This window comes from Bactrocera tryoni, chromosome 1, assembly GCF_016617805.1.
Source record: "Bactrocera tryoni isolate S06 chromosome 1, CSIRO_BtryS06_freeze2, whole genome shotgun sequence".
In the NCBI taxonomy this organism is placed as follows: Eukaryota; Metazoa; Arthropoda; class Insecta; order Diptera; family Tephritidae; genus Bactrocera; species Bactrocera tryoni.
This window is the reverse complement of record NC_052499.1, coordinates 74,239,456-74,383,634: the sequence shown is the minus strand read 5'-3', so window position 1 is coordinate 74,383,634 and position 144,179 is coordinate 74,239,456. Positions and strand designations below refer to the sequence as shown.

The 144,179-nt window shown below is 38.1% G+C and overlaps 2 protein-coding genes across 3 annotated transcripts in view; one reads left to right on the top strand and one right to left on the bottom strand.

Annotated features, from left to right (window-relative positions):
• The window catches only part of LOC120776053 (hemicentin-1), a 203,808-nt gene extending 202,841 nt beyond the window's left edge, over nucleotides 1-967 (top strand). For both annotated transcript variants that reach the window (XM_040106524.1, XM_040106514.1), the window contains exon 16: nucleotides 1-967. This exon is cut by the window's left edge. The gene's annotated coding sequence lies outside the window, so the exon portion shown is untranslated.
• Nucleotides 968-26,900: 25,933 nt separating this feature from the next.
• On the bottom strand, nucleotides 26,901-117,167 carry LOC120766869 (ankycorbin). The gene is made up of 7 exons (XM_040092600.1): nucleotides 116,481-117,167; nucleotides 56,125-56,395; nucleotides 55,641-55,956; nucleotides 52,641-55,574; nucleotides 38,348-38,627; nucleotides 38,029-38,149; nucleotides 26,901-27,676 (listed from the first exon to the last, which is right to left on the bottom strand). Exons 1-7 carry the CDS (start codon nucleotides 117,165-117,167, stop codon nucleotides 27,270-27,272), a joined length of 5,016 nt encoding a protein of 1,671 aa, XP_039948534.1. The 3' UTR covers nucleotides 26,901-27,269.
• Nucleotides 117,168-144,179: the final 27,012 nt, after the last annotated feature.

The following is a 144,179-nucleotide window of genomic DNA, read 5'->3' as shown; positions in this document are numbered from 1 at the left end:
CATTTTCAAAACAATGCAGAAAGATAATGTTGTTTGTTCAATGACTGTAAGGTTACAGAATATGTTTGACGGATGCCACGCCGACCAAAGAGAAAAGAATAAGGTTCGTTCCCAACAAATATTTCATATCAACATCTATGTATCTTAACGCTCAGTTCATACCGGTATACCTGGCAGTTTCGGCAATATTCTCTTTTATGGCTACCATTTTAAAGAAAGAGATGTTTTGAGGTAAGATGAATATCGAATTCGAAGTTCGACAGTTTAAATCTTCATATTATTTAAACAAAGCGAGAGAGCTGAGAAACAAAAAGATTCTTAATTATAATTAATTATAAAAAAATTTCTGAGCGCTTTGAAGAGTATTTTAGGAATTGCATTGCTTTTCCTGAATAATATTCATTTATAAAGGCCATTTCTCTTAAATTTACCTAAACATATATTGGATGAATAATCTTAATATTTTTGGAAATACCCTAATGTAGCGAACGCTGCATATTTTCTAGGTATGAGAGAAAAATATAATTATTTTAATTCAAACAAAAATTCAATATGGTTTTACTAACAAGTAATGGTTAAGCTTAATTAACTACTTATTATTATATATACATATAATTAGTTAGTTTTTTCGATATAAGACCCCTGCCATACATTTTAGTTTTACTTATGTTATGATAGTTCATGAAAAAAGCACTTCAAGCCAGAGCTTAAGATAACATCAAGCGAATTCGAATCCGGCCGCACCCTGTTTGTAATAAATATCGCCAACTGTAAATGATTTTTGGTGAATAACTGCAGTTCCCACTAGACAACCAAGTACTTACACGTGTCTGCCAAAAATGCATTATATAAACTAATTGTAAATTTACAACTCTTACACTTGATTTGCTATAGGAATAAGCCTCTTAAGCGATAGTGCGCCCACAATACAACTACAACTACAAATAACGTTAGTTTCCAAAGCTAACTAAGAAAAAAATGTACAGAAAGCGCGTTCACAAACGAAAAAGTCACACACACAGACATATGTATATATTCTACTTCATCGTAACCAAAAAAATGTTAAAAAGTAAAGTTAGCTCTGTACAAACAACAACAAAACATAAAAACGAAAATCAAATGAATAAATTCACAGATCAAATAGACAAAGAGAGTAATCAAAATCATTTGTAAATTACTTCATTTTATAGCGATTAGACAAATATATCTAGAGCATATACACATATAAGTACATAAAACATACATACATACATACATATACATATGTATAAGTTAAGTTTGGTTAAGTTTGACTAGTGTAGCTGATGGAAATCAAAAGGAATTTAATTTAAGTTTAACAAGGTAAATGAAAATGTCTAATGAAGAGCAAAATAAACAGAGAATACGAAGAGAAAACATTAAAAAGAAATAAACCAAATACAAATAAGATAAAACATTAAAAAATATATAAAAAAAAATAATAAGACTTAAAAATATATTTAAAATTGTCTGTAAAATAGTAAAGTTCGAAAATAAATGCAATTGCAACAACAACAAGAACAGTGTTAGTGGCATTTAGTGTTTACTTCAATGTATGCTAACTAATAGACATAGCCATACATATATACATACATAACTTCATATACTCACACATACACACACATGCAAGCAAAGCTGCAGTTTAAACAATAAAAACAAATCGTTGAAAATTCACACATTTTTGCTAACTGTAATTTCTTCTCTTCAAACGTAAACAGCATTCAATTAAAAATAATAATAAACATTGAAGCATATGCAAATAACAGCAACAAAAACAAACGACACTCTTGTATAAAGTTTAAAGAAAATTAGAAAATACTAAAACAACAAAAACAAACGACACTCTTGTATAAAATTTAAAGAAAATTAGAAAATTCTATAACAACAATAAAAAAAGTTGCACTGAAACGCAGCTGTTGCCAAAAGCTGCTAAAAAACTTTGAGATTTTGTGAAAAATATTAAAGAAAAAAATGCTTGATTTAAAATACAAAAAATTGAAATTAAAAATTTAAATATATTTAAAATATAAAAATAATAAAATTAAAATATAAAAAGTTAAAAATAAAAATTAAAAATAAGCAAAATAAAAATATTAAAGTATAAAAATTAAAATAGAATAAATAAAAAAAAAATTTAAAAATAAAAAAATATTATAAAAAAATAAAACATTAATAACTAAAACAAAAAATTATATATATGTTTATACTGCAGCTGTTGAGGAACTAGTAAATAAAATAAAAAAGTTTAAAAAACTTAAATTAAGTTAAAAGTAATTGAGAGTACACTAAAAAATAATTTATGTAAATGTATAAATGTTATTAATAAATGATACGATTGAATTTACAGCCAAGGCAATGCAATAGCTACATATAAAGCCATAAACAAATACACCAATGCATAAATATACATACATACACGCATACACACAGAGTAATAGAAGATGCGAAAACAAGCGTACTGAATAAATATAACACAAAAAACAAAAATTAATTAAAAAAATTAAAAAAAAACATTTTAAACAAACTTAAAAAATCGCAAAAAACGCGCATAACGGTAAACCAAAACTCAACAACAGCAAAGTGACCAACAGATGCATCAAAAACCCAAACAAAAAACATTTAAGCACACCAAAAAAACTGAACAAGAACTCTGCATGCCGGCATTCCTTATAATTTCTTCATTCCGATTTCGAACAATGCAAAATCCTATTCATACAAATAACGGTTATCGCTGAATTTTGCATTCTGCGCATTTTTCCAACCTCAATAACACACATATTTATAGTATGTAGCGCATACCATGCAAAAATAACGCAATAACGCAATGGCATTTTTTAGTGCTGCCAGATTGATGCGTTTATTATTCCAATTTCAATTTGTGCCTGCACACAAAGCTAACTGTAACACATAACTCGCATATTTGCGCTGACTACAAGTGGTTTCATTTATTGTTTTTAATTTTTATTGTAATGCACTCAATTTGCACACGAACACGCACACATACAGGCGAACAGTAATTTTTTTACCGCATTCAGTTGGTCATTAGCTGTGTAATTAAAAGTGCATCATTACTAATGAGTGTGTTATAAATAATTACCGAAATCGCAATTAAAAACTCACAACAAAACTGCAAACACACACACATACAAATACAAATACACACCGCCATGCATACACACATATATGTACATGTATAGGCATATCTGAGCGTTTGCAGCGGAAAAAAGTAAATAGTAATGGAGGCCAGCAAATATTAGTCGTACGTAATGGCGAAACTTATAATTAATAAAACATCATGGAAAATTATGCACATTTCATGAGCAGCGTGTGTTGCATGCGCTTGTTGCACTGGCAGGCGCACGCTTCCACACACACAGGAACATACATGTTTGCGAGCATATAAAAATATAGACTTTCGATACTGCATAGTACATTTGCCAATATTCACACACTCGCCAACACACACATACACACACATAACGGCAGTGACTCATATGTATGTATTTGTAAGCGCATATACTAATTGAGCATTCATTCACACAACCAAATAATAATAGTAATAAAAGTGTAATGAAATTAAATTAACAAAGACTAAGAGTATTTGCGAGAACAAGAAAAAAACATAACGCAAAACAAAACAAAAGCAAAAACAAATAAATACAAAAATAATTATAATTATGAAACGAATTAAATTTGCATTTTTTATTTACCTGCAAAGTCGTACATAACTTCCGAAGGCATGCCATTAGCAGGCAATTTGGTAAAGTCGGAAAAAGCGGTAAGTATGTAATACATTTTTATACGAAGTCATACAAAAATTATAACAGAAAGCATATTTTATTTAAACAAATTTGGTGAGGTGCGAAAAAATTGGTCTCTTGCCTTTTTAGGAAATGTAAATATTAGTATGAAGCTACCTAATTTAATTGAAAACTATAAATTATAATTTTGATATTGAGAACCCAAATTTGTATTCAACTATAATTTGCTCAAATATACGGAATCATCAAACCTTTTTGGTGAAAGTAAAGCTATCATTGAGTTAAAAAACAGCAGGATATTTGAGAAATGTGATTTAGCGATTATATCAAAATGAAAGTTAAAACAAACACGCGTTTTTCTGATCACTAATCAAAGTGCAATGGAGCCTGTAAGTTTGGAGATTTTACTAAACAGTGAAAGGGTGATACATTTCGAGGTTTCATAATCTTTTAATAAAAAAAAAACAAACTCACAAATTTGTTGTTGAATGTTTTCTTTGGCATCTATATTTTGAAAATTGTTTCTTTAAATGTTGTATGCGCTTACGTCTCAAATGTTTCATTCGTTGAGTTCAATTTTCGATGACTCGTTCGAGCATTTCGACTGTTAACTGCAAATAATGTTTTTCTCCAAGACCTGAATCGAAGTGGGATTGACCACATAAACTTTAGACTTTACATATACCCACTGAAAAAAGCCTAACGGTGTGATATGAGACGATCTTGGTGGCCAATCAACCGGTGCAAAACATGAAATTATCTATAGCGAAGTGTTCTCGCAATAAACCCATTGATTGATGAAATACGTGGGAAGTGGCGCCGTCCTATTGAAACTAAATGTCGTCGAGATTGCGAGCTTTAATTTCAGGCGTCAAGTAGTCCGTTATCATGGCGCGATAACGGTCGCCATTGATGGTTAAGTTCTTACCCGAATTATTTTAGAAGAAATTCCACCGGCCCACAAACCATACCAAACCTTTGATTTTTCTGGATGAAATGGAAGCTCTTGAATATCTCCAAGTTACTCTTCGTCACAAATGCTGTAATTTAGCTTGTTTACGTGCACATTGAGTCAGAAATGGGCCCCATCGCTGAATAAAATTTGGTCCGAAAACGTCGAATCTTTTTGGAACTTTTCAAGAGCCCATAGAATGAAGCGATATCGCTTGGCAAGGTCTAGCGTATTCAACTCTTGCACAAGCTGTATTTTTTCCGCTTTCAATTTAAGATCTCGACGTAAAATGCGCCACGTCGGTCCGTACGTCAGTTTGAGTTGCTGCGAACGGCACCATATCGAATTTTACTGGAAGCGGTCTGCTTGACCATAACTTGAGCGAAGCGCGCTAAATACATTATTTACATAACGTAAATATTCGTAATAAAGTTGAGCGATTTGTAAACGTTGTTCAAGCGTAAGTCTTTCCATGCTGAAATGCGAAACAATACTGAACAAAAATAGCATATTTGTAAAAAAAGGCTGTTGAAAACGTACCTCTACTTGGATTACCCCTTAAAAGGACCTCGGTCACTTCCAAGCAGATTAGGCATGGCATGGCAATTGCCGGGACACCACCCTACCATCTTCCAACCACGTGCTTTTTAGTTTTTTTCTGCTTCCCCACTCAGAGCTGCTACCTACTTACTTACCGAAAAGGCAATGACCTTTCATGGTTCCATGGTTGTATGAGTAATGAGGACAAGGCAAGAGTTAACAAAGGATCTTAAGAGGCAACATCCGGTGTGTTTAACGTGGGTACCAAAACGTCAAAAGCACAGCGGATCAAAATAATGCGTTGATCAGCGCCCTGAGGATGCTAAGCGTTTTCAGTACCAATTGGCAGTGTGGCATGAACACACTAACCCCCTTGGTAGGGTTCGAGGCCCATCTAAAACCTCTGTCGTGCCTTGGGTCCGGCACCCGGTTGCAATGCAACTCCACATTCAACCGACAAGGTCAGTTCTTCCCGCATTTGGGTTTTAACCACAACCACCACGAATCTCCACAAAAGGCCAAGCCCAATGAGCAGATTGGAGTTACCTCCAAGGGCTGCTGCTCCCCGTGGTACCAGAATTAAGTCTCCGGTCAGACCTAGTAGCCAAAGCTACTACCAGTTGAGCTTCCATACGGCTCTGGACTGGTAGCCAGGATATTAGTCGCCACTTATGACAGGCATGCCTTATCACGGGTACATTCGGTTTCCACCCCGAACCCAAGGGGGTCCCCCCTACCCGCAGGGGGAGCTCTTATGAGGCAGTGCGCTTAAAGTCGACCAGCGAAAAGAGGGCGGCATCTCAACTAGCACATACCACACCAACCTAATGACAAAAGGTGGGAAACGTACTCTGAGGTCTGCCAGTGTTTTAACGGGACGAAGGCAGTCTTGACATTAACCTACCAACCGTTTCTGCAGAGTGTCACCCCCACTACCAAGTCCCAATACGTCCTCTTATTCATAATCCGTATTGGTCACGAATCAATGATCCGAAGGAGTTCTACAAATCCGTGAAGTCGGCAGGCCATTTGATGTTACTCAGAATGCAACGCGCTGAAGCTAACCTGCCATTCATTCCAATACTTGCTGGCTTCAAATTATAATTTGGCATCAACTTTGCGGAGTCGAATCTAAAGCTGAAGATTTCATCCTTGTCTTACCTACCTTTTTTTGTTGTTCGACACTCATGAGCGTTGTAACAAAATTAGAAAAATGTTACGTATACGCCCTGTTCACACATAAATTAGCATATCAACAATTTTAAAAGTAAACATAAGTTCCGTTAAAACAAACTCTGATGAATATAATGTGACTACTACAGCCTTAAGTTAGTTATTTAAGCCTTGAACGCTAATATTCAGCAATATTTATAATTAATTTAATTGTAAGTCTTTCAAAATAAGTTTAAACGCCAGCGAGGCTTCATCATACACACCGCTCCACGAAAAAAAAAGAAAATAGCATTAAATCAGCAACACTAGAACTTTGCATTGCAACAACTCAATGCTTTACCAAAAGGCACTTTTAATACAATCGGCAACATGACGTATACGTAACATTTTTTAACTTACTTTACAGTGCACTTCAATAACTACATGGAAGACCAACAACAAATCTGCTATGAAGGTGATAATAATGTATGAACGCAATGAATATAATTAATTAATTTTCCTTTCGCTTCGATACATTAAGTTCCAAGTTATTTTCAAGGCTGAGTGCCAAGTAAAGCCAAAAGCATTAAAAACAGAGCAGTGGCACGCTGAGGAGGAAATGCAATGTACTCGTATATTTTTTTTTTTCAGAAATTAAAAAGATCGATTAAGGAAGCTGAAGAAGGTTGCAGCTTGAGGACATGAAAAAGTTGAGCAACATACTGTCGATAAGGCAAATCAAACATTCAGTTGCATAATGAGAATTATAGGAGAAAAAAATGAAGAGTAGAATATTTATATGTAGCGCGAAATTTTTTTGTTCACAATTTTGGTGATATCTATAATATTTAATTTGAACTATATTAATGCAATTGATATATAAGAAAACTCTCTGTTAAATTACCTCTCACAGTTACACTTAAAGTATGGTGAATGATATCAGCATTTCCGCTTCTGATTGTAGAAATTTACAACCGGACGATTCATTGCCAAATTTAAGCCAAAGCGAAAAAAAAATAAACCGCATAGAACCACTTGAGAAAACCTTCAAGATGTTTATGTATACTTCTTGTACTCGAAATAATGAGTTTACTAATGAAAATGTTGGTCAACAGAAACAAAACAGGTCAAGTCAAATCCTGCATATTCAACATACAGCCTCCTTACTTCACTTTTGAAATTATTTCTAAATGGCCAGTCGAAAGATTATTTTGGGAAGTCGAAAAAGTATATAATGTATATAAGGTGAGATTTTAAGCTTAATTTAACTAAAAATAAACTAAATTCGGGGAAGTTAAAAAAAAGTTTCAGCTGTTCAAGAATTAGTGAAAATAATGAAGAAAAACGCTATAATCATTTGAAAATTTTTTAAAATTACTTGTCGCAGTTTTTCGCCGAGAAACCAGAAAAGTTTTACACTGGTGGAATATCCGTAAGGTCTCTAGCGGAAAAATGGCAAAAAGTGGTCGACCAAACTTGAGGTTTGATTAATAATACGAAAAGACTTTTTTGACTACCCAATTTACATGCAAGTATATATGTATATATATTACATTTTTCGTAGAGTCGATATAGTTCACCATAACAGCACAAAATTACACAGTAGACTGCTTTACCTAACTATATAATAGACTTTCAATAATTTTACCCTAAGTACAAAAGTTTTTTTTTCTATACTACAAATTTCGATTTTTTCACATAGAAAAATTTTAAAATATTACGTATGGTAAACATAAACCAATAAAAGCTGTTATAACTAAAAATTCAACGAAAACTTTTTTTTATAGTTCATTCCAGCCAAGACACATAACAGATGTATGGGAAATTGGACTAAGCGTTGGCATGTCTGTATTGGCTCTGAGGCCTATTTCGAAGGTTATAATAGAGCTTCGTATTCAATTACTTCAAAATTTAGTTTTTTGTCAATTTATGGAATGCCGACCTTCATTATTTAGTTTCGAGTTTCATTGAGTTGAGGAAAGTGGAAGATCCGAAACGAAAACTACAATAACGACCAGAACCCTCAAAATGGTCTGACTGAATCACTCAAAGGAAACGAGACCTTAACGGTCATAACATTAGTCGCACTCATCATTTTGGTGACCATGAAACATCTTTGCGGCGTATTTTGAAAAATTACTTGGAGTTGTTTCCATAGAAAATGCAAAGAGTTAAAGCATACTGCTGACATATTTTACACATTGGTGGATCAACTAAAGGTAAGACTTACTGAACTCCCGGATAAACAGCTTCGACTCTACATGGCCTCTTTTGTGTTGGTTATTAAAATTCTATGCCAGCTATACTCTAAGTACTAACGAGCTCAAGGCAAACTTTCGTGTGGAAATCAGCGCCATACCAATAGACTTTTTATAAAAATGGCTAATTACATACCCACCTCAAAGTTGGAGTAACCTGCACAATATTTGCCCTAAAAACTACCTTAATTCCGCATTGAAATCTTTATTCTATATTCCACAAGCGTAGCATCATTAAATAAAATTGCTGAGAGTTGTAAAGTTGCTTTTACGCGAGAAATATTGCCACCAGCGTAACGAATAAGCAGTCGAACTACTTGTATGTGTGCGCAACACAAAATGAAATTATATCAATTTTATTTATTTATTGAATTTTTACAGTCTTCGCCGAGCATATTCCACTCCAGCATTCATATCCGTCACAATGGCGCTCAATTATCTAACCATCAAGTTGCATTGAAGTGCTTCCATTCAGTCACGTAGCAATGCAAACAAACTTCCCACACACACACACACGGAAGGCACACTAACAAACACATTTGTAGCACTGCAGCAGTTGAAGCGTGTTCATGAGAGCGCCTCCGGCCTGAGATGAATAAACGATGAAAGAAGATGTAAAAATTTATCATTTTCGTACTCAATATGCTGGCGAGGAAGACGCCCGCAATGCTGTCGTGCTTGCAATTGTGGTTTTCGCATTGGCTGCCCCGGTGCATCCTTCGAATCCTTTCGTTATGTTGTGTCGTTCGTGCGTGTGTTCGTTTGTTCGGCTCGATTAGGGCTTTCAATCGATTGTTCGTGGCGGGAAAGCTGTATTTTGCTGGCGCTCAGGCAAAGCAATAAACAATGGCGCTGGCGAAGAAAGTGCTAAATTGGTATTTACGTTTGTTGCATACACTCAGGCGTTCGGTTACACAACACGCACACACACCCACGCTCACATGGACACACGTGCGCACGGCGGCTTTCCATCAAAACGCCTGTCGAAGCAACGAACAGACAGACAGACAGGTAATAACAAAAACTACACAGTAAAGCAACAAAAATGAAATACAATAACAACAACAACAATGGCAGTGACGAAGCGTTGAGAAAATGTTGAAAATGGTGGCGACGGGGGTGAACGAAACAGACACAAGATTGATTACAATGAATGCGTTGAATTTACAATGCTCACTGAGACGCACATACACACACACACACCGCACACCAACACATATGCATTAGTGTACAATCTGTCGGCATGCACGCAACATCTCAGCTGTCTATTTAAGCATTGGATCCTATACATTCTCATTCAGCTTGTGTCTGCTTTACCGGTGCTCTTTAATATGTATGTGTGTGTATGAGTTTGTGTGTGTGAGCTAACTGATTCTTAGAACGCCGCTTTACCGCTCTATCCTCTTGCGGGACAGCATCCATAAGCGTATAGGTTTACTAATCCGCCACCGAGGCTATCTCCTTACAAACACACATGCATAAACACAAGCTTCGGCAAATACTCACAAACATACATGCATATGTACATATATACGCACGTATATGCGCCTTACATCTTACTCTACATGGCAGCGAAAAGCTACTTTCCTGCTGGAACGTGAGGCAAAAGCGAGAACTCTGAAAGCGATCGATTACCTCGTTCGTTAACAGGTTCCACACCGCAACAGCAGCGCTGAGATCTGGCACTTGGTTAGCGGTGTTGCTATCGGAAAAGCTCACGCTTTAACTTATGCATATATGCGCGTGTATATGTGTGTACATGTATGTATGGTCTTGTAATTTTTGTTTCTGCACAAATGCGTCAATAAATTGTTTCCTTTGCTCTCACTTTAAAACGCAAACCTTTAAGTGAAATGCTGGAAGAATTATTATTTTTTCGAAGATTTCTCTAATCTTATGCGTTACTAAATATTATACAATTGGCTTCTAAAAGATCACTACATGAAGTTATTTCAGTTAAGTAACTTCATCGATTTTAATTTCAATATTTACATTCGCATCGCTTAAGCACATCGAGGCTCTTCATTAAAGACTGCATGTGAACCTGTGTTGGTGAGTTTTTATATACCATTGTAGAGCTGTAACTCTAAGGTATAGTTATGCTGGAAGATGTTATCAAGTTCTCTCTGTTTTTTTTGAAAGTGAGTTTGACAGTAGCTAAAACACGCGATTTTAAAAGCAAAAGGCTTCTTCATCAGTTGCTTTCAAATTTTAATGCCATATATACATATATAGAATACATTGAAGGAATACACGGTCTGTTTTTTGATGAAAAACTCAAATAATATTCAAAATGCGCACGATCTCCAACTGCACAAATACAAGATTATCCACTAAATTAGTGATTTCGGTTTCCTCCATGAGTGAAGTCTAAAAATGAAACAGTTAAGCTAGAAGATTTTGTGCTGATAATGACCCACACTCAAACAAAAAAAATCAAAAATAGACAAAATGGCGGCGTTTTTTTTTAAAATTGTTCAATTTGACACTGACAATTTCACCCCAAAGAAAAACGCCTTTAAAGATAAACTTATGGAACTGAGCGGTAATACTTTAGAAGCCTATAACTCCAAATATTTGGGTTTAAAATATTAGTATTTAATTTTTTAATACATAAAGACTGCCGAATTCTGCAAAAATTACAAAATTATATATTCCAGAATTTTACACAGGGCTTTTCCTTAAATGTCTCAATCTATTAGACTTCTTTGTTTTCATTTGACCACAGTGAAATTTCAATTAAAGTTGTCCCGAGTTCTCATAATGTTATCTTTCAGTTTAAACAACTTCTAAGTGCCCTGATAATAAGCCGAGACTAAAATTTTGAGAATGTGGCCGTATTTCAATTTTCGAGCGGAGCCAAGGGCTGTGCGCTCTTAAATATGGAAAAATCGGTTTGCTTTTTCATCAGAAAGAAAACCAATTTTAAAATCTTGCAACATGCTGCTAGAGAGTATAGCTTTTTTATTCACCCAAAGGTTATTTGCATCTCTCAAAAATATTCGAGCTAGATTTAGCGTTATATATAAAGTTGAATTCCGAGTGACTGTCTGTGTGTCCGTCTAACCATCCGAATGTTATTCTAATGAAACTTGGAACACGTGTTCGTTGATGGATGGCAAGAAGTTCGTAGATGGCCGTAGTCGGACCACTGCCCTGCCCAAAACACGCTATTAAACGAAAATCTATAAAGTGTCAAACCTTAGCAGTAAATTAAGAAATAAGACTGCAATTTGGTACAAGAGGTTCCAGAAATAAGGGCCACCTGTAGACTGAACTAAAAAAAGTGAACTAGGCTTCGCCCACTTCGAGTTTTAATGTAAATATATTCTAAACTACTTAAGCTACAATATCCGAATTCATTCAGGACAAATCACTTGAGAACCACAACCGAAATGAATAAAATTAAACGATATCGAAAGACCGACCCAACCCAATCACTCCCCATATAACGGTACTTTTAAAAGCGCTATAAATCAATACACAAATACTCTAGAGGCATTAAATTTTACACCTGGCATGATACAAGAGGTGTTTATTGGAGCCGGGGTGTAAAATGGTCAATGGGCATAATATCGCCCACATTTCGGTGAAAATTCATCAGGACCTACTCAACTCACACAAACCAAGTTTGGAAAGAATTCCAGTGCAAACACAGTGAAATCCAACTAAGACCAAGCCATTTCCCATATAAGCCAGTCTCAAAATACATCTTTCTCTTTCGAAAATGCAATTCAAGCTCCAATGTATCGAGTATGTATCGAGATAAAATTTTGTCCGAGTAGTGAGCTTAAAGTATGCAAAGTTATATCCAAAATTTGGACAAATCGGACCTAACTTGTCAAATAATACCGAAAATGTGGATCACAGTTCCAATTGTGAACTTTATATCGAAAATATCGGCCAATCTTCTTCTTTAATGACGCAGACACCTCTTACGCGGTTATAGCCGAGATATCGGCAAGTCTGTGGGTTAGTTCTAGAAATTTGAACATAATACATTTTTCTAAAAATGATATGTCTATTAGTCAAAAATACATTGAATCAGCTCAATATTTTTTTTACCCCCTTATACCTAATATAAAGTTTTTCGAGCTTCCTGTTGGCTTGAGTTATGATAATAAAATTGAGGGAGCGTATTTTTCGGACAAACCCTTGTACTAGACCCTATATAATTTACAACTTTTATTCACCTGAAGGAATTACCCTGGCTTCAATCTTTCGTGTAGCGAAGGTATGAAATATTCGGTTATACTCGAAATTAGCCCTTCCATACTTGTTTTCTTTGTGATTAATACTATGGTACCGTCTGTTATTTTTTAATTCCTGTAATGAACTGCCCTAAATGCAAAATTTTCTTCCAATAATGTATTGTTATATATTCAATTTATAACACCGTTCAATAAAATATATAAATTTACAATTTTTCTTAACACCAACTTACTATTATTATATATCATAAACTAAAACTAATACTCCTCCTCGATAATCCGGTGACCCATCAACATAAACACAGCTGCATCCTCCGTTTCGTTGGGCTGGAATAACATATTTGAACCCTGAGGTCCAAACAACGGTGTCGATGACCGTTGAACTTCCTCAAATCCCATTTTCCAGTCGCAGTAATCTGTTGTCTCAACGACAGAAGTAACTGTAACGTCCAATGATTCATCGTAACTTTCCTCTGACTCAATAATTCTGTTACCCATCAGCATAAACAATGCGGCACTCTCCTTTTCGAAAGGCACAACTAATATCTCCGGTGCTTGCGACCCCAGCAAGGGTGTTGACGAACGCTGAACTTCGTGAATTTTCGTTTTCCACTCGTTGTAATCAATTGCTTCAATCGAGTTATACATATTGGTAGAAATGTCTGCTCCTATCAGTTCCTCAAAGTCTTGTGCTGCGCAGAAACGCTTGTAGAATCCTCGTTGGTTGAGCTCTGTAACCTTCTCAAATCTGCCACTGGTGATCATTGCGATGTATTCGGCTACTTGTGTCAATGTAATTCCGTAAGAGGCCATATTTTTGGAAATATTTGATTTTTTTCTTTTAATTTTGCGGAAGCGTTTTGAACTCTTATCAGCGTGTGCTCGTGAGCTAATGACTTTAAATCACCTGTGGTGTCCTTTTTATAGCTGACGAGTTTAAGCAAGCTTAGTGGAAGCAGGTAAAGAAAAGCGCGGGTAGAGAAGTAATGTAGTGATCAGGTAGCTAAATTAGGCCACCTTTCTTTTATGTAACCTTAACCGGGTACCTATAATAAAACTTTTGTTCAAAATATACCTGACAGTTGATGTTGTGGTTGAGATATTATAAAAGTCATTGGGACATTCGGTACTAAGGAATTCTATTATAACAAAATTAAAGCTACCCTATCTATTGTTGGTTATATATAACATGCAATTATTGTGCGTTGGAAAATGAAGTGGACACCTATTGACTTATTATTAAATACGATGCGAGTTCAACAAGGTATCTATATCTTTATAAATGAATGACGGTGTGTTACTGAGCTTTTAAAATAATTGCATTACTTACATTTATCAAACACATCGAATAGAAGTATTGAATATATGGCAAGACTCACAAGATATTATTTTCAGCTTTAACCTACTAATTCAATGTTTTGTGGAACTATTTCTTTATTTTATGAGAATGTTTAGTCGAAGTTTCTAAATATAAAAAAAGCTCATTGAATCTTTCATTCGAACTGTGCAACATGAATCGGGAGAGCTTCGGTAGTTAGTCGGCTTAGATGAAACAGTGCACCAGACATTAATTCCAGGTCAAAGTGGAGTCAGCAGCAATTGACTCTAAAGCAGAGGAGTAGAAACTATATATATCTATATATAAGGTAAGTATGTATATGTGTGTGTCAATGTACCGCTTGGCCGTGCAGGTAGATGCCACATTACAAAATCGTTGTACGCACTCCTTTCATAATGGAGACACAAAAATATACGAATATGTATATTCTTGTATTCAACATACATATTTTCCTACATCCACTCGGCTGAGTACATATGTCTGTGTATGCGTTTAGTGCGTACAATTACGAATATGAATGCGTGTGCTGCGCTGTGTTTTGATTTGTGACTAGCAGCGTTTGTCAGGTAATGAAAGTGTTACTGTCCACAATGGTACCACGCTCCTCCCGCCTTACTCTCCTACTGGGCTCTAGGCTTGCGGCTTCAATTTCAGGCTCACATCATCGTTCTCGTCATCGTCATCTTGAAATGGTCAATAGTGAAAATCAACAATAACAGCAGCAGTCGCATGAGGCACGTCGAAATCAACTGCACAGCACACACACGCACAGACACTATATGTTTACCTTTATAAGTACTTACCAGTGTGTTTTGTGTGACGCACTTAGTGATGTTTGCATTGCCATTGACGCAACAGTTAAAATGAGTGAGATAGCGCTGAGAGCTATTGTATATACATACGTACAAAGCCACTCTTCATACACACAAACACATACATACACAAATGTATATATGTATATGAGTTGCATTCGTAGGCACCAAAGTCCTTGCAATGTTCAATATGCATTTGCACATTTCGCTGGTGAATCAGTGTGTCAATGTAATATGCCGACCGCTTCAACTCACTCGCCCCCACAAAGTTTCGCTAACGGTACACGGTTTATCATGGTTGACCCCAAACTCAAGTGCCGTGCGTTTAAAGGGTGGTTGAGATAAAATAAATAAAAAAATTAAATATACATATATAAAAATTAAAGTAAAACAAAAAATTTATAATAAATAAAAAATAAATAAAAAAATAAAAAAATAAAAAAAATGAAATAAAAAGATCAAATAAAATAAATGAAATAAAAAAGTGTAAATAAATATAAAAATTAAAGTAAAATAAAATTTAATAAAACCAAGAAACAAATAAAAATAAAAATAAAATCAAAAAAAATATATAAAAAATTAAATTAAATTAATAAAAAAAATTATTTATAAAATATAAAAAATAAAACAAAATAAAATTTAAAAATAAAAAAATAAAGCAAACCATTAAAATAAAAATTTAATTGAAACTAAAACTAAAATTGAAATTAAAATTAAAATTGAAATCTAAAACTAAAATTAAAATTAAATTCTATTTATTCATTTAACCACTACCATTTTCCAAAAAATTATTTCAGAATATTTCAGACGGTAAACATAAAAAATAACGTAGAAGTTTAGAGTGTTTCTATATTCAGTAAAATAATTTTTGGAAAAACCCTTTGGGCCACCCTGTACCGCGCATGATGCATACAGGCCATCGGTTTGCTTTAGTGGTTGTGACACAATAAACACACACTAGCGCATATCAGCGCTGGGCAACGTTATGACATTATGATTACGATTCATTGTTTCTGTTGCTGTTGTTGCATATTGTTGCACGTAACTTAATTAATGAATTTATTGCTGTTGCTGTCACTATTACGCAGTGCCACGCTTCACTCCCGCCAGCCAGCTTACCGTTAAGCCGGCCACTTGTTGCTATTTTTGTAATTTCGCCTGTTGGCTCAGTCATAGCAACTTTAGCAGTTCTGTCAAATATGATTCATGCGAGCACACACACACACACACTGTCACTTTCACCAGCACCTGACCGAAAACAACTTAACTTGACAGTGGCAACACTACACACATCTGTATTTGCACTCGTTGGACGTGCGCGCCTGTGTGCGATCGTGTTGCAACAGACACACGGCAATAACGGTGACAAGTGTCAAGTGAAAACTATGTCGGCCACGTTGCGCCAAATGTCAGCGTGGCACAGCATTCAACATCGTTGACATATGAACTCCTCAGTCGGCAGTGTGTGTGTGTGTGTTTTCGTGATTGTGTTCGTCTGTGTAACTTAGTGTTAGTCAGTCTCACAACCATGCAACAGGTGAAGAATTTAATAATGTTTCAGTGAGCCTAGTCTTCGGAGAATTTATATTCATATAGTCTAATTTACATATATTTTGAATTGGGGGAGGAAAATAACAAGAAAATTTATATTAATATTAGAAATTTTTGCGATTCACTCCGAACCTTGTCTCTCGGTGCACATTCTTATTTTCAAATCAGCTTCAAGAATTGCGAGACTTTTTTGTAAAATGTTGTAAAAAGAAATAACTGATTTTGCATTGAAGATTTGTTTTAGCGTTATTAGAACGATCTGGGTTGGGTCAAATGTGAACCGTTATGTTCTATTACTTATCGCTACTTTTAAGGTATTTTTATAAAGCCACTATCATTTAACACTCGTGCGTCTAGGCAAAAAACTGAATCGGTCGATTTCCACAAGCTACCTTCAGGCAAATTTTTCTCCAGTAAAATCATCTGCCATGGAAAAAAAGCAGGTAATAATCAGCTTCTGGCGAGCCACAATCGATTTGTGTGGCGTGGCATGGTTCTGATGGAACATAATTCTTCCTCTTTGGGTCAAAGCTGGCCGCTTCTGGACGATTGCTTCCTGCAGACTATTCAATGGTCAACAGTACAGGTTCGAATTAAGGGTTTGAAAGGAAGGAAGTAGCTCATAATATATGATTCCCTGCAAATCTCCCCAAACATTTAGCAAAAATTTCTTGAGCATCAATCTTGGCTTAGCTACCATTTATAGTTTTAAGTTGTCACTGTTGTAGGAGACCTTGTTTCCAATACCAGCAACCATGTGTTTCAGAAATGTATTGATGTTTTCCAATTCTACAGTGATTCGCAAATGAAAGTTTTATCCAAAAAGGTTTTTGCGTTAACTAGTCTTCACAAGCTTCTTCTTGTATCCAATCACGAAAGTATGAAGCAAAATAATTTGGTGAAATTAAGATTTTGAAGCTCCTAGTAAGAGAGTCAATGATCTCAAAAGTACTAATTGCCGTTATGTTCACATTTAGTGGCTCTCTTAATATATGAAAGATTTTCCAATAGAAAAAACAAAATTTGGAATGCGATAAAGTTCCCTTCCTGTGACCAGAGAATATCATACAAGATCTGTACTGCTTCTTGACTATAAAAGCACAGGAATATCGATACGAAATTTGTTTTTGTTTTTTTTTAAAATAGTCTTAGGCTATTATCAACATTTCGTCAATGCTAATGTGAAAATGGAAACGTTTGCAGTATTGTTCATCTTCATCAGCTTGATCGCATCTAAGTAAATTGAAAATCACATTAACTAAATATTTTGTAATGGGCAACATTCCTTCTTTTAGATTCATATTCAAATTTATTTTTAATCTACTTAGTAGATCCTCACTATATATACGTGAGATATATCTTGTGACCCTGCCAAACGCTGTTCCACTTTTTCAACTGATTTTGGTGGACTGAAAAAAATTTAACACATTAAATTGGATAATAGTAGGCTTATAAGAATAAGAAAGATTTCTCTGTGAGACTATTAAAAATTGTGCAACTCATACGCTCCTTCAAAATATCGGCGGTCCGTTTCAACTGTTGTCTTCTTACCCTCTGTCTGTTGTTCGAAAGTGATGAGAGACCCTTTCAATGCTTAACGATCTCTCAGTAGTTAGGTGAATCCCAGAGAAATATTATCAGTACTCGCTGAATTTTTAACTATAAATATATTTATATTATTTATTTCTTTATGTGTATAGGTAGGTAAATAGTAAGACTTTTTAATTAAAATGCCGCACGAAAACTTATTAGCCGAGATATTTGTTCTTTTTTAGTTGGTATAAGTCTCATTGACATCTGTGCCAAATGTTACATTAAAATAATCATTTTTGTTTAGCATACGCTTGTCTTTCTCAAGTACATAAAGTGCATTCGGCGATTTTTACGATGAGCGATATTATTCAACAAAGAAGTTCCATTAAATTTTGTATGCAGAATCAAATTTCTGGTGCCGAAACGTTCAGAATGTTGGAAAAAGTCTTCAGTGATAATTGTATGACGCGAGCAAGTATTTTTGATTTGTACAAATTTTTCGAGAAGGCGTCGACGATAAACCACAATCCATGGCGGCCATCAACTTCAACTGACGATCAACACTGGGCCAATTGGTCTTTGAAAATCGACAATTATCAGCACCTTCAGAATATCAAAGGATCAGTGAAAAGAATTATGAAAAATCATTTGAGCCTATGAAAATTAAAAGCACGATTGGTGCCAAAATAACTCAATTCTTTCGAAAAACACCGTCACGTTAAAGCATGTGAAGCAATGTTTACCGACTACCAGGATGTCATGAAACATATTATTACTGGCGATGAGTCTTGGATCTACGCTTACGACCTGGAAACAGACGTTTAATCGGCCGAATATCGTAGCAAAGTTTTCTTCTATCATCGAGGTGTGGTGCACACCGAATTTCTTCCGACCGGCTAAACTGTCAGCAAGGAATACTATTTGAGTGTCATGCGTCTCATTTCGTAATATGTGGTCGGTATTATGGACCGGCAACTCATGGTTTTTGCACCACGATAATAGTAGTATTCATTACATAATTCATAGTTTGTCATAAATGGTTTACAACTTATACAAATAGAGTTGCCAACTTTTTTATTTGGATAGCTAGTGCTTCATTTCGAGGTTATTTATTCGGCGGATAAATTAAGACAGAAAAGCAGATTTAATTTTTAAAATCCTAGCATCATATGTGGCATAGGAAAGAGAACATAGAAGGACTTTGTAGTCTTTCAGCAATTCGACTGGTAAAAGGCAAATGAGACGCGTGATGTTTTCCTCCAGGCCTAAATTGAATTTGAATTGGCATGAATATTCTTTAAATATATCTCAATCACTAGAAGTAACAAAAAATAAAAATTTGAAATTTATAATATTTTTAAAAACATCGACAAAATTGAAAAATTTGTGAAAAAATCGACCATTTTTTTGAGTAGCAGCCATTCTATGAAATTTTTTTTTTTTTTTAGTTTTGCTGCTTCATGACATAGCGACATTCGTACTCATTAAGAATCTGTTATTCTTTTATTTTTCAGATGACGACAAGGGAAGAAATCATGGCGATGAGGATACGGCGTCTTTTTCCCCCTCTTTTCTTCAAGGACGCATAACTCGATGGAAAAAAATTTTTTTTGAAATATATTTTGTGTACTCTTCTAAGTTTAATAAGCAAATGATAAAAAAATGTATAGTAAAAATATCTGTTTTTTATTAATTGTTGAAAAAATCTCGAAATTCGAGCCTCTAAACTAGAATACCCCCTCAAGTCTAACGCTGTGATATCACACGATCTCGGTGACCAATCAACCGACCTAAAACGTGAAATTATTGACTCGCCGAAGTGTTTTCTCAATAAATCCATTGATTGATGCGATGGCTGGGAAGTGGCACCGTCTTGTTGAAACGAAATGTCTCCCAGATCACGAGATTCAATTTGAGTCATCAAATTGTCGCTTATCATTACGCGATAACAGTCGCCATTGACGATTATGTTCTTACCGGCATAATTTTCGAAGAAATAGGAAACGGATTCCAATTTTTTCAATTTTGTACCAAAAATTATGTAGCAATGGCAAAACTAACTTCTATGTCCCGGAAAAGAGTTCTGAAAAATAGAATGAATGCTAGTTTTTCACCAGCAGCTGAAATAACTGCGTAGTTTTGAATAAAAATCAAATTTCTCTTAGCCAGTCTCAATTTGATGACTTCTGATAGCGTACTTACCTGAAAAATGTACAAAAATATAAAACCAATTGTAAATATATATGTAACAGTGTTATAAACCATATTTCTTGTCCTTTACCTTCCATAAGTGTTTCAAAGCTGCAAGTTCCGCCGCTACAAAGTACACGAGTCCACTGTTTTTATACAACTTGCTCTCTTTTGCTTTGCACTGCATATTATTCGCATTACGTTGGTTGTTTTTTTCGTCAGACGCTATTCTTCACGACTTTTGTACTTTACTGCGCGCCGTCAACGTTGCAATACAAAATGAACTGAAAATATCGTCTGAACTTGAAAACATAAATTTTCCTCCCGATTGCCAGCTATGATGGCTACATTGCACCCGCCAGCGCAGCACTAGCTCCATCGTGCGGCAATAAATTCTGATTTCAATTTAGATATAAAAAATCTGCATAAAACTCAAAACAAAGTGACTGTGCGCACAACAACAACGGCAGCAAGAAAAAATACCGAACTAAAAGCAAATAAAAGAAAAATAAGCAAATAAAAAATATAAATAAATCTTATTGAGAGCATATTATGGCAAACTTGCTTTGGCAATACTTTATTTATTTATTTATTTACTGCTTTGTGTATGTGTGTGCTTGGGTGCGTGCAGTTGTATGGCAAAGCAAATGAAATATTTCACATAAAGCCACTGCAATTTAATCACTGAAGTATCTAAAATTGGCATTTGGGTGTGTGTGAGTGTGTGCGTTTGTGTGGAATATCGGTTCGAAGTATCAGTGTGTCTGTATGTGTGCAGGCCCAAAAAGTTTGTAACAAAAATTCCCAATCGAATTTGTAGTACAAAATACAATTAAATAAAATTTAAATTTACATTAGTCCAATTTGCTAGCGATTGGGTAGCTCAGGTCCGCATATGCGCATATTAGGGTGTGCGTTATTTGCCAAGTTGATTATTGTTGTTGCAAACGCTCTCTGACATTGTTGTTCTGAAAGAGATATCCAAAGAAAACAAGCTTCAAGTTAAGCAATACCTGAATCACATATCGGCACCCAAAATGGTAACCAATATATAACCATTTTATAACCAAAACCCAAATTTGTTTCACCATGAGTGGATGAGTGGTATCTATTATATCGTTTTAACTTTGTCTGTAAACTTATGAAAAGTGATGTTACGTTATTTTGCATTTTAGTTGACGATGTAATATACATACGTGGGATTTTTTCTTTAATTTTTACATTAAATTTTTTATTCCCAAAGCAAACAAGCCTAAAACTTCCAGGAAGTGGTATTCTTTATAAAAAAAAAGTTTTGCAAAATTTGTAAATAAAACCACTCTTTTTTAAGTTATGCGCAGTTAAAGTTATTTATATTGAATGGTGCTCATACGACATGGTGTACAGTGCTCAATACACATCATGTGTAACTTTAACTGCATATAACTTTGAAAAAAGTAATTTTAAGGAAAAAATTATTAAAACCTTTTCTGTAGAACAAAAAACTTTGTATTTAAATATTACTTCCTCAAAGCTTTAGAGTGACTTGCTTACTATTTGGTATAGGAAATATAACTCAGCTACGGTTTCAATGGCAAATAAAGAGCTTGTTGGGTTTAGATATTTTTTTAGAGCAAAAACTGAAACTGAAAAAGAATCAACATGAAATAAAGCACGCCTTAATGTATATACACGCGTGTCTATACGTGTGTGTTTACTGAAAAATTGAAAACCCTTCCTCCTCCTCTCTAAATCACCTTTTTTACTATCTCCATTTTATTTGTAAAATATTACAGTTAACTACAAGTATGATTCACATTAAGGTTACAATTACATATACATACAGAACATAACTGTGTTGTGCCTTTGCTAACTTTGATTAGCAGCACTTTTCAATTGAATATTTCTTTGTTAATAAAGTGTTTGTTGTTTTATTTTATATACGTATACATATATACATACTTATAAAAGTATTCATATAAGGTATATATGTAGGTACATCCCGTTATTGGTTTTTGTTTAACAATTTTAATATATATATTTTATTTGTTGTTGGAGAGTTTGCTTGCTATTTGCTTCTGAAGTTACAGTTCTTTTTCGAAGCCTCTTAACAGCAACAATAACTTTACTAAATTTACCGTTATTGGAAATAAAACAAAGTTATTCGCAGTAAGCTCAGCTGGTTTAGCAAATAAAAGAAAATTAATAATCAAATTTTGCATAATAATTTATTTATCAAGAGTTGTTTACCAACTTAAGAAACTACAAAGGGGGAAAAAAATTAATTTGAATACAGAAAAATTTATTCTTTAAAATTTTCATTGAGATTTCAACCCTTCTTCTTTACCATTTTGCTGCAAATTTCATTCAAAGCTCCAACGCCTACGTAAATAGCTCTGGCTAGAAAAATAAGACTCAAACTCGTAAAAAATTACATAAAATTTAAATAGCAACAGTCGTCTTCGTTTCGCCATTAGTCTATTCGCAAAGCTTGGACTCAGCTTTCTTAATACGAAGGCTGCTATATATATTCTGGCCTAGGGCAACACTAAGTGTTGCCAGGTGCAATCTGACATTTCCATTGGAAAGTTTAACATTTTTTAGCATAACATCACTCAGAACATTTTGTCATTTAATCGTGAATTGTTTTATTTACAGGGAATTAAAAAATTCATCTCGGGCAAAAAATGGAATTAACTCGTGAACATTTTCGTGCGATCATTTTTTTGACAACTTTCTACGTAAATTTTCACGACAAGAGTGCATCGATGAACTAAAATCTTTGTATGGCTATGAAGCACCATCCTATAGAACAGTGAAAAACTGGTACAACGAATTCAATCGTGGCCGACGCTCGCTCAAAGACGAATTCCGTGAAGGTCGTCCAAAAACAGCCGTTGTGCCAGAAAACATCGATCATCATCGATCATACCTTCAGATAGAGGCATGCCTATGCATTTCTCCCACCAGCATACATTCGATATCGCATGAACACCTGGCCGTAAAAAAGGTTTGTTCTCGTTGGATCCCGCACAATTTGACATTAGGCCAGAAATATATATAGCAACCTACGTACTAATGGTACTAATATCGGGTTCTCAACAGGGACGCTACAAAAATAATAGGGACAGAAAACGATGCCATTTTTCCCGCTCTTTTGACATTTCTCTTAAATAAGATCATCATGAAAAGATATACGATCCAACAAATAGTCGATATTATTAAAATTACTACCGAAATTCGGATCAAGATGAAATTAACGCAAGAACTGAAGCCGTTTGACCACCAGAATCGTCGTATATTCATGAATTGAGCTGAGGAACGACTTGAAAATGATCCGTTTTTTCATCGAAAAATTATCTTCAGAGATGAGGCTAATTTCTGGCTCAATGGCTTCGTCAATAAGTAAAATAGAAGTTATTGGTCAGGCATCAGTCCACCCTTACTCCATGAGTCATCATTGCTTACCGGAAAAATTAGGGTATGGAGCAGTTTATGGGTCGGCGGCGTCGTTGGGCCGTACTTCTTCCCTGATGATCAAGATTGGCACGTTACTCAGAATGGGAATCGCCAAAATTGGATGATATGGACTTGAGCAATATGTGGTTCTAACAAGCCACACAGCGAATGCCACAATCGATTTGACGCCGTTAGATTATTTACTGCGGGGCTATGTCAAATCTATGGTCTATTCCAACAAGCCAGCGACGATTGATGAACTTCGTACGAAAATAGAATGTGAAATTGCAACAGTATCGGCCGACTTATGTTTGAAAACCATGGAAAATTGGTTTCAGTGTCTGGACTTCTGCAAACGCGCCGGTTGTGGCCGTGCAAAAGAAATCGAGGTCCATACATAATGGCATCGAATGTGCTTTCACAAGAATTGAGAATTTCATTGATATCCCAAACTGTTTTTATTATATTCAAAAGCGTAACATTCTTATTGAAAAACCCTTTATAAGTTATAATTTCGAATTCATTACAAAAATGTGAAAAATCCTATTCATAACTATCCTTTGTATAACTCTTCCAAATTTTTGTTATTTTATTGCCCTTTTTTCACTGCCCTTTGTCACTACTTCGTGACTATACCTACATCACTTATCTGTTCGATTTGCCACCCCACAAGCATTGTAAAATCGAGGACAGATAATAAAATGATAACATACTGACACCAATATAATATTTGTCCTATCGTTTTGTTCGATTTCTGGTCAGTTGTACGTTATTACTAAGTTTAAAGCAGTTAGACCCAATAATTTTACAAGAACCGAAAGAAGCTACAGTGAGACTGGATTCTCAATTCAACCAATCATATAGCCATCTGAGGAATATATGACGTTCCCGGAAGTTCAAAAGTCGCATATACAAGCACAGTTTAGCAAATTTTTTTTTGAATATAAATTATATATTGTGATCAATCACTCTGAATCCGAACGAGCAACCCTGGACGTACGAAATCTGCGTCTTAGCATAACAATAAGACTCTATAACCGGACTGATACATTTTCTGTTAGATTTTTTTTTTTATTTTAGGTAGTAATTTGTCTGCGCCTAAGCAAGCTCTTGATCTGGCTGCAAATATATTGTATAAGGAAATTTTTAAAAATCTTTCTTTGTTATTTTAAATGATCTCAGCCATCAGGCGAATAAAACACGACTGGCGCGCTGTTGTAAATTCAGATGTAACCGCATAAGTGGTGGCTTCGGCAATAAAAAATAAGAATTGATTGACCGCATAGCAGTTACAAGAAGACTAAAATATTAAGTAACATAATTGAAAAGCAGTCTTTCAAAATTCAAAATTTAAATCGTGGCACGCTCGGTTGCCAACCAGTTCCGCCTGCAACAACCCACTGACGCTTTACTTTCGGTGCGTAAATAAAACTTTTCGAACATTGTCCTTCGAGCAATGCAACAATTTCTTAATGAAGTGACTGAGTTACCGAAAGAATTTTGTAACTTTTAATCGCAACTAAGCAAGAGAGAGCTAAATAAAATCATACTGGACCCTAAGTGCCGCGGCGCTTACAAACACACAAACTCGTTTTGTATGAGTGAAATAGGAAGCGGATATTTTTCAGTAGTTTTTGGTGGAGTAACTTGTATATATTCATAGAAGTCAGAAAAATTATAAAAAAATGAAACTTGCAATTTTGGTATGTGCACCCTGAAAAAAATTTGCCGATATGGAAGAAGAAATATAAAAATTAAAATAAATTGAGAAAAAATATGTTTAGCCAAAATTTTATACTTTGACCAAAGCAAGTCCGAGGTTGCACAATATGCAAAAAGTTTAAAGTAAACTTTTGTATACAAATTTTTTAGTTATGGCGTGCTCTCTCTCTGGCTTCAAGAAAACAACAAATCTTTCATCAAAACCAGTTCTCTCGCATTTCGGTCGGCAACCGACTTAATAATATTTCACTTAAAAACTAAAAACTATAATAATTGGAAAATATATTAATCTAATAGATAAATGCCCACAAAATAAACTATGAAAAGAGCCCAACTCAAAATTGTCGAAAATTGAAATTACGTAACCAACCTGCAACGCGATCGTGTAGGGTATTAATGCTTTACTGCAAGGCAACAACAACCAGCATAAGCGTCGAAAAAACCAAAACAGTAATAGAACTAAGCACAAAATTGGCGAAAGTTGAACTGCAACCAATGAAGCAATAAATCTGCGCTGCGCGCTATCATCCCCTCAATTTTTCAATATATGTAGTATACATACATGTATCTATATATATGCATTTACAAGGTGCGTTCCAAAGTAAAGAAGAACCTAGCGCCTCCTGGTGGCGACATCTATATGTCTGCTATATTTATCGATTGTCCAGTGAGAATTTCATGACATTTCATAGACTGGAAGTGAAGTTATTGCGATTTAAGTGTCAGTATGTTTGTGTTATCGGTGCGAAAATGAGCTTCGAACAAAGAGCCAAAATTAAATTTTTTTTAAACTGGAAAAACTTTTACCGAAACGTTTCAATTGATGAAACAAGTTTATGGCGATGATTGCCTATCCCGTAGCAGAGTGCACGAGTGGTTTCAACGTTTTCAAAGTGGTCGTGAGGACATAAATGACAATCAGTCCGTTATCACCGGAAATTCCATCGAAACTGTGCGTGAATTCATCAAAAATCAGCCGAAATCATCATTAACATTCATGGAGGTGGAATTGAACATCTCCAAAACGTTGATTTATCGCATTTTGATCGAACATTTGGGCTTACGAAAGGTGTGTGCACGGTTTGTTCCGCACAAATTGACTGACGACCAAAAATTGCTCAGAATCCAACATTCGAAGGACATCATTATTTGACCAATAATCACATTTTAACCAATAACCACTCCCCGTATTCACCTGACATGGCATCGTGCGACTTCTTCCTTTTCGGAAAAATGCATTTGCCCATGAAAGGAAAGCGTTATGCAGACGTAGAGGCCATTCAAAAGGCTTGCAGCGGCATACTGGCGGCCAACCTGCCAACGAGCTAAAATACTCGTTCGACATGCTTTTGGACCATGCAAAAAGCTGTATTGAAGCAGAAGGAGATTATTTTGAATAAAATAAACTGATTTTGCCGAAAAAACCATTTGTTCTTTTTTTCAAAGTCCTGTTTACTTTGGAAAGCACCTTGTATACAAATTTGTGTGAGTGTTAATGCCCACTTGCAGCTATAAAAAAATAAAGTTTTTACGCAGCGCTGTTTAGCGCTTCTACGAGCAGGGCATGTTTGCACCGCACAACACACTCTCTCTCTCTCTCTCTTACGTTCTACAACACAACGCGCTCTGCTTGCTGGCCCCCAACATGCAAGACGCGCGCGCGGCGGAAGTGCACACGACATTATTGCATTTGATTTCCGTTTGTTATTAACTTGTCCGGCTGATGTGGAAGTGCGTGGCTAGTGGAGTAGACAGCGAAGAGCAAGCGTTTGGGTTGATTGTTTGTGTTGTTTTACTTTCCGGTTGCATCGTTGCCACCGCAACATCCGCCAGTTGCCTGTTTATCGGCTGCAACACCGGCGGCATCCGTTGCACTGCCACCACCACAACCTGCCGCAGTTGTGGCGCCCATCGCCGCACCGCCGCCACCGCCACCGCTGCCGCCCGACTCCTTCACGGTGAATGTGACGTAGTACCGTTTATTACTGTCCAACTTGTCCGAGGGCAGTGAAATAAGTTGTTTGCTCTTGCCATGCGATAGCTCCAGCGCAACTTTGCCGCCACCACAACCGCCACTGCCACCCGTGCCGCCGCAACCGCCACTGGTCAGTATCTTCGGCAGATAGAAACTCCCCACACCGGTCTTCTTGTACGCGCCAAAACCGAACTTCGGCATTGTGTGATGGTTCATCATGGGTACTGCAAAAGCAAGAAATGCGTTAAATTTATAAATAACAACCACTGCAACAACAATGTACATATATAAACAGCAAACAGTTAGTTGTTGGACGAGTATTTACTCGCGCAAATATAAATAGAAAGTTGAGAAATTTCTTAGCTAATTAAAGTGCAAAAAAGTGATTACAACGAATTTTACACAAGATTAAGTCATTTGGCGAATTCGCTGAGTAATTAATGAGTGACCGTGAGCGCGAGTTGATAAAATGGCAGCGTCTCCACAAGCGCAAGCTGTCAGAGTAGCAGAATGTAGCGAAGGAGTTGTTTGATTTTGACGAGATTCTTGTTACGAGAACGAGAACGAGAAACAAGAATTGAAAAATAGCAGTAAAAACACAAATAAGAACAAAAAAAAGTTTTAGCAAAATATTTGGTTTTAAGCCAGGGTTTCTTCCGTAGAGCAAATAAGTAAAGGTTAAATAAAGCAGTAAGTAAAAGTCAGACGGAGACTGGAGAAATGTCGGGACGACAAATGCGATAATGTAGAAGGTGTAGAATAGTAATAATGACTTCAACCTTTAAAACCGCCAAATAACTTACAACAAATCGAACCATAACTAAAAATTCAAGTATCGCTTTTTTGAACTCTTTGTGCTTCACAGCACTCGAACGCCAAAAAATAACTCGAGAGAAGGATACTCGTATATATGTGTGAAGGAAGTCTGTTTATATGTGAAGATAAATTTATTTTAGCTCGGTTGATCTCCGAACAGAAAATCACAGTTGAACCAATTTCATTACCAGAAATTATATATGGCTAGCTTAAGAAGAAGGGATGTTGGTGCTGCATCATCCGAAGTCAAAAAAGGTTATTAATAGTTTGCCCACGTAATGCTGAGAACTTTTTGAAATTCCAAATTTTGACTTTCTGAAAAATTTCTAAACGAAAAGCTCGATAAAGATGAACCGCAGCTATATACCTTTCACAAATACAAACGACTCCTTACAAGAATTTTGATCGTTTAGTTTACTTGTATGGCAGCTATATGCAATAGTGGCCCGATATCTGCGGTTCCAACAAATGAGCAACACCTCGTGAAGAGAAGGACGTACTCAAATTTCAGATTGATATCTCAAATGCTGAGAGACTAATTCGCATATATACCGAAAGACGGACCGACATGACTAAACCGGACGCAGCCCGTCCCGCTAATCGTTTATACAAAGGATCATCCATTTCGAGGTTCCCTACTACATCGAACTTCTAATGTTGTTATCACCCGAAAGAATATTACTTGGCTTTTAGTTTTCGAAGATAATATCTTTCAAATACTACGTCTCAGTTGTACCATCCGTTAAATCCAATTTTCGATGACTCTTTCGAGTCATTTCGAATGGTAACTAGCGATGATTTGTTCCAAGGTCTGATCCGAAGAGAAATTGTCCGCATAGACTATAAACTTTACATATCTTCACAGTAAAACTTTAACGGTCTAACCCAAACATGAAAATACTGGCTGTTCTTGATTGATGCGATCTGTGAGAAGTGGCGTTGTCTTGTTGAAAACAAATGTTGCCGAGATTACGAGATTCAATTTCAGGCATCAAATAGTCGGTTATCATGGAGCGATAACGGTGGCCATTGACGGTTACTTCCTCACCGACATCCTTATTGCAGAAATGTGGACCGATGATTACACCGGTCCGCAAACAACATCAAACCGTTGCTTTTTTTCTTTATGAAATGACAGGTCTTGAATCTTTTCAGGTTGCTCTTTGTCCCGAATGCGGCAATTTTGCTTGTTTACATACCCATGGAGACAGAAATGAGCCCCATCGCTGAACGAAATTTGGTCGTCGGATCTTCACGTAACTTTTCAAGAGCCCATAGATCTAAGCGATGTCGCTTGGGAAGGTTGGGCGGCAGCAGTTCTTACATAAGCAATATTTTGTACGCTTTTAATTTAAGATCTCGGCATAAAAATGCACCAATTCGGTCAAATATTATCCAATAATGAATACCGAGTCTCAAGATAAGTGGTGGTGTTGCAAATAGTACGCTCAGTAGGCCGATCATGTTGACCATAAGTTGAGCGAAGCGCTATCGGTTGCTTTATAACAACGCTGGATCTGGACCAGCATTGGTAGAAAGCTCTCAATAACACTTCTCACTAACTTTCTCGTTGAGCTTCCAACTTTGTATGAAAAAAATGCAATGTTCCCTTCCTCTAGCTGATCTGCCTTAGTTATAGTCTCTATTAGTTGTTGGCTCGGCGGGACATTTAATATCAACAACCCGCGTTGGAGTCCAAGTTTCAAGGATTATATATTGTATATGTCTGAAGCCATGCAAGAACCCATATTCGCTGAGCCTCATGGTAGCCTTCAAAGTCTCAGCAGTCACTACTGATGAACAAGTATGCTAAATTCTCTCACTATAGAGAACAATTGCTTCAACGCAAGTATTAACAAAATAACTTATAGAAGTAGTTCTTGATGAAAACTCTTCTAATCAATAAAGAATTGTGGGGTGAAATTATGAAATTACGTTTATCCTATATGCGCATGATATTTTCTAGAACAAAAAGTTTAAAAGAGTGTCAGTCTTCACCACGGCTATTTCAGACATGGCATTACGGAAGGTCCTTCTAAGTTGGAAAACAAACTTTTATATAGGATTCTCATAAATGTAATATATTCGAAGAAATACTTCCGGTAAGCACCTGATTTCTAAAAATGAAGAACTTGAAAATCAAAATTTCTCCAACTCCAAAGACACATCTTTGGAAAAAATCTTCAAAAACACAAATGTATTGAGAAAACTGTGGTTTATCCGACATGAGAACCTCTCCAGGAGCTTTGCAGACAGCAGACACACAAATCACATACTTAAATGACTTAAATTTTTATCAGTTGCTGACAAACTTTATTGCATTTCGGCAGAAACAAAACTTCAGCGCACTACGTTTGTCAGCTCCTACAATGTCCGGCTGTGGACGAGCTGCTTCGCTTTGTGGCTCTGCGGGTGTAAGTATGTGTGGGTGTATGCAACCGAATGTATGTCACACAACAGAAATCAGTTTCATGTTTACATTCACATTATTCGCGCTAAGAATTTCGGCTATTGTGTTGTTGTTGTTTGTATTGCGTCCTTTCGTTATTTTCTGTTACTTAAGCAAAATAAATTGCATTCGCTGATTGTCGCCGCTCATATTGCTACGCATTTATATACATATGGCTGTCTTTGTGTGCTTGTGTGTGCATATGTGGAGGCAACATTCGCTTCATCACCACCAGCGGTTGATCATTCACCACTTCTCCGTTATGTTGACACTGTCAGCATAGCAACAGTGCAACGTCAGACCATTGCATCAACTGAATATTGAAACAACAGCAACAACAACAACACTTCTAATGGGTTTACACAAAATTGTAAAGAATGTTCAACACACACACACATGAACACATACACACATATACATATATATGCATGAAACCGAAAATCGCTAAGATATTTCCGTTACGAAAATGCAGCAGCACAATAATGGCGGCGAAGATCTCCACAGAGAAAGAAGCAGACTCAGAGCGACTGTGTTGAAAACTAAAGAAAAAAGTTTGCAAAAGAAAATTATAATAAAAGTTCCACCAGAGTTGCATTTCGGGCTCCCCGGGGGGACGCACTGAAATATTGTATCATTCGCGCGCGCTGTGGGCCAGCACATTAAAACAACGAAAACAGCGACGACAACAACAACAACAATGGCAACAACAACAACAGCCAGCTAAAATGCCAACAATGGATTTGTAAAAGTGAAAGAAAACGACCGGAAAGGAGAGCACAGCCAAAGCAGCGACAGTGACAACGACGAAATGAAAGTAAAGCAACAAATAAAGTAAAATAAAATAAATAAAATGCGAAGCAAAAGTGACATTTAAATGCGAGTAACGGCGAATTTTTAAACTTAACTGGGAGAGAAAGCGGAATACACGTTAAGGAGATTGAGGGAATGAGTTCATATATAAGTAGTACGCTGGCATATGTATTAGTGGTGTTGGTTCTTTCAGCCGTTTGGGTGGACGGATGCAGAAATCACAACGGTAAATGACAAATGGCGCAGTGTGCGTGAAGTGGCACACCAAAAATACGCGCAAAATGATGTTACGTTTTAACCAGCAGGCCGTGGGCCAAAAGCAGTAGCTGGCCGATCCGGATAAAATGGTAAATTTAATCAGACGATTTGAGATGTAAGAATTCTGGCAAATAAATATTTGGTAAATATTATACACATTGACGTTATATACTGAAAAGTATATGTTTATTAGATCGCGTCGATTTTTTGGTACAAAATCAGGTATGTTTGAGATACCTGAACATCGATTTATCGCAGTTTGAAAGAACATTTAGGCTAACGAAAGTTGTGTGCACGGTTTGTTCCGCAAAAATTGATTGACGACCAAAAATTGCTCAGAATCCAACATTCGAAGGACATCATGTGACCGATTATTTGACCAAAAATCACATTTTAACCATTAACTACTCCCCGTATTCACCTGACCACCTTCATTTGCCCATGAAAGGAAAGCATTATGCAGACGTAGCGGCCATTTAAAAGGCTTGCACCGGCATATTTGCGGCATATGTGCTAAAACACTCGTTCGACATGCTTTCGGACCATGCAAAAAGCTGTATTGAAGCAGAAAGATACTATTTTGAAGAAAATAAATTGATTTTGCCGAAAAAAACCATTTATTCTGTTTTTTTGTAAGTCCTGTTTACTTTGGAACGCGCCTTGTATAATTTCATGCGAATAACTCAAAAACTGACTAAGAAATTTGTATAATTCCAAAGAAGCTTTGGCAAGCCTAATTAGCTCAAATAAGCTGGATTTGGTATGAGCTTAACCAAATAATGAACACTGAATAACATGAACATTTTCAGTGTTGTACTCAAAGGGTGTGGGGCTCAAGCCACCACCATTTATTAAAATGACAAAAATAGCTGTACGCGATAGCAAAATTTTGAAGACAAATTCGTAATAAGGACACCTCAAATACCCGACAGACCTCTTAGCACAGCAGTGGCAAATCTTGCCATCAGTTTTTTTGAATCGCCTTCTGATCTGGATTTCGACTAATTTTTTAGACGTGAGATGTCATACCTTCAAGCATTATTAGTACTAAGTTTTAACCCAATATATTCATTAGCTCTCGATTTCTATGCCGTAGAATGAAGGAGTCGGAAGGAAATTAAATTGTGTTCGCCCATTTTTACAATACCAGATGGTATTGTCAACGTAATACCACAGAACTTCTTCTGCAGTGACTTAGGTGTCATGAAACGTGTGCCGCAACGCCAGGCTGATCTATCTCGAAGCATATTTGTTTTCATACTGCGGACGAAGTGTCGAAAAATAGCTTCTAGACCACGCATTTGTCACAGGAAGTCTGCAGAATATGCGAAGAAAACTATAAATTATGGCATATATATTGTAGATCTACATCGCAGTTCTTTAACGTTTCCTATGCAGTAGTCGGTAACTTGTTGTCTATTGACTTTTGCTTCTGCCCCAATTGGCACTGCCAGTGATCAAGTACAACTTTGAACTTCAAACGTCGCACGACGTTGTCATTATCCAAAAGTCCTTTGAATCTATCTATCAAGCAGTCAATAAGATTTTCCATTTCTTTGGTATTCAAAGCACATACTTTTGCTGGTAGCAAAAAACTCAGTTGGAATCCATCAATACTGCTCTAGAAAAGCGCTTCCTCAAACCGTCGCCGATTGTATCCAACAGAGGAATACACACTGAGACCCTGTAGTATTCTTCGCAAGTTCTCATGCAGAAGTTTTTGCGTTTTGTTTTTGGTTTTTCTTCATCAACTCTCGGTTCTGCTGCGCTTTTTTCGTGTCTGAATAAATGGATCGAAAATGTTTCTCAGCTTTTTGTATTCGATTTCGGAACATTACAAGCGGCATATCTATCATATTTAATGCCTTTATCCAGATCAATCGATTCTTTCTGAAGAATTAGCTGTAGCTTTCGCTGTTTCCTTATTTTTCCAATTACTTTTTTTTAATATTCCATCCACGCAGAAGCAATTTCCTAGAGGACTCTTTTTCTTACAACTCTTCGTTCACCTCGCACTTTGGCAACGTTTTGAAACCAACACGCTACTATATATGTATAAGCTGAAGAAAATTTTCTGGTTAATAATAAGCATCTTCTCATAATTAGAATTTTTTTATTGTCGCGCACGTGTAGGCAAAGTCAACTGCTTTGCGGTTACAGGCGGCGCGCTCTATGACAAACAAACAGATCATTAGGTGGCGCAGCTGGACGAACCGACAAAGTGCGACCACAATCTACAAACATACCTTTACCGTTTCGTTAAGCCCCAAATGCCAAGTGCGACTATCACACCTAGAGCACGCTAATAACCAACCGCCGCAGCCGTTGACTGCCTTTCCAAAGGGTGCCAAACAATGCCTACAGTCCACAACACGTGGAAGTCGAAAGACGAAGCAAAGTCAAAAAAGCCTTAAAGTCACTGCAGGTGCACAGCAGCGGCAACTGGCTGCTTAACCCGCACAGCAAACTGACTTTAGCAGCTCAAAAGTGTCTACTCCCCGCTGTCCTTAGTCCTACCACTTTCATCCAACCTTTGCAAACTAATTTCCTCGTTCGCCCTCTACGTTTCTTCTTCCTCAACTTAATCTAAAGCAAACGCCTGTCATTCAAGACTTTCCGCCTTCCATCAAATCCAACTCGCTGCTGCTGTTGTTGCTGTTGTTTAGGTCTCATCCGCAACGCATCGCTTGTGTCTTCTGTCACCTGCATTCTATTTAAATTTTAATTCTCGCTTAATGAGTCACTTTTCTCTGCTGCTGGCCCTTTAACCTTTCTGCTGTCGCTCCCTGCTTCCTTCCGCCGCATGGCCTCTCACACCGGCGTTGTCGGGCTTTTGTCGCCCGGTTTTGTGTTCATCCTCGGCCGGTTGCTTCAGCTGCGTTCAAAGGAGTTATGTTCTCGACTTTATTTTGTGTAAGCGGCCCGATTAGAAGCTTGTCAAGCTCAACCGCTTTGTCTAACTAAGTTTGCTTGCGAAATTAAACAAAAAGAAAATGTACATACATATATACTGTTATAGTATATAGCTGTGTGTATAAAATTATTATTTAAAATGGTCGTCGGACATTTTGAAGCTGTTTTTGTTTTCAAATATGATAAGCATAATAACAGGCCGCAAAATAAAATGGTGATAAATTTGTTTTAGACCAACTTTAAAGTGGCAGCCACTGAGAAGCTAAAAAATACGGTTATGTCCCTTTTCTTTGCGGCGCTTTTCTTTCAGCGACAAACACATAATTAACTCGCTTTTCATTCAGCAAAAAATGTGTTTTCCTTTTATTTTTGACACAAGCAGGAAGTTTCATGAAACTGAGCAGCATTTGTAAAGTGTTTTTGGGTTTTCTGGTATTTGTTTGGATCGCAATTTAAAGTGGTTTCAGTGGTTTTATTTATTTTAGAATTTCGTTTCATTACCTACTTGATCTAGCTCAGAGTATGTGAAAGAATATAGTGATATTAGGCAAAAATAAGAAAGGCGACGAATTCAAAGCTCTAAGCCAAGTTTCAGAAATTAATTTTTCGTACCCGACTAATTCTTAAATTCAAGTAGAAACCGCAACTCTTTTGATAACCCGTCAAATACTGAAAGAGAAAGTTTTTCATATGTAAGGTCTACAACCGACCAGCTTCTCAACACACCGAGAAAGGTAAATCAATCCGCAATTATTTTTTTATTTTAAGGCCCCTTTTGATAACCCGTCAAACATTCCAGGACTTCAACTTGTAAACATATGATTTTTTCTACATAATGTTGTAGAAAACAAATGGAGCAGCAGGAACTAACAAAGAGAAACAATCAGCATGTAATACTTTCGTTCTAGCCTCCGCATCCCAGTGGCTAGTCATTATTTTGAAATTGAAGACAACTTTTCCAACTTATGTACAACCAGCCTAATAACAAAATAAAGAAACTTGAGCAATCCATCACAATAAATGATGGAAGTGAGAACAGTTCAAAATAGTAAAAACAGAACTAAGTAGTAAAGTAACAGAACTAAGTAGAAAACCTTTCAAAGGGCTGCTGGTAGCGTATCGCTTCAACTGAATTTATCTGAGAAAAACTTGGCCAGCTCATAAAAAAACAGAAGATAATAGATCTTAAATTGCTCATAGCCTTTTCTGAAGAGACTTCCACTTACTCTCCAGTCGATTCTACTAATTTTTCTTTGAAAAAAAAACTTATACGTAACAACTTACATATAATGAGTAGTCGAAAAAGTCTTTTCGTCTTTATAATCAATCTTCAACTTATTTTTTGTTTTTATAATGAACTTTAATGAACCAAATATGTACTACTTTGGTTAACCACTTTTTAAAATTTTTTCGCTAGAGACATTATTTCATCAGTGTAGAACTTTTCTGGTTTCTCTGCGAAAAACTGCGAAAAGTAATTTTCATAGGCTTCTTTTGAAGCCAACTTTACTCCGTTAAGCGAGTTCTGCATTGCCTGAAACAAATTGTAGTCCAATGGTGCAAGATCAGGTCTATATTGTGTATGCATCAAAACTCCTCAGCCAAGCTCTCCCAGTTTTTTCCGAGTCATCAAAGAAGTGTGTGGTGTAGCGTTGTCTTTCTGTTGACCAGTTCTGGCCATTTTTTTCTATTGCTTGCTTCAATCTCATCATTTGTAGACAGTAAAATGTAGACGTTCGACCAGGCTGGAGCAGCTCGTAGTAAATGATTCCTTTCCAATCCCATCAAACACTTAGCATAACCGTTTGAGGCGTCAATCCTGGCTTTGCGACCATTTATTGATCTTTACCACGCTTGGACCATGACCTTTTTCGCACATTATTATCGTATTTGATCCACTTTTCGTCTCCTGTTACCATTCGCTTCAGAAATGGTTTGATTTCATTTCGTTTCCGCAAAGAATAGCGGATGTAAATTTGGTCCTTTAAACTTTTCACAAGCAATTCATGTGGTACTCAAACATCGAGCATCTTTTTGTAGTCAGCCCTTTTGAAATGGTTCAAAGCCGTTTGATGCTGAATGTTAATTTCCTTAGCGATGTCATGGCTGCTTATGTGACGGTTCTGGTCAATCTTTTCCATAATTTCATCGACTTTTTTAAACGAAAGTTCGACCAGAGAGAGGTGCATCTTTCACATCGAAACTTCCAGAACGGAATGAACCATTGTGGTTGTACCCGAACTGATATAGCATCGTCTGAGTAAACTTCACCATTTCATTGGTGGCTTACGTGGCATTCATCCCTTTTTTATACAAAAATTTCAAAATATAGCGAAATTCTTCATTATCTTCATTAATTTTTGAACAGCTGTAGCTTTTTTTCAACTTCCCCGAATTGTTGAATATTTTTTTTTATGGATAAATGAAGTTTAAAGTTTCACCTTTACAACACTATATTGTATAACACAATGTGATTGGCAGCACTACAGATACAGGTATACGACTTCAACAACATCTATTGACAAAATACGAAAATACTTTTTCGACTGCTCAATATAAGGCCGGAAAAGACATAAAGGGACAGTGTGGAGTTGACATATGATATGGCAGATGATATAAACTTGAAGTATGGGGATTTAAAGTAAAAAAATTTTGCTCAAATATATAAGATCACATGTTGAAGCGTGATCTGAAAGCAAGCGCAAGTCATCACCCGCGATGGTTTTACGGATACTACTACTTTATATATTCTTCTATACTTCTCCTTTTTTCTGTTTTTATATTTTAGGTGCCATATGTCAATTCATATTCAAAATAATACGCTGATAGCACAACTCTTAATAAGTTCTGTGGTTAAACCATGCTAAAGGTCACACTATAAACGAGTGTGACCTCTAGCAGAGAAAAGCGTGTGAAGACTATGCAAATAATTCCCCTCAAATAATTTCGAGAAAAGCAAGTAAATTATTTATGTGTTCAAACAAGTATTGACAGCTTGTTATCAACAGCGAATATGCTATCAAATACATAAATATCTATGGAAGCGAAGTTTCACTTTACGCGCGGTTTATCGACCATCTGGCAACCCTTTAGTTTTAGATTAATAGCAGCATCTGCATACAAATTTGCGATTCGATTTTACAGCCAATAAAACCCTCAGCAAAGACCTCAGATACAACTGCAAATGGAAATAAACAAACGCACACAAACATACAATCACACATACATGCATACATACATACATATATTTATAAATGTGTATATGTACTTGCATGCATATATATTTGAATAAATGTATATATACTACGGACATTGAGGTAAAATACTCACTGTAAGCGGCGCACGGTATGCCAGTGTAGGCGTGGGCAGCGTGCAGGCAGCGGTGGGTCTTGGTGGTGCACTGCAGCGCCTTCTCGTAAGCGTTGTAGTCGGGACTCAAACGGCGTTCCGCCTAAAAGTATGCAAATAAAAATTTAATTTATTACATTTCGCACTCCACTTTTCGCGCCGCTTCGAGTGCTACGCATATAAAGCATGCATAATTTTCAATAACTTTCAGCCGGAAGCTCACTTTCAACACATGTCAATCATAATACGCACACAAACACATCTACTATACATTTATATGTATTTGCATGTAAATGCTTACCTCCTCGTAAACCTCGTTGATGTTCTGGAAATTATAGGTGCCCGGCTTCTGCAGTGCCTTCAGTGTCTCGTAGAGGAACAACTCGAAATTCTTGAATGTGTACTCGCTGAATGGATAGCGCCGCAAGCGCGTGCCCGTCTCACCACCCAGCGCGGCACATGATTTGTGGTAATCGTCAACGGCGCGCTTCACCAGCACGGCTTCGTTCAGTTTGGTGGAGCGTATTTGCAGGGACTTCAATTCCAGCAGGTGTTGGAAGATCTTGCGCTCCATGTAATACCTGCGATAGACAGCAAAACGAGAGGTGATAAAAGTGTGCAAGCGCAGGGCGAACAAACACCAACGCACACACACACAGTTAAATATGAACAAACGCTTAAAGCGAGGCATAAATAAGTAAATCAAAGAGCCACCAAGATACTGGCTAGCATTCAGGCAGCAGGCAGGATTTGTTGAACGCGATATATGTGTGTGCGTGTGTAAGTGTGAGTGAGGCAGGAGGGTGTTGAAAAAAATTCATAAAAGTGGCAAAGCAAATAGAGGCAATAGCGCGCTGCTGGCGCACTGCCGCTGTTGTTGCGCGATTGGACTCACCAAGGTGGTTGTTTTTGTTTTTATTGTTGTTGTCACTTTCTCTTTTTCGCATTTTATTCGACTAAGGCGAGTTGTATTGCATTTGACGTGCGAAAAGAGGGAGTATGGCTGATATATTGTTTACTTGCGCTTCAAAGGCACTTACTGCTGACAGCCAACTCTACAAAGGCTTAAGCCATAGTGGGTTTAAAGGAAATCACTATACAGCAGAGATTTTTAGGGAGTGGCTGGCACAGCATGCTAAACTCAAACGAATGACGAAGTGAACTGTCAATTTTCGACCGCAAGGCATCCAACGCGGCCCCCTCTCTTTGCACTGTTTTTCTCGGTACCACTCTCTTCATGACTCTGCTTTGTTAAACTCGCTCATTTGGCTTTAAAATGTTTGCGTCAATTCGTCAAATGCTAGAAAAAGAAGAAATTGTTGTCGAAAAGTAGCGTAAAGAGGCAGATCAGGCCTGCGGGCATGCGGTTTTATTGCGGTATCAGATGGTAAGCAGTTGAGAGCTTGTAAGAGTAAATATTGTGCCGTTAAAAATCGTGTTTTGGTGAATCAAAACTAATTTCGGAAAATATTTCAACAACAACAACTTCGGGAAAAAAGAGCACCAAAATGCTTCGCAAAAAAAATACTTTAAAAAACGTCTCCAATGCAAAGGAAACAACAGCATCGGATGAGAGACTCCCCTTTTGATAAGAAACATGGCAAAGGCATTAAGGATTACAATTTAAGAGTATCCACCTGGTCTCTTAATTCGGATGATTGATGTCCTCATAAGAGTAAAGTCTGTCATCACCGCCGTCCAAGGAATGCGATAGACGGGACAAGGACTGAGGTAAGTAGGTCCTTGTGGCATTTACTACAGAAGCCAAAAAGAAGCGCAAATTTGGTGTGGGATTCGTGGTTGAAGGAAGACTCTGTCGACGAGCCCTGGCATTCACCCCGGTGGATGAACGTCTAGCCACGGAAGAGAAAAATTATGTAAATAAAGGTGTCTTCTATGAGCGTTTGAATCGCATCTATGAAAGCTGTCCCCGCCACGATGTCAAATTCGTGCTTGGCGACTTTAACGCCAGGTATCTTTGGCACAACGGTCGAGTAAAATCAGCCTCAATGATGAAAGATCCCTGAATGGGTTGATGCTGATCGACTTCGTCGAAGCCCGAAATATGGTTATCTGTAGTACTAGATTCTAGCACAGAAAAAATCAGCAAGCTACCTGGCTGCCTCCGGACCAAAGACCAACCAATCCGATTGATCATATTCGACTTGCACTCCTTCTCTCAGAGAGCACTCATCAGCAACTCGGTATTAGAAAACTGTGGGACGGTCATTTCAAGATCCTTCCGGACAGCTGCAAACGAAGTCATTGGAAAAGGCAAAGAACAGCTAATACGATGACGATTATCATGTCTGCCTACCTCGCAACGTTACAATCGACCACTCCAATAACATCAAAACGGCTAATTAGCATAAATATGTGAAGTTCACGTGCGGGATGGGATAGATACCAGTTGAAGAGAGAACCGAGACGCATTTGCCGACAGACAAAGAGAAAGGCAGAAATACGTGAGTATGAAGAGCTTGATAAGCTGGCCAACAGGGGAAATGCTCGAAAACTCTACGAATAGATGCGGTGTGCAACAGAAGATGACCAGACCGGAGCACATTCTTGTAGAACCCCCAGAGATGATCTGATTCCCAAAATATACTAAAATTATGGAGGGAACACTTCCCTGCCTGCTGACCGAGCTATTCAAATACGGTGGCGAAAAACCAATAATGAACATACATCAGCTCAAATTTTGCCATGGAGAGGCTCTGCAGCCACTATGGCTGATTAAGCTAGCAACTGTCAATCTCAGCACGTCCATATGATTACTGTGGGATGTACAGTACGTACATATACGACCAGCAGAGTGGAAAGTAAATTTATTCACCTAAGCTTTCTTTTTTCAAGACTTCCGCGAAATCTCGGTACACAAATCCGTTTAACGCTCCGTCCATTTGCGCCACAAAATAGCATATTTCGTTGCGCGATGTACATTTGCCTGCAATTCCAGTGGCGCTGCGCATGCATTTGTGCAAACTCACTTAGAAAAATGACGACTATTAAGAGCTCGTCACTCCAACCACACTTCCCGAGCAGAAAGAGACGTCCAAATTGGTCAAAGTGAGCAAAAGTGAAAAACCCGTTACTTTGCTTAGTTGACGCCGTTGGCGTCACGCTGCTACTGTTTCTAGCATCGTTGTTCTTTAGCGGGTTCTTGAGTTGGTTGCTTTCACCATTTTCGTATATTTTCGCTTGAATTTCTTTCGCCATTGTTTACGCGGCATTTGTTGCAAGGTGCACAGCAACACGTTGTACTTGTCAAATTTGTGTCACTAAGTGGAAGTGTCGCAGCGTTGCACGTCGCCAACACAGCCGCATAGCTGCACAGCGCACTCGCACAGCCGCGGGCATGTCAATGGAGACAAAAAACTCAAATCTGCTATTCACCGTTAGAGGGCAAAACACACAGTGGGAAGGGTAAGGAAATAAATGAAAATGCTTCGAAATATTTATGCCAAGGCCAACACAGAGGCGCACAGAAAAAGTTAGCAACAACAATATAAAAAACAATCGACTAGTTGACGAATGAAATTCACAGCAATCCAAGCAAAAGTGAAGAGTGAAAACTGTTGATCCTTGCGAGTGGCTAAATAGTAAATGCTCGCCAAAGGGGGGCGACAGCACAACGCACGCCGCTAGGGCTGATGAATAGCTAGCACGACGAAACCGAAAATTTGCAACAAAAACTAGCAATGCGACAAAAACGCTGCGCCGCAGCCGCATTCTTTTATGACTTAACCGCCGCTGAGCACGCCATGGCAACGAACGGCATTCGCACGCCCACACAATTCGGCTCGATAAGCGCTTTCGCTTGGCAGGTAAAGTTGCCGTTGGGAAATCGTTAAAAGCACTTAAAAGGCCATTCGTACGAAGATAAAGGTGAAGTGGGTATTTAAGATTACAGTTGGTGAATACCGCCCCGCCACCGTCGCCATTTGACCCCTGCGAATAAAGGCTGAACTGCGCAAACAAGACAGGTTAGTAGGAAAAGTTAAAAATCTACGCCGATTTGTTGCTGTTTTTGGGGCACGCTGCAGTGTCATAGGGTCAGCGGTAATTGCTGAGTAAGCCATGCGATATCAGTTTGGGGACCCGATTTTTGCCTCTTCAGCATTTGCGTACTCAAAAATTCGTTTTTCCGCGGCTTGTTGCCACTCGTTGGCAATTCTGAATCCCGCAATTGACGGCTTATTGCCGATGGAGTGTTTATATTTTCTTTCGATTATTTTCTTGAATTGCGTAATGTGTATTTCCTAGTATTTTGCTGCGGCTTATGTGGCATCAAATGGCATTGAATCGGTTGCACGTTTCAATTTGGCTTTCTGGCAACGAAATTATTAATTCTGACTTTTCATGGAAAGCGCAAGAAGTATGCGCTGATTTCTTCGAATTTGCAATATAAAATAAGAAGTAATTCATCTTCATCAACCAGTTGACGAGTTTTCAGCAGAAGTGCTCCAAATTGATTCTGAACTTATTTTGAAATTGCTTTCTGACATTGCAGCGGGTATCTCTCTTGGCTGACAATTCTTGAAGTGGTTAATTTCACTGACACAAACCAATAACGTCGTAAGAGTCAAGCTAAGGCAAAAAATCGTATAAGTTAATAAAATTAGCTGCTTCCTATTAAAATTGCAGTTTAGATACGGCAGAAAAGATTAAATTGCAGCAAGAGAGAAAGCTATAAAATAAAATGCAGAGAGACAAGAGAAACGGAATGAGAAAAAGAGAGGGAGGGAAAAAATGAAGGAAATAGAGTTAAGAGAGAACTAGAAAGAGAGCGAGACAGAGTTCGCAGGCTATAACTTGAAAACATTAGCAACAGTTCTTTCTGAAACAGAAAATATTTAACTACAGAGCGGCCTTAAGTTGCTATGAGAGAGAAAGAGGAAGGTAGAGATAAGAGAGAAACATAGTTTCCAAAGGATCCGAAAATGTTCAGTCCCATTCTATATTCACACCATACGAGTACTAACGCTTGAGATAACCCTTATATATATAGTATGATTTAGAATGTGGAAGGCTGCAAATTTGCTTAAATTACTTATCGCTAATCAATTTGCGGCATCATGTGATAAATTGTCTGTATGGCCTCCCATCATGCCATACGTCCGTCCTTGAAACGGATAGATAGAAAGGAATTAAGAGAGAGAGAGAGAGAGAACGGGGCGAGTTTGTAGTCCTTAATTTGATTTTACAAAAGAAACCGATCCTCCTGAGGCGACCATATTTGATCACAGATCAGCCTGGTGGGACAACGCCATAAGCTTTCTGATCCCACTGGACATAACAATTTTTCTTAGTATGATTACAGACTATACGAACGCTTAGGATTACTCTGACATATGTATATGTTTTAAAATGTGGAAGGCAGCAATTTTCTTAAATTCTCATGCGTCCAACGGATGACTTTAAACGTAACTTCATGAGTTTGGCAGGCATATCTATTAGATTGATATATGAACCCGCTATCACATCTCACAGATAGCTTGATTGATTTAAATTTCTGAGCGCAGTTTTATAATGAACAAAATGGGTTCAATAACAATTAATTATCGATTTTATTTAAAAGACAACAGGCAATTAAAGTACAAGAAGTGTAAGGTTAGGAAACCACTTTCAAAAACGCGAACGCTATCGCAGATAAACTGTAAAATATGCCATATCTTCTCTTTGCTGATGCCCTGCTTTGACATGTGTTCAAACAATACTGAGCCAAGCAAGCACAAACAGATGCTTGTTTAGCAAATAATACTTTTTTATTAGATCATATAGCGTAACGCCGTCGCATGTTTACTATGTAAGACTCAGATTACTAGAGACATTATCTATGGGAAAAATAATGGATCTATATTTACTAGATATTATATACAATATATGTTTTAATTAACAACCCGTAACCCGAAAATATAGATTTCAAGTTATGGAACAAATTTACACCATATAAGACCCAGTAGACTTGATACCAAAAATCGATGTAAATAATGGCAACCTCAACCCCATTTTAGTGGATTGTAGTTAAGTAGGTTAGTAGTTGTCCGAGCATTCCCTCGGTTTTGTAGTAATGTTCCGAATCTGCTCTTCGTATAACTTATCTAATATCAAAATCCTGCTTTGTCTCAAGCTTTCCCAGTGTAGAGTTTTCTTTTTTAAACGGCACTTTTGTAACAGTTAACGAATTTGCATAAAAGGGGAGATATTCCCAAAGAACAGTACAGCCATTAGTAAAATCTCGGTGGAACAGCAGTGCCTCAGGATCTGGACTACAGCAAACCCGAACGAGGATAAGACTTTCTCTCTATAGTTCTCTAAGAACTACATTTCTAAAGAGGCTGCAAATATGTCGAACTTGTATTTTCTTTGAGCTTTTGCTCTTTTTTTAATAAATAAATAATCTGAGGACGATCAAAGGCAAACCTTTCGGCATTCTTAATCTATGAAATTAAAAAATTGTTCTGCCTTGGTATATACTCTCATGCTTCTCTTCAATAAGTGTTCGTCTTCTGGTAATTTTATTTCAGATTGGAAATTGAAACTTATTACCACCATCCTTAAAGGTGGCAGAAAGGATATTGTTTCAAATTATAGACCTAATTCTAAACTCCCTACCATTTCCAAGATTGTTGAGTGTTCTGTTAAAAATAAGTTTTTCTTTGCTGTTAAGTGAATCATTAACGTCAATCAGCACGGGCTTTTCTCTGGTCGCTCTATTGTGCCAAATTTAGCGGTTTTTAGTGATTATTGCATGTCTGCCTTCTCCGCTGGATTTCAAATAGATTGTGGTTACACAGATTTTTCTAAAGCCTTTGATAAAGTTTCACACAATATTCTAACTCTCTTTAGGCCTTCACTCTGTCTTCTTGTAGTGGATCAAGTCATTTTAGCACAATAGATATTGTGTTGTTATTGCCCTTTCAATAACCAAGTCAATTATATCACTTCTAAATAATTTTCAGTGATTGGCTTAGTCCGTCGAAGTGCTTCGAAACTTTCCGACTCCTATACGATAAAATTATTGTACAGATGTTTTCTTCGTTCTACCTTGGAGTATGCTGTGTTCATCTGGAGACTATAGTACCTATCGTCAATTATTTGAATTGAACGCGTTCAAAAGATTTGTCTTAAATTTTCCCTTCGCTCCTTAAAATTTGTTGACCGCGTGCCGTCGTATACGTTTCGTTCTTTGCTGATACATATACATACGTTAAATCACTTGAAAATCGACGGTCCGTTTCCCTTTCATATGTTTTCAGTGTAATTAATGGAGGTATTGACTGTCCTTATTTGTTAGAAAAAATTTATTTCAATAAAACTCAGCTTTGCCTAAGATCTATGTATTTCCCAATTTTATTGTAAAAAGGAAAAAACATATTCAAAATCTAAATGGGTTCCACATATCTAATCAGCTTCGAGCTTGATTCAAATCGAATAAGATTTGTCAACACAACAATAACAATGAGAAGTGATGTACCATACCAGCAACCCTTATTCTACATAATATCATCTCTTAAAGTTTAATATAAAAGCGGAAAAAGGTTCATTTTGATCTGTGCGCCAATTCACTTTATGGACTTCCAAAGTAAGTAACGGTAGTTTAGAAGTATCAGTGCAACTTCAGCAACTAAGCTTTAATTACGCGCTCATTACTTTGATACTGGCGAGTGGAAGGATGATATGTACGAGCAAAGAACAGCGGGGGGTAGCACAGGCTTACACACACACACACACACACAACAATAACAGTGTGCGCAAATGAAAACATTTTGTTGCAAGTGTACTGTTATAATTTGTTGAATGTAATTAAATTAATACGCTTACTTAGACATCAAAAACAACGGAAAATAGTGTAAATAAACGCTTCATATTCAGAGCTGTTGATTCGCTTTTTAGACGCTTAATGCGAGAGCGGCAGAGCGCGACAGCGGGAGGGCGAGCGCACATTGCTCTTAAAGACGGATATTTGCGTGGGACAAACGAAGTGCGGCGACAAGATGCGGGCGTGCGGTTGAACGCAACCAATTCGGTTAACGCCGCGACTAATAAGGCAGGAGGCGGCCAAAGGGTGGGGTGGCGTGTGGTGAAGATGCGATGCGACAAGTTTAAAGTATTTTACGGGAATTAAAAGTTTACTGTGAGAACGAAGACCTGCGGCTGGGGCTGCGTTTAATTTAGATCCGTGCGTTGGCAGCCAGCAACAAGAACAACACGCACACAGTCAACAACAACAGCTGTTTAATCGGCAAAGTGGCGATAAACACAAAACACGAAGTGAGCGGCGCTAATAACAACAAACCGACACACACATACAAGCACGCGCTTGCAACAGCTCCACAGAGAGTGGGCGGCAGAATATGGTGGTTAGGGCGGCGCGACGGGTTAGAGCGACATCTTAGCAAAACTAAATCCTTGTTAATGCCGCTTACATTTGGCATTAGCGCGAATGCAAATAATGAGCAACAATGACAATGACAACAACAGCAATAGCAACAACAACTACAGCCGGTGTCACGAGGCTGAAGGTGGCACCAGCAATACGTTTGTATATTTTACAATTACAAGCACAAAGCGGTAAATACACACTTATTCATATATAAACAAGTGACTTGCGGCAGCGACATGCCAACAAACACTCACACTCATACGCACACGCGCACCCACGCTGGCATACTCTCTGCGGCGCTGTGGGGCACCCACTTCGCCGCTGACAACTAATAAGTGACTATTAGGCAAGTTTAAATTGTTGTTGTTGTAGCGTTTCCACGCAATCGCTGTCGGATTTGCTATTGTTCATTTGTTGATTTGTTGTTGTTGCACATTAGTTGTATTGTTTTTATTACAGCAACGGCAATTATACAAACAACACGCATTAAGCGGCGCATTGCAGATTTTATAATGTGCACATAACGGTTCTTTATCCTTTTGTCAACGCGAAACTTGCTGCAAATGAAGTGCAGAGATGTGTGCGTGGAGCCTCAGCTGTATACAGCTACTGGCATGGAATGTGACTGAAAATTAGCAGCAGTGATTCAGACGAAGCAGACTTAAGTGCATAAACAAATGAAAGCTAACTTGCTGATTACCATAAATAAGCAACAAAAAATAAAAATGTTATTAACAATTTTCTTTTTTTTCCACTGCTGGCATGAGCCGATGACATCGATATCATTGGCCATAACAACCGGTAATGAACGAGGGCAAGACGAAATATCTCCAGTCAGCAAACAAACAGTCGTCGCACCCACGACTTGGGCGCCACGTTACTGTTGACAGTCATAGCTTCGAAGTCGTAGGCAATTTTGTTATCTTGGAACCAGCATTAACACCAACAACAACGTCAGTCTCGAAATCCAACACAGAATAACTCTTGCCAACAGGTACTACTCCGGACTGAGTAGGCAATTTAGAAGGCCTCTCTCGCATGGACGATAACGACATCTGATGAGTCGACGTTACGAGTATTCGAGAGACATTTTTGCGAAAATGAATGGTTCTATGCGCATTGTCAGCAGCGAATTCCGCAGTCATTGACATAGTTCATTGAGTTATGAGACAGCGCCTACGGTGGTTAGATCATGGCATCCAAATGGACGAAAATGCTCCAGCTCTGAGAGTATTCGAATCAGTGCCTGCCGGAAGACCTCCACTCTGTTGGAAAGACCAGGTGGAGAAAGACCTGGCTACACTTGGAATTTCCAATTGGTGCCAAACAGCGGCTACGAAAAATGGCTACTTCGCTGTGGTAAACCCGGAGTACAGCTTCTTTCGGGAAGCTAAGCTTTCACTCCGACAGCAAATTCGCAATACCCTCGCAGAATTTGGAAACTGTGCGCTCCAAGTAAGTCAACGAGTATCTGTCCTGACAAGAAATAGCATCAATACACTGCGGAATCGCAGGCAGTTAGCATGAAGAGGAACCCTTACCGCGCTCACATTGGTTCTGCATCAATTGACATCGCGTACGCAGCCGTTGGTCGACGATCCGTTTGACCTACAGCAGAACGCTGAAGATCTACTGAACTACTTGTTCTTGACATAGTTCACCTTACTGCAATCGTAGGGGTTCCTAGGACACATTTGGATATAAACATTCATATGATAATGAAAAAAACGTTGTCAAAATTTTATATAGGAAGTTGAGGTGGAAGTAACAAAGTACTTTCTTCTTTACTGTCCAGCTTTTGGTAGACTGCGGTTAGAACATCTCTGCAATCATGCCTTGATCGAATCACGGGTCATAGCAGAAACTTACACAGCCTTAACAAATTGATGTTTAAGTTATCGATTGTAAGCTTCTTCTTGGCAAAATTATATGGTCTTTGAACAATGAAACTGCCAGAAATTAAGTCTGCTATAGGCAGAAGGAGAAATGGAATCGAAAGTTTGTAGTCTTGGAAGATGAAACAGAGGTCTCTGCAAGATGAAGTTTAGTACTCACCTAATCTGAACTATGAAAAAATATACCTACTTAAGAATCATTCGTTTTCGTCGGGTGCTTTAAGGTGACGGAGAAATTCTAAATTCTTAGATACAATCTTCGAATCTGCCGAGTTGCTTTATAATTAATCTAAGTAACACTTAGTTTAGCAGGATATGCAATTTGTTGAACACTACGCAATTTAGCTGATAAGGAATTAACCGAGAAAAGAATTTTTTGTGGGAACAATATTTTTAGTATAAATCGGTATCGACCGACATTTCGACTGCCCTATCTTAAACTATACTCCCACAAAAAATGTTAAGTGATTAAATTACATTTAATCACTTCACTTATCCAGACCGTTCTCACTGCCGTTGGACAGACGATAAATCAGTTATTTTTGCCATTCAAGGATTCACATCGCTTAATATTTATTAAAATAAATCATTGTTACATAGTATTTTCTTATAAAAACCGTCCTCTTTTAAATATTTTCCAAATAATGGAATAACGGATGCATTTTTTTTATTTTGAAAGTCGATTTTCAGGTGAATTCAGATTCATTGCGATTAATTCATCTGTTTGTTTACATTTTTTTCTCTTGTAGTGTCTAAATCAACTGCGATAATGTAATAGATTTCCAATGTTAGCAAGTAGATGGTGCTAAATCAGTGTCGCACAGAGAGTTTTCGCGTAGATTAGTTTCAAATTACCTCGGAGATGAGGTTAAGAATTGTAATTTTTGTATGACGATATCTTGTTAAATTTATAAGATTAGTAGGATAAACTACCCAACAGCCGAATTCGTGTGATTAAGTGTCAGTCTGAACATGGTATTGGAGCAGATATTCGAGATTATTTCAGTCGAATTAAAAAACTTGATAAATCATTCAGGTTATTTTGTATGGTGTAGAACTAAGTACATTTCTAAACTCTTACCGCTACAAATTACTGCAAAACTAGACCAAACTGTTATCTAAGCTTCACCGAAGCTGTTACTTTACGCCTCATATAGCATTGAACAGGCTTCGAACAAGAATGGGAAAAACATCAAATAGTTGCAGTCAACTATTGAAAATCAATATGGTTCTGAAGACCTTAGATAAGCCGGCTGGAGCTTTATAACCGAATGGGAGTAGAGTGATTAGCTCTAAAAGTTTTCAATACGGTATAAGATGTAATAGCGGAGATAGAGAGTAAACCAGATCCACTCTTCCACAAGCAACAATGGCCTCTTTTTACTAGTATAAGTTTAAGTATATTTCAAGCATGAAATCTGCTCAATGATTAACATAACGCTAAGTTCTTTAAGGAGTTCGCTGTATTGTCATACATTTTTGAACTCAGCTCTGTGATAAGATCGCGAAGCAGTAATCGTCAAGCCAATTAACGATACAGTTTTAACAAACATTGAAATTAGATAAATGATATCATTAGAACTGTGAACTAATGTGATACAAAATTAATTGAATTTATAAAATCATCAAAAATATGTTAAAGTATTAAAACACCAAAAATACTTAGAAAGCCCCCTTTAGAGTAAGTATATTTTAAAAATACTGCTTTTTCCTCACACTAAAGTCGTTTCTGTAAATTATTTAACTTTCCAAAGCATTGCCTTGCAAATTAACATCTAAAATGTACCCTCTTGTTATGCTTACCAAAAAATGTTGGTAGCACTGAAATTCAGGCCGCAAGAGCCCACCATAAAATCGCATCAAAAATGCCATGAATGCCACTTTGATTGCAAGGGAACCACATTAAAAGGTACTTAAATTCTCACCTTCGAGCCAACAACATCAGCAGCCAAAGACACTTAAACAGGTGAAGTCAATTGGGTAAGTGCACAGTAGGGTGGTCCATACAAATGCGATAAACTTTAATTTTTCAGTTTTTTTTGAGAGGCAGGGACTGCAAACGGAAAAAGATTTAAAATATTTCACTTACTATATCGAATGGAACTGGTTATGGAGCATCGCTCTGGAGTACAAATAGCGTTTTCGTCCCCTACGATATATAAGCACGTTTTGATCTCATTTTTAAAACCGATATAACTTAAGTGATTCTAATCGGTACCACCACATATGTGATAACTTAAACCGAAAACTAGGGCCGCACACCACCTTTCTCTAAGATCTCAACTACAAGGAGCGTTCCAAAGTAAACAGGACTTAAAAAAAACAGAACAAATGGTTTACTCGGCAAAATCAATTTATTTTATTCAAGTTAGTGTCCCTCTGCTTCAATAAAGCTTTTTGCACGGTCCAAAAAAAACGAGTGTTTTAGCTCGTTGACCGGTATGGCCGCCAGTATGGCGGTGCAAGCCTTTTGAATGACCTCTACGTCTGCATAACGCTTTCGTTTCATGGGCAAATACATTTGTTCGAAAAGAAAGAAGTCGTACGGTGCCATATCAGGTGAATACAGGGGGTGGTTAATGGTTAAAATGGGATTTTTGGTCAAAGAATCGCACGGAGCGACTTTTGGTCAAATAATCGGTCACAAACGTCGATCGAATGTTGGATTCAGAGCAATTTTTGGTCGTCAGTCAATTTGTGCGAAACAAACCGTACACACACCTTTCGAAGGTCCAAATGTTCGGTCAAAATGCGATAAATCGATGTTTTGGAGATATTCTATTCCATTTCCATGAATTTCAATGATGATTTCGGCTGATTTATGTCTTCACGACCACTTTGAAACATTGAAACCACTCGTGCGCTCTGCTACGAGATAAGCAATCATCGCCATAGACTTGTTTCATCAATTAAAACGTTTCGGTAAAAGTTTTACCAATTTTAAACAAAATTTAATGTTGGCTCTTTGTTCGAAGCTCATTTTCGCAGCGATAACACAAACATACTAACACTTAAAATGTCATGAAATTCTCACTGGAAAAGCGATAAAGATAGCAGACATATAGATGGCGCCACCAGGGGGCGCTAAATTGAAAAAGTCCTGTTCTAGGTTCTAGCAACACAAATTATTAATGGAAGAAGGTTAAACCTCCTGCTCTTCAACAGATAAAAATAATGAGAAGAAACAGTTAAGTAAACTATAGATCAAAGACTTGAAGTCCAGTCTTATACACGTTTGTACCTTTGCCTATGATATTACCAACATTTTCAATACTTTTGAACCCCCTTAATATATGTAAAAATGTAGGTATATAATGCAAAGTCTTTTCGTTCACTCTCCAGCAGACGATGAACTCCGGTAAATAGAAATTGACAATCAAAAATGAAAAATGACGGCGAGTCATTTAATTTTAACTAAATTTATTTTAATCCTGGCGGACGGACAGGCATACAAGCTCTCACAGGTAGGCTGATTCAGTTCAGCGGCCGAGTAGCCCTGTTCTCCAATGTATGTTAGTGTAGGCAGATATTTATAGACGGCGTCTCGGCCGGTCATTGTAGCCGGAAGCACAATACAAGCACAAACGTGCAGCCAGAAAGACTATTTAACAATGTAACGGTACATAATTATGTATGTGGTGCGCGAGTGCACAGTGCCTCTGTGGACAGGAGCCACTCTGAAATTCAGCGTAAATCTTCTAAACAGTAATAAAACGGGCAGAAGGTCCTTCAAATGATGTTAGAAAGGCAAGAAGATGCAAACTTGATTATAAATAACCCCGCACACACACACACACACACATGCAGACGCACGCACAGAGGCGCATATAAATATGCATCAGCAATTACGGCAAGCATCTGCTGGCGTGGCGCACCTGGACTATGTTGATTGAAAAACTCACAGACGGGTTTACACGTGTATACCGCTGGCAGCAGCGAGTGGCCGGAACGCGTGGAAGGAGTGGAATTTTATGCAAATACAAACACCACCGAGACGCGAGGGTGGCGAGAATTTACGTCAGCTCATAAATTAAGCAAATGTAACGAAAGTTACTACCGCTGCCGCAGGCACCACGCACCAGAAGGCACTGTGAACACTCAATTACTGGACGCTGTTGCGCTTCTGGCGTGCGCGCCTTTGATGGACCCACAGAGCTGGTCGTCATGAGTCGCCGAAAATGAAGACATTCTTGGAATCACTCCATTCGGTGCAAATAAAATTTTTATAGCTACCAACAACAACTGAAAAATAACCAAAAAATAACCACCAAAGCAACAACAACCACTAAGTCAAAGAAAAATGTGTTTACCTTCTGATGTTGCGTTGTATGGAGCGCGTTACCGCTGTCATATCAGTGGCACCGCGATCGCCCGGCTTGCGGCCCTCCACACGACCGCTGCGCGAGCGACCATCGAGTGTGGCATGGGTATGACGTCGCGGCACATGTGCCGTGTATATGTTGCGTGGTGTTGGTATTTTACTCTTTGAAGCACGTGGACTTGGTTCGAAACCGGAATCGTGATCTTTGCTGGATTGGGCAGCTTGCGCATAACTTCCCGTCTGCTCGTCATCTCCGTCGGTAATATCTGTCTTGTTTTTCCAATTGCTACGCGTTTTTGGGCCGCTTCGCACACGCTTCTTTAGACGACGTTTACGTCCGTTCGAGTAATCGTAGACGCCGAGAACGGCGCTGTTGGGCAATGCACCCTCTGCGTTTCCCACGCCGTGACGATTGAGCACACCTGCTGCATTCTGCTTAAGTTCCTCGTTATCGTAATCCTCATCAATGTGATCTTCATCTTGTTCATAATCGCCGGCAGCAGCTTCTCTATGTTCGTCGTCCATGGAGCTTGCTTCCGTCTCTGGGTATGGCTTACCTAAGCGCATTTGTGGTTCGGAAACAATTTTGAAGACCTGCGAGTCGCTGAGTTCGAGCTCTTCATGGTGTCTGCCACTTTCACCGCCGGAATCATCACTTTTCAAAATTTGGAAGCTTGATTTGCGCACGACTTCTTCGGTGCCCTCATCTTCGGCTGAATCAGACGGCAATAAGGTGAACGAACGCCGTGGTTCTAATTCACGCGTCGGTTTTTGTGCTTCAATTTGCGGCGATTGCTTATCGGAAGTATTGCTAGACGGAAGTGTAGTTGGTTCTGGTGCAGGTTTTTCTTCGGAAGTAAGCGCAGCAGCTGGTTCGGTTTTGGAAGTTTCTGCCACTTCAGCTGAGTCATTGGTTTGAAGTGGCGCTGCTTCTGTTGCAGTAGCATCGGGTGCATCTGCAGTTTCCGATGATTTGATTTCTTCGACTTTGGACGGTGGTTCATCAGCTTGAGTTGGCGTGGTGGTCGCAGCAGCTGAAGTAGGAGGTTCTTCAGCTGTTCCTGCTGGTATGGGACTTGGCAATGGTGTTGGTATTGGCGTTGCTGGAGTTTCTGTTAGATTAGGTACAATTTTTGTGGCTTCTTCAGGTTGTGCAGTAGCTGGTGCTTCAGTTTTTACAACAGGTGTTTCCACTGTATCCGTCATTTGCTCTGTTAACTTTTTATCTTCCACATCAATCGGCTCTCCATTCTGCTCTTCTATCTCCTTACTATTATCACCCTTCTTTGCATCACTTTCAAGCGCCAGCGCAGCTATTTTCATTACCTGATCAACTTCTTTCCTCATCTCATCTGCCAGCGTAGTCATATCTTCCGACTCATTGTTAACCTCCTCAGCTGGAACCTTTTCTGCAAACTCTGTCTGCGGCTGCGCCATAGACACAGAATCTGCTTCCTGATGCACATCTACTTGTGTAGTTACTAACTCAGCTGCTGGTTTACCATCTTCATCGGTCAACTCCATTGATTGTGTTTCAGCTTGCTGCGTTGACTTTATAAATGTTGCTTCCTTTGCTGTGATGCCCGCCATATTTGCTGCCAAACGTGTAGTAGCCGATTGTGGACGACTGCCTTTTTCTTTAGCCGCTTCTTTACTTTCACTCGGCTGTGTTGCTGAATCCGCCTTCATGTCTGGCGCTTTTTCCTCGCGTTCACGTACCACTTCAATCTCTCTTACTTTACTTTTCTCCGGGGAAGACTCTTTTTCACTGTCACGTTCTCGTCCATCGCGCTCTTTCGAACGACGTGATGATATAGACTTCCTTCGTATAACACGTTGCTTCTGCCGCTTATGATAGCAACAATTCTCACAAGAATCTTCGTCGTCTTCATTGTCCTCATCGGCTCTATCCTCCCATTCGCTTGAGCTCGCATAACGCTCTCGTGACTTTCGACGCCTTATCTCAATATTACTTTTAGATCGACAAATATCAACTTCCCCGTCGTCATGATGGTGACAATCTTTCGGCTCACCACAACTGCTGGTGCGTCGTCGACTTTGCCGCCGTCGACTATGTTGATGACGTCGACAGGTGTGGGCAAACTTTTGTTCTCTGCGATAGGTTCGCTCGTGGCAGCTGCAGTTGCTATCGCCCTCGCCACCAGCACCTTCCGAGTCCGAATGTTTCAGGTAGACAACATATTTTTTGGAGTTTTGTAAATCATGCAGCTCTTCTTTCTCCACATATCGCAACGGACGCACCATATCGCTGCTGACCTCGTTAAATGGATTCGCCCTTCGTGCTGCCAAGCGCAACTTACTGGCTGGCAAACCGCCATGCGACTGCAGAAATTTGGCAGTTGCGCGATGTCCCTTTTGCAAGGCGCAGTCGAGCGGTGTGAAAACCATACCTTTGCTACTGCGATATATGGCATTGATATCACCGCCATAGTCCAGCAGCATTTTACACACATCGGTGTAATCATTATTCGCGGCAATATGTAGGAGACTGCGTCCGTCATTGCTTGTGGTATTAACCTGCTTGGGTCGCTGTTCCAACAACCACTCCACGAGCTCACGTCTGCCCGATGAGCTCGCCTCATGCACCGGCAAGTCGCCTTTAGCATTGCGCAACCACAAATTAGCGCCGCGTTCCTTCAGCAGTTTAACCGTTTCGAATTGGCCCTTCGCACAGCCACAGTGCGCCGGTGTGCGTCCCTTGCGGTCTTGCCGATTCGGATCGGCATCTAAATCGAGCAGACGTGCGGTGGCATCTGCATGTCCCAATGTTACGGCGTAATGCAGGGCCGTGCAGCCGTTCGAATCAATCAGGTCCGTTGGCGCGCCACAAAGACTTATCAGCGTGTCAAGACACTCGGTGTGCCCACGTGAGGCCGCACAATGCAGCGCCGTCAAGCCATCTCTAAAAAATTGCAAGCACAAAATTAGTTTAAGAACTTTCAAAAAAGAAAACTGTGTGACAACGTACTTATCTGCGCTTTCCACACGTGCACCAGCCTTCACCAGAGCAATGACAGCCTTCGCGGAACCCGCGGAAGCGGCCCACAACAGCGGCTGACGTCCATCTTTGTCCTGTACGTCAACACTGGAATGCGGGTGTGAAAGCAGAATGCCGAGTATCTCCAACGCCAGCTTAGTGGCATTAGCCTGACCCACTTTGTTGTCAACACTGGCGCCACACATCTGCGCCGCGTAATGTAGTGGCGTGCCACCGTTCAAATCGGGAATCGCAATATTCGCACCAGCCGCCAGCACCGAACGCAAAGCCTCCACTTCACCGCAAACTGTAACGAAACAATGGTTTATCGCCTTTGTAGTCGCATGTGTGTGTGCGTGTGTGTCGGTGCGTGTGCTTTCGATTGTGGCTTCACACATGCAGTCTACACACTGTGTATTGGTGTGAAATGTCGTTGTCAGTCCATTGACATTTGCCATTAGAGCTGGCTACTTACCCGTCGCCCAATGCACCACAGAGTGGCCCTCGTTATCGACCGCATTCACGTCGGCTTTATTCGCCAGCAGCAAATTGACCATCGCCAAGTTGCCCTGAATAACAGCCAAGTGAAGCGGCGTAAAGCCATCCTCGTCGGCAGACTCCAGCAACTCTGGAGCTGCGACGGCGATGCTGGCAGCCGCCACGAGTTCACGTGTCTGCGCGTTCTGCGCGGCACAATAGTGTAGTGCGTTTTTGTTGCGACTGTCACGTTGACGTATGCGTTCCGGCTACAATAGCGTAGCAATGTATCAGGCATCCAAGTGTGGCAGTTGGTTTATAGAGGCAATCAAGTGTGAACGCAGCCATTTAATAGTTGAAAGGCCAGGTCATGAAAGAGAACAAAAAAAATTATAAAACAATTGTTAGTTAATGACATACACATATGGTTTGTAGGTTATAGAATAGTGCTTGAGTAATATGGGACATATGTACTTTTAAAATTGGTTTTTTTACAGAATATTAACTTAATAGAGTTTGGATGACTCCTCCCACCATTTAACACTGCACTTCCTTATTTTTTGACAAGTTTCTTCTAGAATTCGTAATTATCGTCATTAATTTATTCCACAGCTATCCCTTTCAAAGATTGTTAAATTTAGATTAGAATTTCGATTTTTTAAGTCAGAAGTAGGAAATACTAATAATGTATTTTTCAATCAAATTATCCGACCGAATTCAGAATAATCTTATTATTGAGTTCTTCCAACGATAAATCTATGGAAGGAACTCTGCATCGTATTCAGTCCAGAAAAATGCATAGATAGGTATGTTTAAAGGCGCAGGTTCAGCAATGGTGGAAATGGCGATGCCGAGAAGAAAGATTTCTCATTGTGTGCCTAACAAACTGACTTTAACTGTCAAATCTTCAGTACATAATCGATAAATCCAAGAAAAACACTGAAGTTGGAAGACTTAATTGTAATGGAAGGCTCAAAACAAGTGCACGCCCCAGACTAAAAGTTAAGTTCCTCGGGGTAAAGGAACACCCCAAAATATGCCGTGTCGTTATCGCCACGTAGTTGAAAGAAGCTGGCGTTACAGATATACTGAGAAATGTTGACTATATTCCAAAGAGTATATTCATTGTGATAATGAATTTTAGTATTCTGTAATTTTAAGCGCTGATTCCAAATTGAATTTATTTCGATATAATGGTTGTCGATTTATATGGCATAAGGAAGAAGTCTAAACGCTGACTGGTAAAATATAAATACTGTCAAGCAAATGCTTTCGGTAACCATATTTCCATCGAAGGAATAATGAAAAGAATGGACTACTTGGCCATATTAAAAACTAATTTGAATCCGTCTCAACTTACTGAAATCTTGAGCGTATTCACGAATGACTCTCATAGGTATCTCCGGTACACTTAAAACCATTTTAAACATAGCGGTCCGAACAAGGGCACATTGAAATTTTCTTCTCCTTCACCTACATCACTGAAAAGTTGAATCACTGCGTCTCAGATGCCACTCCTAGCGGCTTCTTCTCTGCTCACATACGAGAGATATATGAACGGAGAGAAGTCGCTGAAGAAAAAACACAGTGAGCGTTTTCACGGATGGACCGAAGCTAAGAAGGAAGCTTGGAGTAGAGGTCTACCTCAATCTTAGCTTTAGGCTACCGAACCACTGTAGTGCTTTCAAACAGATGTGTTTACTTTTAAGGTGGTGGTACACGTACTGCTGCGAAGTACAGCTTCTTTCAGGGAGATAAGCATTCACTACGACAGCAGAGCGGCAATGCTAGCTTTGAGCTCACAAACCTTGTTGAGGAGTGTCTGTTCTCACTAGAAATAGCATCAAGGTACTTAGACATCAGACTCCTTTGGTTGCCTGGTCACAATGGAGTCGGTGGCCACATCGGGACATCAGGATTGGACCAAGCTGGATCTCCATCGGCGTATTGCGCTCTAATACTGGGTGAGTTTAAAACATCTATGCCCTATCTGTTCCATTGTCTAGCCTTTGCACGACTGATGCTGAAACATTTCGGTAGTCTTAACTTAGGCAAATCAGAAGGCATAAATGAAATTAGCATTAACCACCTCAATAAATTTGTGATAAGCTCAAAGCGCTTTGTCGATTTGTAAGGTATTATAATCCAGTATATTGGAGTTCCACAACGGACCGGCATTCTAAGCTGTCCAAGTAAGATCCGTGTTGGAATCGATTTTATAACCTAGCGTACTGCTTTGATCAAGATAACGAAGCATTCCGATTTAGCCGTTAAGTGGTTACATTTTTATTACTTTATCAAATTCTACAATATCTCCAAACTATATGTAGTGAGTTGTTTTCAAGTTGATCCGGGTAATAGTTTCGGAGAAACAGGCTTGAGAACTTGTGCGCTCGAGGCAATTCGCCGTCTTTAAACGCATTTCTCTCGAAACTGTGTTTTTGAAGTCGGTTGGCAAGAGTTCTCCGTAACTACTTACCCTGTCTTCATGAAATTTTACACAGGTCTTGGAGATACGATTCTCAAAAACCTTAACCAAGGACTTTTTTCATATTACAGCCATTTTTGAAAAAAATTGCGATATTTTCACTGAAATTTAATTTTTTTTTGTACAAATGTCAGCCAAATAACCATATTTCAGTTTTTTTTCCTTCGTCCAAGTTCTAAGTTAAGGTTTTAACTAAAAGGCAATCTTTTTCACTTTAGATGATTCTGTAAGAAGTTATCTTGCCAACGCGGGCGCATCTTTTTTTCGAGAGATCACCGGAAATGGCGTTGCAATGGGCGAGTTTGAAATATTTTTTTCCAAAAATGTCAGAATTTCTTTGCTAATAGTTTGTTTGTAACAATAAAAAATTCTAGTAAAATAATTATTTTTTATATGAAAAAAAATTGTTGAAAAAAGTCCCAAGTAACCCCTTAGGGAATGGTTGTAGTACAATCTAAACAAAGTGCAGCCGCATGCTCCCAATAGTCCAGACCGTAATGCCAGTGAACGACTGTGGCCAGTAAAGTTTAACAGCAAAAATGAGGTTAAGGTCGCTCTACAGAAAATGTAGACAAAGATGACAAATAATTACATTTTTTAAAGAGTGTTTTGGTTGAATTTTTAAACCTTTCGGAGAAATCTGCACTTTTTAAAACAAATTTCAAATACATTTTGAAACCTAACAAAATGGCCTTTTTCTCACTTAAAGTATAACAAAGCTTAAAATTTTAAAGAAATATGCATAAAAAAGAAACCACATAAATACAAAAATTATTTGTTTTTGTTGTATACAATATTGTAAGTTTAGATAAAATTGAATGATTTACGATGCGCGAGTAAATTATACATACGAACTCACAGTGCATTACCTGTGCCATTAAAAAACAACAAAATAAATAGTAGTGCACTGTACTAACGGCAAATCTCTGATTACAAATTTACTCGCTAAATGATAAGCTTAATAGTCGCGGTTTTTGTTACATAATATATTGTTAAATATCTTTTTTTATTTAATTTTTTTTTTGTAGCACAACTTTTTGTCAAATTTGTTTTGTTAGTGTAAGGTTTTTTCAAATCGAATATAATCAGCGTAATGAATTTCATAAAAATTTGTATATATATACACATATATGTATATATAATATATATACTATATACTATATATATAAATACGTTGAAATTAAGACCAATTATGTGCGTAAATGCGCAGAAAGCTGTTAAAAAATATTATTTTTTTTTGTGCAAAAAAGTTAACTACTATTTATATATAACCCATTAGTAAACACTTTAAATTTTATCCACATTTTAGTAAGCAAAAATTTCTTTTCCACATTTCACTCGTAAATTTGTTAATGAAAGATAAACTGATGTTTCGCATTTATTAATTTTTTTGTTGTTGTTTTATGTTTAATTATGTGTTTACCGCAAACTGAAACCTGACAAATACACAGTCGTGTTCATAATTAATAATTATTTAAATCACTGCACACCGAAAGCATTCGAATATCGCAAAACATGTTAAAATTGTAAAATCCCGACGGCCATTCGAATTCTCTAATTGGAATCTAATGTTTCAGAATGATGACAGCAACTGCTTATTAAATTTTTAAAAGCAAATTATACTTTACATTAATCAGCAATTTCAATATGTTTTCAAAAATTAATTCATCAAATATTTTCAAAAGATGAAATAATGAATTATTGCAGTCATAAATTTGCGCAAAGGCGTAGTTGGGCTTGAGCAATCGAGGGGAGATATGTTTAAGAAATCAAATTTGTCTCGAAAATTTATTTTCTGTTATTTCAATTTTGCTAAGTTGGTAGAACTGTTCTTAATCACTATCCCAAATATGAGCGCGATCTGTTGACCATTTTCTTTACAAAATCTGTTTAAGTCGGTACAGCTCAGTAGTGCGTTGCGATTGTTACAATATTGGACAAAGAATTTGTCTCAAATTTCGTATTTCTAGGTAAATTTCGGTAACGGAATCGTTGCGAATGTTGGAAAAGTCTCACTGTGATTTATTTTTAACAACAACACAAGCCTACGAGTGGTACGAAGCTTTTAAAGACGGTCAAGAGATCGTTGAAAACATGCCTTCGACCTCTTCAACTAATTAAAATACTAAAAAAGTGAAGGATGTGGTAGTTAGAGAGATGACGTTCTAATAATTTTGGTGCATATTTTGGGTATGAGTTGCAACAAAAATCACGCCAAAGCCACTCAAAAATCAAGGTGATGCTGAAGGCCATCCTAAAAGGGCTTGTGAAAAGTGTTTCGAGGACTGGCAAAATCGTTGACATACATAAGTGTATTTATCTGATGAGGATTACTTTGAAATTTCCGTATACTTTTTGGTATATGTGAACAGTTTTCGATGCGTCAAGCGTTACTCTCTAGCGAATCGAACAAACTATACCAGATACTCGAACAAAAGGGCAGCACTTATGATGCAACGCTGCGCTAACAGAACTTAAAGGTGATAAGATTCTTTATTAGTTTAGAAATGTATTGTTTATTTTACATGAACATTTTCTACAAGAGAACAAAGAGAGCATAGACATAGCGAATCGAAGATAGCTTTGGTATATTTGAGATGTTGCCTCTTAATTGTGAGCTGATAACATTTCCTTTCATACCTAGAACAGAGTGTATTAATTTTGCCACGATATCTGTTATCATCCAAGCCCTGTTAAATATATATATAAACGACCAATGTGCCGAGTTGAGTCAATTAGACCATGTCTGTCTGTCCGTCTTGTCGTTCGTCAGTCTGTATATTCCCGAACTAGTTATTCTAGCATAGACACACTTGTGTTGAGTCTGTTTCTGTAAGAAATGTTGAGCAGCTATACTCTTTAAAGACTTTTAAAAGTCAAAAAATTAATTCAGGCTGAGTTTAAAGCAATTTGCCATCGCATCAACGCTTTTAGAGTTTTTAAAGATTTGTTAAAATTTTTATTTAATTTTATTTTGTCAAAGAAGTGCTTCGATTCACAGCGTTAAGGAATTTCACAGTTGGGAGTGCAGAGGAGTAGACTTCGGGTAATTCGAGAATGCTCCTTTGAGAGTTTACCTGCCAGCTGATGATTAAATTAAATTTATTGAATGTAAACATTTAACTACGCATGTGTTGGTATGTGTGCGTGTGTGTGCGTTTGAAATATAATTCCCGCAAAAATGAAATACCATTACCGATATTGGACATAATTAAAAGGAAGTTTGTGTTGGCGTTCCTGTGTCGTAGATAAATAAACGCTTTTTAATTAAATAATTATGAAATATTTTTGCATGTGAAGTAATTGTCTTTGCGCGCGAATATGTGTGTATGTGTGTATGAAATGCGTGCGAGTAATTAATAGGTTTATCAGTAATGCCGCACGGTGGCCGTGTTACACAGGCCGCATATTGCGCTCTTTTATCAGCTGTGGAACGGTAATTAATTCATTTTAACAAATCCAGCATGTGAAAAAAACGAAAACAAAAACAAGTAAGGAAGGGCTAAGTTCGGGTGTCACCGAACATTTTATACTCTCGCATGATAAAGTGATAATCGAGATTTCATTATACGTCATTTACATATTTTTCAAATACCGTATTTTTGTAAAGTTTTATTCCGCTATCATCATTGGTTCCTAATGTACTATATATTATACAGAGAAGGCATCAGATGGAATTCAAAATAGCGTTATATTGGAAGAAGGCGTGGTTGTGAACCGATTTCACCCATATTTCGTACATGTCATCAGGGTGTTAAGAAAATATTATATACCGAATTTCATTGAAATAGGTCGAGTAGTTCCTGAGATATGGTTTTTGGTCCATAAGTGGGCGAGGCCACGCCCATTTTCAATTTTTAAAAAAAGCCTGGGTGCAGCTTTCTTCTGCAATTTCTTCCGTGAAATTTAGTGTTTCTGACGTTTTTTGTTAGTCCGTTAACGCACTTTTAGTGATTTTCAACATAACCTTTATATGGGAGGTGGGCATGGTTATTATCCGATTTCTTCCATTTTTGAACTGTATATGGAAATGCCTAAAGGAAACGACTCTATAGAGTTTGGTTGACATAGCTATAGCAGTTTCCGAGATATGTACAAAAAACTTAGTAGGGGGCGGGGCCACGCCCACTTTTCCAAAAAATTACGTCCAAATATGCCCCTCCCTAATGCGAACCCTTGTGCCAAATTTCGCTTTAATATCTTTATTTATGGCTTAGTTATGACACTTTACAGGTTTTTGGTTTCCGCCATTTTGTGGGCGTGGCAGTTGGCCGATTTTGCCCATCTTCGAACTTAACCTTCTTATGGAGCCAAGGAATACGTGTACCAAGTTTCAGCATGATATCTCAATTTTTACTCAAGTTACAGCTTGCACGGACGGACGGACAGACGGACGGACAGACAGACGGACAGACGGACGGACGGACAGACAGACATCCGGATTTCGACTCTACTCGTCACCCTGATCACTTTGGTATATATAACCCTATATCTGACTCTTTTAGTTTTAGGACTTACAAACAACCGTTATGTGAACAAAACTATAATACTCTCGTTAGCAACATTGTTGCGAGAGTATAACAATAACAAGTACAACAATAGCTGCATTTATATAAGGATGATTATACAACAATTTAAGCGCTTGAACAAGCCGGCCTTCAAGCGCACTCGCGCATTTAACGGGTGTTCTGTGGTAATTTTGATGTACTACATTTTTAGAATCTGACTTTTTTACGACTTAAGATTGTACTCAGAAGGATCGTTTCTTGCACAAACTTTCGTTTAATTCTTGATCAAAAATATCTACATTGAAGACAAGAGATCAGATGCACAAGGTTTGTTGTTGGAAACTACTATACAGTTCCGATGTCTAGATAGTGTATTACCAAGAGAAAAATTGCCGTTACCTAGTTGTAAAAGTTTAACCACTCGTTTTCCAATTAATGTTAATAATATTCTCGAATACCTACGTTCGAAGCATCGGTAGGAGACAAAGTAGAACTCTTCTGTTTGACTAACCCACCTAATAGAGGTCAAGAAACAGTTGAAAACTAGGCGAGCTAGCTGGGATCCAAATGTGTCATGCTGTTAACTGTAATGTAATTCCTGTCTCGGCATAACAAGTTTTCGAGAGAAAGGTTCTGTGGACGATTTATAGTCCTTTGCGCATTGAGAACGGAGAATACCGCAGTCGATGGAACGATGAGCTTTACCAGATATGCGACGACAGCGGCTACCCTGAATAGGTCATGTCGCCCGATGAAAGTACTCCAGCTCTGAGAGCATTCGAAGCAGTACCCATCTGTGGAAGCAGAGGAAGAGGAAGAGCTCCACTCCGTTGGAAAGACTAGTTGGAGAAGAACCGGCCTGCATTAGGAGTTTCCGATTGGCGCCAAACAGTGAAAACAAAGAAAGAAAGAACGACTGGTGCGCTGTTGTACACTCGGCCATGAGGTCGTAAGCGGTGTCTACGCCAATAAAAGAGAAGAAAAAGATCACTTTCTGGACAATGTGACATAAAATCTAACCTACCATACTTTAAGTTAGAAGAAGCATGGGGTCACTGAACGATCACTGTACATGGATAAAGTTAAGGTAAAAGAAGATCAAAAGTGTGTCCGAACCTCACCACCGTTTAGAAGCTGATGATGGTTTTTAAGTGTATTTACGTGGGCTTAGACTCCCTGATATTTCAAGAAATGACTTCGAAGCTCAATTTGTACATTTTCTATGAATTTTAGTACATACTTTTAAGCCCTGAACAATAATATTAAGTTTGTCACTAAGTATGTAACAGCCAGAATAAAGTTCGGAGACCCTATGAAATACATATGAGTTGATTAAGCTGTCAATTTTTGAGATATCGATATAAAATTTTGGGCAGGCTCTTGCTTTTTCTCACAGCTGAATATTTTTCAGAACCGCCGATATCGGACTATTATAACATATAGCTGCCATACAAACTGTACGATCGAAATCAAATGCTCGTATGGGATACTCTTTTATTTGTCAAGGTTTCTTCATAAAATTTAGCAGGTATTGTTAATCAAGGCTCTGTAGGTTAATTTCCAAACATATTATTCAGATTGGAGCACTATTTCGTATAGCTGCCATATAAACTGACCGATCGAAATCAAATTTTTGTATGAAAGCTTTTTCATTTAACGAGATATCGTCACGAAGATCGGTACAATCTCCAAAGAAATTGTTCAGATCAAATCATTATAGCATATAACTGACTTATAAACTGACCGATCAAATTTAAGCTTTTATATGAAATCGTTTGTATTTGCTGAGATATTTTCTCGATATTCGGCACAATATATTTTACAGAGCAACGGTACAATCCCCAAAGAAATTGTTCGGATCGAGGCGTTGTAGCACATAGCTACCATAAACTGGCCAATCAGAAATATGCTTGTAAGGAAACTTTTGTATATGTGAACGGTATTATAGCTTCAGTGTAAACGAAGTTAACATTTTTTCTGGATTTTAAATTACCACAAATAACCACCCTGTAAATATGGCAAATATTTGCAACACATACATTTTCACGAACATATGTTCCTTACCAACAATGTTGAATTGCAACCGAACCAATTTTAAGCCGTTACATTTTCCTGCAGGGTCTCGACTTGTTTATGTTGTGTGAAGGACACCCTCAAACTATTGTAATTATTTACTTACTTATCTCTTCACTAAAGAGTGTTAACTTAAAAAATTATGTTTTCAATTATATTTACACACCGTAATGCAACGCTGCAATTTCACTGTGTTTTGTAGCGAATAATATTTGTTTAACTTTTTTACTATTATTTTTTCCTTCTTATTCATTATTTAAAAGACACAAGTAAACGCACTCAGGCACACATATACATACATATATACATACATTGCGCTTATCACAGGCGCGTTATTGTTGTTGCAAGCAATTTTTTTTTGTTTTCGCTTTTTTCTCACCTCTTTCGCCGCAATGTTGCGCAAGCAGCAACAATTCCGGAAAAACAAAAGCTTTTGTTGGCCAACAATAATAAAAGCCAACGAAATTAGTTTAGTTTATTATTCGGAAAAGTAATTCACAATCTGACTGCAACAAAAGCGTTATGCGTGAAAACGTGAAAACGTCAAAAGTTACTAACGAAACGATGCGGCTAATAACACATTCATGGCAGGTAAACAATCGGCCAGCGGCGCTGCAGGAGGGCGCCGGCGTTGGAGGGGCGTGTGCGGCGGTGCAGCAAAACAAACTTTTGTGCGACCACATGGCCGTGACCATAGCAACAACCGTTATGTGGTGGCTACTTGCCGTTCGAGTTGATGACGCGAGCGCGTGGTGAATTCCACAAAAGTGGTGTATATGGCTGTTTGTTCTTTTGAGACAGGGATGTTTGTCATTTATGTAGCGTTTCATGATAATTTTAAAAAAATTAATTTTCTGAAAAAGTTTCATGAAAATTCACGGAATATATGTACGCAGATAAAAGGACAAGGGGAAAATTATTGGAAATCATATTTTCACTTAATAAGCGGTGAGCCAAGCATAAGTACTTTTTTCAAGAGCTTTCTTTTGACCGATCATGTGTGAATCTTTTCAAGCTGTCATGTTATTTCTTGTTCAATATTGTTTGAATTTCATCATGGAAAGACTCACGTCTGAACAGTGATTACAAATCGTTCAACTTTATTATTCACGTTTTGTAAAGAATGTATTTCGCGCGCTCCGCTTAACATAGGGTCAACATAATCGGTCTACTGAACATACTATCTGGGGACCTTTCATTCATAATTGAATAATATTCACCCGAATAGACCACATCCATCCTGCAGTGAAGAAAATATAGCAGCCGCAGCTGAAGGTGTACACGAAGACCATAGAGAGTAGATTCGGCGACGTTCGCAGCAACTTGGACTGACGTATGGAACGACTTGACATATTTTCGACCTCGACCTTAAACTGAAAGCGTACAAAATACAGCTTGTACAAGAACTGAAGCCACACAACTTTCGCAAGCGACATACATAGCTTCACTTTCTCTTGAAAGGTTCCAAGAACATCCGATGTTTTTGAGCCCAATTTCTGGCTCAAAGGGCATGTAAACAACCAAGATTGCAACACTTTGAACGAAGACCAACCTGAAAAGATTCAAGAACTGCCATTTTATCTAGAAGAAACAACAGTTTGGTGTGGTTTGTGAGCCGGTGGAATAATCGGCCCACATTTCTTCAAAAATGGTGCCGGTGAGAACGAAACCGTCAATGACGACCAAGAACACTTAGGTGAGCAGATAATTTCACGTTTTTAGCCGGTCGATTGGCTACCAATTTTGTGTGATATCACACCACTAGACTTTTTCCTGTGAGGATATGTAAAGTCTAAAGTCTATACGGACAATCTCACTACAGTTCAGGTCTTGGAGCAAAGCAGCACCTGTTTCATTCGCCAATTACTAGTCGAAATGCTTGAATGAGTCATCGAAAATTGGACTCAACGGACTGACCATCTGAGACGTAACCTCAGCCAACATTTTAAGTATATAATCTGGAAAAAATTAATTCTCCTGTTAAGTACTATTAAGCTACTAACCCACTATTTACCAATAACTCCTCTCTAAAGCACTTTGAGTACACCAAAAACTGCGGCAAAGCTCACCAGTACACACACGTAAATTCGAAAATTTTCACCGTGAAATGCACACACGTCTTTTTCTCCAAAAAAAACATGCACAAACACACGCCAAGCTCAGACCAAACTTCAGGCTTTAAACCTCAGACGCCAAAGCATGACAGTTCGTCATATTTCAACGAGGCAGTAGCGTTTCAATTACGTTCAGCTATGAGCACACGCTGGCGGCAACGCTTTGGCGCCTAAAATTAGGTAACAAACACCAGTGAGCAGCCTGCAAGCAAACACAGGCGTAAACATGCCAAGCACAAGCATCTATTTACCGTAAAGCCAGCACATACACACACGCACACAAACTCATGTTCGGGCAAACGCTTGGAAAAGGCAAGGAAACATGATGTAGAAACATCGCGTAAACACAAAAGGTATTCACTGAACACGCCACACCGCTCCACGTAGGCGGCTGACGGCGTCGGCAACAATAAAACAACGCGAGCGCTTAGACGACAATAGGTGCGTCTGGCGCGTGTTTGTGTATGTATATGTGTTTAGCACACGTAGTCAGCAACAATAAGAGTCAAGCCAATAGCAAGAACAAGAACAACAATAACACAAGCGTTGTACCTACAACGTGCAACACAAGCGCCGTGTGACACAAAAGCCAACAAACGCGAAATGAAAGAAAAAGTGAAAGAAAAAAAACAAAACAAAAGTAAAAAAGCTAAAAGAAATTGACAAGCAATTTTTCACGGCTTTATGATTTCCAATACTTGTGCGCTGACAACTTCCGCTTGCCACCTTACTTCCACCTCAAGTGCCTTTTTTGCTACACAATTGTCCTGCCACTCGCTTCACGCCTGCGTGGCAGCGTGAATGAAAGTGGAAAGCTAAGCAAGTTGCCTGGCTTCATTGCCGTGAGAAATAAATAAAAATACGCGCTCACTGAATAACAAAAAAAAAAACTCACAGTTACATTCACATAAACACACATATTTATACACAGGCACTTGAGCAATTTGTATAAAATATTTCGCTTCCGAGTGGCAGATTTATCGGAGATATGACTTTAAGCGGTCTGTAGAGGTATGTGTGTATACATATATCTTTTACATAAATAAATAGATCATAAGTTCCATGAATTTAGACTAGAACTATTTGGAAGAAAATTGTCTTACAAATTGACTTGTTTTTCAAAATTTCTGAATTTCAAAACTATGGCTGCAGTTATCACCATCTCAAAATATTTAAAATTTCAGCAGAAATATCGTCTGAATATATTCTTTTAGAAAAGATTATTGATGTTCATATATTTCTTAATTTTTTTTTGCTTTAAGATTTGGCCAATACGAATTTCACGCTTTGCCGAAATGTAGGCAATATTTAATACATAGAGTTTCGAAGCGCTAAACTGGAAGCAGAGTTTTCATATGTGTTTTTTTCTGCTCAATATACACATCAATAGCGATGTGTAATACATATATACTTCCAATGATATCATCGTTGTAAGTATATATTAATCAATTACCACCAAATTTGGTAAGCATTGCCTACATTTAGGAGCATATATTGGCAAATTTTTCATTAGACTTTTCGAAATGGATGGAACTACGCCAAACTATTTTTGGTAATAACATAATTTACGTAACTGATGAAGAATTTGAAACAACAGACGATGAATGACAGAAACGGCATAGAGTTGATCGAAAATATTGGTAAGCTCTAGTGAAATGTTTCACCCATGAACATTGGAAATGGAAAGCATTTCTGAAGATATATACAAAGAAAAGTCAGTACATAATCATAAAGTGTACATAATCATAAAGTGTAAATTTTATACATATTTTCCAAAAATGCATTTTGTGGATTTTACTTTGTGTTGCTTTTTTATCAATGACTAATTTTCTTACTGGGTGCGTTGATTATTGGCATCGCGTGCTAATATTTTATTATTTGTACTTATGACGGTTATTTGACACATTTACATAATACCTTCAACACTTCAACAATAAAGGATATACAGGGCAGAGAAGCACCTTTTCACCTTCCAAAGGATAATAAAAAATTTACTACATTTTTTGAGTGATTAAATTTGGCATAAGTCTCACTTTAGGACCAACAATTTTGCATGGTTTTTATGGGTTTCTTTAGGTGAAAGTGGAATAAAGAAAAATAAGAGAAAAAGCTGGAAAGTTGGAAAATCGTTGATCACTTGCTAAGCGAAATGTGGGTTATCAGATTTATTTTAAGGCTTCTTTAAGGCAAGTGTTTCAATTTGAATATTTTATAGAAGTAAATTCTAGGCAAGGAAAGTTTAAAAATTTGAAGAAATTTTCAAAACAGGACAACTTTCGACTAAAGAGTTTAGCTTGTTTAGTACTACTAGGCGCATTTGGATATGCTACGTTTTGGTGATCACTAATACTTCTACTTTGGCTCGTCTTTTGTTACTTAATTTTTAACTTTTCAAACTACTTTTCTAATTTTTTAGTAAATTAAATCAAGGAATTTTGTTAATAAAATGCATGTGGACAAATTTCAGTTTTTTCAGGATCACTGTTCTAATAAGCTTGAAAGTGGCCTGTATGAAAACTGTGAGCAAAAACAAAGCAAACATAAAATTACGGTGTCAAACTGAAGATTACTGAGAAAACATAGAGCAAAGGTAGAGTTTCCACCATTTCAAAATATTAAATTTAATAAAATTATTGAGAAAGTTTGCCATCGGTTTAAAGGCTAGCAAATACAAAATAATACGTTAATATTTCAATTTTTTAGAGTATAATTTTAAAGTAGCAGAGTTGCCACCTGTTCTAAATTTTAAATTTAATAAAACTACTGCATAAGTAGCAAATATAAAATATTAAGTAAATAGTGTTGCCACATATTCAAAATTTGTACTCAATAAAAGTGAGAGACAAAGGAATTATTAAAGTACGAATAAAAACTAAAACAAACATAAAACGTGCACTGTAACTCTTTTTATGAAAGATTGTTCCAAGTAGGGTTGCCACTTTTTCAACAATTTTAATGCATTAAAAAAAGGAGGGCAAATAAATTATTACAATTTGTATACCGAAGTAAAACTATCAAATGAGATCAACGAAGACCTGTTTCAGGAAGATGTGGCAACTCCATTTAAAAAATTTTTGTTTATTTTTTTTTTTTTAATTGGGTAAAGTAGAACATATAAGACCTAAAAAAGATGTATCTGTCTGATAGAGATTTAAGAAAAAAATTTTGAAACTAAGGAACTTGAAGGCTTGCCACCTATTTTAAAATGACATTTTTTTTTTCTAAATAAAAATTAAATAAAATATAAAACAATTCAGTAATTAATAAATAATTTAAATAAAAAATAAATAAAAAATATAAAAATTTCTAAAAATTTATTTATAAACTGTACAGAATCTACATAAACTCATAACGGCACAGAGCTTTGACTCTGAAAAAAGTACAAGCAGAAGCCAAAATCCGCAGTGACGTCATGCAAATGCGCTTTCAATCAAATTTTTCAGATTTGCTTTTTCGTTTTTGATTTCAAGTTTCAGTTGCCGCCTACACTTTGTACTATCACCTAACTTTCTTTTTGCATTCCGCTCAATTTTTTCTATGACTCAACCACGACGAAGAAACAGAAAGTTTGCGCAAATAGAAGAAATAAATAAAGCACTCAAAATATTTGTTTTCAAGCTTTTTGCTAACTTATGAATAATTCAGAATAATTCAAATAAGTTGTAATCGTTACCGCCGGCCAAAGGCGGGGAGCGGCCGCTTTGCTCGCCGGCTAAAACACGCGCACGGAATGCAATACACACACAATGCCACTGCGTTTGAAAATAAGAAATACAGAAATTGAAATTAAAAATACAAAAATAAAAGCGCATATTAATGTCGCGGATCAAACAAATTTGATTAAGAAAAACTTTAAGAATTTTTTAATTTTTCCCTTGTTTACGAGCAACTTGTTTTCTTAATTAATTAAATAAGGGCGCAGCGTTTGTAGCTACTGCAATGCATTTGCAGTGTTGGTCATATAAGTAAGAACACAATGGCGACTTTAGTAGTTGTCAGAATAGTATAAGCGAATTGTGAACGGAAGGCAAAAGATGCCACTTTTATAAGATGATGGGGTGGGGAACATAGAAAATAAAAATAAAAGGGAAAACGATTAGAACCTTAAAATCAATGCAATTCTGCTAGAGAAACCGGAAAGATTATTACCATACTGCCGCTATCAACTCCTCATACTATCGTCAGACATAGCTGCAAACGAATACTTTTCATTTACCCTCACTCTCCTTGATCCGTACTCTACTCTATTCTGATCTACTCCACTAAATAAATCAAATGTATTTGGCCGAGATGAATATTTCAAGTTATTGTAAACAACGCAATTAGCGTTCGTATGTCAGAAAAGTTGAAAGATGAAAAATGTCAAACTTTACGATGAAGTTTTGAGATCCCAAATTGCAATCTGAAAAATAAAAAAATTGCAAATATCGAAAAATAAGAGGCAACCTACATAATGCAAGCAGTTGCAAGTCTTATAGTTGCTGGTCGTGGGTAATAATCATAATTATTTAGTGATTATTAAAGCCTATTTGCTTACTTCTAGAAAAACACGCTCATCAGTCCTTCATCTTGTAGCATAATCTTAATTTTTCTTTTACTGCATACAACAAAACCAGCATGAAATTCGTAGGTTATTTCAGCTTATAAATATCATAGACAATTTCCAAAATTTCAAACCTCTTGCCAGCTACATGGAACCACAAAAAGGTAAAAAAAAAATCCACATGTTAAATACTTCCCAAAAAAGCTATACTAACTAATAACTCGGCTATAACCGCTTAAGAGGTGCCTACGCCAGCAAAGAAGAACTATTAATATGACCAGCGCTGTCGCACATGACTTTTATGAAGAAAAATATTGAAATATCACGCATAACTTATTTGCAATTAAAAGTTTGTATTTATGTTGAAAAGACGCCACTAAGAAAGAGAAAAATATTTGCAAATCTGGTAGTCTGGTGAAATACGAGGCCAGTAGCTTAGATAAAAGCTTATAGAGGAGCAGCGATAAATAATGGTGTGGAGATGATGCCGGTTGTTTTAAGGCATATATGTATTTGTAATATTTGGATTTCTGAAAAATGTCACAGAATTGTCACAGTAAAATTTTCTAAATGACTCTTAGTTATAAGTGGCATGACGAAGTATTCAAGGTTAAAGAATTATAGAATGAAGAAAATGGCAGTTTGTTAATTCTAGTTTATTTGAAAGTCTTTGAGTGACAGTTGTATTAACTGATGACGTCACGAGCTATAGAAAGAAGCTTGTACTTTATTCGAATATGGCCATTGTTTCATACCATAAGTAAAAGTGCTTAGGTCATCGAAAGTTTGCCCAAAAGCGTCTCGTCTATTATTCTTCCTCTTCGCTGTTTGGCGCCAAGTGGTGATTCCAAGTGTAGCCAGGTCCCTCTTCACCTGATCTTTCTAAGGGAGTGCAGGTCTTCGCCTTCCCCTGCTTTCTCCAGTGAGGAATACTTTCAGAGCTAGCCAGCGTAGCCGCTATCTCTTAATTCGCTGAACTATGTGAATTTCATCGTATATCTCGTACGGTCCATCGTTCTATTGAATGCGATATCCACCACTGTCAATGAGCAAAGGACCATAAATCTTCCGCAGAACCTTTCTCTCGAAAACTCGCAGCGTCGACTCATCAGATTTTGTCATCGTCCTAGTAGGACGGAAATAATAAGTGGCTTATAGAGTTTGATTTTGTCGAGAGAGAACTTTACTTCTCAATTGTCTACATAGTCCTAAGTACCACCTGTTAGCACGAATTACAAGATAGAAGAAATTTTCAACGACTTGGAAGTTTTGACTGTCAACAGCGACGCGGGAGCCTTGTTCATTACCAGACAATTTTCGCTTCCTTCTCCAGTCTGAAGAAAGCAGAACTAACGACGCGTATGTTGAGGCTAATGATATCAATATCATCGGCGTACGTCAGCAGTTGGACACTTTATAGAAAATTTACCTGCTTACGCAGCTACGATTGACGGTCCGAAAATAAGCCGAAAATCAAAAAAGGCATAATTCGCCTTAGACATTGCAAGTCATCTCAGTGAAGGCTTATAAGGAGTGTGTGGAAAATTTGATTTGGCATTGGCCTTCTTTTGTTTGCTCAGGAGCTAATTTTGAAGACATTAAGTAGGATTTGTATTGAAAGGCGTGTCAGTCCGGGTCAAATTTGATCAGGTGTTAAAATATTGATTTTTTAAGTAAAAATGTACTTTTGGTGTAATGCAGGTGTAACCAGGTATTAGATATTAGACGTAATGCATGCACCAATAATTACAAGCCAAACATATTGCCGTAAACTTAATGCTGACTTGAGAGGACTTTAACCTGGAAATTTTGAAAGCCAATGAAAATCAGCTAAAATGCAAAACAAAAACGTGAATCGTCACTTTCATAAGTTTTTAGACAAAAGAAAAACGATATAATAAAAACCACTCAAATTGAAATAAAATGTTGAGTTTTGGTTATAAAATGGTTATATATTGGTTATTATGTTAGCGGAAGCTTAAAAGCATATGTACTATATATATATGTAATCTGATGTAATGAATCTTAAGCAATAAAAAGTCTTTTTAATTTTTTTATGATAAGTTGTTTTGCATTTTAGGTTACTACATGTGGTCGAATCCTCACCAATCCAAGACATTAAAAATATTGAAATTTTTGTTTCGTTTTGGGAATGGTTAGCTTCCAAATACATATTTGTCAGTCAACTAATCTCTTAAAAGGAAAATTCATTAGACAATTTATTATTATTTTTTTAAATATTTTTTTACTAAATATATTCGGGCATATTTCCTATTAAAAATAAAAATTCAATATTTTAAGTAATCCGGTAACAAAGCCACTCAGTCAAATGCAAGCGCTGATGACCGCATTCTCAGCAGCTTTTCTGTTTCGTACTATTTCCCATTTATCCCTAAATAAACACACTTAAATTTTCGCCGCACAAAACGGAGTTATTTGTTTTTATTCAGCCATTTCTAGGTAAATCCATTATTTAGAATTTTCATTTCTTTTATTTTGGTTTTACTCGCTTTTTTATTGCTTTTGTTGCTGTGAAAAAGTAATAAAAATGCTAAAACGCCATTTCATGCGTCCATCATGGAGCGGCCAACGCGCCGGCACCTCCCAAATGCGCGCTCAGCAACTTTGCCAACAATAATAATAATAATGGTGTGGAAACCGAATGAAAATATTATATTTTTTAGTGGACGTAGGCGAATGCCAAAGTCGTATTTAGCTGAGTCACTCAGCAAAAGCGCTGAGCTACAGTGTCATAGAGTTGTTGTGAGAGCAACTTGTTGATGAAACCGTTATTTATGGTATATCTAACGTTGCGCTAGTGATCTCATACTTGCATGTAGGGCTGCCAAATGAGTTAGCAATTTTCGTTGATGCCTTCGTTGGTAGCCAAAAGAAAGCTCCCTTCTCTTTACATGATTTAAGAAGAAATGCATTGCCGAGTTGGCTGAGGGTGTGGAGGAGATATTAATAGAGTTCCCCGAAAAATGAGATTATGGGATGGAGAACCAAGTTTGATTGGCTAAGGCTGAAGAGACGGAGACAGCTCATGTGATAGGAGTTGTAATATTGTGTGTGGATTGAGTCATAGGCATTGAAAATTTCTTGAAGTAAAAAATTTGTCTTATACAATTAAGTGGATTTTGTGGTTATAGCCGAGTTAACAACAGCGCGCCAGTCGCTTCTTCTCTTTGCAATGTGGCCCCAATTGGAGATTACAAGTGCAGCTAGATCCTGCTCCAACTGGTCTTTCAAACGGACCCCTGTTTACTCTGTTTCCCCCGGCGGATACTGTGTCGCAAACTGTCCGAACTGGGGTCCTTCATTCATTTGTACGGGATGACTTAGCCAGCGTAGCCTCCTAATTAGCTTCACTATGTGAATTTCCTGTCGTATAACGCGTGCAGCTCATCGTTCCATCAACTGCAGTATTTGCCGTCACGAATAAACCTTCCGCAGAACCTTCTCTCGAAAACGCGTAACGCCGATTCAGCAGATGTTGCTATCGACCATGCCTCTGCACCATATAGCAGGACGGTGATGATGAGTGCCTTGTAGAATTTGGTTTTCGTTCGTCGAGAGACAACTTCACTTCTTAATTGCCTATTCAGTCCGAAGTAGCACCTGTTGCCAAGAGTTATTCTGCTTTTGTTCCAAGATAGACGAAATTACCTACAACTGCGAAGTTATGACTGTCAGTATTGACGTGGGAGCCAAGTCACGAGTGCGACGACTGTTTATTTGAGGACAGGAGATATTTTGTCTTGACCTTGTTTACTACCAATTCCATTTGCTTCGATTCCATATCCAGTCTGAAGAAAGCAGAAATAATGGAGCTCGAACTATGTTCTTTAAAAGTAAATTGAAGATGTCGAGGCGACGCCTTGCCTTGTCTGAAACCTCGTTTGGTATCGAACGGCTCGGAGAGGTGCTTCCGAACTAGCACTTACTATTACTTAGTTTTAACGAAGTAATCACTGCACCAAAAAAACTCAAGTGAAGAGCGAAATTGGAAAAAGCCATCCTGAAGCGCAGTGTCTACTGATTTGGTAACATGAACCCCCCAAGCCTAGTAAAATATATACCAAGCAGAGCAACTGAAGTTTTAAGTTTAATTTTAAGCTCTTTTGAGGTCCCCTACTTTAACTCGGATTGTGCCCGAAGCGTTTAATCGAGTTTTGCGCCACTATGCGCGACTGCTTGTCTCCCTAAGCCTGTACTACGCAGTCACCTACTCATGTTGTTGCTATTTTTGTGATTGTAACAAGCAGCAAAAGGCATCAGCAGCAGCAACAACAACAACAGCACGCAATAGAAATTGTAAAAGCAACGAAGGCCAGCATTATAAAGCGGCGAGGCACTGTTGTCACTCGTCGCTAGCGCCGCTGAAGCTGCCATTTGGCGTTTGCCGCGCCACGGACGCGCCGCACCGCCCGCTGTTACAAGCACCGCGCCATATTTTATAGTTGTCGACGCAATTTATTGTTGTTTTTTCAGGCGTTCACTTTTCACTCATTTCCAGCCATTGTTGCTGTTGTTGTATTGTGTTGTTGGTTGTTGCTGTTGTTTTGTTGTTGTTGTTAGCACGCTTTTTCGTATGCTCTTAACACATTATGTCATTTTTAACTGTTATTTGTTGTTATTATTGTTGTAGGTGTTTATTTCTGCTACAGCCAGTGTTTCACGTGCTTTTTTCTGTGCTGTTTGCTATTTGCCATTTTATTGTTGCATATTATTTGTTGTTGTGCTTACAGCAGCGACACTCCAGCGTTCTTTTGCATTATCACACTTCGGCCGCGCCCCGCTGTCGCTGTCTTGCGAGCATAACAGTTATGTATGGGGCGCACAAACACTCGAATATGAGCACAGTCACACACACACACATACACTGAACGGTTGTTAGCCGCACACTGTCCGTCAGCACCAACAGCGAAATACCACGTTAAGTCTACTTTCAGGCGCTTTGCAGTCACAGCGTGTTATTTATTTATTTCTGTTTCATTTTTCCCCCGCGCTAAGCTATGCACATACACACACACAGACATTTATTTTTGCTTTATGCTTTACAGCTTTACATTTATTTCTATGTTTCTTCTTTTTTTGTTGTTTTTTCTTTTGTTTTTTGTTGTGCTTTTTTCATACATATATTGTTGCTGTTATTTTTGCGCATCTGCTGGTGCGACTTTTTGCATCTCAACTGGCGTCAATGCTGTCATTATTGTCTTTGTTGTACCAGCGCTCGTTTTGTTCTCCGCCTTCACAGTCACACTGCGCGTATGTGTGCGTGTGTGTTTGGCTGTGTGCTTGTAACTGTGCACTTGTGTGAGTTCATCTCTTTGGAATGACAGGTTGACGTTTCACTCTAATAGCCATTAAAGCCACCTCAGCAATAACAAAGCAAAAAGCATCGCACTCGTCGCCGGCGAACACCCTCAAAGCTTTGGCCAGCATGTAAAGTAGCTTTCCCTAACACGTTGGCGCTGTCGTCGTCAGCTCGTCGGAGTTGATGTGCATTTCGCTTCACACATTATCCTGCCACTCCTGCAGCTGTCATAGTGCCGCTACTATGCGTTGACTCCACCAGCCGTCAAGTCACTAAAAGTAACGGTAAAATGCGAAGAAAAAAAACACCCACGCAGTCAACTGTAGTAAAGTAGCTCTTTAATGTTGAGAGCACTGCCAAGAGAGTGAGTATGAGACTCACTCACCACACACACCTGTCCACCCAGCACACACAAATCATTTCGCAAGGCTGCCATTTAACGGCAACTCTCTAATGGCGGAAGCGGCTCCGTTTGCTGCTGCAACACACCTTACATTGTAGGGCAGCTGGGGCTGGTGCAGTTTCGCTTAGCCAAACAAATGGCCGACACCTGCGCCAACTTATTAGTTGTATCATCTCATAGGCGAATCAGGGCTAATGACAGTCGCCTTTTGCGGTGATTTATTATTTTTTAAATTAGATGATTAAAATTAGAAAATATTTCATAAATATTTTTTAAGGAAAAAAAAACACCGTTATTGTTGACCTGAACCGTTAGGCATATTTTATATATGTAGACGAGTATATATACTATAACATAGGTCCTTACGGTCCTTAAGATCGAAGCTCTAAACTGCTCAATAATAGCAATATAAAATTTTCGGTTATTCCAATATAACGGTAGTCATGATGAATGTTTTGTTGTTATTTTGATTTAAACGCATGGATCTAAATTTAACAGAAGAGAGGTCTTTTCCTGTCAAAGCCACATTTCCAAAAGGAAGAGGGCATGTTAGACTTGACCGCCTATTCATCTTTGGAAAGAAAGAATTTTTTGGAAGACAGTCATTAACTTATCAAATACAGTTGCATTTTCGATCGACTATTACTGCATTTTGTGACAAACAAAACTTCGCCACGTTCATAAAGCACAGAATGCCACCATAAAGCAGGTGGAACTGTTTTGTTTCATTTGTTCAGTGTACGAAAGGCTTTAAGGAAAAAATCAGTAGGTTGCCAACTATTTGAAAGCATGTTTACAATGTTTTGTTGCAATATAAAAAAAAAAAACAAAAGTGTGTTAAAAATTATGTGGTGAAAAATATTTCTATGGAGGGTTGCCACCTGTTTGAAAGCATGTTTTCAATATTTTGTTGCAAAATAAGTGCAAAACAAGCTAAAGTGTGTTAAAAAGTGTGTGGTGAAAAATATTTTTATGGAAGGTTGCCACCTGTTTGAAATTTTTTTTTAAATTTGTTCTTGTATAATAAAAGCTCAAAAAAACTGTAGATATTTGAGAAAGCGTACAAACATTTAGAAGAATTTATCGAAGAGTTGAAACCAGTTTAAAACTGTATAACTGTTAATTGACTAAAAAAAATATTTAAAATTTTGAGCAACTAGCTTAACAAAATTTAGAAGCTTTTCTGCCAAAAAGAAAATTTCAAACGAATTTATTAAATTAATTGAGGGCAATGAAATAGTGAACGAGATTGTACGGCTAACATCCGAAACGTGATCAACATTGGGAAACCCATGCATTGTCTATACGACTATCTGGACAAGAGCAAAGTAATTCTAAGCCCGATGCTAGCTGGGAGAAAAACTGCAAAAGTCATGTGCAAAACGGTAGATCGGAAGTAAAAAAATTTCTACTGGCACTCGATAGAAGAGACTGTAACAAAATGAAGGGCTTACGAATTGGTCACTGCCTGGTGGCAACACACGCCCGCAGGATGGGGCCGTTAGATCAAGAAGACTGCAGGAAATGTCTACAGCAGGGCACCAGGGAAACAGCGGATCAGCTGTTGTTCACTTGTCCCGCATTGGCAAGACTACACTGCAAAATTCAGTGGTATGATACACTGGAGGAGGTATCGACAGTGAGGCCGCTGAGTCTGTTAAAATTCATTTCAAGACTACTCCTCTTGGACCTAACATCTAAACTGGGTGTAATCTTTTTAATAAATTATTCAATACAATATTGTAAAAGAAATAAACGTTAGTTGAAAGTTCTCAATCTTATAGATGACATTCCACGTTATAAACTTGACAAATACTTAAGAGTAAAGTCTTTCGCACATATCTGATATTAAAGAATCATTTCGAACTTCTGAATTTTTGCACTCAACTTAAATCACCTCAGAGTCGCATAAGATCATAGCCTCAACTATGTTAAGCGACGGCTACATAAAAACAACAGAACTTATGTGAATTATACCCATGCACACGAAAAATTATTGGCACTTTTGAAGCACTATCTCTACACTACCCTACAGTTTATGCCACCGACTTGTGTAAGAATGCCGTTATTTGCAAATCATTAGCATAATAATAAGACACAGACAACACCGCGGCGACGGCGCCAAGAAACAGCCATAACGGTATACTAATAAAAAACAACAGACCTTATAAGTAGCGGCTATGATGTGACCAGACAGAGACGGGTCAAATGTAGTCAACATGGCAGTTACATGAAATGCGAAATAGACAAACTGCAAATGGACTTCATAATGATATGAGGACCGTTTGATAAGTCTGCAATTAAAATGCATTTGTATTTACTTATATGTACTATGTACTTTAAACTGCGAAAATTTTACGATTAACTCGACTCAAGTAGACTTACGGGAGTAAAAGACTTTAGCAGTCACTGTATATTTTAACGCTCGATGCTCAGCAATAGATGAAGACAATATCTGTCAAGGGTAAATGAGAGTAAGATTTAATTGAAGTTTCAAAGATCTCTAATTTGTACTGTTGTTGCAATCTGGCAATTCACAACTTTATAGAAAAGTTTGATATTTTTGATGTTTAACATACTCAGAACTATTTGCATTGTTTACGGTATTTTAAAATATTCGTATGACAAAAATATGGAACTAAGTCGTCTATTTTAGAGATAACTTTTTACAACTTTCGAAGTGGATTAACTCAGCATCGATGAATTTAGTTCTTTTTTTGGTTATAAAGCTCCTTCAAGCAATTCAATCGAGGACATACATATGTAGATCGCTCAAGGACGAATTTCGTGAAGGTTGCCCAAACCAGTTGTTGATCCAGCAACTACTTATGTCGTGCAGAAACTAATATTGCCAGATCATCATATGACCTTAAGTGAGATTGAGAAAATCTTGGGCATTAATGGGACCAGTATACATTCAACATTGCATAGACATTTGACTATAAAACTCGTTAGATCCCACACAATTTGTCGATCGCTCAAAAACAGGCTCATGTGGATTGGTCAAGAGAATTGTTAAAAAAACGATAGCTGTGCTTCGAAACACATATACGAAATCGTGAGAGATGATGAAACTTGGATTTTCGAAGATATAGATCAGTTGACTGTGTAGTGTTTCAAGATGAGCTGAATCCAACCTATGGTGGCCTATTTTTTTGGAACAACCGGATCTATCGTAACTATATCAAAATGGCACATCAAGTGTTAATTGAGCCCGATAGGGCGGCACTCCTACCTATACTACTAGAACAACACAGAGCAATAAATTCTGAGCGGTACATAATCACTTTTCTGCTGGTCGTCTTTCAAGAAATCAAGAAAACCAACCGCCAAAAATGGATCACTCTTCAGCTCACCGCTCACCCATCCACCGTAAAGTCCTGACTTGGGACCGAATGACTTCTTTTTAATACCGTACGTAAAACATATACTAATAGGTAAACGACTTTCGACACCTTAAGATGCGATTGATGCGTTCAAAAGGCTTGTTTTGAAGATACCTCAATCAGAGTGGGAAAAGCGATTCGACAATTGGTTCAAACGCATGTAAAATTGTTTAGAACTTAATTAGGAATATTTTAAAAAACAATTAAGCGGGTTTCGTATTTTGTTTTTGTTCTCTACGCCCGAAGTATAAAAGGCAAGCTAGGGAGCAAAATTCTAGTTCCTAACGAACAACTAATCGGTTTTTAAAGGAATATGGTGCGCAATACGAGTTCGTTTAGCCTTTTTATGCAGTTTTTCTTAAATTTTATCTCAGTGAGAACGCGATTCTTCAAAGATTAGATTTAATTTAGTTTATTCGTAAATATTTCCCACTCTCTTATTTGCCCTAGTTACAGCTCTATTCTGTCTGTATAAATAAAAGAGCTTACAGAGGAGTGCGGCTTGTTTACCAAAAACGCAACTTTTTATTTCAAAAGCTAAACTGCTTGTAAATTCAGGACAAAGACATAATTACAACAATAAATTTAAGTGAAACAAGTTTGCAACTTTTGCCTTAGAAAATTTAGCACAATTAGGCATAGTGGTTAGGTGCATGAATAAACTCGTTCAAAGAAGTTAAAGTGAAAGTCTTCTGTCTTAACTTCGAACAAAGCCAGCTAAATAGTTTTTAAGCATCTTCTGCGAATACAACGCTCCTGTGACATTGTCTTTGGCCAAATTCCACAAGTGCAGCCGCATATATCCCTGTTACTAAATTCCGCCTGTTAAGTGCCTCAATCACAAGCGCACACATAAACAAAGGCACAAGCAGGTGCAGGATAGTGTGTATGTGTGTGTATTTACGGAATTCTTTGTTTGCCAAAAAACGAAAGTTATTAAAATGAAACTTTCTGCTCTTAATTAAGGTGGCATTTTGCAGTGGAGAAGTATGTTGCATGTGGCACAAAAGCATCCTTACAGCGTTACATATATACAGTAAGTATGAAGTATTAAATTAAAAGGTGTTGCATATTCTGCTCTGAATAGTTCAATTGTTTATAGTAAATTTATTGCGAATTCCTGTACATAGGTAAATGTATGTAAGTGCTAGAGAAGAAGGGACAGTTTTACTCCCTCGAGTTATAAAGAGTATTATTTTTTGCCAATTATTTCGAATTCAATAGTATGATTGATAATAAAAAAACTTATTTCAACACTAGAACGTTTATCTTTTAACAGGCACTCCTCTATAGAGTTTGAACATAGATGTAGCTTCATAAGCAAAAAAGCAAAGTTCAAGAAAATTTACACCTTTGTGATGCGTTAAATTAATCATGGAAGTAATATACTATAATGCTAAACTCAGAACTCTTCAGTAAACTCGAGTCAATTGATCTCTTCTGCTTAAATTGCGCATTTTACATCGAGATCTTAAAAAAATAGAGATCGAAACAAAATACAGCTTGTACAAGAACTCGACCTTCCCAAGAGTCCGAGTGGGAAAGGCTTTCCTCGATGGGCTCTTGAAAAGTTCAAAAATACGTTTTGGAGCCAAATTTTGTTCAGCGATGAGACCCATTTCTGGCTCAATGCGTATGTAAACAGACACATACAGCAAAATTGGCGAATTTGGGACGAAAAGCTACCAGAAAAGATACAAGAGCTGCCACTTCATGCAGAAAAAAAAACAGTGGAATCATCGGTCCATATTTCTTCAAGAATGATGCTGGTGAGAACATAACCGTCAATGGTCACGGTTATCACGTCATGATAACCGACTATTTGATGCCTGAAATTAAAGCTCGTGATGTCGGCGTCATTTGGTTTCAGCAAGACGCCACCACTTCCTCTACTAAAGTATACGCGAACAATCCCGCTTCGATTTAGGCCTTGAAAAACACCACACCTGTCATTCGCCAGTTACCAATCCAAATACTCGAACGAGTCATCGAAAATTAGACTCAATGGATGAATCATCTGAGTCGTAACCGCGGCCAACATTTAAAAGAGATAATCTTCTAAAAATAAATGCCCTGCAATGTTCTTTCGAATGATAATAAACTTTCCCTATTAATTTTGCGGTTTCTGTATATTTCTTTAAAAAAGTTGGGAACTTCGAAAAGGATCACCCCTTGTTTAATTTGAATATAGTCACCATCCGAGGGTATTTACGTCAAAAATATATGTTTACAAGTTTTAACAAAGTAATAACACAACTCAACAAATGTGAACAGAAATCACCGAAGACTGATCACCGGCAACCACTACTTTCCAGATGAGCGAAAAATTTTAACAAATTTCGTGAGCGTTGAGAGTGGGTCGTTCTTCTAGTTTAGGAGGACTTCAGAAAGCGTAGAAGAATTTGACGAACAGAACATATGTAGGTAACGAAAATTTTTGTGTTTTCGCTTCTTTCTTTGGCTGGAGCGTTACGATCTGAATTCCGAGCTACCCAAAAATGTTAAACCCACTAAGTATTCTCCAAATATCCATAATATATTTCCACTTTCTATGTACAACTGATTGCAGAAGAATCCCATTCATGCGAATGCTTAACATTCATCGAATATGTTAATTCCAGGTATACACGAAAATCTACTCTATCTGTAAAGTTCCTCTGGTGTTATCCATCACCATAATGATATACACCGAACCGCAAGCCGATATACTATTCCGAATATCAGCTATCACACTGAGCTTATATTTTCCATGGCAAATGCTCACTTTACCTCTATTCTACAAATTTAGAATTTGCACTCAACAGCCTCTGCTGCCTTTGAGAATTAGATTACTACCGTTTACTGCGACATAAATAGGTTTCCTGGCATACCTCCATCGGCCATTTTGCACCGCACATTTCACAGAGTCTTTGCGGCAAGCAGAGAGTCTTATTTAATCTACTCAAAGGCACAGCAAAGTTATTAAATAAAATTAAAGGATTACGATAACCAACCAGTAAAAGGATGTTGGGAAACCTGCACAGCATTGACTCGAGTATGTACATATATATATGCTGGTGTACATGTGTGTGTGAGTGCATGGAACTTGTGGCTGCTTAAGAAGAGCAAGAGCATATTAGAAACGATGTAAGCGCTTGTGGGCGAAGGTTGGCTTCACGCAACAGCCGAAGCCGAGTACTTGAACGCTTGACAAAGCAAAGCAAATAAATGCAATTTTATGTAAAGAGAACACACACGCACACATACCACCATACAAATGCATGCTTATGCTTATACCAAGAAGTGCGGAAGTACGGACCTGTAAGACCAACGAGCGAGTCTATGTAAATCATTTAAAAATTATGCAGCTGCTTAATCCTTATCTCGCATATAGTGACATATAAGTAAGCTCACGTGTGTCTGTGTATTTTTATATACATGTATGTGTGTGTGTGTGTGACACGCTAAGATTATGTGCAAAAAGTATAAGGAAGAATCCACTTACCAGTTCAACGCTTTAAGCATTTTTTTCTGCACACATATGATAAATGGACGTTACACACACATACACACGTGCGCATACATATGTAAATAATATGCTTACAACAATAATTCTAAAGCTTACTGCATTCTATACTCCTAATTAGTGCAAGACATCAGCGCAGCAGGAGCACAGCAACAGTCTAGGCAGACGGAAAGCGATGAGCGCAAAGACGTTCGAGGACCTTCAAGAGGCGACAGGCAGTTAAGTAGGCGCTCACACACACAAAACAAGGATATACATAAAAGTACACATGTGTCTGCATCACAGACAAATTGTGTGTATGGGTGTGTGTGTGTGTGAGTGAAGGAGGTGTTATGAGCGAATTAGGCGTCATGCAGCAGACACTTTGCTTATTCATGCTGACAGGCAAATTCGCACATCCACACACACACCCACATACATCCACTCACCCACAAATATGCATGTGTGTGAGTGTGTGCGCGCATGCATATTAAATGCGGTGCACATTCCTAAGTAGTTGCGACAATTATCTCCAGCCGCTTTGTTTGTCATTCAGTCATTCACTTATCGTTCATGGGCACTCGAGCGGCAGTGGCGGCGCGCCTCGGCACTCGAGCGCCGCCAGAAGAACAGGAAGACGCACAGCTAAGCGCCAGCGCCAAAGCCAAAGCAGTCAAGCACCGGTTACGTTGCCCGTGGCGAGAGGTGAAGATAAAACGAGATGCAAATCGCCGCCCAACACAAGCAAAAGGAAATGAAGAGAATTAACTTAACCTTCATGCTGTTGAAGGTGGCGAAAAAAGAAAAAGCAATGTAGCTGCAGCGTACTGTGTAATAACGGTAAAAGCGGGTGTTCAACAGAAGCATTACCTGGCTGCGTCAGAAGGACACTTCCTGCTTAAATATGCGCATATTTGCTTAGATTAAGGTGTGCCAAATGCAGTGGCCTCTAATTTTTCTGCCATTCACCGTTAATTGCAAAGCTGGCGTTGCCAGATAATTTTCCTATTTTTTCATTTTTTTTTTGCTTTTCTTCTGACTTCTTAAAGCTTTATTGTAATTAATTGGTGGCAAGTAAGAAGTGTGTGTGTTTGCGTGGAACTTCTGCAAATAATTAGCAATTAATGAGAGCGCTACAAATAACTTCGTCAAATTACATTTGCATTAATTGGCAAGGTGAATAATCGCACGTACTTGCAACTCAGGCAAAAACAATATAATTATCAATATTTATTTCAGAGCGGAAGCTCGCAAATTTAAGCCAACGAAGCCATTTGGCGCGAACTTAATTTAATGGCATTAAGTTAAACTTTCCAACGAATTTGTGCGATGCAACAGAATTGGTTTTCATTTAAAGCTCAAGTTCGGCTTACGGTATATGTGGCACAATTAAACAATTAAAAAGAGACTTATTATAAATTACTGTTAATTTAACTGAAAAATTGTGAATATATCATTCCATATACTTGTTTTTTTTCATAGACAAAAAATATTGATTCTTTAAGTAATTTCGTTTGTTGATAATAGCCGATCTTATTGAATTCTTTTGCAGCCAACGTCACACTTAATCGCTTTACCGTTATAAATTTTAACATTGAATATAACAAGTTTTCCAAGTAGAGGTACTTCTTTCTATAGGCTTTCTTTGACAGATCAGGCGTGCGTCGTGTCAGTTATGTTATTTTTGTTCAGCATTGTTGGGCATTTCATCAAGAAAAGCCTTACGCCTAAATAACGATTACAAATCGTTTAACTCTATTACGAAATTTCTCGATCTCAAATTAAAGGGATACGAAATACAACTTGTGCAAAAATTGATATCCCATCGCTCTTGCTCTTGAAGAGTTCCAAGAAAACCCGGCGTCTTCCAGCCAAATTTCGTTCAGCGATGAGGTCCATTTCGGGCTCTTTGGGTATGTAAACAAGCAAAATTCTCTGTCGCATTTGGGAAGAGCAGTCTTAAGAGTTTCAAGAGCTGCCATTTCATACAAAAACACAACGAAAAAACAAGCGGACTCACCACCACTTCCCACAGATCGCTTCAATCAATGGATTTATTGGGAGAACACTTCGGTGAACAGATAATTTCACGTTCTGGGCCAGTCGATTGGCCACCAAGATCGTGCGACATCTCACCGGTGCACTTTTTTCTGTGAGTATATGTAAGGTTTATGCTGACAATCCCGCATATGAGTTCCTTGCGTTCTTACAGAACAAAATTAGCTTCGTGTCATTAACTACTTTGATTTGCTGATCAAACGTCAAAGAAATTATGCATTTTCGATTGTTACCGGTGAAGAAAATTGTGCTGCTTACAAGAATGGAAAGCGCTCATCGTCTTAAAAAAAATGAACAAGCTCAAAAAACTTTGAAGGCCGATAATCACCAAAAAAGGTTGTGTTGTCAGTGTGCTTGGACTTCAAATGGCTTGTTTATTTTGAACTTTTGACCAACAATACCACGAATTATTCTGGAGTCTATTGTGAACAGCTAAAAGAATTGAGAAATGCACTGAAACAGAAGAGGCCAGAATTAATTAACAGCAAGGGCTTAGAGTTCCACTAGGATAATGCGAGACCTCATACAAGTTTGATGACTCGTCAAAAGTTTTTGAATATGAAGTGCTATCACACCCATAATTTTTTCCAGATTTGCCACCTTCGGATTATTACTTGTTCCGGTCACAGCACAAATTTTTTGGATGAGCGAATCTTCAGCTCAAATCTGGACGTCAAAAACCACTCGGACCACTTTTTTGCCTGCAAACATCTAAAAATGTATTGAACAACTGAATGTTTTACGTTCTTTATAACATGAATGTCGCTCTAGAACTATATTTATAATAAAGCTTGACATTTTAGAAATCGGACTTCAAAGAGTCTCGGTACTTGATTTTTTTCGAGGTTGTTGTGACTGTCAGTGACATCTGTGCCAATTTGCACAACAAAATAATCATTGGCGTTTAGCATACGCTTCTCATTCAGAAGTACAAAAAGTGCATTCAGCGATTGACGAAATTGACAATGAGTAAAATCATTCAACGAAGAAGTTTCATTAAATTTTATGTACGGAATCAAATTTGTGACGCCGTAACATTCAGAATACTTCTGTGATAATTGTTTGTTGCGAACAAGTATTTTTAATTCGTATAATTTATTTAAAGAACATAGACGCACTACGTCCAAGGCGGCCATTAACATCAACTGATGATCAACATGTCAATAAAATAAAAAAAATTGAGGCTTGAGAATCGACAATTTACAGTCAAAGTTACTGACATCGTTGGAATACCGAAAGAACAAGTGAAAAACATTTTGAAAGTTTACTACGATTATCGAGGTGTGGTGCATTCCGAATTTCTTCCGACTGGCCAAACTGTCAACAAGGAGTACTACTTAAGTCTTATGCATCGTTTGGCCGAAGGTATTCGTACAAAGAGGCTGGAACTGTTGGCCAATAATTTTAATTTTAAAATTATGGACAAAGTCTTACTATTTTTTGTTCATAGTAGTATGATCGTACAGAGGAGTGCATCTGTGGTAACATTTTCTCTTTGATAAGTGGGGATAGCCACTATACCACAAGCACTACTCGACCAATTTTGATATGCATATATGATTATTTTATTATTCTTGCAACATTGATTAAATGAGACTTCTTCCAGAGCTACTTCCCTTATAACTCAATATAATATTCCTTAAAATTGTTTCCCTTCATAGTACATAAATAAAGTAACAGTGAAGTAATCGGAATACAATTTTACGCAAGTAGTAGTATGTAGTCTCTCAAGGATGTTCGATGCTTGTCCAAAAAAAAAATCGAAATCGAAGAAAAATTTTTGAATCCTCAACTATTGCATATGAGAACTTTGACGGCTATATCAGACTGATCCGAACTGATCGGTTTCTTTTATATATCTGAAAGTAATTAAGACATATTTGTGGCATATTTCTACAAATGTTTAATAGCAGCATCACCTTGCCTTCATAATCTAATACAATGGTTTTTATACCATGAACTAAGTTTATAACACCCAAAAGGCGAGATCAGAGACCCTACATAAGGAGGTATTCTGGTCTAGAAGCATGAATTTCAGGTAATTTTTGAATTGTCGTAAAAATGGCAATTATTATTTTTACTATCAATTTTTTTATTAGTTATTTGTTAATTTTAGAAGAGTACAGAAAATATTAAAAACTAAAAAAAGTAAAAAATTTCAAAAATTATGAGCTGACGAATTGGGGGGGATCTAAAAATTTCCACGTAACCATACCCATGATTTCAACCCTCCTAGTTATCTGAAGCCAAAAAAAAGATTATTAATCTAGAATAATGTCGCAATGGCCGGAACTACGGAAAAGTGGGAACAAATTTTTTTCACAAAATGGCGACTGCCTAAAAAAAAATTTTTTTAGATTACTTTTTCTGACTATTTCGATTTTTTTAAAAATAATAAAAATAAAAATTTGGGAATGGGACTAGTTCCAACCATAGACAAGCCTATAAAGAAGACTCTATAAAAATTTCAAGTAAATCGGTCAAGTAGAATCTGAGAAATCGTGGGTATCGTTCCGAAAAAGTCAGTTTTGAGAAAAACGTGTTTAAAGTTTCCTTCGTTCGATTAGTTCCGGCCGAACCAGATTGGATGCCTGGTCAGAAAAATGCCGATATCTCCGAAAATAATTTGAATTTTGAAAAATCCTCTTGTACATATATTCTTGAATAGTTAAACTTTGCAAATATAAAAAAATCCGATGTTTTTAAATTTCTAGACCAGAATACATGTAGCATATAGCTGTCATGCAAACTGACCGATCAAAATCAAGAAAAGGACCTTCACAAAATATCGTATTTCTTGTCTTTATTTTAGTTGACTGAATGTTCATACTCAGTTGATATCATCGGCCTTAACACCAGCGCCGTTAGTTCTGCTTTCTCCAGACTGGACAAGGAAGCACAGAAAATGGGTCTGGCAGTGAACGAGGGCAAGACGAAATATCTCCTGTCATCTAACAAACAGTCATCGCGCTCGCGACTTGGCACTCACGTCACTGTTGACAGTCATAACTTTGAAGTTGTAGATAATTTCGTCTATCTTGGAACCAAACACCACCAACAATGTCAGCCTAGAAATCCAACGCAGGATAAATCTTGCCAACAGGTGCTACTTCGGACTGAGTAGGCAATTGAGAAGCAAAGTCCTCTCTCGAAAAACAAAAACCAAACTCTATCAGTCACTCATGATTCCCGTCCTGCTATATGGTGCAGAGTCTTGGACGATGTCAACAACCGATGAGTCGACGTTGCGAGTTTTCGAGAGAAAAGTTCTGCGAAAGATTTATGGTCCTTTGCGCGTCGGCCACGGCGAATACCGCATTCGATGGAACGATGAGCTGTACGAGATATACGACGACATCGACATAGTTCAGCGAATTCAAAGACAGCGGCTATGCTGGCTAGGACATGTTGTCCGAATGGACGAAAACGCTCCAACTCTGAAAGTATTCGACACAGTCCTCGCCGGAAGAAGTAGAGGAAGAGGAAGACCTTCACTCCGTTGGAAGGACCCGGTGGAGAAGGACCTGGCTTCGCTTGGAATTTCCAAGAAACGACTGGCGCGCTGTTGTTAACTCGGCCATAATCGCGTAAGAGGTTTCTACGCCAATTAAGAAGAAGAAGGAGAATGTTCATACCGTAGGTAGGTAGCGCTATTAGTTTAATTTAGAGACACACATTCTAATAAGTCAAAGTTTCTTCGTGATATCCTCATTTTTACTCCAGCTATCAACAGCAGACTGCAAAGAGGTAAACATCGAGCAACCATTAATTAAAAATTCAAGGTTTGGTAATTTAATACTCAAGCAATACTCATACAATACCAACTGATGAAATGTAACCCGAACTATACATATGTCCATATTGAATTAGCAGTTAGTGTCATTAGCGAATTTCGCCAACAATGAGTGACAAATCGAACATTAATTAATTACGAAATGACGTTTACCACTGACACTTGGAACACGTTCTGCCGGTTGAGGCACACAAGCACACATATACACTTATGAATAAATACATACACATATGAATGGTATTTGAATACCAAACGGCAACTTAAGACACAATGGCAGAATATGCCGGCTTGCTCACAACAGCAGCAAATGGCAGCAACAACAACATGAAATGCTGCACTTACAGCACCAGCACCGCACAAACCACTCACCAATGATAATTAATTGCATGCCGCCAAAAGCTCCACTGTTTACCCTAGGCAAGCGGTGTTCCAACACAGTCCCCGCAAGCAGAAGATCGAGAGAGATATAGAAAAAGAGAGGGCAAGATAGATGAAGCGGCAGGCGGCTGCAGCAAACACTGATTGGGCTGCCGAAATGTGAAATTAATTACCAAAGTTGTATGCTGAGCGTGGGGTCGCAAATACATCTTCCGCGCCAAGTGGCTGCTAAGGCTTGCTAATAATTGTTAGAATCCTCTACTTGCACACATCTAATACAGCCATACATACAGCCGCTGCACTGGCTGAAGCGCTTTATATGGCATCGAATTTGTAGCATGTCTCAGGGTCTCTGGTTCAGCGTCTTCTATGCTTCCTCTTTAAATTTTCCGCTCCTCTTTTACACACGCTCTGTTCATTCACTGCAATCCGTGCTGCTATTCCTTGCACAGCCGTTTGCCGTTGTCGCTGTCATCCTGGCTGACATTTGAATGACTTCCGGCCACGAAAGCTGGACATTGGTTAAGCTCACATGCATAACTGAACAGAGAGTACTTATGTAAATACATATGTATGTGTAGATACTAACTTAGAGTAAATCCAATTCGGTTTAGTGGAGTTCTGCAAATTCCTTCATGACCAGAAGCAACTTTAATTTTCGGTCGACAAATTGGGGCAGAGTTATTCGTTTACGTACATACATACTTCTATTTACAGTCACTGAATATACTTATTTTCTCAAGTGTCTCAAGCTATGTATAAGTAGCAGCTTTGGTTGTAAGAGACAGGCATGATTTGAGGTTGCCGGATTCCATCTATTTTCAAAGGAGTTCGGAGTTTGTAAACCCAGTCTATTTCGGTCCGTGGAGCTCACCTCTATACGTTTACTAAATTGTAGTCAGGATAGAAACCATTTCTTATGATTCTAGTGAAGCCTTTTCTTAAGTATTACAAATTGGACTTCTACGATAGCTTAGCAATTCAAACCTCCTTAAGGAGTATTCTCTAAATAAAACAGTAAGCCGGAGGGAACATATTAAATAAAGGGCTTCCAAAGCCCTTCGAATCTGGAATTCCTGCTGAAGAAACATTGACCCAAAATGGGGTTTACGACCCCACATAGTTTGTTGGCTCTATACAAGTATCATTCGTCCTAGTCTGCAGTGGTAGGGTGGATGGTATTAGCGAAAATGTGCCGTATTAAACTCCTGGAGCAGCTACAACGGACCTTCTTGAAACGGATGAAAACTCCCTCAACAAAGGTTCAGTAGCGTATCACTCGGCCTTGTTAAGGACCTCAGGTTAAGCAGTAGGGAATATTGGAAGAATCTTTGAAGGATCGTCAGTCCCAACGGCGAAATCTACAATCGAAGGGTGGAACAGGAAGAGGAGCATGCCTCTTCTGTAGTGGTCCGTGCAAAGAAGGCAGCTCCAAACTAAATTACTGCAATTCAATCTTTCAGATGGTAATAGAAGGAGATGAAAAGACAGAACGGAGCTAAGTAACATTATAAGGGTCATCACTGGGCACCTACTCTTAAGATTCCACCTTCAGAAAATCTGAAAAGTGAATTCGGCAGATTGCATAGCATGTGCGAGGAATGTTCAGACTCTGGACCGTTATCTATACGAATGCCTGGCCTTCATTCGGATGAGAAGGAGCATATTCCACGCTCCCCAATAATACAATTTAGGAGACATTGGGCATCTGGAGTTTTAAATAACGTTTTTACCATATTCTCTGTGTTCCTGGTTATGGTTTAAATTGGCTACCATCCCGGAGCTCAATGGGCCTAATTGTCAGATATTGCACAAGTAATACACATGGTTTGTTGGTTGGTTGAAAAGAGAGATGGGGGCTGCCGGACCGATAGTCTAAGAGAGGCAGCCTGCGGTCCAACGCCCCTGCGTCTCTCTTTTCAACCAACCAACCAACAATGTGCATTTTTTGTGCAATATTTGAGAACGATAGATAGCAGGACGGATCCACAGACCTTCGAATTAGTAATTCTTTTATATAGTGGTCCAGGAATCTGTTCCTAGCCAATTATACGACCATGCTGAAAACAAAAATCGCAATTTAGGTTTTACTGCAGGGTAGCCTTGCGCTTACATACGTGTTATACCTCTTGCGAACTGAGGTCATGAGCGGCACACTTGCAGTGTTCTGTGTGTGTTTGTGTGCCTAAGGATATCCGTGAATGAATTTGAATTTGGAAATTATCAGCCAAAAGGAAGCGCTCGACTCGAATAGCAGCATGTCATGTGGCAAGTAGCCACAAGTTGCACATACACTGCCGCCAACGCACACAACAACACTACCGCTACCAGCACCAGCGTAGGTCGCTCTGCCGCTGGCCGCTGCAGGCGCTCTTTTAAGGAACTGCGGTCCACTCGAGCATGTCGGAGCATAGTGCGGTTCAGGTCAGGCGGCTGTGGCAAAAGTTTTGTGCATATATTGACTTGCCGAAGTCACACACATGCCCAAACACACACGCACGCACATGCAACATTTATGCAGTATGCAGCGATGCAAGGATCTAAGCGCTTATGCATAAGCTATCGTCTATGTATGTTTGTGTGTGTGTGCGCCGCATTGCTCGGCATCGCTTGTCAAAGTTGCCGTTGTTCGGCTAATGCGCTGCAGGATAATGCGATATTTGTTAAAGTGCATAATGACAGGAAAGTTGACACAAATTAGCAGGACTTGAATTAATTGTGGCCGCAACCAACCGAGCGACCGAGCGACCAGCTACTTGACTGTCTAACTGTACGACTGACTGTCGGTCTTCGAATGGTCGCACTCGAATGAGCGAACAGACGGACGCACGGCCAGCCAGCCAATGTAACAAGTGTACTATTGTTGTTGTACACCCTTTTTGTTTTTGCTTTATTTGCATTGCCGCAATTGGTGGCCGAGAGCGGGCAGCGGAAGTGCGCTGCGGGACTGAATGTGCCAAAGTTTCTGATGGTATTTTGATACGGATGACGAAACTTTAAGCGAACCTTCACCGCCTCTGTCTGCCAGCTACCAAGCGTACTTATTATAGGTAAAAGCTGTCGTAGGCATTGGCTTACAAGCTTTGTGCGACTAAATCGCTCGAGTTTCTCGCTGCTCATTCCGTTTGTGTGCCGTTAGACGACTGTTGATTGTGCTAGAATTAAGTTGCATGCTGCAAGTTGCATGTTGAATGTGTGGTAGTGTCCTTTTGGGTTGTTGCAATTTGATGAAGTTGCTCGATTTGATGAGTTGCATAAGTTGCTCTTGCGTTTGCTCTTTCGCCTTGCGGCATATGCAGGCCTAAGATAGATGTTTGCATAAGATTTGGATATTGAGGCTATTTAATAAGGCCAACTGCTATCCAAATATAATAACTGGTCAAATTATTTAAATAGCTTATTTGGTTTGGTCATAGCATTTCGTTTTAGTAGTCGCTGTAGGCTTTCCTCAAATTATTATTTATGCACAGCCCTCGGAGAGCGGATTTTAATCAGGTCACTTAGCCAGTAGTGAAGCCAATGGGTAGTGGCTATAAAGTTGCTCCTTCTTCTTCTTCTTTATTGGCGTAGAACTCGCTTACGGGGTTATAGCCGAGTTCACAATATCACGGAACTTGCTGGTTCCTTTTCATTGGGGTATTCTTTACGTGGTGGATCCCAGTATACTTGATCTAAGTGAATGGCACTTTACTTTGGAACGCACCTTGTGTGTCTGTGCCTTGGTTTATTTTTCTCCATGTACCACTGACTTATTTTAATATAATAATAATTAAATGTCATAAAATGAGTTCAAAGGTTTCAGGACTTTCTTACTTTCCAAATACTTATTTAATTTTATAACTACTGTCGATAAACTAATGAAAGATCCTTCCGGTTAAGCTGACTACCTCTACTTTCGTCAGTGTAGACTGTTATAGTGAATCTAAGAGGAAAATCCACTACTATGTACAAGTATAGTCAGTCTAAGCAGAAAGATCTATCTACATACGGGCTCTGCCGATTACATTCCTCAAACGCAAATTTTATCTTATGATCTGAAGGTCTCACAAACTAGCGTATCTTTTAAGGTTCAGAAAAATAAACTAAACTCTAAAACACTAATATTGTTCATAGCAAATCCAATCACCGCGAGCATGCTAAGCGATAGTTTGAATTATTATGAATATTATTATATTCCAGCAGACTAAGATCCTAAGCTCATATGTTGATTGAGTTACTCTTTTTTGAGCTTAGCCATTTAACTGAAAAAGCTAAATTATTGCGCTTGTGATCCAAAATTTTTCAACTTTGGTGATTGCTTCATCATCATCTTCTGACGTCAGCATGCTTTCAAATAAGGCAACTGACACTCACGATGCTGTTCATATGCAGGAATGTTCAACTCTCCACTTAAGTGCTTGTCCAGACTTTAGGACCAGACCTTCTTATCTGGGACAATAAATAAATCTGTTCATAAATTTGTTTACATCAATTCCAAAATTTCTGCTTAATCGTTTCAGTCTTATGTTGAAATGTTCATCATACGCCTAGGCGGCTGCCAAACTTAAAAAATAATAACTCATATGCATGACTTGCTTATTGCAGATTTCACATTAAGTAGGAACTACTTCGACTTATAAATGCAGATATAACTATAATAAGCAATTAAAAGACACACAACTGTAATTTCCACAGACACTATTTCGAAATTTAATTTGTTATTAAAGATAAGTTGAATGGAAAATAGTAATTATTATTAAACTATCATACATATATTTGTTTCGAACTTGCCTAAGTATCGTACGAAAATTTTCAATCACCGATTGGAATTCGAAAGCAAACCATGTGCGGTAGATTCATGAGTATATAGGACATAAAAGGCTCTTTACAAATATGCATTTTATACATACAGTGGCTCACAAAATTGAACACGGTATTAATGCGTGACTAATCGGTGATAAAAAACTATTAAATGTTTTGTTGTGTCTTAAATGTTTTATTATTTTGTTATTAAAAAGAGAAGATATTTAACTGAAGCGTGATTAACTTTTGAGTCACTGTCTATGAATGTGGCGATACTTACAGTGCCGCTTCTGTTACTAGGGTAGGTTAATAAGTATTAAGCAAATATATTACCAACTGTTTTTCGTTTTAGTATCACAACTGAAGGAAGATATTTCTTTTCTATGGAATTTTTATTACAAAAAATGCAGATATAGAAAATAAGTGCAAAACTGAAAATCTTTCAATAAAAACCCAAATACTTTCGATAAAATTCCGAATTTTTTCAAAAAAAGTTTAATTTCATTCACCAGAAAACTTAAATCGTTGCTAAGATCGTTTCATTTCTCAAGGGATAAAAGAGATGGAACTGATTGAAGTGTTACGAACCAGATGGCTACTGGCTTCATTGGCTTTTGGTTGTTTTCCTCTGAAAGTAGTTAGATTTTTTACTATAATGTGATATTAGAGATATAGAGAATGGTCGCTATCAGCTAGGAAGGCTTACAAACATTGCCTAGAAATCCAAAACAAATGAAATGAAGCTTGAAATTTTTCCATTTTAAAAAAGTCTCCTGCAATGACTTCCTCTCACTTATCATTCAAGTCTGGTTAGTTAATACATGTGCTTCAGTAGACTATAGTGAGAATTTATGGTAAGCAAGGATTTCGAGGGCCTCAAACTTCGTTACTTGTTCACAGCAGACGTTTTGAGAGATTCAAGATGACTTTCATTTTTGGCAGCAGTAAATAAAAGTAAAGCTGTGTTGGAAGCGTGAGATAGGGACTAAGGTGGCAGAATAGTAGTATTCGCTAAATTAACTAACACTTATGCAGTAGACTTTCATACACTGAAAAAGTAAGGTTTCTTACCTTAAACTACCTCGCAAGAGATCTAGTGGTCTCTTTGCCCTCAGTAAGGCTAGTATCTTTAGTTTTGGGACTTTAGACGGAACATTTCCCTATTGGCATTCACGCAGTAAGGCTGGGAATCCTACCAGACGCCATCTGCAGAAGCTGTGTGGAAGAAGATGAGATGGAAACTACTCTACACTTCCTTCTTGACTGACCCGCGTATGGGTTTCAAGACTAAAACACTTGGGAGTACATACCTTCAGACATCCTACCGAGCTGGCAGAAATGGAAATTAAAAGCCTGCTAATTTATTAGTTTGAGCACAGGAGCTCTTCTTTTCTATTTTCATAAGGGATCACATATAATAGTCCATGTGCTATTCTTGATCAGCCTTTAACCTAACCTAACCTACATTAAACTAGACTAATAAATACTACTTTTAATCTAGTAGAAAAGTTTATGAAGGATATAGTTGCTTAGACGAAAGAATTGGCACGAAATATACCATTTGCCATATTTCGCAAATTTAACAAGAGTTTCAATTTAGAAAGTCTTCTAAGAGCAATAGATGACATTAAATGCTGAAAACTTGATAACAGCGCAATAACAGTTAGTATTTAACAGTAGCAGTGTTGTGTTCAACAACAAGAGAAACTCGAAGTTTCAACGCCTTTCCGAACAACCCTCGCACTTTTGACCTTTTGGCTAAAATCCAGCAATTTCCAATGAAAGACAATTTACTTTAATATTCAATATAACTTAGTTTGATTGTATTCTAATGATGTCATAATATATTAGGCACAGCCAGTTTAGTAGTTGGCTTCGTTATTCATGAGGAAATTAGAACGCAGAAAGTTATTTAAAGATTTCAGGAAGATTTGTAGTGAATCAGCGACCTACGCAGAATTTGGTAAACTTTTGTCTATATATATACAAGTATACACACACAAACACACCGGCTTATTTAAATGCAGTAATTAACTACAGTTATACTGTTTGGAGCAGAGATAGCGCACAAGCCTATTTGTGTGAGTGTGTTGGTGTGTGTGTGTGTGTGTTTCCTTAATTAAATACAGTTGTAGTCGCCAAATATTACCGGAGCCGGCCGAACCTATGCCGGGTAGATACGCAGCAGACAGCAACAACGGCAGCTTCAATAACAACAAACAATATTGTTGTAGTCATTTCATTGAACAGGACATTTTCTTAATTGCGAAATTTCTCACATTTCAACAAATAATTGCACATCGCACCCTTTCGATTGTTGCCCTAACACCAGCAGCACACTCCCCCCCAGCCCACTCAGCCTCAGCGACATTCCGCTTTTGAGACAAGTTTCACTTAACTTTCTGCACACTGTGTCGGGACGCTTCGGAGCGTGCGCGGACCGCATGCGGCCTCTCCGACTACACTGTAAAACACTGTATAACGGCATTGCGGATTAATTAAAGATCGAAATGGAAAATTTAAATACTTCAAATTTCTACACGAAATGATTGTAGGCCAACAGCAAGAACAACAACAGCAATGTCGCAAGGAAGTGACAAAAAACTGACGACGAACACGAAGACGACAAAGGAAATTGCTGCGCTGGCAAAGACCAGACAAAGCGAAAGCATAGGACAGGCCGAAAGTCTCGAAGATGCGAAGTCAGCAAATTTCGTTGTCAGAAACGTGAAGCTTTTAATGAAATTACGATTGCGCATGGAAGGCGCGTCAAGACAACTGATTGGCACTGAATAGTTGATGTTCGCCTTGGCTGCTAAAATGCGGAGAAAACGCTAAGGTGGCTCAAGGAAATCCATTTCGAGTAATTGTTATAATGAGGGAAAGCGAAATTGCGCTGTGACATGAAGAATAAGCGATGATTGGAGATATTTAAAACTTTGCGATAAAACAGAGTGAGATCAACATGAGAAAGGTGGAGGTAGGTTAGGCAAGTCTGTTGATTGCAGTTAGTTTGTCTGTTAAGAATTCATACAGAAAATGGGGTTTAGGTGAGTTGAGTTACTAGCTACGGAAATAGAGTTAAAAATGGTCTCCAGATTTGCGCAATAAACTCGAGTTTATTATTTGTTTCGTTGTCTAACATGAAACACCTCCCATAAATACGAACCAACATAACATAAAACAAAAAAAAAAAACAATAAATATATGTTTAACTTAACTCAAACACCACTCTTTAGGGCTAATGTTTAATGCTAACCGTTTTAGAATGAAAGTTTAGAAAAAAATTTAAGGAATGCTTGAATATATACTGAACAGTATCCAGTCAATAGGTGTTGATCCTGCTATAGAACGCTGGAGTCGACCTCTAGATGAATAAGAACAGATTGGAACAACGGTAAAATTACTAAGGAAATCTGTACTCAATAAACAGCTAAGGAACTTGGAAGATAGTGGCGACGACATTGCCAACTTAATAACGGGAAGGTGTCTACAGACTATTAGCAGTATTATGACCACCACGTCCAATACAGTCCAGAAATGAGCATCGCAAGCGCGTCCGCGTCATCTCGTTGAACCCCGAGAAAACGGATATATTGGTGTTTACAAGAAAACACAAAATGTCTCTATGGAGGCTCCATTCTATAAATTGGGATAGAACTGTCTCTTAAGTCTTGGACAGCAACCGCACAACCTGGGGTCTCTTTCCCGCTCTCATGCACTGGTGCTACACAGCTATAGTTAGACCAATTCTACTCTACGGTGCAGTAGTATGGTGGATAGGCGTACGGAAATTCAACTACTGGAAGACAATAGAAAGGGTTCAGAGACTCGCTGCACTGTGCATAACGGGAGCTTTAAGAACACTTCAACGAGGGCTCTTGAACTGAGGTCCCCGCAGTATGATACACTGGAAGAGGTATCTAACAGTGAGGCCGTTGAGTCTGTTAAAATTCGCGACAAGCGCAGGCATCCTAAACGATTACTACTCCTCTTGGACTTTGCAAGTGAACTCCATCTGGTATCGCAAAGGACCAAACTGGTCTAAGCGTGGCTTATTGGGCTGCCAGATCAACTTATCCTAAACCTAAGCCATCTATATATATATAACATCTCTAATTCATAAATCGTTTCTTTGTTTAAGAATTAAAGAAAAGCCGTAAACAAAAAATCATTCACTTATGAGTTAAGCATTAAACGCTATATGAAACCTTTTTCTGAAGTTCAACTTCTCGCCACTGCTACATTGTGTTAAGCTCCACTTTTTGTTGACAACGTAGAAGAAAAAAATATTTTAATAATATGATACTCTTTGAGATCATAAACATATAAATATCTTCTCAAAGCTGCCACTTTTCATGTAAAAATTTTTACCGTAATTTGAAGTCACTTACCTGAAAGTGAAAGGAAAGAGAAATTTTATCAAAGACATAATCAGCAAATGTTAAAATTTTAAAGTCTTGTCTCTAAATATTTCTTATAAAGACTGTCAAACGCACGCCACAAATTAAGCTTAGTTCTTCAGCATAATTGCCTCTGCTGCGAATATGCCAAAAGCTCACATCACTGCATCTGCACACATACACACACACACACTCACGCAAACATACACCTATACATACATTCAAATATATTTACAAACATTAGAGGAGAGCTCATTAATTTCCATCAGTAGTTCAGCTTCACCTTCTGCCCCTCAAAGCACACACATCATACGTACATATACAATTACACGAGTGTAACTGTGAATTCATTAGACATATATATTATATAAGCAATACCAGAAATTTGTCATTAGCATAATGACACAATAAAAAATAAATACATAAGTACAGCAATAATACGTTGAACGCAAATAATATATACAAATATATTTGTATAAATAAGGAACCTTTTTGGCGAAAAAAATGCCTTTCTGATATTTCGTTTGGAGAGCAAATGTTTGTATCGTTTTGTAAAGTCTGTCATAAGATTTAAAATTAAAAGTATTACATAATGTTATTTAGTATATAAAATGTTGACTACATTTTGGCGCACTCAAAAGCAATAGAACGCAAATTTTTAGCCGAATTACAAACCTCTTTTTAGTATTAAACTTCAGCGTTATATTGATAAATTACAACACTTTCAAGTAAAGAATTTCTAGCACTTTTATACTTTTACAGAAGCAGTAATTACTTGTGAAAAAATGTAAATGAAATTACTTTTAGTTGTTTTCTTTACTAGAAAAAATTTTAGAAACATAAGCTTTCGAGTAGACATAGTTAAAAATATTACCACTTGTCCCATTAAGCCTCGAATTCTTTAAATTCTAACCTCACTTCTCTCTAGATCTGTTCACAGTAGCAAGCTAACTAAGTTCATATATATTTTGACCCGAAATACTTGTAAGCTCTTATATTATTGGTGCCTGTTAACCTCTCCTATTTGTATGGACCATTTGAAATCACTGATATGGAAATACTAATGCCAAAAAAATGCAAATCATTCTAAATAGCAAGCAGAATGTGTGATTACAAAGCGAATTGCCCACAGTCAGCATACCTACGCACGTTTGCGAAACAAAAATTATTTCTAGCATTACATTTTACTTCTAATATGACATTTGGTTAAATGTGTGTTGAGAAAAGACCAAAATATTTTCGCTAAATAAAATGTGGCAAATAGTTGAAGCATACATATAGGCGAATATTGCTTATAACCGACAGTGGTAACTAGTCGACAGGATGAGGCAAGTTGGCGGTTAGTTATTCAAATTAAAGAAGGCTGTTTTGCAGCAAATTATATGCAGAGGTCTACAAAATTTTATCGAATAAACTCTATGGTGTGTAATAAGAAAAAAAATAATTTTTTAAGAAATATTTAAAATAGTTCTTTTTCTACTACATACAATAATGCATTTATTCCCTTTGAAGAAATGAATTATTTTTTTCTTTTAAAATCTACTTGTATTCTGCTTTCATTAAATTTGCGTTTATGAGCTTTTGCCTTTCTGTGCCACTATACAGTGCCGCGCCTAAAGGTAGATTAGATAATTAAATCATAAAAATCTATTGTATACATTTTGGCGTCGCTGAGAATCACTCAGTATTTTCTACAAGTGATTGTTAAGATTTAAAAAATATTTCATATAGTTTATCAAGCTTCTAAGTACGTTTATTTTACTTGTAAACCCTGTAAATAAAACCTATATGAATACACATATTATCCATACAAAATGCTACATATGGCTGCATATATGAACGACTTTTCTTCAAGTATTTAGCACAAATGTCTGCTGGAAAAGCAATAAAGTGTTGTACAAGAAAAATGCCTCAGCACAATGCTTTCGGCTAGCTATTTTTCCTGCTCAACTTCGATGCTCATTTATTCTAGTTCAACACATACTCAGCAATTTATTTGCACACAGGCAAGCTTATGTAAGCGAAGGGTGCTTAAATAGGAGTAGTTTTAACTGTATTTGAGATAAAAAGATGTAGCAGAACTTTTGTAGATAGCAAATAAATCCAAGATAATGTATTTGGTTTACAACTTGGCTAAAATATGCCTAAATGTAGGCAACACTGTATTTGGTTGGGCAATAAAAATATTTGGAAATGTCAAGTGGCCTTAGGGGTTCTAGATACGATCCTACGAGGCATGTATTTGTTTCAGAAAAAGTAAACCAATGAAAGTTTTTAATGTAAACAATCAAGTGATTCGATGATATTTGTTGTTATTCCGTAATCCTGAAATATAAAAGGCAACCCTCATACACCTGAACAAGACCATCAGTTTTAGATATATTATTAAGGGGTTACATGAGTTTACGGGTTTTTATTATCTTATTAAATTCTAAAACACCTCTAAAATATAGCCAATTGTTTTCAAGTTCATCCGAGCAATATTTTCAGAGAAACAGCCTTAAATCTTGTGCACTAGGGGCTACCTAGGCTAAGTGCGAGACCTTTACAAGCGTTTTTTCGAAACTGTGTTTTTGAAGTCGGTTGGTAAGATTTCTAGAAAACTGCTCAACCCATCTTCTTAAAATATGACAAAGGTCATTGAGATACAATTCTTGAAGGCTTGGATTAAGGTTTATTTCTCGAAATTTTCATTTTTTGTAAAAATAACTGCCCAAAATGCAGTTTTAAGTTTATTTCCTTCGTTCAACTTATAAGTTAAGGTTTTAACTAAAACACGTAATTTTTTCACCTTACATGATCCTAAAGGGGTTATGTTACCAACGCGGGTGCTTCTGTTTTCTGAGCGGTCACCGGAAATGGCGTCGCAATGGCCGAGTGCAAAATATTTTTTTCCAAAAATTTCAGAATTTTTTTGTCAATACTGTATGTTTGTAACAATAAAAAATTGTAGTAAAATATTTCATTTTTTAAATGAGAAAAACATTTTTGAAAAAAGGCTATTTGTTACCCGATGAAACCCATGTAGCCCCTTTAATCATGTTTTTTATTTCACATATTGTTTAAAATTAAATTTGAAAAGTTTTTGAAGTTTCGTTTTAAGCTATTTTTCAAATTCAAGAATAAAACGTTGCGCTCCAATTACGACACCCACTAGCACTTAGTTCTGCAAACATTAACGACAGTGTAGGCAAGCACACATGATTCCTTAATAATTTTTCGCAAGCAATCAATCTGCCAGTAGGCCAGCAGTTTAAGAGAGCAAACAGCAGGATTTTTGGTCTAACAAACAAATATTTTCCAAAAAACACCAACAACAACCGGGAGCTTCATTTGAGCGCAGTTCAAATGCAAAACCAAACACGCTTGTGTACATAATAAATTACAACTTTTCTACACACACACACAGACACATATTTTATAAACAACTACAAGTATGCATGTCGTTAAGTATGTGTGTGGGGGGAGAGAAGTGTATTGCTTGTACGCTTTCTAAATTCTAAAGTGTGCCATTGCAAAATGTAGTGCAATGCCAGCAGAGCTGACGGAACCGGCTGAACGGGCTGCACACAGCGAGCGAAATGGAATTGAAGCTGACAGCGCGACACACAAGCGCACAAACCTGCAACTGGGAAGCATACATTCGGGCGTGCAGCATTGTACAAGGCGAGGGTGCAGCCGCCAGACAGCCGGAGCACCCAGTCGAGTGGTGCTGTGCATCAGGTCATGTCAGTGCGCCCCGCTTGAGTATTTTTTAATATTTTCCTTTCATTGTCACTTGACATTTGATGCTGGCGTTGCTGCCGCAGCTGCTGCTACCACACTTTCTGTGTTTATATATGTGTTTGTTGTTGTTGTGTTCTGCACTCACTGTTTTCGCAGCACACTATCGGTTTGTTGTATTTATTAAAGTTTCGGTTTTTTCTACTTTTGTTAAGTTGCTTCGTACTAGTTGTTGGTGTTGTTGTTGTTGCAGTATAGTTAATGCCACAGCTTGAATGCCAACGCACGCATAGGGGCTTACAAAGCAAGCTCTGCCCGCAGTGTCGTTCATCTGCATGCGCGTATGTGTAATTTGTATATACATACAACTATATATATATATATGTTTGTGCGTGTGTGTGTGTTGCGGCACCCGGGTGCGTCGGTTGTAATTGCAAAATATAGTAATATATGCGCGGCATCCTCTTTCACTCGCAGGAATCGCAAAAAAAGTGCAGCACAAAAAGAGTGGACCGACAAAAAAATTATGCACAACTCGAAGAATTTCGCGCTTAGCTTTGCATACTAAGCAAGCACAGTGGGACGATGCTCTACATAATCGGAGAGTAGAACGTTTCATCACACTTGCTCTGAATTCATCTATAATTCAAAAGGTGTTGGAGAACTTGAGACTACAATAAACCCAACTAGAAGTAAAATGCTTTTTTGGGTGTGCGACTTGACTAAAATATGCCGAAAAGTAGGCAATATATCATTTTATTGAGATCTTACGATTTTCAATAACTAGGACAAATGAGAAAATTATGCTTAGACGAGAAAGATAACCTTTGGACGCTAACTAAGAGCCGAAAAGTACAGCACAAGTTTCGGAAAGAGTTGTCCGATGCAAAATTTTAGCAGATAAATTTTGTTATTATTGTATGGAGTATTATATTATTCTATTTGGATAATTCTTATGGGCTTTTTACAGTAGAAACACTTCCCGGTGTATACAAAATTAACGGGTTCACAAAAAGTATATTTTACTATTTTTTGGGTTGCCAACTGCGGTTAACTGCGTAAGTAGGTAGGTAGGTAGGAGTGCAGCCATAGCCCAGGCGTAATATACACGAAAATAAAAATAGGGAACTGACAATATATTGAGTAAAAACTATCAACCAAAGTTATGCGTTTTAAAATTTCGATTTGCTTTTTATACGCAAATATAAGCATATTATCTGAAAGAGTTGCCAACTATATGAAAAAGTGAACCTACAAAACTAAATGAAATATTCTAATAATTCAAAAAAAATTGTGAATAATACAATATTTCTACCAAGAAGTATAATAACAGGGTTGCCAACTAGCTCAAAAATTAAAATGTTTCAATTTTTTTTTTCGAATACATCACCGAAAGAAGAAAATCAAAAGCAATATTTCTAACGGAAAGTATAATAACAGGGTTACCAACTAGTTAAAAAATTATGAAAACCTACAATATTGAAAATTTCTTTTTTTCAAATTTATAATAGATGAATTATGAAAACATAATGCAATATTTTTACCGAAAAGTATCATAAGAGGGTTGCCAACTGGTTCAAAAATTATAAAAACGAGTTATATAAAAAATTTCTTTTTTTCGCATATATGTTGATGAAAACGTAATACTTCCACCATAAATTATCATAACAGGGTTGCCAACTATTAAAACCAAATATGTATGTATATGGAAAATTTCTTTCTTCGAATATATAGTAGATGAACGATAAAAGCGTATACATTTTCTTATTAACACTTTAAATTTTTTGCACTTTATAAGCAAATATAAGCATATTATCTGATAGAGTTGCCATCTATCTGAAAATGTGAACTTTGAGAATTAAACGGAATATTTCAATAATTTAAAATTGTTTGATTAATGTAATATTTCTACCGAAAAATATGAAAACAGGATTGCCAACTAGTATCAAAATTATAAAAAACTAAAATTTTTGCACTTTTTTTTGATTATTTAATAGATGCATGAATGCGATATTTCTACCGAGTAATAGCATAACAGGGTTGCCAACTACTAAAAAATTATCAAAACCAAAAGGTATGAAATTTTGGAGTATATAATAAATGTACCTATTATTAGTCATAAGTGAAAAAACATAAGTAATTAAAAATTTATAACAGAGTTGCATTTCAATTTAAGTTATTTTTCAAGTTCAACAAACAACAAACAGCAGTAAAGAAAAGTTTTGAAATACGAGAATAAAATGAAATATTTGCATTATGCGAGAGTGGCATAGGAAGTGGAATGTAATATTATATATTTTTGAAACATAAAAAATATTTGTGTCACACTAGTCCAATCATAAACTAATTAGCAATAGATTTTGGAAAAAAAATATTTGCAAACAAGCACACTGTGGGTCAGAGTTGCATAAGATCTGGAAATATTGCTGATTTTTAGGTCCTTAAATTTAACTTTGCGAAATGTGATGATCAGTTAGCTGACATTTTTTTAAATATTTTTTTATAAATATTTTTCTTTAATGTTTTATTTTTTTATTAGTATTTTTTTCCTGTTTTTTAATATTTCTCTAAGTATTTTTTTTTAATATTTTTATTAAAATTTTTTTATTTATATGTTTTTTTAAATAATATGATTTTTATTAATATTTTTTTAATGTTTTTTAATTTTTTTAAATATTTTTTAAGTATTTTTTATTAAATTTTTTTATTTTTTTTTATAATTATTTTTTTAATCATTTTTCTTTTACCCACTGTGTCTCCCACAATCCCCGATTGCACTCACTCACAGGCATAAATATGCAAATGCAGCAGCGTAATGGGGGCTTCCACATATGTTTACATGTGTGTGTGTGTGTGTGTGTGCGTAAGCAAGGCTAAAAGTTACATATTTGGTAAAATATTCTATCTAGATTAAAGCAAATTCCGTTGGCAGACAGCAGTAGAATCGGAGGCAAACAATAGAGAAGCGAAGAAGTTCACAGAGTATTTGGAAGAAGAGCGCGCGCTTGCTTTCAAGGGAACAAGAGAAGGAGTTGATGCATAAATCGCCACAACGCGGCTGCGTAAATATTACAATGCAAATAAACGTGGGTTTAAACAAAAGTTTTTGAAAGTTATACAACACACTTATGTAACACCGTTGCACTCTCACCTGTGACACAGACAGAAGTTGGAATAAATGAGTGTGTTTTAATACATATATAATATCTATGTATCAGCGTCTATGTATGTATGTTTGTATTTTCATTTTCCGCTTATCTTAATTCCATATTAATTTACACCCTGCCCCTCAGGTGCAAGTTTTAATGATAACCCATGTGGGTGCGGGTGTGTCGGTGTGTATTACTCTTTGCTTGTGTATGCAGTCATACAATTTGAATTAATGTAATTTGAAATTCACCCGCTACAGCTCCCCAAACGTGCCCCAAACCTATTTAATCTTTACTCTTTCGGCCAAACACACACACATACACGCACTTACTTATATGCAAGTATTTGCACAACCCGCCCTTGGCGCTGACACTGTTGCTCCTGCTGTTGTTTTTGCTGTTTTTGTCCCACTCCCAAATGTGCCGAGGAGTTATGCGTTAACGACAAGACGCAAGCATGTGCCAGCCGACACCTGCCTCCGCCGCCGGCGCCAACTTCACCGGGACTGTTCTTCTTATGAACTTTGTTTATCTAACCAAGCCACCGAGTGGCCAAGTCGAGCCAAGCTGCGTCAAGCAGGCACACCAGGCAACAACAACAACATTTATTTTGATTTCTGAGCTGCCTGCCACAAAGCCACACACGCACACACATATGTGGGCATTCGCAGCGCACACCTTGAACGCAGCTGCTCGGACTCGCCTACACACCTACACACATACGCACATACTTTTCATTTTACACACACACACATCCAACCGAAGTTGGAGCTTGACTTTTTGAAACTTTCGGCAGCGTTTTTCACTTTTAAGTGAAAATAAATAATTCACACCTGCTGTGCTCAAGCGGGCTGAGCGGCGCACAGTGTTAACTCGACATGTGTCTGTGTGTTTGTGTGTGGGGACGGCAAGTGTTGCCCGAGCAGCGGGGGAAGTGCTATTTAGATCAGCACGAAATGAGTTGCTTCTGACATATTCGAGCGTTGGCTCAAAAATTGGATAGCCAAACAACAGACAAAAGTTGCACAGCAAATGCAAAAACAAAAGCAGCACACAAAACCAGAATAATGCGAAACAAAGCCAACACCTACAGCAACAACAAGGGCAACAACAGCAGCAACCAAATTACAAAAGTTTAGCCCAGAGCTGCTAAAGCCAACATTGTTTCGACTTTGCCGTCGACATTGTTCGCACTTGAGCTTACTCATTGTGCTCCTCCTTGCACTTCGCCTTGATTGCTTGTTGAGCCAAGATGGCTTTGAATGATTTCCGCAATCTTTGCACCACATTTGCTATTTGTTGTTGGCGTACGATGGTCCAGCACACTCACAGCAACACATACCCACACATGCACGTGCGCTCGCCAGTTGGGCGTAGAGCTCATAAAACGAAGTTGCTTTGCAAGTTTGATATTTCCCGGTGAATTGCAGGAAGTCATTGATGAAAAGAGAGCAATTGCTGCTGTGAAGAGTTCGACAAGCACTCCCTAAACGCCGCAGCAACAACTAAATTGTATGCGGTTGTGATTGGGGAAGATAATAAGATGTAGTCTTGCGTTGCTATAATATTGTTTAATCAAACTTAGACTAAGTAGAAATCGACAACGTTCGCTAACACAAAGTAGATTGATATTTTTTCTTGAATTTCAGATTGATACCTCTAAATTTGAGAGAAAAGTTCGCGTTTATAGTTTGAGCTTTTTTATAGTTTCTCGATTTTTAAGTTATCAATCTGAAATTTTGCATGCATGCTTTTCTCAGCAACCGATCCCACCAATTCTCAGCCGATCAAAATCAAGAAAAAGTTTTTTTTCATACCCTTTATGCTATAAAAAATGCACCTGTGAAGGGTATTATAACATCGGTGCAACCAGAATATCTTTTTTTCTTATCTGATTGGTATTTTAGTTCTAAATACGTTTATTCGACCGCGCGGACAGCTCTTGTCGTATCTTTTCTACGGTCATATCTCTAAAAGATATGTGAGTGAGATATAGTCAGTGGAGGCGAGATTAGTGAATGAGACGAAACTCAAGCGTAGATTTGATTATAAAACATTTTATAAAATATATATGTATCTATCAAGAAGAAGTAGCTGTCACTAAAGTAAGCTTACTGTTCCAGAGTACCGCCTACTGTAGAAAGATGAGATTTCACTCAGGCAGGCAGGCGAAAGAAGTGTTAGTATTGAGTTTACTAAAAGGTGGGCTCACATTTTTTAGTTGTACTGAACATTATTAATAATTACCTCTAGTTATTTTGGGCTACACCTTGTGTGGGTAGCTGATTATAGCAGAATCGCTAAAAACTTCAAAGCCAATAAGCTTCCCAGGAAAAAGAGTATTGTCTGATTATAATAGAATAATAATGGTTGAGACTAGAGAAGGTTCCAACCTTCGCTATTTTCTTACAATTGCTTGCCAGACAACTGGACTTCGCTTGTGTGATCAACCAGCGATATTCACAAAAGCTTTCTGGCACCAATAAATCCCAAGACATATTGTGAATTCTTAGCTCTCAGCAAGGGTTCTTTTAAGTCTCACAAACCATTTGGCTGTATTATTTACTTCCAAGCAAACTAGCTAGGATCGAAACCAAACGCTCTAGTGAACATGTGAAGACCATTTGCTATTTTTAGCGGCTTTTTCAAGGATGAATTGATTTAGCAAGATCAAATTAAGTAGTTTCTCAAATTTCTTTTCATTATAGCATGTAATTTCTTAAAATTTCTAGGGTATCTGAAAATTGTCTAAGCCTCGAAAAGATGTTAGGTGTTTGTCCTCACTTTACGTTAAATGTAGCGCCGCAATGTAGGCAACCTTGTTGATTTTATTTTGATATGCAAAGGATGCCAAGTAAAATTCAAACATTAAAAACAAAATAATTCAAAATATATACAATTTCAATAAAAAAAGATAACCATTAAGACTTCTTACTTTTATAACTCAAACTATCAATATTTCAGTTAAGTATAGCTTTGAAAATTTTATACTCTTATAACAACTAACCTAGAATTTTCCCAACAAAATTGACGATTATTATGCTTTCAACACTCACTTGTTTAAGCAGTCAATATATCAACGTCTTCTTTGCCACGAAATTAAACACGAGTAAGAAACTTTAATCGTAAATTTGTTATGCAAACAGTAGAGCTTAGAATCACTCAAATTCGCAGGTTCTGCCACAGTTATAAAAACGCACACACACACAGACTGTCATTCAAAAATACACCACGAGCGGCAAAGTTGCGTTGAAAAGTGTGTCACAACTTTTTGTTTGCTCACTTCATTCAACCGAAATTGGGTCAAAGGGGCTGTGCTAGAAATGCAGTCAAAAGCAAAAATCAACCCTCGCACCATTCGCGCAGATGTTGACAATTGATATGCGGCTAATATGACATAATTGTTACAAACGAAGTATTTGCTATGACAGATGAATGCTTTTGCGGTGAATTGAACGGCTCGAAACACTTGTAATGACCTAAACCGCTATTTAGCGGCACGTCTCAAGGTGTGCGTGTGGAATTATGGAAAAAGTTATATATTAGTGTGTATATATGAATGTGTTTGCGCTGTGGAGAAAGCATAATGCGTAAAATTTGGCTCAAGGTTAGCAAAGCATTTAATGCCGAAAGCCAACAAGAATGACTGGTGCGTTGAGGCGCCTAAAAATATACAAGCGTACTTAATCCACAGGATACGAGTGACGCTGGCTTTATCACGCACAGAAGTATTTGCTGAAAAGTCATTCGAGCTGATGGCATATTACATAAGTAAATGATTAAGATTGTGGAATTGAGCGAAAGGCAGACTGATTGCTATAAAATTTATTGGACTTTACTGCAAAAACAAATAAACTATTTTTACTCTTTGCAATGTAATGTTACGTGGAGTGTTGTAGAAAATAGCTAGCTGTATATAATATTCTGATGGGAATCAAATTTAAATAAAGGAAGGCATGGCTGTTACTAAGCCAATCAGCTAAGCCCAACCAACTCAGAATGTTTATCCGAGAGTGTTCTCACCAGGAAGTTTTTTCAGCACTTTTGCCCTGAGGCAAGCTCACAAGTGAACACCAACTTTGAGTTATGACGCTCTCTTTGCTAAAGAGTATCTAAAATCAATACTTGCATTTTCGTCCATATGAAAAATTTCCTCCAAATAGCAGTATCGAACCGAATATTATAACAAAATGGGTATAAAACTTTGCTAAATCCATAAAGTGCTCCTAAATGTAGGCAACAAAATTGTGTGCTCCAAAGAGGAATGTTTAAAGCAAAATATTTATAACTCAGCTACCGTATATGTTTTTAGGAGCTTAATATTGACCAACTCTTCCTCTAAAGACAATCAAAAATTTGTCTTATAAAAGTTCCTGCGATTACGTGTTGTTCTAATGTGATTTCATATTTATCGACTCATTTAAAGCGCATTTAATTAAAACAGAACATTTCTTCTTTTCAAAGCGGTTTGAAACTTTGTTAAACCCGTAAAGTGCTCCTAAATGTAGGCAACAAAATTTTGTACTTCTCAAGAAGAATGCTTGTAGTTAAATATTTATTACTCAGCTGTCGTATATGCTTTTAGCAGCTTAATATTGAGCAACTCTTCTTGCGAAGGCAAAAAACAATGTTTCTGGCTTATGAAACATTTCTGCGTATTCTTCTTTCGTATTTACCGACTCATTTAAAGTCCACTTACTTAAATCAAAACAAATTGCAATTTAATTGCCCAACAAGCTACTTAATTTAATTCAATGTTATTTCCTATATACAGATATATAGTTTACCTTAAGCTTTATGCTATGTAAGTGGCAACGCCAAATATATTCCAAGGGTTCAGTATATATATGAGAGTCTTGGAATGAGCGTAAGTGTGTTCGAAATCAAGATAAACGTTTCAATGTCACCTCTCCCCAAGCCGCGATCTGCGCTTTTCAAATTTTATTTACTTTATCTCCTGCTCCTATGTTCTTCTGTCTTTTGGTTAGTTGGCTGAAAACTTACAATGTGCCTTTGTGGTTGCCACTTTGGAAATTATTTCCGCAAAATTAATGTCGTTCAATAGCCTTCACCCGAATTTCAATGCAAAGCAATCAAATTCGTTTTGTCGCCTGCTAAACGAGGCATACAAACACTCAGCGCCGGAGAGAGCACTCCGCATTGAAAGCATTCGAAATTCTATTACTTTTGCGGCAATTATGCGTTCTCAATGGCAGAACAGTGCGGCTCAAGTTGCCGTTGCGGCAAGATGTCGTGGCCCGGTCGTCATTTATCTTGCACCAATTAAAAACTTTTCAAATTTCAATTAAATTCCACATAAACAAACATACATACAGATGCCGAGTGCAAGTGATGGCTATACGACACGCACCCCTACACTCTATCGCTTTTCACACTCTCTCTCTCTCTTTTAAAGTACAAAAACTTCGCAGCTTCAAATAACAACTTTGATTTCGTCAATAAGTTTATGAGCGCGCGTTGTCAGTGTGTCGACTACATCTCCATTAGCTGTCAGTTTGACAATTCGCTTTATTTCGTTTTAGAATTTAATATCGCTCTCCACCCTAGCCAGTTATCTCATCGATTTTTAGCAAAAGCAAAGTTCAACATGCGACGATTATCCCAACATCGACGAAAAGGCATAGAAAAGGAGAGGCGTAGTCTACAAAAGAGAGAATGAGATGAAAACTGTGAAATCATAAAAGAGAAAGAGTAGGAAGTAAAGGATAAATTACACCAAAACTATTTAGCAATTTCAACAAAACTCTAGAAGAAAGGAAATCGCATGCAAAACTGTCAAGCTCAACGAGGTCGACGTCAGCGCCGTTGTCAATAGAAGTCTTTGCACTTACAAAAAACCTCAAACAATACAAAATTAAAGTGATCTACCCCCACAGCCTTAAAGCTCTACTTCCGTTGATGGAAGTCAATTAAACATAAACAAACGCCTTGCGCCTCCGTGAGCTCCTTCCTTGCGTCTGTTTTTATTTAACCGACGCCGGCTATAGACGCCGATGGCGTCAGCGCTGTTAATCAAAACTTGAAGCTGTCACTTGAAAACAACAACAAATGCCAGCTTTGACCTTTAGCTGACACATTTCAAAACTTTTAATTCGACGAGCAGCGCAGCACGAAGGCCAATCAAAGCGTTCGGCTGGTAAAAGTGCACTTGGGTTAAAATAATTAATGAATTTCGATTTATTTTAATTGAAGTCATGTATTTAAATGTGCGGACGAAAGATTAAGTGACTTAAATGTGAGTGAAGACAAGCTTTATTTATAAAAAATTAAGCTGAGCGGAAAATGAAAGAAATTATAGCTGGTTAAGCCACTCTCCAAGTATGAGAAACTCAAAAGCTTTTGAGTTAAAATATTTTACCAAAAACAGCAGGAAAATGGTATTCATCTGACAACTTGTTAGGGCACGCGGTCTTTAGGAGCTAGGCACTAGCTAAAATGTGGTCATTGAGCCATCATCCAAGCTGTTGCAAACTAAACGAGGTTTCAAACAGTGTAACTCCTTATCGTGCGACTCGTTCAATCCGCTGCTGGAGAAAATAATTCGAGCTGCTGATCTGAATAGAGAAGGTACTATCTTCTTTAAGTACAGCTGCTAGCGTTCGGCTTTCTCCAGGTTGGACAAAGAAGCGAAGCAAATGGGTCTGGTAGTGAACGAGGGCAAGACGAAATGTCTACTGTCATCAAACAAGCATTCAACGAATTCCCAACTTGGCTCATGCGTCATTGTTGACAGTCATAACATCGAAATCGTAGATAATTTCGTCTATCTTGGAACCAGTATTAACATCAACAACAATGTCGGCTTCGAAATCCAACGCAGGATATGTCTTACCAATAGATGCTCCTTCGGACTGAGTAGATCATAGTAAAATCTTCTCTCGACGAACAAAAGCCAAACTCTATAAGTCGCTCATAATTCCCGTCCTGCTATATGGTGCAGAGGCACGGACGATGACAACATCTGATGAGTCGGCGTTACGAGTTTTCGACAGAAAGGTTCTGCGGAGGATTTATGATACTTTGCGCAATGGCAACGGCGAATAACGCATTGGATGAACCGATGAATTGTACGAGATATACGACGACATTGCCATTGTTCAGCGAATTAAAAGGCGAATGGACGAAAGCACTCCAGCTCTGAGAGTATAATAAGAGGAAGACCTCCACTTCGATGGAAAGATCAGGTGGAAAAGAGTCTGGCTTCGATTTGAATCTTAAATTGGTGACAAACAACGAAAAGAAGGCACGACTGGCGCGCTGTTGTAAATTCCGCTATAACCGCCAATAAAGAAGAAGAAAAATAGATTAGATTCGAAATAAACTGAGGCTTGCAGCCTAAGTTATATACTGTCCTTTACTCTCTCACATGAGCTCATAAAGACCCAATCCTTTGATATATTCCAGGCTACTGCTGGGCGCTACTGAGGCGATGTGATCCCTATTCGGGTATCTAAATTCAAGGGCCTAGATGTTGCGTTTACAGATTGCTGTGCAGTCATAAATCAGGTTTTCAAAAGTTTCCAGCTCCATGGTGAGAGGTTTCTTACTCAGCCGCTAGAAAACTACAAAAAGACAAGGCCGTAATGGTTGTCAAACTTTGCACAGCGAATTGTTTTACAAATAATGTATTTATGGGATTGGTGATGCTTGGTCGAATAAAAATGCTCCCGATTAAGCGTACGAAAGGTTCGGCCGGGCCACACATTTTGTATGGATTCAACTAAGAGTTCAGGTATTTCTCATATGAAATAAGCCAACAAGCAGTAAATGTGCGCAAAGGAACAGACACGTTTTCCATTGGAAAGTCCAAACGGGAAATGGCTTGGGGTCAAACTGACCCTCCCTGTTTAATTAAAGGAATAAAAACGCAATTTAGGAGGGGAAATATGAGTTTGTGCTTTCAAGGAATAAACTTATTTCATTTTTCGCGGAAGCCAGCAGTCGTTTCATGCAAAAGTTTTACAGTTCTAAGCAAACAGTCACTTTTAAATTGCCGGCAGCGACGTTTTCAAAAACAAATAAAATCCACTTCTTTGAAAAGGCACCGCTTATGCCTTAATACTCGGAATTTGTTTTGAGGCAACACAAAATATTAGCCAAATGCGCAATGCTGGTGCCACCACCCACATAAACACACACTCGCACACTTCATTTGCTGCTAAAGCCTTTAATTTTTCAAGGACACTCGTGTGCGCCATAAAATCTGTTGTTCAAATTACGCGCAAAACTTTACCAAACCCTGAGGCCTAGGCATAGCCGGGCTTAACTAGTGGCGGTGGCTGGGTTGCTAGCCACTTTGTGGGGGAGGGGGGTAATAGTTGCTACCTTTGTTGTGCGCACATTTTACTGCTACCTGAGACACGTTCAAAGGCATTCTTTGCTTGTGACCTACCCGCTGTCCTTACCTCCTTGCAGCGTTACCCACTCGGGCATGCTAAATAGTTAGTTACTGCCTTCTACGGCGCTGGAACATTTGCCAACGTCGAAGACTTTTTGACTTTCCCGCTTGTTTGCTTATTTACTTGTTTGCTTTTCGGGGAAAATATTGCCTGAGCCAAGGTAAAGAGTTACTAAACTCTACAAATACACACTCGTGCGCGACAGTCGAGAGTTTTTAAGCACATATTTATACAAGTATATACATATATGCGTATGTGTGTATGCATGAGCTTGCCACGGCAGCCGGATGTGTCGACAGGCGACGTGTGAAGGCGTTCGGCGGTGTGGATTTACATAAAAGTTTCGGTGGAAGCTAAGAGAGCTCGAAATGCGCAAACACTCACCTAAGCAGCAGCAGTTGAGGAAGCGTCGGATCTGATTATAGTGTCGCATGCATGCAGGCGCGTTACGACCACGCCCGCGCAAACAATATTGCAACACTTCATCACCGAAATTTTACACACTTTGCAACACTAATTGTGTACGTGTGTGGCGGAAGTTTAAACTTTAGGGAGTGTCAAGGGGTGAAATTGAAAATCGAGTCTGAATATGCATATATAAAGATTTGCCAACCGAATTTGTTGTCTTGAAGTATAAAGATGTATGGAGCTCCATTAAATCCTAAAATCAACAATATATTAGTCTATGAGAACTCACAAAAGAGATAAGCAACTATATCTTTATTTAGTACAGTACGTGAGCTTCTGTTTCAAGATTCGGAGTCGCACACTCAGAGCCTAGAGAACAGTTTAAGAGTACTGCGACATTATTACGGAAGAGTCGGAAAAGTATATAAATCTTAAGCTACCAAAAGCTTTGACCACATTAGTTTTCGAAAACTTTTTTGTTTTGTTATAAACTCGAAAAACTCAGAAGTTTTCATTTCGATGCTCGAAATAGCAGGAATTCATCCTAAAAAAGAAGTAGGGAAAGACTTCAAAAAGATTTAGGAGCAACGTTGCAAATTCCCACTTTATGTTACCAATTGTCTCTTTAGGCTTCAAAAAACCTTGATTTTACGCTTAATTTCATCCCAATAACTAAGCCTTAAAGGTTCAACACGAATCACCATAAGTTTCCACATAACCTCACATGGCAACAAAATATTTACCTACCACCACACGCACATATGCAAAAGTCGCGTAACTGTAAGCATTTTTGCGCTAAATCGCTATGATGGCACATATGTGCGCATCCACTTTAAAAGTTCTTGCGCGCTTATCCGCCGAATGCAAGCGTGCGCCTGCATCCACCGGTCGAGCGCGTCGCCACCGTCTTTAACTACTTACCCGCGAACGCAGCTGTGCCAAAACTTCGGCAATGTCGCCATGTTGACATGCATACATAAGGCTTGTGCAGCCGCGCGCCAAGCGGATTTGCGCGCCGCTTTCGTCAACGCCCTCGCCGCCAACCTTGATGTCGCATACAGCTGTCGCCGTTGCTGTTGTTGTTGCTGGCGCTGATGCTGGTGTTTTCACTGCAGCAGCTGTCGCTTTGCGCCCTGTCAACGCGTAGACGTTTTTTATGGTCGTCGGTGTCGGTGTCGAAGTCGGTCTCGCAGGAAATATAGGCGTTGCAGTGGAAGCTGCCACACTATCACTAACAGTTGGCGTTGCTGTTTTTTCTTGCTTTATGTTGCTGGCGCGCTGTTTGGCATTCATTTGGGGTTGCTTGTTGCCTTCTTTAACGGTTTCGCTGGCAATGTCATGTGTTGACCGTGTCGCCGCTGAAGTTGCTGGGTAGTGCGGTGTAGTAGTTGACGCCGTCAGTAACGGACTATGGAATTGTAGGCGCTTCTTCGTTTTACCATTACCCGGCTTGTCGGTACTCGGCACGGCAATGCAGTGTTCTCCAGCGCTTGCGTCACTCCGCACGCGCCTGTCGGCGTTGCTGGCTTTCAAGCGCGGTGGCTTTTTGGGCGCGTCACCTGAAACCGATTCCATGACTTGTTGTGCTGGCAAGCGCTCCATTATCATTGCTTGACGCTGATGCTTCACTTGTTTTTCGTTTGCCACGCGCGCGTGTTTTCCGCCGTTTCTTAAATTTGTGTTTTTGCTTATTATTCACTTGGTGTACTTGGCGCGCTTCGCGTTGCTTGCGCGTCTCAGTCATTTTCGCTCAATTGGCCACATTTTAGCAAACAGATACACCAAATTATTATGTTCGTTGTACGATTTTATATCGCGCTAGTGCTCGCACGTTGCCTTTAGTAGATATACAAACTGAAAAAAAGTTAATGCCCATTGTATTCTCCACTTAATTACAATGGCGCGGAGGCTTTCCTTTGTAAAGACTGCAGTGACTTTACATGCATTACTGTCAATGTGCGCCCTGTTACGTAAACACAAACTAACACATTTTTTCAACCATATATGCCTGCGCGCCTGTACTTATGCTACGCGAAATCCCTTAAAAGCGCTTCACTGAACTCGATTGAATCGCATTACAATCAGCTTAAAGTCTTGTCTTCTTTTCATCTCTCCAGCCAACGCCGCGCTCAGCAGCGTGCGCTCGACTTACTTTTTGTAGATGCCGGAGCACGTAAGTACATGCCAAGCAAGCTTTTAAATAATTAAGAATGCACAGACACAAATTCGCACACACACGCATACACACTCCCACGCTCTCGCACATATTCGCGCAGCATTTGCGAAGCCGACTTATGTGAACAGTGTGAAAATTGTTGACACCCACTCTTGGCTTCGCTTTTCTGGCGCTACACTACCGAAATCTCCATGCAGGCAAATCCAGCCAAAAAATACAACAACGCAAGTTACAAAAACAACCAACTCTCGCCAGCGTTGTCACCTTGTGTCGCGCACAGTTCGGCGCGCTAGTGTTCTCCGCGCCGCTGATCAATTCACGCCCGCGATTTCACACGTCTCATCGCATGTGTCACATGTGCTTGTAGCATACATATATGTGTGGGTGTATATATGCATGTGTGGCATAGTTAATCGCGCGGAAAATAGTTTTCACTACAATTCGAGCGCAGCAAAGCAGAAACCGAAATCCATTTAAATAGATTCCGTTGTAACGAACTTCACTCACACACACACACGCATGCACCGACTAGGACGTGCGTCGGTATTTTTGGCCGACAATTTTCCTAAAATTTATATTTTCTTATATAAAGTATGCATGTTGCTGCTGAGGAGTATGTACATATGTATATGTGAGCTTCTCTTGATAGTTTACAATATTTTATCGATTTTTATACGCTTCACCAAAGTAGGCTTCGCTGAGTTGATTAAGATTTTGGAATTTCCTTAAAGACTTGCAATAAAGAGTGTGTTTAATTGAAGTTTTAAAAATATTTACATAATTTTTAGTTTTAGTTTTTTATGTTTTAGCAGATAAGCTTCTATATCCGGTTTAATGTACATAACTTCCAAGCCGCTGAAGCTTAATTAGCCAACCGTGCTCAGAAGAAGCGCTTTTAGCATTTCCTCATACACTGTGAAAAAGGGTAAAATCATTTAAGAACCACGCCCACTCCTCATATGACGGTTATGCTCATAACTACTAAAAGTGCGATAACTCTCGGAACAACTGCGCCATAAGCATTAGATCTTACAACCGAGTTTGTAGAGAAGAGCTTTATAGGTTGGGTTGTACGAATTAGATAAAGGACTCCGGCCCCGCTTCCCTTTAGTTGCTTTCCTATACTTCAGCAACTACCTAACCAATATCAACACTATTTGGTGGTGAGGCTACCCAAACAATCCAATCACACTCTGTAAAAATTAATAAATCGGCTGACAACCACGCCTACTTTGCACATAAAAACATTTTAAAATTAATGTTGATTTATTTCAGTTTTTAATATGAAGTTTTCGAAACACCTCAAGATATTTCCCAGGCTTTGATTCCTACAAGTTGCAGTAGTATAAAATGTTCCATTTTACCTGAACTTACATCTTCCTTACTTATTTTGCTCATAAATTAGTGGCAAATAGTCGAAGAGATGGGGGAACAGAACGAAACAGTTCAGTATATCAGTTGTTGCTCAATAATTACAAAAAGGTACAGGTCATCATGTCAAAAAGACTAACTAAGCTCTTACGAAGCAATGCAAAAGTCTTTATTCTAGTATGATCGATTGAGGGACTATCATGTTATATAAAGGTTCTAAACTTGGATACTGAAAGACTTATTCTGGTTGCAAACCGCCTGATAATTTCAATATATTTCGAAGAGGAAAGTAAGCAAAAAATAACGTACAATCCAAGTAGAGGTATTTTTTCAATAGCCTTTTTTGACAGATCACGTGTGAGTCATGTCAAGTTGGCATATTATTTTCTCTCAGTTTTATTTAGCGTTTTATCTGAACAATGTTTACAAATCATGCACTTTATTCATGAAAATTCACATTCTGTAAAGAATGCGTTTCGCGTGCTTCGCTCCACTTAGGGTCAACATAATCGAACTCTCGCAACACCGTCACCCATCTTGAGACCCAGCATTCATTATTGGATAATATTCGGCCGAAAAAACCACGTGCAGCACGCAGTAAAGAAAAAATAGCAGACGAAGGCTGTATGGAACACATTTCACGTGGATATCTTAAATTGAAAGGGTAAAAAATACAGCTTGTATAAGAACTGAAGACGCTCGATCTTCTTCGCGGTTCGGGCTCTTGAAAAGTTCCAAGAAGATTTTGAGCCAAATTTTGTTCAGCAATGAGGCTCATTTCTGCATCAATGGGTATATATAATAAATAAGCACAATTGCCGAATTTCGAACGAAGAGCAACCTGAAGAGATCCAGGAGCTGCCATTCATCCCGAAACAAGAAAGGTTTGATGATGACCGTTATCGCGCCATAATAACCAACTACTTGATGACTGAAATTGAAGCTCGTGATCTCGGCGACATTTGGTTTCAAGAAGACGGCGCCACTTCATACACATCGCATAAATCAATGGATTTATTGAGAGAAAACACAGGTGAGCAGATAATTTCACGTCTTTAGCCGATCGATTAGCCACCAATATCGAGTGTTATCACACCGCTAGACTTTTTCCTGTAAGGATATGTAAAGTCTAAAGTCTATGCGGACAATCTACTTTCGGTTCAGGCTTTAAAGCAAATCATCACGCGTGTCATTCGCCAGTTGCCAATCGAGATGCTCGAACGAGTCACGCAAATTGCATCCACCGGATGGACCGTCTCAGACGCAGCTTCGGCCAACATTTGAAAGAGATAATTTTCAAAAAATAAATGGCAAAGAATCTTCTTTCGACTGTTAATAAACAATCCCCCTTAAATTTGAGGCTGCTGCGTTTTTTCTTTAAAAAAGTGGGAAACCTCGAAATGGATCACACTTTACAACGCTAGATATAGTTTACTCAAATCTCATACATGTTTTGTTCATAGAAAGGAATGGATTTCTTTTTACTAAACCTTATATCTAAAAAGTGCCAGATTTACGTCAGATCAAAATAGTTTCTTAAAATCTAAAGAAAGGTATAAACATAAAAGAATCTATGTATGGACATTTCTCCGCTTGTCATCTCAAAAACTTAAATATTTATGCATAATTTCGGTTTTGCTGACAGCCAAGCTTCTTCCACCACTTTTTCGCTTAAATCACTATTCAGAAAACTTTCAGCGCAGAGTTAAACGCACGAAAGCCAGTAAAAACTTGTGCTTGCCGCCAGAAAGGAAAGATAAGTAAAAGCACTGAATAAATTGCATGTAAAGTTGAGGTAAAATTGATAATGATATTTATGCTAAAGGCACAACAACGCTTTTTATTCCCGTTATACTGCAGTAAAATGGAGAAAAAAAATTGTCTACAAGAAATGTCAATGAGCGAAATATATTTAACAGCTATGCTTCGGTGATGAATCGAGCTGTGAAGTGCTGTAAAGATGCAAGGAAGAAGGATGGGTAGAGGCGCTCCATTTCTCATGCGCACTGAAAGCTCTACAGAATTATATGTGGGCAAGAAGAAGCAAACACACAAATATTTATTTATAATGGAAATATTTTTTTTTGCCTTTGTAAAGAAATTGAAATTGAAGAGACGCGCTTTATGTTTTCCAAGCAAAACATAAATAAGAACTCAAAATATTTACTTCAAGGTTCTCTTCAAATCCCTACAGTGTGCGTGTATTCAAATATTAATGCTGCCCCTAAAAGCACCACTACTTTTTACATTCCCTCAAACACCGCTATTCGAGAATTCGAAAGGAGTGAAATTATTATAGCACTTTCGCGTACATATCAATCAAAAAAGTGCGCATTATTGGCAATTCGCACGCTTTTCGTAATCCACGATAATGAATTCGTAAACACGTTGAGCAATGTGTGAGGTGAAATGTGAATTGCGAAGCACATAATATTCAAGGTAAATACTGAGTGGAATAGCGCTTTACCAAAGTAACACAATTGCGGCTTGTCAGCTGTCGATTACACTTGAAATTTGCAGTTCTTACCGTTGGAGTCTAAACATTTGCGCAATCAGTCAAATTTCGCCATTGAAGCGCGAGTTAGTGGTCTGTCAAAAGTGTATTACATTTTTTGTGTGGAAAATTCACAACTTTACACGTGAATTCTCTAATGCATATGAAAGTTTAGTTATGATTGACATTATTTGCAAAAAGCATTTTAGGAAATAAATATTTTAAGAGTTAGAAACCTGTTGTCTCTTTTATTTGTTACTACGCACCGTAATGTAGGCAATATTTCTCTGAAGGTTGCTTATTTTTAATGCGAGTTTTAGCTGTAATTTTTAGCTAACTCACTCTACAAGCCATTTTGTTTTGCAGATTTGAATATTGATGGAGCTATCAAAATAATAGCTAAAATGTTCATAATTTTAGTAGCAAAGTTTCGGCTGTTCCAATTTCTCTCCTCTAATACTTCAATAACTCAAAAATATCTCCGAACAAGCCATTTAAATTAAGCGCCTACTTGTAGGCAACATTTTTAGTTCTTTCTCGCTTCAAGCTATGGCTGGATTAGATGTAGTAGCCATATATTTCGAAGTCAAAACCTTTCCTCTAATAGATTAGAGAGTATACAGAAAATGCAGGAAATAAATGTAGCATGATAATAATATTGCCTACATTTTAGCGCGCTGACAAAAAATCTGATAATAATCTCATCATTTCAATCGATTACTTTGCTATTGGTTACTTATTCTCTACCGTGTCTGTAGTAATCATTCCAATGAAGTTCAGACGAGCACGTTACTCAAAAATATCTCAGAAACGTGGTATACGTACATATATGCAAATGCTTTTACTTTTACCTCGCGAGCACAGGCGCAGCTAGAGAGCTATGAACAAAGGTGACTTGTAGTTAGAGAGAAAACGGAAGTGAGATGTTCTGCCCTAAGCTTTTCTCTCCTTAGAAACTGATACGCCATAATAATAGACACTTAGCAACGACACACGACACTGATGAATCTCTAAACCCACGTATGATGAGTACTATCAAATACATACATACATACATACATTTTTAACGAGCTGCAATAATATCTTTTCTCGTCGATCAATTTAAGTAGAATTTGTTTGAGAAATGTTTGACACCTTCCTTGGTGGCTTCCCTCCATTTGGTCGTTTAACATCAAGGTTTCTAAAATTGCCACACGAGTTAACCATATCTTCGGATTGAGAATATTTCGGAGTTCCTACAACTGAATATAGGTTCTACCTTTTTAAATATATAAGCCAATGCCGGGCCAGTAAACTCCGCATATTTTCTCTCTATCCTTTTCTAACCCAACATAAGCTAACTTAATATTATGATTCTACTAAATATATCAGAGCACGAGGTATTTTGACTGCGATGGTGCATATATAAGTGAAATTGGAAACTAACTCCTAAAAACAATAACCTGCCGAAATTTAGAACAAAACGTTGAAATTGTCCGATAATGTAGACCCTATCTAAAAAGAACTAAAGTTTGATCACAGAAGACGTCAACACTTTTTGCGAACTTTAAGAGCGATTTGATATCTAATTCGGATACATCATTTGGTACCTTGAACAGCGATGCCTCTAGATATTCAAGAGGAGTTCTAGATAGTGCTGAACAGAGGCATAAGAGCTGTTTCACTCTCTCTCTCATGCCTACCTCTCTCCAATTTCTGCATTTATCGTCTTTATTTATGAGACTCATGCGTTGCTAGTAGGTTGTGGTCAAAAACTGCTGAGCAGTAATTTCATGTGAGTAAAAAGCATGCAAGTTTTCCTTCAGGGATCTTGCTCATGATCTTGGCGATGCAACATGTACTGAAGACATTTCATATCACTTTGATACCCCTATCAGTCCATACAGAAATTTCTTATTGTATCTTTTTTTGTGATTTCTTTTATTTGTTTTGTAGCCAGTTGAATGGCATTTTTGACAATCTCATCAGCTATTTCATTTCCCAAATTCCTTTGTGGCCTGAAACCCTGTATATATGTGACCGCTTCCCGGCAGCTTCTACTTCTACTGCCTCCCTGCTTGTAAGGACATACCTTGAGGTAATGCAATGTGAGATGATTGCCATAAATACTCCTCAAATACTTTAAATGTTTTACAAGATATAGTGATCTCACCCTGACAAGTCTAGAAAAAAAAATCTGCTTTTACAACCATATATTCTTGACAGAACCACATTAGGAATTAAAATGGCCGACAGGTCCTCTAACTTAGGGGTGTGAACACCAAAATTCCAACCCCGAATGCGAGTCGAACCTCAAGTCTACGGAGAAGGCTTTATATTTTCTTAATTCTTAAATTTAATAGTTAAAATTTTATTTCAAATCAAACCAAATATGGAAAGTTCTTCCAAAAATATAAGCACACCCCTAATGGAACCAGGAATTTCAAAGACTGGTGAGGACGCATTAATATGCTTCACTTGATACTCGACCCAATGCAGAGCACAACTGACGGTAATCCATAGGCTGCATCAGCGTAAAGCAACCACTACTACAACAACAGTTGTAAAAGCTGATAGATTTACAAATATGTTGCGTATACGCACCGCACAACATTGTGTAATGTATTAGGCAAGTACATAAATAAATATGTTTATACATTTAGACAACTCGTTACTAACCAAACTTTGGCATTTGCATTAGCTTGTCACCTGAACGTCCCAACACATACATGGGCACGCACACACACCCACACGCAGACATTTTTGTACGAGCTTTTCAGCAAAAGCTATGCAAAATATGCTTATGAAAATGCGTGTGTTTATGTGGTTGTGAGAGTGAGCCTTTCAACAACAGAGCTCGGGCGTGAACCACATTAGCTCAATTGCGTGTGTGTGCATGCGTTTTAAGTGGTGTACATATGTTGCGGAGTGGCAAATTTCTATAACAACTGACAGCTGTCATTTTAGCTAACCCCTCACCATAATCGCAATAACAACCGAGCAACAGCAACAGCCGTTACAATAGCAACAACAGCAACAACAATAGTCTTTATAATAGCAACAACAACTACATAAACAGCAACAACTACATGCCACATCTACCAATTTGAGTTGAAAAAGCGCAAACATGTTGTAATGTTTGCACAAATAACCCAAGCAAACAATCGAATACACACAAACTCACACGCACACACGTATACGCATACATACATACGCACATATGTCACATACCCATAAGTTGGCAACACTAACTGCCACATGTCCAACAGCCTGCGCCGCATGTGTGTGTAGTAAGCAAATGCAAACGATTGCCAGGGCGTATGTGTGTGTGTGGGTGTTTACACCGAACGAGCGTGGCGCTCAGCTGTCGGTGGTTTCCCCACTTAACACTTAATTGAAATGCTACTTAAAATGCCACTTTCGTTGCGAGACATCACAGCGTCACAAAAAGGTGGCATCACAACACCATCAATGCGCACCCCGTTTATGCGAGCCACCAACACAACCACCTGCCCATCACAGCGTCGCTCTGTGGCAGCGTGGAGCATGTGCGCACCTGAGCGTGCCTATTGCCTTGTTTGCGATGCTGTGGACCATCAATGGGAGTGTTTGCTTAGTCAGTGTTGCCCTTACATTTTGTTATAATATTTTTCACAGCCCGATGGAGTCCTCTACAAACACATACAAATGCACACACATATAGACATACACTACTCTCCGTGGTTGACAGGCATTGGCTTGTGTCTCTCATGCGAAGCTGGCACTTTATGCAGTCGCTCGACGCTCGCTGCATACTCACACACTCACCTAGCTTCATGTATGTGTATGGGTGTTTTTGTATGGTGCGTGTTGGTGGCACACGACTCTTTGAGCATCACTTATGGATATGACACATTTGTTTGCTGTTGTCGGTTGTGGGTTGTTGACGTTTTGTGGCGCATTTGTGTGCGTGTGTGTGTGGTTCACCGCTCAATGTTCATTTTGCGGCATTTGGTCCCGAAACTTATAGAGTAAACACACACATACACATACGTTTTTTTACACCGGTGTTTGATTACATACGGATGCACTTAGGTTCACACCGGTTTATTTATTAGGTTAAAGGCCTCAAGTGCGTGAGTGTTTACCTTTCTTAAACTCATTGAGGCGTTGATTCTTTACACACTCTTTTTTTCAACAGCAAGTTCCGTTTCTTATTCCGCAAAAGGAAGTAAGCGAAAGCAAGTAAACCGGAAGGAAACGAAAGCCACTGCAAATACCATAAGTGCATATAAAGGAAGCCTCAATTGAGGTAAGTGATGGTGGAAAAACTATATTTCCACCAGCAGGATTTTTTTCGCACTCTTCTTCTTCTTAACGAAATTTTGCAGTTACGAAAATCTGTTTTTAAATTCTGCACAAAAGACAGGAACTTAAGACTTTGGGATTTGAGGAAATATCTGCATGGCAGCCATTTACTATAAACAAGGGCACAATAGACCCTAGGTCGCAGTGCAATACCTCATTAACAATATCAACTATAAACAACCGTTCGCTACCAAGACATGTTGGCACTATTTAATAATAAACTTATTTTTCGGCACTACAAACGTGGGTCGGTCAGGGCCGGGAACACAGACCTTCCAAATTGTTTCCCAATTGTTTCTATCATTTTCGAACAACTTTACTTTTTCAAACAGTGACGTAGTTCCCAAGACGGGAGAAATCTTTGCGTGTAGTCTTCAGGTACTTTGTTTTGCTCACTTTCATGCCAAGGTCAACCGCTTTCCACTTCTCTTCTCTCCTTTTTCTAGGCTGGAAAAGGCTGCGCTGATGGCTCTGTTGTTAAGGCCTACTATGTCAATATCGTTTTCGTGCCCCAGTAGCATTGCACTTTAAGAACAAACAGAGCCATCAAAAGTATTGTGAAAATCTGATCCAGTCAGTTTATTTACAAAAGTCTGACGTCTTTCATACAATATTAGCAAAGCTAAAAATTTTAAATGCAACAAAATGTGAAAGCTTATAACAAGAAACCAATTTTTTCATGGTGATATCTCGCAATAACACAGCTCAGCACAGAGTTGTTATTGTAACGGTTATCTAGTCCCAATTACGATGGTAAGGTAGGCCCAGGAAACGTGCTGTTTCTACGGGGTTTGACCTTAAGGAGAGGGATGGCAGATGTGTAGCGTTGAACATGCAAAAAGGTGGTTAGTGACATGCGGGAACTCGTTGTATGTTGAACATATATTAGATATGTCGGGGTCGATTTTGGATAAGTAGAAGTTAAACCTGCTACAATATCCAGAACGAAGCTGCTCAAGAGTCACTCTCGATTCTCGAGCTCATCGTCTGCAAGGGGTGGTGGTTTGATGCCGTTCACTGAGAGGGAGTTGGTGAAGATGTTCGAAGTTAGTAGTCTGGTGGGCGTATTATCTTATGTCATCGACCTAGCTGAGAAAAGACCTCTAGATGCTCCTAGCAGGCGGTTCCGCTTCAAGCAGGTGACAGCAAGGCTGTTTTCTTCTAATGCACACCGGAAGAAACTGATTGGAAAGGAGTTTGTTATTCTCCTCAACTTAGAGCATAATATTCTCCTCACTGTGCAGATGGTCAGTAGGAGACATCAAGAAACATCCTTAGTCCGGCATGCAGTGTTCTAACATGAAGCTTCCTCGTATGCATTTCACTGACTTCAAGCAACCATATTGGTGTGGCATAATTAAGGACCGGCCGGCCGATTGCCTTGTATGTTGCCAACAACGCTTCTTTATTTTCCCCCATGTGCTGCTAGCTAGCGACTTGAGAATTTTGTTGCGGCTCTGTACTTTGGCAATAATCGCAGTCGTGTGAGGAGTGAAAAAACACAGGCCGTCGAGTGTCACAACTAAAATTTCAGAGTTATTGACAGTCGGAATCTTAACGCCATCGACTGCAATAATAAGGTCAAGCATGTACTCCTTTGTCCAGTTAATGAATAAGATCGCTGTCGATTTAGTGGGGCAGAGGGTTAGGTTTCGTCGATTCCATTGCCCGGCATCATTATCAGCAGCGTACGAGGTGATATTGAACTGATCACCTGCAGAGCAATAATGTTTGCATTGGATTTACTGCTTCGCAGGGTAGTCTCGTTCATTGCGGTAGGCTTGTATTTCGATAGTAAAACAGCAATATGTGTACTCCATTCGAGCTAGCCTTCTTATCTTCACTTCAGAATTCGATGAGCTGATTCTCAATGATACTCATGTGTATTCGTGGTGAAATGATTTATAGCGGAATTCCTGAAAACTGTAAGGCTGCTGAGCTTACAAAAATTTAGAGTTGGAGAGACTTTAACAACTGAACAAACCGGTTCTTTGTGATACCAAAATACTCCCATACCATTACTGAAGAGATCCTCCTCAAGCTACAAAGCGCTTTGAGCTCGTCAAAAGACACGGTCAATATGAATTTCGAGTATTCCATCAGGTTCGCCGACAGCAGCCGAAAAGTTTTCGAACCTTAGGAGTGCTTCTCTTCACCTCTTCAGACAACCATTCTAAGCCATTGGCTATTGAACTTGGTGAACTCCACAAATTTGTTATATTGCTGAGCAGTTTTCTTTCATTTCATTAGCAATGGACATATTTGCTATTGTCAAAGTCTCGTGGTAAGAACATAACCGGAAAAAAATCAGTATTCGTTTTAAAGAGATACATACGTACACACGACTAACGTGAGATTGGTCCAAAATGGCCTACAAATTACTGCGTTAAAACGATCTCGGTTATTGTTTATTAAAAGAAAGTATAAAGTATACAATCGGTGATCCAAGTAGACGTGCTTGTTTCAATAACTTTTTTTTGATAGATCGCGCGTGAGTCGTGCCATGTTGTCATGATATTTTTGTTCAGTATTGTTTGGCATTTCATGATGGAAAGGCTTACGTCTGGACAACGATTACAAAGCCGCAGCTAAGAGTGCCCACAAAGACTCTGGAGAGTCGATTCGGCGCCGTTCGCAGCAACTCGGACTGACGTATGTGAAAAAACTGACGTATGTGCAAGAACTAAAGTCTCTCGACTTCCCAAGTGACATAGTTACGCTCAATAGGGTCTAAAAAAGTTCCAAGAAGATCCGACGTTTTCGAGCCAAATTTTATTCAGCAATGATGCCCATTTTTGGCTCAATGGGTATGTAAACATGCAAAATTGCCACACTTGGCACGAAGAGCACCTTGAAGAGATTCAAGACCTGCCAGTTCATCTAGAAAAAACAACGGTTTGGTGTGGTTTATGAGCCGATGGACTCATCGTTCCATATTTATTGATAATTGATGTCGGTGAGAACGTAACTGTCAATAGCGACCGTTGTCGCGCCATATTAACCGACTATTTGATGCCTGATATTAAAGCTCCCGGCGACATTTGGTTTCAACAAGACGACGCCACTTTCCACACATCACATCATTCAATGCATTTGTTGAGAGAATACATCGATGTGCAGATAATTTCAAGTTTTAGGCTGGTCGATTGGTCACCAAGATCGTTTAATATCACACCGTTAGACTTTTTCGTGTGAGGATATGTAAAGTCTAAAGTCTATGGGGACAATCCCGCTTCAGGCCTTGGAATAAAACATCATGCGTGTCATCCGGCAATTACTAGTCGAAATTGTCGAACAAGTGATCGAAAATTGAACTCAACGGATGGACCATCTGAGACGCAGCTTCGGTCAAAATTTGAAGGAGATAATCTTCAAAAAGTAAATGCCAAAGAATGTTTCTTCAATAATAAACATTTTCCATTAAATTTTATTGATTTTTATGATTTTTCATTAAAAAAAGGAACCTTGAAATGGATCACTCTTTATATTCACAAAATTTGGCACAGATATTGGTCAAAGGCAGAGTTACTCTCTGAAATTAAATAATTTTGTATATCGGACACCTCCTAGGTGATATTGAAACTTGCGGATCAAAATAAAGATCTTTTATACCCGTTTATCCTATTAGAAAAGTACCTGTTACGGGTATAATAGCTTCGCTGCAACAATTAATACTTTTTTCTTGTTCTCGACTATACGAAGCACCGATTTAGTTACACACGATTCTTCATACCTCATATTTAACCTCGGAAATAAAACTTTTCAAATAAAAGTCGTCTACGTCACTCTCTCAAGTAAGGCCGACATTTTGTGGTGAACAGTGCTAATGGCATCAACATATGGCTGGAAATTCGATTACACATGTCGACGAAAGTTAGTAAAGAAAATTATGCGCTTTTCATTTTTGCTTTAGAGAATTCGTTGGCTTGGCTGAGCGCTGCTTGAGAGCCTTGGATCGAACACACAAATATTCGCCGAGAGAGAAAGCTGCAGAAACTGAGGACTCTTTGTAAATAATAACTGTGTAACATGATACAAACAAACATAGCTATTGTTTTTGTTGGACTTAACAAGTTACAAATGAGCTAATATAGTTAAGTGTTTTAAGAAGCGCTCACTTTTCTTCAAATTTTATAACGCAACTTTTCAAGATAAATTATTGAAGGGATCAAAACTAAAATATTTGCTTTCAGAAAGAAATTTAGTGACGCGTCATGCCTTTGGGCTGCGCATACACACATACATATTTAATGAATATGTGTAAGTATGGCTGTGTGTATGTAAGCAAAGTTTTTTTTCTTCCAACGCACACAAACATATTTCGGCGACTCCCCAGAGCCAACGCGTGGCAGCACTAAAACTTGTAAAATATCTTATAAATTTAAGCCTTTTCTTTCAAGCACAATAAACTCGCGAACTGAAGAAGTTTCGTAGTGACAGCACAAAATAATGCCGAAAAAAACGTTAACTGTTTCAAAGTACACTAAAGTTGACAAAATTGATGGCGCGCAACGCGCACCCTTCACACACCCCTTGCGTATAGTGCCACACTTGCCATCGAATGTTGCAACGATTTCGGCCACAACAATTCGATTGCAGTTTTACGCGTTGCTTGTGTCACTTTGGCGTTTCACTGGACCGCGCTACGCAACAATTTTCTTTTTGTTAATTTTTTTTTCGAAATAACCAAGCGCTCTCGTTATATACGTCTTCAATGGGCACGCACTGATTTTTTCTTCTTTTACTTTTGTTTTTTCTTTTTTTGTAAATATGCGACAGAGCAGCAACGCGACGACAACAACAAGAATCACAACACAAAACGCTTCTAAGCCGACGCACTTCCTTTGCACTCGCGCTCTTCGCTACACTCACGTCCGTCCCGCTGCAACAGACCCACACATTTTCAAATAAAATTTGCAATCTTTTATTGGCGCCGCTGCCTGCACCCGCCGCCAGCTCGAGGGAAATGTAGAAACGCTGTAAAAATTCCGCTTTTCTACTCGAAATATTTCTTTCAACTATTCGATTTAGTTGCAAGCGCATACACACTACCACCAACACAAACAACAAACAACAGCAATGGCTGCATGCATTCTCTCACTTACGTTAACTGTATTGGCGGAAGTGTAGGCAAAAACGCTTCGTATTTAGCAGCGCCAATACCTTTTTCTAAGCGTGCTTGTGTGCGTGTGTGTGTGTGTGACTTTTGAATGGGTGTTAGAGCGCGCCTGTGTGCTGGCCCTTATAGTATACTATAGGTGTTATTGTAGTGGCCCATTGTAGTCATGGCAATCAGTGTGTGGTGTCCACGCACAAGCGCCACACTGCGCCAGCGGGCGCCCACACCCCGGCAGACAAACACCCCGTCCGACAACTCAACGACTTCGAAGCAACTGCCAGCATTTGCTGCCGCTGCAGCGCCGTTAGCTCGCCACCACTTGGCTCACGGTCAGCTGGCGCGAGTGCTAGACTGGGTTGGACAGCCCGACCGACTGAGTAGCTCTCGTGCTGGTCGTTAGGTTATTGTTGTTGTTGCTGTTACTGTTGACGGCATCGGTTAGTTGAAAATTATTGCTAAGTTTAGCGCTTCTACTTAACTCCGCTACGTTTGAGTTATTAATTGGGAAATGCTTATGTTTATTAGCTTATTGCCGAGGCATGAGTAAACCGTTGTATGAGTGAAGTTTTGCGGTGAATGCACACACACACACATACATGCGTATACCGATGAGAAAATCGATTTTCTAGTAATCACGCACATTTCATGACGAATTACTGCGCTATTTCGGGAAATTTCATAAGTCACATAGCAAACTACAAAGAGCATGTTGTTCTTAGAAATATTTAATGAATTGGTTTCAAAACTAAGCTGTTCAACTCTTGGAAACTGAGTTTTCAAAAAATAAAAAATTACTCCCTCAGACTTTTTCAATATTGGTATGTATAGTATAGAACTTGGTATAGAAACTCCAGCTCTTCCAAAGTAAGTGGAGTTAACGAAACGTAAGTGAGCCTTTCATCTCCCTCACATAGAAGGTCATCGACGATTTCAAGGTTTCGCAGAAGAGAGTTTCGATTCAAGCGCTGTTCGCTTAATTGAACTAAAATGAATGTTCTAAAAACTATTGTTTCAGTATCTTACAACTAAGTGAGCTACAGTTTTAGTGCTATAAGCTTATCAGGAAACTAGAAGAAACCTTCTAATTTATAATTGTCAAGCTCATCAAAGGAAATATTTTCCTTTTTATAAACTTATCGAAAAAATTTTGAAAATTTTCTCAGAAAACGGCTCAAAGAGGGCGTTGCTTTAACATCCGCTCTTGCTATGACGAGTTGTTGACTTGAAGTAGGTAGATACGAGTAGTTACTCTAAAAAATTGATTCGAAGATTTTTTCGAAAATTACATTTTTTGTTGCTGAGAATGTAGCTTTTTTAATTATATTTCAAGAAGAGACGGATAACCTTGTAAGAGTCATCCGATTAGGAGCGTTCTGCTGCTGGACCTACGGACCTCCATGGAGCTTGGAAGTGGCTGGTCAACAAACAGAATTCGTGCGACTGTGAGATCTTTTTGTCCCAGAATGGACCATAAGAAGTCCTCCGAACTACTTGCACTTAGCCAATTTTTTTTTTTTATTAGGAGGAACAGAAGCCGGAGTGTGGGACTTTAATCCGCTAAACCGAGCCTACTACCATTTCATGTCCCTCCCACAGTCTTATCATAATCAGAGCTGACGCTTCGCTGACATGGTTTCCACCATGGGACTACCTCCAAGTGTGGATTTCAGCTTTTTCCTTACACTTGAAAACCGAGGGCAATGATAGAGCACGTGTTGAGATATGGACTAAAGTCATGACGATATTTATGTAGGTAGCTTCTAAAGCACCCATGGCCACTGAGTATTTGGGTCAGATGGAAATCCAGGACCCCATCTTGTTTTTCCATCTACGAATGTATGTCCGGAATAGTCTGTGGGTCCACTGTCCTTTGCATGAAGTTTGCGACCATTGCTGCCACATTGTGATGATTTTGGTTCTCTCTTCCCTTTTCTACTATAAACATCTCTGACAAGTTGTGTATTCGCGTGCATTCTCCCGGAATGTCAACCGGCGCCGTACTGGTTAATACCTCAGCAGCGTCGTTTGATATGATGCGGAAAGCACTTATCACGCATATTGTAGAAATCCTATACGCTGCATTAATTGGTCTAACATATGATTTTATGTCTAACTCATACAGTACTACTGATCTCATTACCTTAGCTTATAAAAATCGTCGGCTGGAACGCACACAGCCTTTATTTGTCATCATTCAAGATATATTTTATTTCCTTCATATGACGTATTTTCCATGTGCTCCTTGAATTTGAGTCTTGAGTCCACTATTACTACAAGTTTCTTCCTTAGCAAAGTCTATCTCGTAGCTATTGTAGAGGTTCTAACTGGACACTGTCCAATTGCAACACAAATATATATTTTGTCGAACGCTCTTTGCCATAGTTGTATGGAGAAAGGCGAGGTAAAATTATCTTATCACTTTCTCCTTTATTACCCGGCTTTTGCATTGTGAGATTGAAATATCTCGGTAGACACACCTTTGAAGAAGCTAGCGAAGTGCCTGGAATTGATATTAGTCAACTGAATAAATTTTTGATAAACTCATAACGCTTCAACAAGCTATGAGGTGGTACACTTTAGGGAGTTTGTAGTTAACACGAAGGACGAATATTTATCCAAGTGAAATCAATCGATTTTGGATCAATCTCACGACCTAACCTAACTCTATGTGGCTAATTTTACAAGGCACAGTTTTTCTCCGTGAAACTATCAAAAGCTTCCTTTAACAGCGGTATAGCGGTTTATAAACATTATAAAAAAATATTTAGTCAGAATTGACATCTAATGCAGGTACATAGTATTGGCAAGGGGCAGCAAATACTGCGCCAAAAAGGCTGCTGCACGACTTTTTGCTCGCCTAAAAAATCATTGACCACAACCACACTAAACAAACCGCTGCTACAGAAAAAGGTAGTAAAGCAATAGCAAAAACAGGAAACAACAATAAGAATAACAATAAGTACACAGCTTTTTAAAATGTCAACATTTTTTATTAAGAAAACCATCGCTCAAAACCGTAACACTCATTCGTCGCTTTGCCGTTAGAAAGCATCAGCTCATGCTGGTAGCCCACTTCCACAAAAACTATGTAATCCCCAAGTAATATTTAAGCACTGACATATAAAGTGAACGCGATGCAACAGTGTACTGCAGGCCACCACACCGCACCCGCTACCGGTGGCAACCTTTCCAAAGGAGGATGTCACTTTTGTGCCGTTAAGTGATTTTTAAATTCTCTCAAAGTGAGTATCGCTCAGAAACAGCATATTGCAAGCAATTTGTTGTTGTTATTTTGATTTTTCTCCGGGCCTTTGGATTTGGCTAAGCACCAGCAGCACCACCAACGCCGCTACACTTGTTCATTTGGCGTTGTGGCATGCCACACTAACAATAATGGCGATAACAACAACAAAACAACAGCGAAGAGTTGCATGCCTGCCGGTCATATGCCACCGGCCGAGTCCTGCTGCTGCACACGAGCGATTTGCATTGTACAACTACTCACCAAGCCGCATTGCGAAACAAAGGCAGCGGCGGCAGTTGCAACGAAGGCAGCTGAGGTGGCAGCAAACGACCCACATTAGCAAAACCATCAAAATGTACAAGTAGGAGCACACTTTTCGGTTTTATGTGTTATTTAGCCTTGTTTGTTGCTGTCAAAACGTCAGCTCTGCTGCTAGACAGCAGCAGTCAGTGTGCGGTTGTGAGGCGTTGTGTGGCGTGCGTAACGCTGTGCCGTGGCACACAAAGGCATAAAGCAGCAGGAACAACCCAGCAACGGCTGCAGCGGGGGCAAAGCTCGGCACATCCAGGCAAAAGCGGCTTCTCATTTTTAAACGCTCTGACAAGTGCACTTAGTGCAAGTCCCGCACACACACACACAACCACACCTACGCAACAATGCTCCGGCGCTTGTTAGTATTTATTTGTATAGATGTATGTGTATGTGTGTGCAAACAAAGAGCAGCATATCGCACGTCAACTGATGGAAATTTCGTTGAGTTCAACTTGACAAGCAAAATTGTTTATCCGTGCAGTTTATTATTTTACGAGGCATATGACTGATACTTTGTAACTTAACACAGTCCCGTACTGTACGCACATACTGACATACGTCTCTGCACTATGCGTTGCGTTAAGCCTGGTAGTGGACGGTAGTAAGTTGATACTATGCCTTGATCGTTTAGCTAGCTTCAGCAAAGGGATGAAAGTCACTTGATATACCAAAGTTCTCACTGCTCCTCTCAGTTTTACTACCGATAACGATCCGATGACATTAAGGGGGTGTTCTGGTCTAGAAATTAAAAAAAAATCGAAACTTTTTTTTTATTTTCAAAGTTTAACTATTCAAGAGTATGTGTACAAGAGGATTTTTCAAAATTCAAATTATTTTCGGAGATATAGGCATTTTTCATACCCGGCATCCAAAGTGGTTCGGCCGGAACTAATCGAACAAAAGACTTTACGCGAATCTTTAAACGCGTTTTTCTCAAAACTGACTTTTTCGGAAGGATACCCACGATTTCTCAGGTTCTACTGGACCGATTTACTTGAAATTTTTATACTGTCTTCTTTATAGGCTTGTCTGTGGTTGGAACAAGCCCCATTCCCAAATTTTTATTTTTATTATTTTTAAATATTCGAAATAGTCAGAAAAAGTGATCCAAAAAAACTTTTTTTTTCAGGCAGTCGCCATTTTGTGAAAGATTAATAATCTTTTTTTTTGGTTTCAGATAACTAGGACGGTTGAAATCACGGGTATGGTCACGTGGAAATTAAATCATAATTCTTATCTTTTTTATAAATCTTAAATATCTTGAATCTTAAACACCACTTCTTTCTTATCCTTTACTTATACTATTTTTATATTGATAAGAAGTTACTAGGTTATATTGCATTCACCTTGCTTGACAAACTCGAGTTTATCCAAAACTTTGGAGTTTAGCATCGAATACTTCACACAAGCGCGAAGTTAATCAAACTGCAGCATGTTTTAAATTGCCTTTGCTCAGCGGGTGCTGAGTTGGCAAACTGCCATATATGAAAGTTAAAAAACGCATAAATTTTTTCATTGCTAAGGAAAACAAATTATTTATGGTGTGTTGCGCCACAAACTCGTGTTTACTAAACACTTTAGAGTTTAACACTAAACCCTTCCCACAATAGCAATCATATTGCCTATAGCTCTGGAGTTTACTAAACACTTTGAAGTTTAACACTAAACCTCTTCCATAAGAACTTTCATAATATGCTATAAACTCGAGTTTACATGTATTTTGGCGTTTAACACTAAACCCTTCTTACAACAACGTTCATATTGGGCTATAAACCTAAGTTTACTAAACTCTTTAAAGTTTAACACCAAATCCTTCTCACAAGAACGTTCGCATTGTGTTATAAACTCGAGTTTGCCAAACTCTTTGGAGTTTAACACTAAACTCATCCCACAAAAACTTTCAAATTATATTATAAACTCGAGGTTACTAAACATTTAGGAGTTTGGCGCTAAGCCCTTCTCACATGAACGTTTAAGGCCTTCGCATAACAATGTTCATATTGTGCTATGAACTCGTGTTTACTAAACACTTTTGAGTTTAAAACCCTTCCCTCAAAAACGATTTTCGTCTTGCATACATTTGTCTTAAATCAGCTTAAATGCTTGATGCTTATGATGACATAACTCTGCTTTGTAACACAGAGATTCTCAAGCACCCTCATTAGAACACTGGTCGGCGCAAATAATCTGACTTATGCAGAAATTTGTATTTCCAAATAGAAAGAACACACTCCTTAGGCGTGACAACCAGGTTGGGATTCTCCAGTTTTCGGATTATATGGAGATAAGACGAAGATAATTATTCCATACTCCACAAACTAGCTTCGAAGTTATGACAGTTTGTCACTGGAAATATGCATGTTGCTACATCTTCTCTTTTTATTGTACCTTAAGTTTGATTCGAAATTTTTAACACCTGGAAAGAAACTTGGAGATCCTACAGAAAATATATATATCTATATAAATGTTCACCATGACGAGCTGAGTCTATTTGGCCATGTCCGTCTGCCTCTAAAGAAGCTTTTGATATATCGATGAAATTTTGTACACGTCCCTTTCTTAACAATAAGCTGCTCATTTGTCGAAACTGCCGATAACAAAAATCTATAGCATATATGTAGCTGTCATACCAACTGAACAATTGGAATTAAAAGTTTGTATGGAAAGCCTCCAAGCGCTTCTTTTGAAGTTAAGTCACATCTGAGCCCCTTTAAATAAATGAATATGAATATTTTAAAAGTACTCTCACCCACTGTAAGAGATTTTAAAGCTCGGAATAACCCTTTTGTGTGGAATGCACCTTCCTCACTTCTACCAGATTACCTTAGCTTGGGTGCAAGGCGACGGACTTTAGCAACACATTCCCTATAATCGTATGTATTATTACATACACATATATATAGCGTCCTAACTTATGTGCATACGTTTTATAAATATTTATTTATGGACCGCACTGCTTGCATTTGGGTCACTTATACAGTAAGGCGTGTGCAGCACTAATTAAAAGGAACACAGCAGGCACATATAACTGTTGTTAACTAGTACACCGGGTTTCTTATTTTTTTCCAATTGCGATTACCCTCAAGCCTAATTCTGCACTTATTGCCAGCACTCCGGTAACGATTTCCCACCGCCTTCAATTAGCTCGGCAGGGGGCGCACTTTTCACTTTTTGCCAATAAAATAATTTATTTAAAAGTTCTGGTGAATCTCTTGCAGTTTGTTTATTTCACGCTTCTACGTCTTCGCCCACTGCTTCCGCACACTTCTTTCGACGCTATTTCATGCTCAATTTCATTTCCTTTTGCGAAGAAAATTCTCATTCGCTGTTGGCAGCTGAGTGTGGCGCGGCGCGCCAACTCCCTGCAACGTTGCAGCGACGGCGGGTGGCAAGCGGCGAATGGAAAACTTTTCTTGCAGCTTTTCTTTGGCAAGTTGTTTTCATTATGCTGAACTTCAACTTAACACATTCGGTGCGTGCAACAACTGCCACGCGCTGCGCAGCGCCGCCTTGCAATGCGTTGCGTTGTACCGCCTGCAGTGATGGCGGCGCTGACGTTCGGCAGCAACGCACGCAGTTTAATTTAGTTCAATTTCAACTGAGCTGACTGAAATTTGCACGATGTGTCGCTCCCCAGTCAAGAGTTGCAAGTAACCAACACTTGCACACCTACAAATACACGCAAGTAAAGTTTTCGTGATTGCATGCGTGCATTCAACTCAGTGCTCTGCATGCACACACACGCATACACTTGCCACTTAAAGTATTGATGAATTTTTGCGTTGGAGAATGTGGAAGAAGAGATTGAAACTTCCGCAAGTCGCTCTGAGCCGTGCCATAAGACTAGAAAGTCTAAATCGTTTAGCCGCCTTTGCTGGAAGTTGAAATTAGTTTGGCGTAAAAGACTCAGCCACACCCACATACCACTCATACATTGTTGCCTGCCATTTCACATGTAACCAAAAAACGGATCTTTATTCAACTGAACAAACTTTAAAGAAAGTCAAATTGCTTTCGTTGTAATAAGGAAAATTTCGGAGGTATTTCTTGGCATTTAAGGGGCTACGTGATTTGTTGTGACGTTAACTAAACGCACATCTTTCTTTTTCGCACCCAATACGGGAAAAATTGGTCAACTCTTCATCGTTACTTAAGGCAATCGGGCCAAGCCTAAATAGGCTGATACAAAGTTTATCAATCGTCGCTGGCTTGTTGGCATAAACCACAGACTTGACGTAGCCTCACAGGGAATAGTCTAAAGGCGTCAACTCGCACGACCGAGGCAGCCTATAGGACATTTCGCGAGCTAACATGTTCACCTATCTTGGTTTTCAATAAATCGATTGTGACATTCACTGCGTGGCTTATGGCGCTGTCTTGTTGGAACCACATATTGTTCAAGTCCATATCATCCAATTCGGGTCAAAAACAATTGGTTATCACTGAGCGTTAGCGATTCCCATTCACAATAACTTGCCAGTATTGATCATCACGGAAGAAATACGGCCCAATGACGCTGCCGACCCATAAACCGCACCAAAACTATTTTTTCGGGATGCAATGCTAACTCGTGGAATACGTGTAGATTGCTGCCTGACCAATAACGCATATTTTGCTTATTGACGAAGCCATTCAGCCAAAAATAAGCTCCACCGCTGATGAAAAAACTGATCGTTTTCAAGTTGTTGCTTAGCCCAATCCACGAACATACGACGTTTCTGGTGGTCAAGCCGCGCTTCAGTTCTTGCGACAATTTGATCTTGTAAGGATGTAGGCAAGGATCTTTTCGCAAAATTCGCCACACCGACTTCACAGAGATGCCCAACGCTTGAGAACGACGTGTGAGAGACTGATTTCGGTCTTCCTCAATTGATGCACTAGTGGCAGCAAATTTTCTCGACACTACGGACATTTCTTTATCTTAATGGCACAGGAACTTTTTTTTTTGTGCCTGTGGATTCAAATTTTTCCACTAGGCGCTCAATCTGTTCTGACAGGACGATTATGACGACCATAAATAGGACGTAGCGCTCTTAAAGTTGAGACCATTGACTCCGAATTTCGGTAGTAATTTTTAATGATTTGGATTCGTTGTTGGATAGCATATCTTTCCAACATAAAATCGAAAACCATACTAAAGGGAAATGTCGAAAGAACAGGAAATAAAATTTCGTCGTTTGCTGTCCCTATTGGCGTTTTTTTGACGTTTTTATTGAAAATTCTATTGTAAGTAGAAGATCCGTACTTAACATTTTACTGCAACTACAATAAGTAAGTAACGAGTTCAATTAATATTTAATGTTAGGTACGTTGTCCGTGGGTATTTAGTTTCCAACTTTCTGGCCAACTTTCTACACAAAAGAACTCCAGGTACGGCTTAGTAAGTATTGTAAATGTTTGTTAACCCTGAATACCTAAGGTTCAGGAATACTGTAAATAGCATGTCCAAACGGATAGCTCAGAAAATGATCGCATTCGGATCAGAATAAAAAACGTGCAGATTACACTCAGACCAACGAGATGAATGCATAGAACGATGCGCCCGAAATCTCTCTCAGCTACTATATGGATGAAGAGATCAGCCAATATTTGTGCCCAACATGCATTTGCAGTGAGAGAGGTGGATCAACTAGAGACTGTAGAGAGAGTCTTATTTGCGCCCCCACACTTCAATAGAAGAAAGTGACGACCCGTGGAAAGATTTTATTAGATAAATAAGTTTACTTTGCACCAATTAATGAAATTCCTCCATTAGATGCAGGCGAACTTATTGGATGTTACAAGAAACTCGACAAAAAGGGCAAATTAAAAGTTCTCCAATAAATTCAGCATAAAATTATAATACCAGTAAAGCTCTTTCAATTTTTTTCTGTACACAAAATCCATAGAGGAAAACAAGCTACCAAAGAAATTTGGACTCATGTTAAACATCAATTATGCCCCTTCGAGTGCTTGCCGCTGCTAAAAGTCTCAACTACTCGTATTTCGACAGCAGTTTAAGTCTTGCATAAAAATGTTATACTCGTATGTTCATATAATCCGGCACTTTTTTATAATAAACTATTTTTTATGTCCACCTGTTCCGAGCAGGCCGTTAGTGTTTTGCATTCATATGCACATGTTTATTTACACACAAAAAGGTTGTTGCAAGCATTTGGATTTAGTATTATTACCGTTAAAAGCTTCACACAGCTGCGAAAAAATGTGGCTTGCGTCACGATGCATCAATTCGCACCGTTATGTGAGAGCATGACGGAATGTACAGATTCGTACATGCTCGCAAAAAGTTCGTTTACACTTTATTTCTGTATTCAAGCCCTGCAGGGATAAATATATGTCAGTTCGAACGTTTAGAGATTGCAACTATTTTTTCTGAAACAACCTATTTTTTAACAAAAAAAAAAGAGGATAACAAAATTCCAATTAGTAAAGGAAAGGCTCGAATGGAAAATAAAATGTTGTTGCTAAGTTCTGATATTAAGATTAAAAGGCGACAACAGTGAAAAAGTCTTTCAGAGATTCTTAAAAGTGTACCTCAAATAATTCACCCGAATATTCAAAGGAGACTACAGGTTTCGAAAAGTAGATTTTTTAAAGTGCTTTATTTTCATACCAAATAATAGTATAGTTTTCGATTGCGAATTTTTCAGAAAATAGTAAAACAATTTTACATTCCTAATATTTTGAGATTCCACAGTAAAACTTCGAAACCTTAAGCCCCTGTGGCAGTATCATGAGATTAATAATTATGCTGATTAAACTTGATGCTTTATGATATTCGAGAAAGCTGGACAGGTTCAGCTTATTACAAGCCATTCCAAACAAAACTTTCATAGTAATTATATGGAATTTTCGAACCATTTTCAGATGTGCTCTTGGTAAGTGTTAAAAAATATTATATCAATTGAAATCGGACGTAAAAAGTTCTGATGATGCTTTAATATTACATCCATCAACAGTGTTTATTATGGTTTCCACAAATTTTATAATACTCAGTAAAGGGTCGCAAACCCTATAAAATGTGTTTACAAAAGATCAGCGCGGAGAGCTGAGTCATGTCTTTCTGTACGTCTATCAACATAATGTATATACGAAGTAGTCCCTCTGTTTGTGGGACATCGATTAACATGTTTTGTTTTTCTTCCAAAAAGCTGATCATAGTATATCGGCACTGCCGATATCGGATCACTGTAGCATATAGCCGCCATACAAACTGAACGATCAAAATCAAGATGTTGTATGAAAATTTTTTTATTTGACAAGACATCAAGATGATGTTTAAATTTCTGAAGATATTGTTTAGAACGGACTAGTACAGCATATAACTGTCATACAAGCTGACCGATAAAAATCAGATTCATGTAGAGATAACTTGATCCTTGTGCTATAGCTTCAGTGCAGCCGAAGTTAACGCTTTTTCTTATTTAATACAGGCTTTTCCAATAAGAGTGAAATGATTTCTTAAAAAACAAAACTTTTAAAAAATTGTTAAGAAAATTCAAATGTTTTTTATTTAATGCAGAGTACAATCCATCCACGGCTTCTTTTGCAAAAATTATTGACCCGATTTTTTAGTACTTTTTTCACTAAATCAAGTCGTCTTTCATGAACAGCACGTTGAATATTGACTACTAAAACTTGAAATGGGTCTGGCTTATTGCTAAAGACCAATGACTTGCAATAACCCTACAAGAAGTAGTCTAGTGGTGTTTGATAACAACTTCTTGGAGGTCATTCAGTGCCACAATTTCTTGATAAAATGGAATCTCAAAACTTTTCTCGCAATAATTCGATTGTTGCACCTGCTGTGTACCATGGAGTCCCGTTTTGTTGTAACCAAACGTTTTCAAGATTAACTTCTTCCAACTACGACCATAAAAAGTTGGTTATTATCGTACTATAGCAATCTCCGTTGACAATAACGTCAGCAGCTTCCAAAAAAAGTATGGACCGGTGATTCCACCAGACCAAGAACCGCGCAAAACTTTCAAGTTAAGGGAATACAATGGTTGCTCATGAATAATTTGTGGATTTTCTTCGACAGAATTGACACTTTTGTTTATCTATTACACAACTGAGATGTTAAAAAAAATAATTATCTTTTTCAAGTTGTTCCAAAGCAAATTCTGCAAATTCACGACCTTTACGGCGGTCTAATTGCTTCAGTTCTGATACAAGCCCAAAAATTATTTCTCAAAATCCGACAGGTTGTGATTTGAGGCAGTCTCAATTCTTGAGAACGTCTTGGAATCTGCAAATTACGGTCTTCAGGAACACCTGCCTGAACGGCAGCAATATTTCCATTACTTCGAACGGTTCTTTGCCTTATTAACACTTTCACAATATGTGAAGAAAATGTACGCTCGAAATTTTCAACAATTCGACGAATACGAGTACCGAGCACAGGTGGACGATTATTGCGATCATAAAATGGCAAAGACGCACGAAAAGTCGCAATTGGAGAACCATTATGTTGATACCAAAATTTAATAATTTGTAAACGTTGTTCTTGCATTGAGATATATTTGTACTTGATGATGGCGTACACACAACCACACTGTTTTCCGAAAGAACATATTTTAAAGACAAAAATTTGAACATTTAGTATATCAAGAATTTAAAAAATCCCATTTGCAATTTAAATAAAAAAAACCTGGATGCAGCTTCCTTCTGCCATTTCTTCCGTAAAATTTAGTGTTTCTGGCGTTTTTTGTTAGTCGGTTAACGCACTTTTAGTGATTTTCAACATAACCTTTGTATGGGAGGTGGGCGTGGTTATTATCCGATTTCTTCCATTTTTGAACTGTATATGGAAATGCCTGAAGGAAACGACTCTATAGAGTTTGGTTGACATAGCTATAGTAGTTTGCGAGATATGTACAAAAAACTTAGTAGGGGGCGAGGCCACGCCCACTTTCCCAAAAAAATTACGTCCAAATATGCCCCTTTCTAATGCGATCCTTTGTGCCAAATTTCACTTTAATATCTTTATTTATGGCTTAGTTATGACACTTTATAGGTTTTCGGTTTTCGCCATTTTGTGGGCGTGGCAGTGGGCCGATTTTGCCCATCTTCGAACTTAATCTTCTTATGGAGCCAAGAAATACGTGTACCACGTTTCATCATGATATCTCAATTTTTACTCAAGCTACAGCTTGCACGGACTGACGGACGGACAGACAGACATCCGGATTTCAACTCTACTCGTCACCCTGATCACTTTGGTATATGTATATAACCCAATATCTGACTCTTTTAGTTTTAGGACTTACAAACAACCGTTATGTGAACAAAACTATGATACTCTCCTTAGCAACTTTGTTGCGAGAGTATAATTATAGCTAATACGAGTACCAAACCAGTACACAGTGAACTAGTTTGCAAGCAAATCTTTAGCATCGATCCAAAATCGCTACAAAAAGCCCCTACTCCAAAATTTTCCAACAGGGTTAGCGCAATTTTTTTCTGGTTCTTGCGCGGATACATATGTCAGCATGTGTTGCAACAAAATATTTTATTAAAATTAACGAGCCATTTTAAGCAGCGTGATGCGCATTTTTAAGCCGACTGCTATGTAA

Coding starts and splice junctions, on each gene's coding strand:
- LOC120766869 (XM_040092600.1), bottom strand. CDS start 117,167: ATGATAATGGAGCGCTTGCCAGCACAACAAGTCATGGAATCGGTTTCA. Junction 56,396..116,480: donor TGGCACAGCTGCGTTCGCGG/GTAAGTAGTTAA, acceptor ACGCTATTGTAG/CCGGAACGCATACGTCAACG. Junction 27,677..38,028: donor CATACCGTGCGCCGCTTACA/GTGAGTATTTTA, acceptor TTGCTTTTGCAG/TACCCATGATGAACCATCAC.